Source organism: Puntigrus tetrazona, chromosome 20 (genome assembly GCF_018831695.1).
Source record: "Puntigrus tetrazona isolate hp1 chromosome 20, ASM1883169v1, whole genome shotgun sequence".
Classification (NCBI taxonomy): domain Eukaryota; kingdom Metazoa; phylum Chordata; class Actinopteri; order Cypriniformes; family Cyprinidae; genus Puntigrus; species Puntigrus tetrazona.
The window spans coordinates 6,115,298-6,259,476 of record NC_056718.1 but is presented as its reverse complement, the minus strand read 5'-3'; the positions used below and the strand labels follow the sequence as shown (position 1 = coordinate 6,259,476).

The 144,179-nt window shown below is 38.7% G+C and overlaps 10 protein-coding genes across 14 annotated transcripts in view; 5 read left to right on the top strand and 5 right to left on the bottom strand.

The window, feature by feature from the left end:
• The window catches only part of ddhd1b (DDHD domain containing 1b), a 14,070-nt gene extending 12,730 nt beyond the window's left edge, over positions 1-1,340 (bottom strand). Inside the window, exon 1 of the mRNA XM_043219269.1 lies at positions 274-1,340. Coding sequence (XP_043075204.1) covers positions 274-1,033 — 760 coding nt within the window. The 5' untranslated portion in view covers positions 1,034-1,340. The remainder of the gene's footprint in view (positions 1-273) is intronic.
• A 689-nt stretch (positions 1,341-2,029) lies between these two features.
• cgrrf1 (cell growth regulator with ring finger domain 1) lies at positions 2,030-4,762 on the top strand. Its single transcript, XM_043219272.1, has 6 exons — positions 2,030-2,273; positions 2,465-2,601; positions 2,679-2,856; positions 3,833-3,980; positions 4,057-4,164; positions 4,311-4,762. The coding sequence occupies exons 1-6, from the start codon at positions 2,170-2,172 to the stop codon at positions 4,650-4,652; spliced, it is 1,017 nt and encodes a 338-aa protein (XP_043075207.1). The 5' UTR covers positions 2,030-2,169; the 3' UTR covers positions 4,653-4,762.
• Positions 4,763-4,958: 196 nt separating this feature from the next.
• Positions 4,959-9,816, bottom strand: psmc6 (proteasome 26S subunit, ATPase 6). The gene is made up of 14 exons (XM_043219270.1): positions 9,661-9,816; positions 9,215-9,294; positions 9,094-9,133; positions 8,955-9,007; positions 8,807-8,874; positions 8,582-8,696; positions 7,673-7,760; positions 7,514-7,575; positions 7,297-7,420; positions 7,135-7,196; positions 6,223-6,343; positions 6,067-6,147; positions 5,913-5,984; positions 4,959-5,456 (listed from the first exon to the last, which is right to left on the bottom strand). The coding sequence occupies exons 1-14, from the start codon at positions 9,743-9,745 to the stop codon at positions 5,338-5,340; spliced, it is 1,170 nt and encodes a 389-aa protein (XP_043075205.1). The 5' UTR covers positions 9,746-9,816; the 3' UTR covers positions 4,959-5,337.
• Positions 9,817-20,220: 10,404 nt separating this feature from the next.
• ptger2b (prostaglandin E receptor 2b (subtype EP2)) lies at positions 20,221-23,427 on the bottom strand. The gene is made up of 2 exons (XM_043218595.1): positions 22,458-23,427; positions 20,221-21,722 (listed from the first exon to the last, which is right to left on the bottom strand). The coding sequence occupies exons 1-2, from the start codon at positions 23,250-23,252 to the stop codon at positions 21,429-21,431; spliced, it is 1,089 nt and encodes a 362-aa protein (XP_043074530.1). The 5' UTR covers positions 23,253-23,427; the 3' UTR covers positions 20,221-21,428.
• Positions 23,428-26,809: 3,382 nt separating this feature from the next.
• Positions 26,810-40,966, top strand: nid2b (nidogen 2b (osteonidogen)). 2 transcript variants are annotated; one of them, XM_043220009.1, is made up of 18 exons: positions 26,810-27,415; positions 27,623-27,922; positions 28,048-28,274; positions 28,772-29,157; positions 29,567-29,812; positions 29,904-30,104; positions 31,101-31,325; positions 31,428-31,574; positions 31,730-31,858; positions 35,207-35,329; positions 35,688-35,924; positions 36,861-37,085; positions 37,881-38,050; positions 38,136-38,265; positions 39,069-39,240; positions 40,085-40,242; positions 40,324-40,447; positions 40,522-40,966. In XM_043220009.1, exons 1-18 carry the CDS (start codon positions 27,221-27,223, stop codon positions 40,628-40,630), a joined length of 3,504 nt encoding a protein of 1,167 aa, XP_043075944.1. In that variant the 5' UTR covers positions 26,810-27,220; the 3' UTR covers positions 40,631-40,966. The 2 variants fall into 2 exon arrangements, with proteins under 2 accessions (XP_043075944.1, XP_043075943.1); XM_043220008.1 differs by having other exon boundaries at positions 40,085-40,447; positions 40,522-40,630; positions 40,727-40,966.
• A 20,355-nt stretch (positions 40,967-61,321) lies between these two features.
• zfp36l1b (zinc finger protein 36, C3H type-like 1b) lies at positions 61,322-66,043 on the top strand. The gene is made up of 2 exons (XM_043220012.1): positions 61,322-61,526; positions 63,197-66,043. Exons 1-2 carry the CDS (start codon positions 61,476-61,478, stop codon positions 64,199-64,201), a joined length of 1,056 nt encoding a protein of 351 aa, XP_043075947.1. The 5' UTR covers positions 61,322-61,475; the 3' UTR covers positions 64,202-66,043.
• A 2,387-nt stretch (positions 66,044-68,430) lies between these two features.
• On the bottom strand, positions 68,431-97,313 carry rad51b (RAD51 paralog B). Of its 2 annotated transcripts, none has more exons than XM_043220010.1 (10): positions 97,071-97,313; positions 96,868-96,987; positions 96,666-96,770; positions 95,637-95,773; positions 95,445-95,564; positions 94,393-94,576; positions 91,978-92,050; positions 85,978-86,087; positions 83,745-83,823; positions 68,431-69,265 (listed from the first exon to the last, which is right to left on the bottom strand). In XM_043220010.1, the coding sequence occupies exons 1-10, from the start codon at positions 97,152-97,154 to the stop codon at positions 69,150-69,152; spliced, it is 1,128 nt and encodes a 375-aa protein (XP_043075945.1). In that variant the 5' UTR covers positions 97,155-97,313; the 3' UTR covers positions 68,431-69,149. The 2 variants fall into 2 exon arrangements, with proteins under 2 accessions (XP_043075945.1, XP_043075946.1); XM_043220011.1 differs by having other exon boundaries at positions 96,868-96,981.
• A 3,554-nt stretch (positions 97,314-100,867) lies between these two features.
• On the top strand, positions 100,868-110,027 carry crip2l (cysteine-rich protein 2-like). Of its 2 annotated transcripts, XM_043219238.1 has the most exons (8): positions 100,868-101,050; positions 104,246-104,340; positions 106,328-106,385; positions 106,843-106,968; positions 107,609-107,677; positions 107,828-107,922; positions 108,291-108,348; positions 109,506-110,027. In XM_043219238.1, the coding sequence occupies exons 1-8, from the start codon at positions 101,008-101,010 to the stop codon at positions 109,568-109,570; spliced, it is 609 nt and encodes a 202-aa protein (XP_043075173.1). In that variant the 5' UTR covers positions 100,868-101,007; the 3' UTR covers positions 109,571-110,027. The 2 variants fall into 2 exon arrangements, with proteins under 2 accessions (XP_043075173.1, XP_043075174.1); XM_043219239.1 differs by lacking the exon at positions 106,328-106,385 and having other exon boundaries at positions 101,029-101,050.
• A 221-nt stretch (positions 110,028-110,248) lies between these two features.
• rdh14b (retinol dehydrogenase 14b) lies at positions 110,249-113,637 on the top strand. The gene is made up of 2 exons (XM_043219237.1): positions 110,249-110,819; positions 112,196-113,637. Exons 1-2 carry the CDS (start codon positions 110,466-110,468, stop codon positions 112,811-112,813), a joined length of 972 nt encoding a protein of 323 aa, XP_043075172.1. The 5' UTR covers positions 110,249-110,465; the 3' UTR covers positions 112,814-113,637.
• A 179-nt stretch (positions 113,638-113,816) lies between these two features.
• si:dkey-174m14.3 (uncharacterized protein LOC563117 homolog) lies at positions 113,817-134,133 on the bottom strand. 2 transcript variants are annotated; one of them, XM_043219235.1, is made up of 7 exons: positions 133,666-134,117; positions 125,837-126,043; positions 123,727-123,888; positions 119,571-119,637; positions 118,625-118,732; positions 118,426-118,506; positions 113,817-116,438 (listed from the first exon to the last, which is right to left on the bottom strand). In XM_043219235.1, the coding sequence occupies exons 2-7, from the start codon at positions 125,932-125,934 to the stop codon at positions 115,053-115,055; spliced, it is 1,902 nt and encodes a 633-aa protein (XP_043075170.1). In that variant the 5' UTR covers positions 125,935-126,043; positions 133,666-134,117; the 3' UTR covers positions 113,817-115,052. The 2 variants fall into 2 exon arrangements, with proteins under 2 accessions (XP_043075170.1, XP_043075171.1); XM_043219236.1 differs by lacking the exon at positions 125,837-126,043 and having other exon boundaries at positions 133,666-134,133.
• Between the last annotated feature and the right edge of the window lie 10,046 nt (positions 134,134-144,179).

Genomic DNA, 144,179 nt, shown 5'->3' with positions numbered 1-144,179 from the left:
AAATCTGCTCGGATTTGTCGTTTAGCGTATTCGAGCCTCAATGAGACGGCAACGATGACTTTCGTGGTCGAGTTTGAATACCGAGATTAATTAACGTACTTATCTCACGCGAGGTGATCTGAAATACGCACGGACTACTTTTAGGGCACTTTCACGGTGCAGCCTCCGTGAAATAGGCCCGTCGTCGCGCGCGGGCTGTAGGAGCAGCAGGAACATTCTGCGAAACATCTATTTTTCAGTTTTCAGAATAATTGTGGCGGTAAAAATACTCACGGTTCCAGTATACGGGATAACAGTCTTTCTTGTTGATGTCCACCTCGTAGAGTCCTCCGCGCACGCACACCGCGTCCACGTCGATGCTTTCCGAATCCAGCTCCGTCTCTTCCGCGGAGCACCCCGCCTCCGCGCTGTCGGTTACCGGTTGCGCCGCCAGCGCCGCCGACTGCCTCCGGACCTCCGGTGCCTCGCATCCCGACGGCGACTCGAACAAATCCTCCGCTTCTTCGGCCGCGTCCCTCCGCTTGACCTCGTTCGGATTAAGTTCGCAGTACTTGCGATAAGCCAACTCGATTTTCAGAGAATCGTGCCCGACGAACGGCTTCCAGGTCCGCTTGTCTTCTTTGTAGAACCAGCGCACCTCCTCGGGTCCGAGCTCCGTGACAACTTCCCCGCGGTGCCGCGAGCTGTTGGAGCGGTTGCGCTTTTTCGTGGCGACGTTCCCGTCACTTTCGCTGTAGTTGGGGTCTCCGGGGATGTCGAGATAGTCGGAGTCCGGGTCGGAACCGAGACGGCCATGATAGCCGGCGAACCCCTCTTCCACCAGGCCTAGCATCAGTTGGCGTTGGCCTCGGGGCAGCGGCAGATGTCCGTCTATGCCCGACTGCACCGCGTCCATCCCGGCGCGCATCGCGTCGCCCGTGGGCTCGTCAAAGCAGGACGCGCACGCTTCCTCCATCCTTCCCCATTCGCCGCCGTTGACATTTTCCCTGCTTTGCGAACAACTCAAAGACGTTTTGTCCTGACAAGCGCTCATCGCTGTCGCCGCTTTCTAGAAAACAGCAAACGGAGCGATTCCAGCACCGGTCAGCTGATTATAATAACAAATCTAGCGATGTCAAAACCTCTCCTTCCCCCGGCGCGACCGGAGCGGCCAGCATCTGTACGGATGCGTCAAACACACACGCTAGACTTGAAACTCCATTCAATGAAGGCGAATTGAGTCGCACGGTCCTCAACTTACAGGGCGGACACGCCAACCTGTTCACTTTCTATAAATATGCCGACTGTATTTCTCTCCGTAGAGCCCCTCTCGCTCTGTAGCGGCGTCCGTCCGACTCGTGAACGAATCTTTCTGCTGAGTCGGATCTTTTTGGTTCAACCGGTTCACAGAATCAGTCTGAACGAGTCGAGTCCTCGTTGAACTGGTCGAGTACAAAAGACGGTTGGCGAAAACCGTTGATGTTTTTGAAATATCGCGTATTATTTCTGCCGTGTAGCGCACTAGAATATACAATATAGGATATCTTTATATTAAATAATATGCGTGTTCTAAACAACGTTGTTTTTATGAGCTTGGTGAAATGCATTCTGTGAAAACTCAACTTTTTATTTTTGAGACATAAATAGATCGTTTTGTTTTCAGCGAAAATATTCAATGTTCACTTTTACATTTTGTCTACGCAGATGAAAAGTGTGACCCTAGATCACAAAACCGTTCACAGGTTGTACAAGCTTTCTTGTATAACGTTCGGTATTTGCGTTTAACACATAATGTAAAAAAAAGAAAAAGGTTTGAACGACGGCGCAATTTTACGTCAGAAAATGACGCTGCGTTACGTGGTGACGTGACCAAAACGGAATAATTTTCGAAACGGTTCATTGAAGTGATTTGTTCATAAGAGCCGATTCGCGGATTGAATCGGAATCCCTTCCACTATCTTGCCGTAACGCTCCTCCCTATGCGTGACGGTATTGGAGTCATGTGCGGATTTGGCCGCCCGGGCCGCCGTAGCGGCTATCGCAACCGGAAGTTTACGTTGGAGAGTCTTGCAGGGTGACAGCCCAACGCAAGGCTGCGCAGGATACGAGACCCCCGCGCGAATAAAAAGTGTTTATTATAATCAGACGTCCCGACATTAATGCGCATTGTATTAATGTAACGTTTTAATAATGGCCGCGGAGTTTTTAGTGATGTTGTATGAGTATTCTCCTCTCTTTTACATTACTGTCATATCAGTATGTTTCATTATCACCGTGGCTGTTGTGCTGGGCTGGTAAGTTCGTGTTTATCTGGATAAAACTGCGTTTTAATCCAGTGTTAGATGGTTTGGATTAAGTACGCACTTTAAGTTGATGTGTTTTGTGTTTAATATGGCATCACCAGTTGTCTAGTTCCCTCTTGAAAGCAGAAGCTGGTGGTTGTATCTTAATCTTTGTCTAACTAACTCTGGCCTCGTCTGTCAAGGTTTGGATTTGACGTCCCGGTCATTTTACGCAGCTCGGATGAGACTGAATCTCTAACACCCGTCCCTGAGAGGAAGATGGTACGGGTGACCAATCCCTTCGCTTTGGAGCTGGACTCTGCGGCTGCTACAGTATCTGGTGGGGAAACAGTAACGGTGTTGAAAGGAATACGGCAGGAGTAAAATGTGCTCAGTAAGTGTATGTGTTTTCTCCAGAGGGTGTGAGGTTACGGCCGTATTGTCTCGAAGACTGTGTCCTCAGCTGTTTCTGGGGCTGCGGGGTCCAGGCTCTTCAGGCGGCCCTTCAGAGTCACCAGCACGGGCTCCGGCTCCAGACTCCGGAGCTGTTTCAGGAGGCTCTGGAGCTAAGCTACCTCCACCACCACATCTTCAAGTATCCTTCTTCTATTTTCTTAGAAATAGCTCATTTCACATTTTCTGTGCAACAGAACACTGGAGGGAGACTCATTTCGACTGTCCTCGAGGTAAAGAAAATAGTAGTAAAGCTTACCTAAAAATAAAAATATGTCTAAATGTATTTGTAGAGTGCCATTAACTGAAATTAGAAAACTGACTCTAGAAAAGGAAAGTGATTCAGAGACAACTTGTACATAAAGTACATAATATGAGTAAAAAATAAACAACTGAATAAATTAACAATTCATCATTTCAGCATGAGTGCTTTTCAAATATTGTACATAAATGTATATGATATACTGTAACTATATATCTATATATACACAACTCATGCCATTATGATGATTTATCTTTAATAGAAAAATGTTCACTACCTTTCTGACTTTTGTGATCAGATAGCTTTTTTTAATGTCTCACCAAGGCTTTATGTATTTGATCCAAAATGCAGTAATACTGTGTATTATTAATATTACAAATAAAATATTTCTCTTTTAAAATGTCATTCATTCTTAGACAAAGACAAAACTAGATTGATGAATTGAATGTTCAGTTAGAAATCTAAATGTTTTGTGTTTATTAGAATGTAAGATTATACATTTCTCTCTCTCTCTCTCTATATATATATGTATATTAGTCATATATATATATAACAAATGTTAATTAGTGACAGCCCTTAAAAAATTTGATAGCCCTAAAAAAAAAAATTTGATATCATTTATTTATATATATATATATATATATATATATATATATATATATATATATATATATATATATATATATATATACTTGTTTATCATATATTAATAATATATTATAATTAATAATATTATAATAAATTATGTCTATATGACTACATAAATATACAGTGATAAAACACACTCACGTGACAAAAATTTTTTTTTTATTATGACGGAACACAATTTTATGCTTTATCCTTAACTCAGCATTAGTATACATAAAGAAGAAAAAGAAGAATACTTCACCCAGATGCCCAGAGATCTCGGGGTAGCAGATTTGGGCTTGCTCCCCCGGGATCGATACCCCTTGGTGGCTGTGCTCACGCTAGCCCATCCAGAAACCAGAGAAAGCTACAACATTGTAAGCAGCAGAGTCTTTTCTTCATCATTTGCTTAATCAGACGAAGATGAAATCCATTATTCTGTTGTCTTTCGAGGTGGCCAGCGTGACGGTCCTCCACGTTCCTGACGACAAATACAGACTCTCAGCGAGGATCCTGTTTCAGTATCTCCTCACGGCACAAGGGAATCTGTACGATCTGAAGGTATTTCTTTGGTGTTCTGGGATCAGTTTTCGCATGCTCGCTTTGATCACGCTTAACCTTCATCACCTAGCGTCCCTAAAGCAAAACGGGATGGTGGTTAATTATATAACGGTGATTTAAGTGCCTCGTCTGTTCTTTTTCCGCAGCCTCTCTTCATGTCAGCAGACAACAGCAACTTGTGTGGAACCGCAGAGCCTTCGACTAGCGCACAAGCGGCGGAGCCACAGCCGGAAAGGCCGGGCGAGAAGGGGGAGGAGTCTGATTCAGAAGGGGAGTGGCCGGATAGCCAAGGCAGGGACTGCGTGGTGTGTCAGAACGCACCGATCAACAGAGTGCTGCTGCCGTGCAGACACGCGTGTGTGTGCGACGGCTGCGTGTGCCACTTCCAGCACTGTCCCATCTGCCGGGCGTTCGTCTTCGAGTCTTTTGCTCTGGCTAACCAACCAGCTCGCGAGGAGGAGGAGGACGATTTATCTACAGAAGACTAAACCCGTGTAAACCTAGTATTAAAAGCAAGCCCTTGCTGGAAAGGCTAAACTCGGAAAGGATCGTAGCGTCCTCAAGGTAAGAAGATGCAGGCAGCTGACCTTTGACCCCGAAGTATGAACTCTTCCAGAATTCAGTCAGTTATTCAGTCAGTTTTAGGCTTTTGAAGTTGAATGTGCCCGTGAGATGTTTAATATAGAGTTTTTAAGTGGAATAGAATATTTATTTAAACTAACAAATACACATTTCAGAAGGAATCGTTGTGGAGTTTTTATTACCGCCGAAGGATTTCGAGAGATACAGCGAAGGGAGTTTATTTTATTTATTTTTTTTACTCATTGTCTTTTAATATGTGAAAAAGCAGGCCAGGCACACACAGTTTATATAACTGATCACACAGATTTCTATAGAGCTGTATCATCATACAAGTCTACACTTGGCCAACGGGTAAATATAACTTTTTTTTTTTTTTATCAAATTGGGGTAAACAATGCATAAACCGAACAGCTGAAGTCACTTGATGGTAACGATGGAAAGGGAACATCAGAATGCTTTCAAATGTTTACAAAAAAAACTATTGCAGTAACTAAAAAAAAAAAAAAAAGAAATGGAAAAGTGTTGTGTCCATGTACTGTTTACTGACCGACCCCTCACATTTATACTTTGCGCACAGAAAAAAAAAGGGTTTTATACAGGCTTGTAGTCCAGTTTGGACTCTAGCTTCTTAGAGTCTGCCACCTTCCTCACAGCTTTCATGAAGTCCTCCTGAGTCACATACTCGTGGTCGGCACGGATGGCAAACATACCTGTTGGACAAAAACGAGGAGAGGTCATACGGCGGGAATTCATGCTAAAAGTTGTAAATACTGACTAAATGCGTTTTCAAAATGTTTTATTGTATTTAGGGCTGCATCAACTAATCATCAGAGTAGATAAATCAATGAATTTGATGGATCACATACGTTTGTGAAAAATCATCTGACAGGCGACCTAGCTTGAAAACAGGCTTTACATTCAGTGCTCCAAACTGGCAGGGGCTATATCTAACATCGGAGTTAAAAAGACATTGTCAAAATAAATTACTGAATATAAATGTGGATTTTTATTTGATTAATCAAAAGGCAATCTACAGATTACTCGATTAGCAAAAGATGCAGCCCTAATTATATTAGCGATTTATAGTTTTAAGTCATGAACTATTCCTTCACTGCTTTTTTAGGACTCCTAGATTTGCACGTTGCGATGCATGAGACATTTCTTACCAGCTTCAGTGCACACGTTCCTCAAATCAGCTCCATTGAAACCATCTGAAAGCTTGACGATGGCTTCATAATCTGGAGATAAACGAAATGTGATGAGAAAGGAAAAGGAAGTAGCGGCAGCTGTAAAAACCGAACCAGACGATCAGAAGCGCACCTATGTCTCCGTGCTTGGTGATGGGTCCGGAGTGGATCTTCAGGATGTCAAGTCGAGCCTGTTCATTGGGCAACTCAATGTCTGTACGTGAGGACAAATCAAAATGAGTATGCTTTCTTACCAAAGTCACTGAATAATAGGGAAAGTCAAACTTACGGATCTTCCTGTCCAGTCGGCCCGGACGCAGCAGGGCGGGGTCTAAAGTGTCCGGCCGGTTAGTGGCCATGATCATCTTGACTCTGTGCAGAGTGTCAAATCCATCCATCTGATTCAACAGCTGACAGACAGAAGTATTTGCTCCAATTAGTGTTTTGTTCTTCGCTTGTACATTTGTACTTTTCTACGTCACGGAGTGGGTTTATTTTCATAACCCCGCCCAATTGTTTACCCACAGAAAGAAGGCGGAGCTATTATTCTCGCTGTAGTGTTGCTGATTCCTGAAACCTGCAGAGCAGCCTACACTGACAGTACATTGCAAGGAGAGTCTGGTGCTTCTGACTCACAAACTCTAAGTACCACTGACTACTTAACATGAGTTTTGAGCAGTGTGCTTGTTCGTCATTCCTCCGATCACAAATGGTGTTAGGTTTACAAGGCGTAATGCAACACATAAAAGGGCAGCATAAGTCATTATAATCCATAATTTTGTCCCCACTGGCTGCATCAAATACCTTGTTTATAAGGGGTATTAATAGTGTCACCAGGACACTGCCTCACATAAAGGGCCTGATATTCCTGTCACACACTTGTGGTATTGGCAATCGACCCGTTTCAAAAGGCAGATAAATAGTGGACCAACAATAAAGTACGGCAGGGATGAGCAACTTCAGTCCTGCAGAATTTAGCTCCAACCATAATCAAACACTACCTGTAGCCTTCTAGTGATCTTGAAGACCTTGATAAGATGGTTCAAGTGTGTCTGATTAGGGTTGGAGCTAAACTTTTTTTAAAACGTTAAACTCTATAAACACATTGCAGTACACCAAATGCACAAAATAATGTTTTTTTGGCAACCCCTTTAATTTAATAAGCTTCATTCAAAAACTAAGTTACAAAGCGCCTCCATACCTCCATCAGTGTCCTTTGGATCTCTCTATCTGCAGAGGTTCCTTCAGAAAACCGACGGCCACCTTCAAAAACACAAGCGCGCGTTCAATCAGTTAAGAAAAGCTGAATTTCCATTATGCGGTATAAGAACGGTTTGGGCTGCAGTGCGCCGAAGAGCATTACCAATAGCATCGATCTCATCCATGAAGATAATGCAGGGCTGATGGTCTCGGGCATAGTTGAACATCTCTCTGATGAGCCTGGCACTCTCACCAATGTACTTGTCAACAATGGAGCTGGACACCACCTGATAAACGACATGTGTTATACAACACTATGACCATACGGGTCAGTGCGACCCGAGCCGAACTGTTTGTTTATAGCACCCGAATCAGCATACCTTCAGGAAATTGCAGTCCAGCTGGCTGGCCACAGCTCTGGCAAGAAGAGTCTTTCCAGTGCCTTTAAAAAATTAAGCACTTTGTGGGAAAACGTACCATTTCACGTGCACATCGGTAATTCACTCAATTGCCCGAAGAAGCATAAAAGAGAGTCTGACCTGGCGGTCCGTACAGCAGGCAGCCCTTGGGAGGAATAATGCCCACCCTCTGGAACAGCTCAGGATTGGTCAGAGGCAGCTCAATTACCTACAAAAGACGATCATTTATTCATAATCAAGACATTTCAATGAGTTCAGTAAAGTTCAAGCTGTATTTACACTGCAAGGAGTGATGCACAGATCCAGTCTTTAAACACATACTCTGTCTGTTTACATTCAGGCATGCATGACCGTTTAAAATATTCACAATCTGCTCCGTCAAGCCCAGCGGAGTAGTCGTAATCTTCATGAATGCCATAAATCAGGATATTTTTGACATGCTTTACACTATTTACATGAACGGACATAAATGTGTAGTTAAAAATAATATCAAATGACATTAAATTGCAAAAAATAAAAACTTGGACATATCAGGTGACTAAGTATCGGAAATGTATCAGATTTCTAACCACCACAAAATAAAAACATGGCAAAGAAAAGTGATTTGCCATGTTCTTCCTACACATGATGAACATTTGCGCACAATATTTTTTTTTCAAAATACTCTAAATATCATGTATCACAATGCATTTAAAAACATCAGGCAGCACAGTTTCTTCAATGTTAATAATAAATGTTTAAGCACCAAATTATCACATAAAACGGTTTCTAAAGGATCATGTGAGACTGAACACTGGAGTAATGTTGCTTACAAATAAGCTCTGCGTCACATAAACGAATGACATTTAATACGATGCCAAATATACAGCAGCGATTTTAATTCAATAACAATATGACGCTTTTTGCTGTATTTTAGTCAAATAAATGAATCCTCGGAGAGCATGCGATTATTTTTCCTTCCAAAAATCCAAATCATTTCAAACTATAGTTCACCAGCTCATAATGATATTATATCAGTGTATATCGGACCTCTCTCAGCTCCCGGATCTGCTCAGACAAGCCCCCGATCTCCGAGTAAGAAACGCTGCCGGGATCTTCGTGAGACATGTTGTACACCAGAGGATCCACCTCGCGAGGCAAATACCTTCAAAGAAACAAAAATAGGCAGCGGTTCTTCTCAAAAGCATCTGAATAATGCAATTTCAGACACAAGCACTCCTGGCTTTTAGCTAAACGTGCTTGATGGCTCCTTACCTCATGATAGTGAGAGTCGTCATGTCCAGGGCCACTCTGGTGCCTGGTTTAAGCTTGGTTTTATCCAGCTGAAACAACAACAACAACTCCTGGTAAGACGAAGGACTTGGCGGTCACACGAAAATATTAATACTCAAATACCATTGACCTGTCTGCGACATCCAACCACATAACGAGGGCCGTTAGTTGCTTTGACGATAACTACAAAAGAAAAACTACTTTAGAAACAGAGCAGCGTTAGACCGGACTGGGCAAATACACCAGAAGAAACTTGATCCTTCACTTACATTTCTCCTCTGTCAGTTGTTTCAGTACCTCGCCGACAATCTAAAATACAAACGAAACGATTAGCCCATGAAAACACTGATGTCCAGCTAGTCAATAACGAAACCCCGAGGTATACTTTACCTGTCCCACACTCTGTAAAGCCTTCAGGTCGTTCTCGGACTTCTCATACTGTTTGGTGAGCTCCTTCAGCTGCTCTCTCACTGCAACAACATCAAGCGTTTCTTTTTATGCTGAAAGTTTCGTCTGCTTCATGTGTCAAGAGACGCTAAAGGCTCGTTGTGAGCGTCACCTCGTGGGGAATAACTAATAAACGGCTGCTTTTAATTACAGACTTTGTTAAATACAGCTAGAACTAGGAGAAAAGCACGCCGTGTACGTTTAGCTAGTGATTTAATAGGTGTCCGTCGTTAGTTTTCGCTGTTACCATTAGCGGCTAATTGATTTCAGCACTGCATGACAAAGCGACTTCCAGCACAGACAGCCGATGCAAAGCTAACAGAAGCAGGGAAAGCTGTCAAACTCAACAACAGCAGCCTCGCGGGCTTTAAAAAAATCACCACACTTACGCTCTTTGAGGCGTCCGTCAATCTCTTTATGCTCCAGTAATTTCTTTCTGTAATCTTGTAAACCCTTCTCTCTGTTATCCGCCATGTTCGCGACCGCTTCGCTCTCGCTTCTTCGTGCCGTTTAATGATAAAGGCTGGCAAAACCATCTGGCGGCGCACGACCGCCTCCTACCGGACGAGCGAGTACACGCGGGTGCTGGTCACGTGATTAGAATAGCCTCAAAAAGGGGATTTATTTCACTAATTCCGTTCAAAAAGTCACACTTGTGTATTGCGTTCATTCATTACACACGAACAAAAATAGATTTCTAATATTTATTTCATACATTGATTTTACTTTTAATTTTGACCGAACAAGTCGCTATCAGATTATTTATAATAATGTTAATTGTGTCATTTTTAAGTGATTGCATTTTAAACCAGCTTTATTTAATCACATCAAAAGATAAAATATTGATGAACGCCGGCAGGTGCTTTGATCGTTGAATAAGTCATTGCTTTCAGTTCTCTTGTTTGTCGCGCTGCTTTATTTTCTTTTGGAGGAACATTGTCATGAATTTTCTCATGAAAATTTACAGTAACACCAGACAAACCGGTTATGAAACGCATTTCCATAAATAGATTTTTTCCCCCCGTCGAAATTCTTGAAATAAAATATTAGTAAAAAAAATTGTATAGTTAAAAAATTTTAATTATTATTATTAAAAGAAAAAAAAATATATATATATATATATATATATATATATATATATATATATATATATATATATATAATACAAATGTATTCAAAATAAAAATTAAGCATATATATAAATAAAATAAATTATCTCTTTGTAAGTACAAATGAAGTAACTATTTGAGGATAGCATTTTGGAGTTATTAAATCAATTTTTGTGTTTTGTTTTTAAATCAACATCAAAATGTTACAAAATGTTACAAAGTGTGGTTCAGTAAAGCGAATGCATGGCGATGTATGTCATATTAAAGCCAAAATAGTTAAAGAGCCGGTTCCCTGTTTGCACAAAGGCCTTAGGTCATGCGTATTTAAACACGTCTCACAATAAAGCGTTGAGCCGAGGCAGCTCCACCACACAGCGGCGGTACAAGCACTCATTTCAGAAGAAACTACAGCTCGGTGTGCAAAAGTAATCAGTTCCCAAAACACTCCGCATTTATTAAAAACAGGGGTAAAGAGTGTAACTAACTACTAAAAGCTGATGTCAAAGACAAATGTTCACGATGTGGGCTTAAATCCCAGATTCGGTGAACGTTTGACCAGACGTCTTTCCCACAGAGGACGAACTGTTTACAGCAAGGTTCATCTTCATCTTACTTGATCATCCACTCGCTCCATACCAAACTTTATTATTTTCTATTAATAGCAGTATCTTGAAATCTTCGCCACAGTTCGCAGTCACCAAGGGGGCCGATCACAGAGATTATTTATTGTTGCAAAATTTTTATTGTTGCAAAACTACACCTCTTTAAAAGCGGCGCGCGCTTCAGCAAACAAACGGCACGAAAGCAAAGCGAGGCAAAGAACGAGAGAAGGAAAAGTAAAGCGCCACAGCCCCATCCGTGATCCCTCTCTGGTTTCAGAAAGCTTTAAAAGCGCATTCTGCGGATTTAGTGTCAATTCGGTGTACCGAAATAAATGAAAAACACAATTAAACGGGCATTACTTCATCTACGAGAGTCTGGCCCGTCTATCGTTTGATCCTCGGCCTGTTTGAAAGAACAATATCGGCAGATCTCACGTCTCTGCTCTCTCACGCTGCGTAATTTTATTTAGATCAGCAGTTTTTTTCTTTCTGGTCAGTTACAGGAAATAAAGACAAGTGGGGGGGGGGATTCGAATTCAGTCGCACTTCCTCTCAGCTTTCCGTACGTAGGCAGCGTGTGCACTTGATACTAGATGAGGACGCGTGACCTCGGTGTCTGCATGCGGAGGAGCCTGGGAAACATCACACGGCCGGAGAAGACGCGAGACATCTGGCCTGCTTAGAAACGGGTCTCTTAACTCGGTTTTACTCATCCGGATAACGTTATCAGATCTGAGGTCTCTTTGGGTTCGGGTCTGCTGAGAAAGCGAGGCCGTGTTTGTTGGTGTGACGCAGGCTGCAGAGATGGCTGCGCTGGGAATCCGTCTTTTAATATCTGTCACAGGTATTCAGATGTGTATAGATATGCTCTGTTTTAAACCGCAGACGGCCTTTTTGTTCGTTTCACGTGAAAATGTTCATCTGTTTTTGGCTCCATTTGACAACAAACTTAGCACAGTTGAAACAAGCCACAACAATGTATAATGAAAGCAAGCCGTGACAGGGTGAAATGAGTCCTATACATCGTGTTGTGAGTGTTTGATCAGTCCTGGGCCGCTTCGGCCTCAAACGGTCTCATTATCAGTGCAGCGCCATTTCATTTCCTTTGACAGGCATTCGTGCTGCTGCTCTTTTTTATCGTGAAAAGTGACACCTTGTGGCAAAACTGATTAGTGTAAAAAAAAATGTATGCATGTGTGCTACCTGAGACAAAGTACGAGGTACACGTTTACAAAAAAGAGCCAATTATAACATATAAACATGTCGAGGACATATTGGCTGTGTATTGTTTATGCCTAGAATATGCCCGTGTAGATTACGCGTCCATTTTCACACATAAACAACTCGACTTTTATCTTTTGCGGCTTTAAAAAAAGCGACTTTCTAAAGACAAAGTCAGAGGGGAGAAAAACAATCTGTGAACTGTCTGCCTAAAGCTCTGGATTAAAGGCGGGCTACAAAATAACGCTGTTTTAAAAATAATAATAATAATAATAATATTATTATTACTGTACATTCCCTCTTTATTTTAATGCTGAGAAACTAACAAACGTGGGGTTTATGAATGACTAAAAATCTAGTTTTTGGTTTCTGGCTGGCCCTAAAGTCAGTAAATGGACGGCTAATGATTTATTTAGACCGGAGCAGACAAACACGTCGCTCTCGACGGGACAAAGAACGCTTCAAATAAAACGACTGCGATGCCGTTCGGTTATAACGCCCTGCGGGTCCAGCGAGGGACGGCTAAAGGTTTTGTTTTGACAGTCTGCTGGTCCTGAGCTGGTCTCCACAAAGGAAAGTGCATCAGGCAGCATTCCGGCCACAGACCATGTCCATCGACGGCCCAGGCTTCACACTTCCGCTCCAGCGCATCACGTGACGCAGCACGCTCCGGTCGTTATTCGGGTTATCTTATCTCACCGCCGAGCGCTCGCGTTTTTCGGATCGTTAGCACTCATTTATATTAGTCTTAATCAGAGTTAAGGAGCGTGTTTACAGCGGCGAGCCAGCGAACACAAATCATAATTAGCGTCCTCTTCGAAAGAAGCTTTGGAGATTTGTTTCTCACTTTGCGATAAACACAGGCGTGCAGTTTCCCAGCGGTCAAATCATCCGTCTATATTTATCTCCTTCACAAAAAAATGGCGACATCTGTTTTAAAGAAAGAAGAAACGGAGAAGATATGTTTCAAATTAAATGTATGACCGCGTTGAGCATCCAGTAATACTGAGGTTGTTTTGAACATCAAAGCACTGAGCTCTGAGAAAACTAAATGTGTGATTATTTATTAACTACTTAATGGGAGAAGAGGACAGCAAGAGTGTTTTATGTAGTTTATTATGAAGTAATTGTTAAAAATAAAGCTTTTTTGTTTTTCAAACTATACCAATTCCTCAAAAAGTATCTTCATTTGTGTAGATTTTGCTTAGTTAGACAGTTGAACCTGGAGCAACATTTTAATCAAAAAATGCAGGGCCCTGTTTTGATGATATAAAGTCTAAAGCGCACGGCGCAGGTGCATTCAATCCACTTTTGCTATTTTAAGGACGGGAAAACGGTCCCCGGATAGGCGAAATGGGTTTGATGGCTGTTTTATGGGCGTAACGTGCAATAAACCAGTTAAAGTCTCATCTCTCATTCCCATCTCTCGTCCATGGGCACACAAACAAAGCATTTGCTAGTTAAAGGTGTTGTCCAAATGCAATATATTGGATACGTTTTTTTCACCCGGCCCCTCCTTGACGCACGCGCAGGTTGCCAGATTCCGGCTCACACCCCCTTTTATTTTCCAGTTTCCAACATTGAAATGAAACGCGCAGCGTTTTCCGCCAACTGGCAACCCGGCGTTCCGAAACGCGATTGGGTAAACTGGAAGTGGGCGGGTTTCACAAACAACACAGAGGCGGACGTTCATACCCCGAACGCACATTTTCAAAGAAAAATAATTAACTGCAGCATTGATTCTCAGATAAACAAGTATGTTAACTTAGCATGTTTCTGAAATGCCTGCAAACATATTATAGTATTGTTATGCTCTACTAGAGTCAAAATCCTATACAGCAAGCTAAACGCTGGACAGGAAATTGAGAAACTAAAACTAGCACCATACCTGACCATATGCCTACACCTAAACCTAACTTTATTTAAATGTAATGACAGATGAATGACAGGGCTGTACAAGCACCAAGCGCTGACTGTAAGGCACTGAATCTGATTGGTCGGTCGCAGTGTTGTCCTGCAAGGACAGACAGCCCTGTACACAATGGAGACTGTTGATGCTAAAGGCTCTTGAAGAGACAGCATGGTTCCAGAGTAAACACAGCTGCTTCGCTTAGACAAACCCTCGGTGTCTGTGGGAACCAAGACGTTTCGGTTTGGCCTTCTAGTAGCTGACCAAGTCATAATGAAGGATATAACAAGAATGAGTACAACTCTAGCCGGCCTAGATGGATTTTATTTTTTTATTTCGGTCTTCATATAAACAAAATTAAAGGAAGATTTTGTCTATGAGTAATGGTTGGAATAAAATAACAGATTACTGATTGGTTTAACTGGATTGCTATTTTTATCCCACATACTTCAGCCATTGAGACATAGACTACTGGTCAAAAGTTTGGGGAATATGCATGTATTTATTTAATATTTAATGTTGATGAAAGTCTCTTATGCTCACTAAGACTTCATTTATTCGATGAGTCCAAAATATCAACTTTGTATTTCAATATATTTCTGCGAATTTTCAGCATCATTACTTCAGTCTTCATTCTGATATGCTGATTTGCTCCACAAATGTTATTGTTTCTTTTTGTTATCAATGTTGATAAAATGTTGTTTAATATTGTTATACTTATACAGGATTCTAATAAAAGAGTGCATGCCTATTAACGGTCACGTATGTAGTTTTGACGCAAGGAGCACTCGAGAAGTAAAATAAACTTGAACAGGTTTGATCCTTTTAAACGGGCAAAATAAATATATACGGGCAGGCAGAACATAAACTACAAGTGTAGGTAACCTCGACGAGCGGACAAACATGAACTCAACACACACACAGGACTAAATACACAAGGAAATGGACCAAATTAACAGGGAGCAGGTGAAGACAATTACACAATTAACACGAAGGGAAGGTAGGGCACAGAGAGCACATGGCACGAGACAAAAACAATAACACAGTCCAGAGACGTGACAGTTAACATGCTGGCTTTTTAGTAGTGCTTATTAAGCACGTATTCTGCTAAACTTAAAAACTACCTCGATAAGTAGCAAATGAGCAGTTTACTGAGGCACAGGTCATAATGTTTTGTTAACAGTGAGCATTATATCTTCAGACAAGATATTGTCTGAACATTATATGTTCAGACAAGTCCTGGAATTTCATCAAACAAAACCCATCTCTGAGATTTCCTGCTTCCTTTCCGGGATTGTTTCATCACTTTTTCAGTTTACTTTAATGATGAAGTCATGTTTTAATGTTCCTCCTGATGTGTGTTTAAATCAGTTTATTGGTTTACTGATTGTCATCGTGTGTGTGTGAGTGTGTGTGTGTGTGTGTGTGTGTGTGTGTGTGTGTGTGTGTGTGTGTGTGTGTGTGTGTGTGAGTGTGTGTGTGTGTGTGTGTGTGTGTGTGTGTGTGTGTGTGTGTGTGTGTGTGTGTGTGTGTGTGTGTGTGTGTGTGTGTGTGTGTGTGTGTGTGTGTGTGTGTGTGTGTCTGTGTGTGTACACCGCTGTGTGTTTTAGCTCAGTTCACCCGCAGGTCTGGTTTTGTGATATGATCTGATTATTATGTGAGAAACAAGCAAGAACATGTTTGTCATTGCATACTACATATTACATGTAGCAAGTATTTATTTAACATATTCTAGCTCACTTATAATAATTTGACATGTCAGGGTTTAAATACTTAGCAGCTACAAAGGGATCAGTCGTCTATTAAGCGCACATAATTATGTTTTATTAATTTAATATTCAATGTTCAAACTTGTGTTAACTGCTTTTCTTACTAGTTAAACCACTAAAAATATTAAATTGTGGTGGACAATACATTTCATTAAATCATAAAAATAAAATAGACATGGATGGATGGATGGATGGATGGATAGACAGACCGATAGACAGACAGACAGACAGAGAGATAGATAGATAGATAGATAGATAGATAGATAGATAGATAGATAGATAGACAGAGAGATAGATAGATAGATAGATAGATAGACAATTATTAGATAGATAGACACAGATAGATAGATAGATAGTGTGACGAGTCGGCTGCCCCTCCCCTTTATTGTCATCATCACCCAGTCCTTTATTCGCCGCCCTTCACCAGTCTCCCGACGGGAGTGGGTGTGTTCGAGAGAAGGGGCGTGGTATTGGTCAGGTCTGGCGGCGTGTGGCGAGGCATACCTGAAGTGAATCGAGGCTCGTCACCGCCGCCGTTAAATACCGAGCGTGCCTCTCCTCGAGAGACCAGTCTCTTCCCCCGTGCATGCACGCTGGTGTCCTCGTGGGTCCAGGAAGGGTGTGTGAAGGGACTCGCCACACCGCCAGAGAAGCTTGCTGTCGGACACCGTAGTCCAGGCGATGACCGCACCCGGGTACGGCTGACGGGCCAGGATGCCGAGCTGTTTATCCCCTTCAAAACTGCCGACCGGAGGAAAGAAGTGACGGAGAAGCCGCGGGAAAAAGCCGCCGCCCCTCGCGCCCTGGACCAGAGAGGGGAGCGCGTGCGGCCGCCGGACTCCGCCCCTTACCTGGACCCTGCCCCCTGGAGCACTACCTGACCTGCACTCCCCCTGCAGCACGATGAGGACACCAGTTCCCCCGTTTATTTGGACACTTTTCCCCCTGGACACTTTTTGTATATATTTTGTTAATAAAAAGCCTCTCCGAGGCCTGACGCCACGCCCACTGTGTCTGTCGTTGGCTCCTCCCGCCACAATAGATAGACATGGATGGATATACAGACAGATAGATAGATAGATAGATAGATAGATAGATAGACATGGATGGATATGCAGACAAATAAACGGACAGACAGATAGATAGATATGGGATGCCAAAATAAACCAGTGGTCTTTTGGGACATCATTCATTATTTTGAGGTTTGGACTCTGCAGAAATTCCAACATGAACAAAAAAATTTCAGGATAATATCCAAGATACACATTTTCATAATCTTATGAACTTTCCCAGAAAACCGAGATGTACATTCATCTCAGTTTCTTTCTACTGGATGATTTATAATTACTGTGATGGATATACATTACTGAGAATATGATCAAGTAACTTACAGAACTTTTGGTAAAATGACCTTTTTAGGTACAGAACGCTGGTATGACTAGTCTTTTCAAAATCTGCACGAATGTTGTGTAATGCTTTAATATTTCTACCTGTAACAACGTTGTCATTACTGGTATTAAGGGATATTAAATTCATTATTTTTACACAACTAAAGCTCATCCACGATTTGATTTATGACAGTGATATTTAAATGCAAGCATTCTTTTAAATGTGTTTAGAATTTAATTACAAAACTAATCAATTACTTTGACTTTTATAATGCAGGCAGAAAATCTGAGATGGAAAAAAACAAAAACAACAAAACTAGAGAGACTTTAGAGAGATTAAGCTAGAAAATGCAATAAAAGTGAAAATATTTCTGAAGCTTTAGATGACGCATGTTTGAATTCAGCAGAACACTTCAAAGCTTTCTGTGGAATTCTGGGAGCACTCTTAATTCTTGACTATTTCCTAAATAAAGTGACTAAATGGTTTCTGAGTCCTGGTGTAATAAAGCTCCTGTGTGTGTGTGTGTGTGTGTGTGTGTGTGTAAGTGTGAGAACAGCTTTAGTGAGGTTTGTCTGTTTACTCCGTAAATAAACTGCGCAACTTCTTCTAAATGTTTCTCAAGGAGAAACTCCTGCTATTGTTGAGTCATTTCAGGATAGTCATCAAAATGACTGCCGTTACGCAATCTGTCATCAGTGTTGAGTTTGAGGTGTCGAGGCGGTCCGGGCCGTATTTCCTGAGCACATGTGAATGAGTCTTATGTCAACACGCGCGCACATGCTCTTCAGACGTTAGCCCTGTCTCTGGAGGAGGTTAATGGCTTTCGGAGCCAGAGAGAAAGACCGGGTCAAAAAGAATAAAGAATACAGACACTGTTGTTATTAATAGAAAAATATTCATTATTTATTGTGTTGGGGTTCTACAAACCTGGGCCAATTATACCATTTATGTTTTACAAAAGAACTGTTATTGAATTATTTTTTTCCTGGTCAAGTCATTTGGTGCATTAGTCTTTTTTGCTATTAAGTGCTGTTATGGAAGTGTCATTCTATTATACGTTACTTTTACAATACGGTTGTATTTTGTACACGCAACGTAGTTTTATTATGAAAAATAATATATGGATTTTATTAAATGCATTATGAATGCAGACGCTGACACGTTTTCTCGTCGATACACCCTTGGGAACTTCAGAGGTGCTTCACAAAATTTGATAAAGTTTTTAAAGACTGTTACATCCGTCTTTGCTAATTAAATAAAAATAAAAATTGAAATTTCTGTCATCATTTAAAAGTCCTAGAGTAGTTCCAAACCTGCTCAAATGTCTTTGTTCCGCTGAATAAAAGTAAGATAGTAAGCAAAGTTTGTAACCAGGCTGTTTTGGTCACCATTGACTTCCATAGTAAGAAAAAACACCTACTATGGAAGTCAATGGTGACCCAAAACAGCCTGGTTACAAAGGTTTGGAACCACTTGACTAAATTTAAAATTCGTTTACCAGTATAAAAATGTTTTGCCTAAATAGTTTTACCACAAATAAGTATACAAATCCTTACTCTTTTTTTTTCCTTCTCTATAGCAGTGTGGGAATACTTCGCGACTATGTAAATATTTGAATATTTCACCAAAGTGCGAAGCGACTTGAAAAGACGATTTGCACCAGGCTCAGTCGGGGCCGGTTCTCCTCTGGCGTCTGAAAAAAGATCCAGTACCGATCTCGGGTTCAAAGAGGGTCCTTTACCCTGCAGGGAAATAGGTATAAACACAGCCGTAACCGGCACTAATTTAACAAAAGAAAATACACACAACAGATAGTCCCTTCAGATCAGGTGCCCGTGACAAATTGTGGCAAACGTTAAAATAAGCAAACGCTGGTTCCTGGAATACTTTATCAAAAAAATAACAGGTTTGGAGCCTGCGCAGGGTATACGCAATGAACTGGTCGGATGGCCGGACTGACAGATAAACGTTTGCCGGCGGTCTTTCCTTATAAGGACCCCTCTCTTCCCTTCTGAAAACGTCTAATTAAAGAAACACAATAAAAGCACACATGGACCCCGTCAGAGTATAGGCCTGTAAAGGTGAACAACGGGACACCGATTACTTTTTCATTAGTCTGCGAGCCCGCAGTTAAAAATGAAACAAAAAACAACACGCAGGTCGTAAAAAGAAAAGATTACATGCAGATCAGGAAATTACCTTGAACTAAAAACCGATGTGTATTGTGGGAAACAACACAACCACTTAAGCAACCTCTGCTTTTCCCAGGTCTTTATTCAATTTGCAACGCATAACAGCGGCTGTAAAATTTCAGATTTGCAACTTTGATTCCGTCACTGCGATTGAATTCATTCTCGTAAACCCGTCTGGTGTGTCCGCCTTAGATTTTGAGCTGAATACCAAGTTGTGCATGCGAAGCAACAACAAAAACCACTAGAGGAAGTCAACCGATGGAAAGAATCAATCACATCCTTTAGTTACGCGTAAAAAACCTAAAACACAAACTGTGCCAGATTCGATTATGAGTCAGAGCTGGTTTGAGGTCATAAAGAATGTAAAGTGTTGCTTTATTGTCCAGAGATATCTATGAAGACATCCACTCTTAAATATAAAGGTCATTTATTGGCATTGATGGTTTCATGAAGAACTCTTAACATTCGTGGAATCATCTTTGTTGTGGGAAAATGTTCTTGAGATTATTAAAAGAAAGTAATGGTTATTCTAAAGAGTGTTCATTGAAAAATGTTCATCGTCTTTTATTGCAGACCCCCTTTTAGAACCTTTGTATCAAGAGTGCGGGACCAAATAAGTCCAGAACTTCAATGGTTGCAAACATCTGCACTTGAGGAATCCAAAACGACTGCTAAAATGCTTTTAAAGGAATAGTCCGTTTAAAAATCTGTCATCAACCCGTCTTTCTACGGCGGAGCACAAAAGAAGACATTTGAAGTACGTCGAGGAACCACACAACATTGGAGCCAATTTATTTATTTTTCCATTTGTGACCCTTGACCACAAAACCAGTCAGAAGTAGGTATACTTAAGGGTATGTTTGTAGCAATATCCAAAAATACATTGTATGGGTCAAAATTATTAAAAAAATAAAAGTAATCACGTTCCATGAAGGTGTTTTTTAATTTTCCTACCGTGAATACATCTAAACTTAAGAATGCGAATATCCGTGGATTGTATCTAGAGGTTAATGTTGTAAATGTGCCCTACACCAAATCCACCCCTAAACAGCACAACAGTGTTATCAAATGCAAAACTGATATAAAAACACATTTTTCGATGCCGCCGTGTCGTTTCAACTTCCTTTTACGCAGAACTGAACCGTGCTCTGTGAGCTGCAGAACAAACCGGTTCAAAAGCATCGGTTTTCAAACAACCCAGCATATTAATATCGCTTTGAAGTCATAACATGATATTCTTCAGGGAATTGTGTGAAACGACGCTTTTATCAAAACTGTACATTTTTGTTTTTACTGCCATTTCTTTTGGAAACCGCAGAGACATGTACTTGTCGGTTGTGTTTCGCTTGATGGTAATTTTATCAATACTTCAAGATCGTTTTAAAACCATCTTGCAACCGCAATATCAGGAGACTGATCCAAAGCAGTTCCTTCAAGGAAAAACCTTTATTTCCTCAGTTTAGCCCGCTTAACCTTCCCTCCAAACGACTGTCTTCCGTCAAGCTGTTCAGCTCTTTCACAATGAAACCGACTTGCTAGGACACGATTCAGTCCTGCATACATTTGCAACGGAACGTAGAAAAAAAAAAAACGATGAAGCATGAAGTCACACAAGAACCGCATTCCCCACGCAGTTGAAACAGGAAGCACAGCTCTTCATTTCGGCCTGTAAATGTTTATTTATATTTACCATTAGATTTCCTCCTGATAAATAAACACTTGTTTTCCTTCCGGCGTACAAAAATGTTCTACTCTCCATAAATAAAGGCAATAAATAAGTTTAAGTGTACTCTTTTTATATTCTCCATTATATTATAGACGCTTCATCCTCAGGTCCTACATCCATCTGCTCGGTTATCCATCGACGTGGATCTTCATCCTCTGCTATTTTCATTATGCGAGTGAGCGATCACTCCACAATCTTTCCCACAAGCAAAAAAAGAGTTTTTTTTTTGAGTTTTAGAGATCAGGAGCCAGCAGTTCCAGGAACTCCGGTGTAGACTTTCATCACACTGCTTCCCTCTGGATCTTCGGGTGGCTTTGACTGATACAGGACTGGATGGATGCTGTGGACCTTCTCCTGCGTGGGTTTGAACTTTGCGGTCTTGCACATCTTGTCCCAGAGCAGACGAGGTACTGGGGGGCTGAGGATGATGAAGACCAAGGGGTCTATGATGGGGTTGGCCGACACTAAAAGGAGGATTATGCGATCGCTTTTGTGATGAGGTTGGTTGCAACAAGTGTTGATGTACACTTGAATCTGTGGAGACAAGAGCACAGTGTGAACTGTATGTTGTGCGTAAACAGTGAATCAAAATATATATAAGTATAAATATAAAAACATGCTCCCACTTTTCATTTTGAACAGCGTTTCTAATAATAAATACAAACCCAACCTGACATGTTTGTCCTGATAATAAAAGCAACTTGGTTCAATATTTAGTCTAACGCAATGACATTTTTACATTTAAAAAATATTAAATATGAACTAGTAGGCTATCAATTTGATTAGTACCTACTTTTATATTACTACCACACAGTAACAAATGTGTATTTTTTCTATTCATTAGGTATTGTTTCAATGAAAGTGACTAATATGTATTAAATTATTTATTGTTTATTTATTTCCTACTACTAATTTATTAACTTCGCAGTGTGACAAGCAGCTATGTTTGGAACAGGCTTATTTACTTTGTTTGTGACTAGTAATTACTATTATTAATGGCTGATTTGAAGTGTTAAAAATTAAAAATTACTACTCAGTTATATGAATTATATGAACACCAATACCTAGATTTACAACTAATAAATATAAATATATATATATATATATATATATATATATATATATATATATATATATATATATATATATATATATATATATATATATAGGTAAATAAAATAAAACCCTTTTACTTTTTGGTATGTTTTTTTTTTTAGTCCACTTTGGACATTCTACTAACAGTAAGCTTAATTAGCTGACAAGGCTTACCACAAGAGGAAGAAAGCAGATGACGAACGTTATTGTCATGAACCCGAGCAGCACAAGATGTTCAACCTCCTTCGCGATGGACCGGTGTCTCCTGTGTCCCCGCTGCCGACGGACCGAGCTCCGCCGCGCCTTGCTTCTTCGGTACATGAGCAAAAGGTGATAGATCACGGAGACGTTGCACAGAACCGTACACACTATCATGACGAGCAAACATGACGCGTAGATGATATTGAACACCACGTGCCTGTTCGCAGACGGGTGCATGTCGATAAAGCACCAGGTCCCGGGACAGTGCTGAATAAACTCCCCAAAACCGAGGAAAGGTGTGGCGCTGAAAAGAGCGCCCAGCAGGTATATGAGCGCGACGGCGATGTACCCGCATCGTTTACTCAAGCGCTTCTCGTAAAAGTAAGGGTGTCCGATGGAGAGCCAGCGCTCCACCGCCATGGAGAGAAGAATGGCGAGAGTGACCAGGCTGAAAAAAGTCATCGCGTACCCAAAGTGTACGCAAACCAATCGGTTCTCACTCATCCCGACCAAAGATTCGTTCCTCAGGTACGCGGTTAAAACCAGAGGGCTGACCGAGAAGGTTCCCAGCAAATCCGTGAAGACCAAAGACGTGACTAGGACTTGGAACAAAGATGCGGGCTGCTTCCTCCGCCGCATCTCCAAGAGAATTAGGGCGACCACGTTCCCGAGGACGCCGGCGGAAAACATGAGCGCGGATATTGTGGGAGATCCATGGGAGACAGTGGGCTGCTCGTTGCATCTGTCGTTATTCAAGCTTGGCGCCATAAAAAAAAATACTATCCGGTAGCTGTCCCGTTTGGGGTGAGTTTGAGCTTAAAGAAAAATAGTGAATGGTAGTAGCCGTAGTGAAACCGAAGTTTTAGTGGAGACGAAGTTTTATGCACAGCCCATGGACTTCCAGACGACCGTAAGCGAAAGTGAGGTGGGGTTTCAGTAGAGCATGCTCTGATGTCAACAGCTAATGAGTCACCACGTCTAAGTGTCCTAGACGTAAAACGTAATTTACGCAATTTGGATCTGTTTATTAAGCTTTCATGCTACTTAAATAAATCGATAAATGATGTATTACTAAAATTTTCATATACATCTATCACAGTGGTTCTCAGCCCTCGTCCTGAAGGGCCACTGACCTGCAGAGGTGTGCTCCGAACTTGATTAAACTCACCTGCCTGTAAAACTCACCACTAGTAGTCCTAAACAGCTTAATTAGCTGGTTTAGGTGTGTTTGATTAAAGTTGGAGCTAAAATTTGCAAGACAGTGGCCCTCGAGGGCCAGGGCTGAGAAAGCCTGATCTATTACAAATAATGCATTATGCTATATACTGATAAATAACACTAAATATAATGAAATTACATGCTATGAATTAGCAAATTGCATGCCGTTTTTAGATTTAGTTTAGATAATGGGTATAAAATATCGGTTCATCGCCTGCATGGCATCATGATGCCTCCTTGTGGAGAATATTGAAGACAGACAAGTTTTAGGAAAGAGGTTGTTGATATAGTGATTTGTCTGACCAGGCATAATTTCAATTCACAAAACATTAAATGGTCGAAACCAGTGAGTAAATTTTGCAGTTTATATTTCAAAATAAATGTTAGCTGAAAGGGTTCATCTGCTAAAAATGTTGTGAACAGCTTTAAAATACACGATTGTAAAATAAAAGAGTGTGCTCATGTCCGTGTGTTCATTTAGAAAGCAGTGATCATTTATCAATCATGGAAATGATCCACTTTATCTTCACTTCACCTGGAGTTCCACAGGGATCAGTATTGGGGACATTTTTCTTTACCTCCAAATCACAAGTGAAGTAATCAAATCTAATCTAAGCTTTCTAAATATATCTGATATTGACCTTTGGCAAACATTTCTGTCTTTTTAATTTATTGAAAACAGTGAAGATTTTCATCCAAGCCAGGACCTTGTCGTGTAAATAGACAAACTCAACCATCTCACCCAGACAGCCAAGAGCCCTAACAGCAACCTGTTGTTTGCACCTTACATACCACAGGAAAGACATGCAGATTCCTGCAGAGAATCCAGAACATTGGTAGAAACTCAATAGAACTGATGCCAGTGATGAACATGTACGGACAGTTCATGAGCAGTAATACACCTACAGAAAAGATTTTGAGTGTTTTTCAGTGACTGTATCATTTATATTATTCATTTATGTTTTAGAAATAAAGGACATTTCACAAGTTCGCGCTTACATATAATTCAACTGAATAAAAGAAAGTGTATTTAGTGTGCTTTCCGGGGAGAGGGCTCAGAGCTCGGTGGGACTCCCAAGCTCGGAGTTCCCCCTTCCTGTCCAGGGCAAGGGGTCCAAGCTCAGCGTCCGGCCTGATTTCGAAGGGATATCTGGGCGTTAGAAATTTAAGGTGAGTCAGTACCTTAGCTAAGCTTATAGAAAAATTGGATACCGGTTAGATAGGTTTTCATGGTGCCGGCTTACAGGGTTTTTTATATTAAGATAAAAGGTAAATGAAGATATAGAGAGCAGTCACAAGTCTGGAAATGGCAAATTATATGCAGTGTGAAATGATTTAAAACTTCTCCATGCGGTCTGGTAAGACTTTAAGATTCTGGGAGGGGAGGATTTTCTGCAAGGATTTGGGCTCAGATGTTATTGGAGATAGAAGGAGGATCCAGTGCGAGGGCATTTGGTGGCATGGGGAGAGGTTTGGCTGTGGAAAGGGTAAAGGGCGGACCGGCATGGGAAGTGTTGAGGGGAAAGAAGGGCTCGCACTTAGTACGACTCCAAGAGCGTGATCGAGAGGATAAGAAGAAAGAATAGCAGCTGGAAAAGATTGAGCCGTCAGCAGGAGTGGCCCAGCAATTTGATCGGCTCCAGGGTTAGACGGGGGGTTAGAGAAAAAGGGGGTGGGGGGCGCTAGAGCCTGGGTGGTCTTGTGCTCGGGTTGCCATGCTAGGCACAGGGGCTGATGTGGAGGGCTGAGGCTAACTTAGAATGGATATTGGGGCTGGGGGCCATGGGGATTTTGGGTAGGGTAGATTCAGGGTTGGAGATTGCGCTACGCTTGTGGCTGTGGTATGTCCTGGCCATGCTAGTAGCTTGAGGACATGTGCGGAATCGGCTGAAAGATTGGTCTGAAGATCGTGAGCTGCTTGTTGCTGGATCCGGGGTCTAGCCTAGACTGGGTGAAGGCCTTTTACTTGGTATGAAGGAAGATGCTGGGGAGTTTCCTCGGGAGTTGGTTGGTTTGAGGATGTCTGGACTGAGGAGTGGTGATTGGAGAAACCATTCCTGCTTGGAGGTAGGCGTGGTCTTCGCGATATCCGCGTTAACAATAGTCTGAACTGGAATGGTTCACTTTTCGCAGCAGAGGATAAGGCAGAGGTGGAAGATGCTGGGGAGGTTTGAGGATGTCTGGAATGCACATCTAGTGAATGTCTGGGAGATGGCGCAGCAATGGTGCTCATCTAATGCACCATCACATCTAGTGAATGTGATTTCTTTACAGGTCAAGAAGTGTCACAACAGCAGAAGTCAGAGGTCAAGGAAGTCAAGCTTGTATTCCTTGTAAGTAAAGAAAATATGGTTGTTAATCCTAAATACATGACTGATAACCTTATTCTGGTGCTGATTGAATGTGGCCTAATTTGCTGCTTAGTAATAAGGAGGGTAGGCATGGTGTTTAAAGGGCTCTAAAACATGGTCATGCAGAACAAGGGGTTAATATGTCCTTTACTAATAAACAGTCAATATGGTAATATACATGCTAAAAAGAAACTAGTTCATAATAAAAAGTGTTACCAATGTTGCTAGCCAAAACAGATGAGTTTGTTTCTTCATCAAAACGTGGATCCTCTGCAGTGAATGCGTGCCATCAGAATGAGAGTGCAAATCACAATAAAGTAATCTACACCATTTGAGTGCATTAGTTGACGTATTGTGAAGTGAAAAGCTGCTTGTTTGTAAGAAACAAACTGATCATTGTGTCCTATACGAGGCCAGAAATGAGCCCCTGTGAAACTCTGGTCTTCTATGCACTCCATGTTTGCAAAGCAGTACAAATTATAAAAAAAAATGTATTAAATTATAAATATATTTCTGCAGCCCAGAGACATTTAGTCATCAAAAAATCCAAAAATATGACAAAACTTCACGTTCAGGAAAATGCTATGAATTGAATAGAATTTTTTTTTACCAGCAACATAAATGTATGTAGGTCACAGCAGGATGATGTGAAGTTCAAAACACATAAAAAATACTTATGCTCATTATTTAGGCTTTCTCTGTGATGTCTAAAATTACATATTTAAAAGGAAATTCCAAGGATTCCAAGAATCCACACTCCTTGAAATGAAAGTACTTTAAGGAGTTCACCCCAAAATGAGAATTCTGTCAGAAGAAAGAAATTCATAAATTTTTTTCTTACGGTAACACTTTATTTTGATATTATATAGATAATCTATTAACTATAAGTAGTTTTAAAACTTCATGTCAACTAGCAGTCATTAGAGTATAGGAGATTGTTAACTTATTATTTGCTAACTCTTTATTTTGATGGTCCACCACCAGAACATTTGTGCATTTGAATGCTTTGCACTCGCCTCCCAAAACCCTCCCACAGACGTTTTGGTAGCTTTGTGGATTGTGGTTTAGGCATCCTTTCATTTGAAGCGTCCGCATCGTCACATCTCACGAACTTCTGCAGGGACAATTATATTTAAGCGCTCCAGATCGAAGCTGCTCCCTCTCGAAATGAAGAACTGCTGGGTACTTGCTTTGCTTTTTACAAATGTTTGTTTAATGAATGCAATTCAGAAGGACACGTTTTTCCCTTATGGATTATCTGAAGGAGATTCGGTTCTTCAGGATGGTGATGATGAAGTCTCTCAAGCCCTCAAGACAAAAAAGCCATTACAGTTCTACGACGTCCAGTTCAACATTCTTTATGTAAGCCACTGGTTTCGTTGCATTTAAATTGTATTTTATTAAACATTTCTTCATTATTGCTATGATGCATCATGCAAAATGCGTTTTCTTTTAGTTTTGTACTGGTTTTCGTACTGTATCCATACAAATAAATGACTAAAATAAATTGAGTAAAATCATGCATGTAACCCAAATGCAGCATCTGAAGCTTAAAATGTGATTCCTCAGGTTTCCACAAATGGGTTCTTGTCCCTTCAGCCTCCACCCGAAGAGATTCAGTATTTAAGAAACATGTTTCCTCTCAGCTTCTCTGCCATCGTACCTTTCCTGACAGACATCAGTTCAGGACCGGGGAAAGGATCTGTGTTTTACCGTGCAGAGGAATCATCAGATGTATTAAACCGAGCTTCTGAAATGGTGCAGCAAGGTTTTGCTGGTTCTGCATTTAAGTCCAGCCACACAGTCATCGCCACATGGGACAATGTTGTCTGTGAAGAGGAAGGGCTCCAGCTCCCATTTACATACTGTGTAACTTTTTTTCATCATTCCTTCATCCTTCATTTTATCCACAGCGTAAATGTTTCAAATGTAGTAATAGTTTGATTGATAAAGTTATTATTATGAATATTAGCTTTGCTGTTTTTACCATTCAGGTAACCAGTTTCCAGGTCGTGCTGGCCTGCAATAAATCAGATACATATGCCTTGTTCCTGTACCCAGAGGATGAGCAGAAGTTGTCAAATATCAGTTACAATCATACAAACATGTCAAAAAGACAAGCTAAACCTCAGGCTGGCTTTAATAGAGGTGATACATCTTCCACAGAAGAGCTCTTCTACAGTTTGTTTGGCTCTAATGAGACCAGCGAGAACCTCTATAAGTAAGTGCATTCAACTTTTTTTTATTATTATTTCTGTTGTCTTTCTGTGTATTGAAATCACGCAGCATGTCGATAAAACTTTCAGTTTGTTAACATTTCTTATTAAATGCAGTATTAGCTCTATTATTTATGTTAAGTTATTGATCTCACTTTATATTAGGTGGCTTTAACTACTACGCAAGTACTTATTGTGTTCACGCTGTATTGCAAAACACTTCTCCTGCCAGTGAGGTGGGATTTGGGTAAGGTTGGGGACGTAAAGGATGGGTCAACAATGTAATTATAAATGTAATTAATTACAGATGCAATTACATATAGGTATTATTAAGTACAATGCAAAAACATGTATGTACACAATAAGTGCGTTGTACCAAATGGATCATTTAAATGTGAGTACAAAGAAGTTAAGGCCACCTAATATAAAGTTATTTATGTAAAATTGTATATAATAATGTATATATAGCACAACATAATTGTGTTACTTGCACAACCCTCAGGGCAGGGAACACGGGGGTAAATGGACTGTGGATTTTCCACATCGGATCCAGCAGGCTGCCATTCCGGAAGGTAGTTCCTGCTTCCGTTCCCAAGTCTGATTCAGTAGGTTTTGGTAGCTTGCACAGCAACACGGATGAAGATTTCTACATTTCAGTAGAAAAAAACATGCCTGCAGATAAGCCTACTTTTAAGGACCAAATGGACATCCCAGCTTCACTTGCTCAAAAGTCGCTAAAGGAAGCTACTTCAAATAATGTGACCAAAATGTGTGGCCTGCACCTGAAATTCTGTTCTTATGATGGTTACTGCACAGATTATCCAACTGGTCCTTGCTGTCATTGCCGTTCTGGTTACTATGGCAATGGCAGACAATGTTTACCTATGGGTGAGTTTTCTTGTTGTGTCATTTATTATGACTATGATACCTAGGGATAGTTCAATCATTAGTCAATAATTAGGCCCTATTCATGTAATTTCATTGTTCATTGACATTTGTTCATCTTCATAACACAAATTAAGATAGTTTTGATAATCTGGGGGCCTTATGGTCATAGAAATGACCATAAACTATAGAATACCCAAGAGTAGTCACTCCTATAGTTTTGAATGGGAAAAAAGCAATACTGAATATGGCGACTAAATCGCAGGAACCCCTGCCTTCTTTAATGAAAGACCCATTAGAAGTGTCCCGGTTGCTATAGAAACAGTCAGTATTCTGACTGGCCGTCGGGTGACATGACTTGCCTTAAAGGGACTTTACTTTAGCATTATTTTCTAATAAATCTGATTTGCAGGCATTTCTCAGCCTTTAAGTGGAAAACTGAGTGGCCTTGTTTCGGCTGGAGACACCAAAGTTCAGCTAAACAATGTGGACATCCATGGCTTTGCTGTGGTGGGAGAAGGTCGCGTATACATCTCCGTAAGTCCTGTCCCATCTCAGGCAGGCTGGGCTCTGATGGCTGTGAGCCCGCTGGTCTCCACATTTGGCTGGCTGTTGGCTCTTGAGCTCCAGAACCATCTGAATGGCTACAGCATAACCGGTGCGACTGTTTTTCCTTATATGAAGCTTCATTACTTTATGTCACACAGATCATTAAAAAAATGTAAAGAAGGAAAACAAATTTTCTTCAGGTGCGGAGTTTTCTCATCAGGCAGAGCTGGTCTTCAGCCCACAAGGTCAGCGCGTTACGATTATTCAAGAGGCTGAAGGACTGGATTCATTCAACCACTTGAATTTTGATATTAGAATCAATGGAGATTTACCAAGCATTCCCGATGGTGCTAAAGTACATATTCTGCCATTTGAAGAGACCTACCAATACAACCAATCAGGTAATTCTTGTAAACAATACTAGAGGGTATTGACTAGGGTTCGTTTTAAATCAATTCCATGTTATTTCACATTGATTGTTACCGAGTAACTTCAGATTTAGACAATTTCTTTCTCTATATATTCTCCACCAATGAGAATAGCTCCAAAGCAAGTTCAACTAAAACTCAAGAAATCTTCACCTCAGACATTCTGTATAGAACGTGACAACACAGAGAAAAGGGGTAAAAATCATACATAAATAAATAAAAACTGATAAAATGATGAGAGTATGTCACAGGATGCAATTCCAAATTATGCCTTAAAAAATGCTGAAATTACAAGATACTTATACTCTAAATATCTTATGAGACAAAGTCACATTATGAGATGCTCATTCATGAGATAAAGCTGAAATTGTGACATACTAAATCTTGAGACTGTCAAAAACAATGAGATCCTAAGTTATGACAAAATTCAAACTATGATATGATAAATCAAAATTGAGATTAAACCAAAATTATGAGATACTAAGTCATAAGACGAAGTTAAAATTGAGTTACTAAGCTATGAGATAAAACTAAAATGATTTATAAAATAAATCATGAGATTCTGAGATACTAAGATTGAGATTATTCTGAGACTGTCACAACGTAAAATACTACTACATTTACAGATACTACATTTTAAGTAAAATTTTTAAGTCAAAATGATGAGATAAACAGTAAACATGATAAGTATTTTCTTCTTATATGCTGGAAATGGACTTCCATAAACGGAATGATTCCAGTGGATATCAACACCCCTCAGCCAATCAAATTTCCAAAGCTATGTCGCATATTGAATAAATATTAATTCCAATAATATATAATAAAAAACCTAACTCTTTATTGAACATTAATGTCTATTATTGATGTCTATTGTTTATTTAAAATGCAAAAGCCCATTCGAGTCCAAGGCTAATGCTTTAGTTTGTGTTCTTTGGGTATCATCGGTAATCTAATTTGTGTCTGGCTCAGTTGTGACGTCATCTTCACTGCGAGAGTACACGGTGGTGTCCGAAAATGGTGGATCCGAGACGTTCTCCTACATGCTGCAGCAGAACACGAGTTTCCGTAGCTGTGAGCACAGTCCATGGACTGTACCGGACTTTCAGCAGCTGAACGTGGAGCATCTGATGGTCACGTTCACAGAAGGAACCACCCTTAGATATGCCATAACCAACAAAGTGGGACCTGTAGGAGGTAAGAACACACCGGTAACCGAAACATTGTACAATGTGGGTCATTATTAGTTCTGTTTCAGAACATTGTGGACCTCGTTGAGGATATTCTTCATGTTATCAGGGGAGCTGCCTGCGCTTTTTGAAGTGAACCCCTGTACAACAGGGAAGCACAGCTGTGACCCCATGGCTCTCTGCCTGCCAGGAGACGGCACTCATTACCATTGTCAGTGTGCCATGGGCTTCCTGGGGGATGGACGCAACTGCTATGGTATTTCAGTGGTCCTCAATGTCATATTTTGACATCAAGGCGCTTGCTATGACTGCTCTTTTAGAGAACGTGCGTCATAATCTCACGCTTTTATTGAATTACTGCCTTAGTTAAAGTTCTGAATGGCTCTCTTGGGTTTTGAATCACTGGTCCAGATGTAGACGAGTGCGCCGAGGGGCTCAGTTCCTGCGGTCCTCACTCCCAGTGTGTGAACATGCCGGGTGGCCATCACTGCAACTGTCACTCCGGCTATGAGTTTGATGCGGATTTGCACGTGTGTGTGGGTAAGTGTTCAGTATATTGTAATACGAGTACGAGAATTTGGTTGCTGTGAGTAGATGATTCCTAATACATAGTAAACATTTTTAGGCCTTGGAAGCAGTTAATCATAGTCGTAATCAGACCACCAGTGCTTGTGAGGTCCTGATAGTAATTCAAGTGAAATGAAAGAATAAACTTGACATTATTTCAAACAAAAAGAAGTCTGTTTAGAGTTTGTTTTAATTTGCTTTTGTAATTTTTTTCAGCTTTGTTTACAACTACTTTTATTTTCAAAGACATTTAGTATTCCGTCTAAGACATTTTTAATATGCATAAAAGCAATAGTAATGAAAAACAGAATATGTTCCTGCTTCATTCAGCTTTGAAACCCTTTTGAATCTTTTATCGTTAATCAGTGATCTTGAGTGTGTTTCAAACTGGCAAAGCCTAAAAGTTTCTAAATTCATTTGTTCATTTCATGAACCCATGTCAGATGGTTCATTATGGTTTTCAATTATCTTGAGTGAGTTTATGACATAGACTATGTTTTAATGACAAATACACAAATACAATAAAATCTACTTTGGATAATAGTCTCTGACTGGCCTGATTAGCCAAGCTATCTCTAAAAATACAAAATAAGCACTACAGATTATACAGACACTTCATAGGAAGATCACATTGCACAGCTTATGCTTTCATGAAAACATTTACAGTTTGCATTCTAGAAAGTTTAAACATTTATGCTTCTGTTATAAATTACACCACAGTGCTCCGAAACTATAATAATTTCGCAAAGCAAAACAGCTCAGTTAAATCAGAGTTTTGAAAATCTCCCATAACTACTGCTTATACAGAATATCTCAATAAACGGCCGTCTCCAAGCAAAACAGCATTTATGAATGAATCTTTGTTTTTGAACAAATCAAGTAAATGACGTTTGTACGATTTGTACAAAGCTCATCATTTTAAAAAAGCGAGGTATGCTCTGATTGGCCAGCTATCCAGTGCATTGTGATTGGCCGAATACAGCAAGCAAATGTTAACATAATGTGATGCCGTGTCCCGGCACTATTAGTTAGACTTCGAGTTAGAACTGCTCCATTTTATAGTGATCCACACTCTTGATATTTGGGTTGATTTGTTCTGGAACAGTGACGTAAATACAACTTAAGCACCGATTTCTAGTTGTGTCCTCTTTTAGTAAGTAATTTCACAGTGAAAACACAGCGTCTCCAGAACATGGCGCCTGCAGCAACACTACAGCGAGAATAATAGCTCCGCCTTCTTTCTTTGCATAAACATTTGGACAGTGTTTGAAAATAATCCCACTCTGTGACGTAGAAAAGTAGGAGCATGTTTAAATGAGCCATCTTAGGGGGGTGTGGACAAGTCATAACTTTTATGAAGAATATATATACAGACGTGGACAAAATTGTTGGTACCCTTTGGTCAATGAAAGAAAAAGTCACAATGTTCACAGAAATAACTGTTATCTGACAAAAGTAATAATAAATAAAAATTCTATAAATGTTAACCAATGAAAGTCAGACATTGTTTTTCAACCATGCTTCAACAGAATTATTTAAAAAAATAAACTCACGAAACAGGCATGGACAAAAATGATGGTACCCCTAGAAAACACTGAAAATAATGTGACCAAAGGGACATGTTAATTCAAGGTGTGTCCACTAATTAGCATCACAGGTGTCTACAACCTTGTAATCAGCCATTGGGCCTATATATATGGCTCCAGGTAATCACTGTGTTGTTTGGTGATATATGTGTACCTCACTCGACATGGACCAAGGAAGCAAAGGACGGGCCTTGTTTGGTGATATGGTGTACCTCAAGAGGATCAGGAAAGAGTTGTCTCAAGATCAGAAAGAAAATTATAGACAAGCATGTTAAAGGTAAAGGCTATAAGACCATCTCCAAGCAACTAGATGTTCCTGTGACTACAGTTGCACATATTATTCAGAAGTTTAAGATCCATGGGACTGTAGCCAACCTCCTGGACGTGGCACAGGAGGAAAATTGATGACAAATCTAAGAGACGGATAATCCAATGGTAACAAAGAGCCTAGAAAGACTTCTAAAGAGATTCAAGGTGAACTTCATGCTCAAGGAACATCAGTGTCAGATCGCACCATCCGTCGTTGTTTGAGCCAAAGTGGACTACATGGGAGACGACCAAGGAGGACACCATTGTTGAAAACTCATAAAAAAGCAAGACTGGAATATGCCAAACTACATGTTGACAAGCCACAAAGCTTCTGGGAGAATGTCCTGTGGACAGATGAGACAAAAATCGAAGTTTTTGCCAAGGCACATCAGCTGTATGTTCACAGACGAAAAAATGAAGCATATCAAGAAAAGAACACTGTCCCTACTGTGAAACATGGAGGAGGCTTTGTTATGTTCTGGGGCTGCTTTGCTGCGTCTGGCACAGGTGTCTTGAATCTGTGCAGGGTACAATGAAATCTCAAGACTATCAAGGAATTCTAGAGAGAAATGTACTAGCCAGTGTCAGAAAGCTTGGTCTCAGTCGCAGGTCATGGGTCTTGCAACAGGACAATGACCCAAAACACACCGCTAAAAACACCCAAGAATGGCTAAGAGGAAAAAAATTGGACTATTGTAAAGTGGCCTTCTATGAGCCCTGACCTCAATCCTATTGAGCATCTTTGGAAGGAGCTGAAACATGCAGTCTGGAAAAGGCACCCTTCAAACCGGACACAACTGGAGCAGTTTGCTCATGAGGAGTGGGCCAAAATACCTGCTGAGAGGTGCAGAAGTCTCATTGACAGTTACAGGAAGCGTTTGATTGCAGTGATTGCCTCAAAAGGTTGCGCAACAAAATATTAAGTTAGGGGTACCATCATTTTTGTCCAGGTCTGTTTCATGAGTTTATTTTTTTAATAATTCTGTTGAAGCATGGTTGAAAAACAATGTCTGACTTTCATTGGTTAACATTTATAGAATTTTATTTATTATTACTTTTGTCAGATTAAAGTTATTTCTGTGACCATTGTGAGTTTTTCTTTCATTGACCAAAGGGTACCAACAATTTTGTCCACGTCTGTATATATATATAAAATGTGGTTATTTTGTTACTAACAAAGAAGCGCTGGATGGACAATTAAATATTTGGCTAACAATGTCTGTGTAGATCGTTTGTAAAAAGACGCAAATTAATAAGAATTATTTTATGCACAATTTACGGTCATTCATGTATCACGTTCATTCAACGCAGACATTTATTAAACACTTTCACACACGAGGACACGAGTGTAATTTATGTAACCACACATATGGCGCGCGTTCGAGAGCTTCATTTCACAGGAGGCCCATCATTCTTTTTTTCACAGATATCGATGAATGTTTTCTTCAGCCCTGTCATGCGTTTGCTTCCTGCTTCAACACCCGGGGCTCCTTCCACTGCCAGTGCTGGCCCGAATACGAGGGCGACGGCTTCCTCTGCCAACCACCACGTAAACCACAGCATTAATCAAGCCACACGCAATGCTCGTCAGCTCAGTAAAAGACTGTTCTCTTTGCTTGTAACACAAGTCCGACGATCAAGTCAAATATTATGTTCAGCTGCGTATCATTAATCAATCAACGCGTACGAGTTGTTTAATCATTCAAATTGCACTTGAAACAAGTAGAACGTGTTCCTGGAACTACGTTTTTTTGTTCCAGGACTTGGTTTAAAGAAAGTATTCTCATAGTATACTGATGTATTTGCTACATTTATGGAGTTTGATCATCTCAGTTGGATTGCTGTCACGCCATATAACGTATTTAAATGTTCACAGTTCTCAGTTTAGTTTTTGTTTTCTCCACTAGAGAAGGCCAGGCCTCCCTTAACTGTGTGTCAGCAGCACAGAGAAAGTCTGCAGGAGAGTCTAAGCATCTACCCCAGCCTGGAGGCCTTCATTCCTCAGTGTGATGAGAAAGGGCAGTACAAGCCCCTGCAGTGCCTGGGAAGCACTGGACACTGCTGGTGTGTGGACGGTAGAGGGCAGGAGCGAGTGGGCACCAGGACCATGCCTGGCACAGCGCATGCCAACTGTGATCAACCAGGTATGGATTCGTGGCCTCACATTCTGCAGCTATTGCTTGCTAACTTTTGATTCGGTCAGATATACGCTTCTTTTTTTAAAGCAGTCTCTTATGCATTTATTTAACCAAAAATACAGTGAAAGCAGTAATTTGGGCAAATGTTATTTTGTTATTGTTATTATCGAAGCTTCCTGTGGTATTTACCAGGGTTATTAAAGCTAACTTAAAAAAGAATAAGTAATCCGTTACTTAAATAAATAAATAAATAAATCATAATCAAAATCTAGACAAATCGCATTCAAAATGTTTTTGTTTACGTAAATATATGCGTGTATGGTGTACATTTATTATGTATATATAAACACACACACATGTATATTTAAGAGAAAAAAATTTCTATATAATATAAATTCTACAAATATAAAAATATACGTCACTACATATGTAATATATATCGCATGTGTGTGTATTTATATATACACAATAAATATACATATAACACACACATATTGCATAAAAACATTTAGATGCGATTGTGTTTTTACGATTATATATAGTGTAATATATGATATTTTCTTCTTATTATTATTAAACTCTAAAAAGAACATCTATATACCGTTTTTTTTTAAGTATCTTGTTCCAATGGCATTTAAGTTGTTGAAAATTCAAAGGATCAGAAACATATAGCAAAATCTGAGACATTTAAAAGACAGACACACACATCCTGTTCATGCCGTTACACTCTGTGTGTGTGTTGTAGGAGCGGTATTCATTTCCAGCTATATATGACATAATTATCCCTCATGAGACGGCCTAACTGTAATTAACGCTCACACAGTCATTCATTGAGGCATGATATATGCATGCGGTCAGTGGTCAGAGGAAAAAAAAAAAAGTGAAATGAAAAATGTTTTTTCAGTAGAAACATGGTGACAGTGCGCTGTGTGTCTTACCCAGCGGCCCTGCTTCCCCGTGCCGAGACTGTGTGTGAGCGCTGGAGGCTTTCACTCCTGACTCATTATAACGGTCAGCCGTCCCCTCGGGACTACATGCCCCTGTGTGACGCTCACGGGAACTTCCTGCCTGTGCAGTGTTACGGTAACAGCACTTTCTGCTGGTGTGTGGACCTCCAAGGCATCGAAATCGTCGGGACGCGGTCTTACCACGATGTAAAGCCCCCCTGTGAGTAACAAAGTTATTTTGGATGCGCATTTTACACGGATGAGAGCAAAAAGAAACATTTCAGCGAATATTTTGCTGAATCGTAGAGTTAAAGCATTAAACTAAGCTGTGTACACAAAGGGTTTTTTTGGTTTATGTTTCACAGCTTGATACAAACATTTTTTTTTTACTTTACACTGACATCTAGTGGTGTGGATGCAGTATGACATTAAAGCTAACATACAACTATACTATTTGCAAGAATATTCGTCATCTGTAACTTTAAAAAAAGTCTAATTTTATAATCAATAGTACTTCAATAATACATTATTGGCTGAAAGAATAATGAGACAAACTGAACAGTATTATTGATTTCAAAATGGCGGCGTCTGAGAAGGTTTAACCTGGGCTATCTAAAATAAAACAGCTTTTCAATTTCAATCATGTTGGAAATAAGCTCTACACCAAATCCAAACCTAAACCTGAACCTGATAGTGTTAACAAATGCAAAACTGATATAAAAACACATTTGCTGATGTAACTGAGCCATTTCAACGTACTTTTACACAGATTTGAATTAGTTTTACTGAGTTTTACTGCCATCTCTTTTGGAAAGTGCAGTGATATGTACTTGTTGGTACGTATTTTGTGTCTCGCTAAAAAGTGCGCCAAGGTATCCATAAATATTGTTACAGCTGTCATACACAAGTTCACCAGAGAGTAGACGACGTAGGATTTAGATGATATGCCGGTCTCACGAGAAGTTCTGTTGACCGGAGCCGCTCTCTCGTGACGTCTGCTCTTTTTCCCCGTCAGGTATCTCAGGTGACCCAGCCCCGCTACACAATGCACTGATGTATCCAGTCATAAGCTCCTCCCCTTCAGGGCCTGCTATCGTTTACACACAAGCCTCGCAGATTGGAGTCATTCCTCTTGATGAAACAGAGCCAGTTCAAGAGAAGTCCACTGTTTTACTAGCCCTGAAGGTAGACACTCATAACTCAGATCGAATGAAATCCAAATCCTGTTGTCTGATTGAGCGGAGATAATAATGTGTGATCATCATCGCAGGACTCCATTGTGCTTGGAATAGACTACGACTGTCAGGAGAACATGCTGTACTGGACAGATTTTGGACGACATAACATTAACAGAGCACTTTTAGAATTTGGGTCTGAGCCAGAGGCTGTTATCAGCCAAGGTGATCTGTCTATCTGTCTGTCTATCTGTCTGTCTATCTATCTATCTATCTATCTCTCTATCTATCTATCTCTCTCTCTAACTGTCTATCTATATATCTGTCTGTCTGTCTATCTATCTATCTCTCTGTCTGTCTATCTATCTATCTATCTATCTATCTATCTATCTATCTATCTATCTATCTCTCTCTCTCTAACTGTCTATCTATATATCTGTCTGTCTGTCTGTCTATCTATCTATCTATCTATCTATCTATCTATCTATCTATCTATCTATCTATCTATCTATCTATCTATCTATCTATCTATCTATCTCTCTGTCTGTCTATCTATCTATCTATCTATCTATCTATCTGTCTGTCTGTCTATCTATCTATCTATCTATCTATCTATCTATCTATCTATCTATCTATCTATCTCTCTGTCTGTCTATCTATCTATCTATCTATCTGTCTATCTATCTATCTGTCTGTCTGTCTATCTATCTATCTATCTATCTATCTATCTATCTATCTATCTATCTATCTATCTATCTATCTATCTATCTCTCTGTCTGTCTATCTATCTATCTATCTATCTGTCTATCTATCTATCTATCTGTCTGTCTGTCTATCTATCTATCTATCTATCTATCTATCTATCTATCTATCTATCTATCTATCTATCTATCTATCTCTCTCTCTGTCTGTCTGTCTGTCTGTCTATCTGTCTGTCATATGTGGCAATTTAATTATGGGGAATTATGATGGTTGTATCAGCAACATATTCTTTCATTATTTCCTAATTCTGCAATGTGAAATTCCAGGGTTGGTTCAGCCAGAGGGACTTGCGGTAGACGCTGTGCACAGGAAGTTGTTCTGGGTGGACAGTGGGAAAGACAGGATCGAGACATCCGATCTAGACGGCAGGAACAGAACAGTGCTGATTGATTCAGATTTGGTGAATCCCAGAGCAATCGTAGTGGACTCTAAGAGTGGGTCAGTCAGATATGATCTAAATTCTTTATTTTTATATTTACCATTATGCATACATGAATTCTTTCAAGGCTTCATCAAACAAATACATATAGGTTGGAAGCAGAAGTTTTGTTTTATAAAAAATATAATGTTTATAGTGTATATATATTATAATGAATACTTTTTATACATTTCAGTACATCAATGCATTTAGGGTTAGTACATTTGTGTCTGGAAGAAGGCTCTTATTCTCCAAAAATAAAAATAAAACAGGAAAATTACCATTATTGTGATTTTGATAATTTTTATTATTATAAAAACCAATAACAATAATAATTAATAAAATACATAATGTTATTCAATTATATATTAATATTATATATTTAAAAAAATATTTCTGTGATGCAATTTATATATATATATATACAACTATATACACACATATGTTTTTGTTTATTTTTCTAATTATATATATATATATATATATATATATATATATATATATATATATATATATATATATATACACATATACATGTGTATATATTTCAGAAAAAATATGTTTATATATTAAATATATTTATTTAGAATACAAATTACATGAATATAAATGTGAATATTTTCAAAATATATATTGTACATTTGTGTATTTCTATAAACATAATAAATATAAAAACGCGTATATTATGCAAACAAACACTTTTATTTTGGATGGGATTAATCACGATTAATTGTTTGACAGGACCATCATCTCACATATCACATCGTATACACTGACGGCTTTATTACGTGTTCCTGCATTAAACAGCGCAGTTGTTTTCTGTCAAGCGTTCTGAAATGTTTATCTGCTGCACACGCCACTCAGAACTTTATACTGGACCGACTGGAACCGTGACGCTCCCAAAATAGAGAGCTCATCGGTGGAGGGACATAAGAGGAAAGTACTGGTGCAAGAGGGGCTCGTGCTACCCAATGCCTTGACGCTGGACTTCGACACAGATCACCTGTGCTGGGCAGATGCAGGTAAGAGTTTACACAAAAAACTATATAGCATCTGGCATATCTGTAGTGCAAATTTAAGACAAACGTCTACTAAATCACTAGGAACGAAGAAACTGGAGTGCATATCTCCTGATGGGACTGAGAGACGTGTGTTTAAGGACGCTCTGAATTATCCGTTCAGTCTGGCCGTCTATGACAGACACTTTTACTACACCGACTGGGAGAGGTGAGTCTCTGATGACTTAACGTGATCCGGCCGCTCTCGGTGTTTCCATATTTACGATGGGAATGTCCTTACAGAGACGGGATAATGGTGATAGATCAAAGCACTGGAGAAAACACCGCGTATCTCCCTATTCAGCAGTCACACTTATACGGGATTACAGTTATTCCGTCACGATGTCTATAGGTAAGCAGACATTTTTATTTCTATTTTTGACTAGTTTTGAAAGCAGTAAAGAATTCCTGATTGTTTCTTTTCCTGTCTATGTATGTTCACTTCTAGAGACCTGTGGACTCTGCACTTATGTAGACTATATGGATTTTTGGTACTGTAACAGAAAGTAAATAAATGAAAATAAACCAAACCAAAACTGAGGAAGATTTATTTGCCGAATTATTTGCTAATGAAATCCAACCCAGTGTTTCTAAATATATATATATATAGTTTTAGTATTTTTTAAATAAGATTTTAATTATATTTTCATTTCTAGTGTATTATATATATAATTTATATGTGTGTGTGTGTGTGTTTAAAAAAATCTTATTTAAAATATTTTAAATATAAGATAAAACATTTATTTAAAAAGATCACGTTATTTTTATTTTACACTTTAATTTCAGTGATTTCAGTGAATTTTAAATAATTGCCCATGTATGTGATATTTAAACTTACAAAACGTCTTAATAGTTTTTTTTTTTTAAATATGTAATTGTTTTTGTTAACAGTAATAACACTAATGCCATCCAAAACATCCCAAAATATATTAAGATCAGTATTTTTACCAATAGATGGCGCCACTAACTACGTTTTGGAGTTTATCACAAAAGAGTGAATGGCCCTGAGTGTGTAAATTAAAAACACTTCAGATAGAAAGTTTGGCTTTTCTTTATAAGACGTCTTTTTCTATTTAAAAATGTGTTTCGCGCATTCAATAAAGTTGTACAACACACAAATAAGTATTTGTATTTGCACTGCTTTCATATTATGCCTGTCAGTCTCCCTGCACAGGATGAGAGCAATTTGGCCCTCAACCGCAATGGAAAATTCCCACTGTCTAAAATAATGTTGACACATAATGGTTAATTTAGTCTGACCCTCAGTACAGGGCCAAAAACACAAGGGTTTAAGAGCAGAGAGAACCTCTTCCGCAACATCGCTCCCACAGCTCCTCGGCCTTGTTTGAACAGAGCCTAGCTTCGCTGGGTTCTCTCGTCCACGGGGAAGGTGTGGAATAATATTTGAGCATTGCCATGGGGTTTCTGTAAACCCTCGGTTTGATATTGCTAAACAAACAGGATGGGTTACCCGCAAGGCACGAGAACCGCCAACAGACGGCAAGACTTCACCGCTGCGGAGGCCAGACCTCCCAGCCTGTGGAGGGCAGCCAGCACTGGCTTCTCTGCTCCAGCCTCAGACCCCAGCAGGTCAGAGAGTTCAACGGAGCGGCCGTATACCCAGAGGTGGGCTGCCAACTTTGGCCCGGTCATAGAAGCCATCGGGCACCCGGGGGAGCTGTTTGAGCCCATTGGGTGCAGTTAGTGCATATTTCTCTGATCCGACACGTATCCTCTTAACTCCTTCTGGATTAAATGTTTATTGTACGGGGAACTAGCTGGCTTTTTAGCAATGTGCATTATGGGATTTCATTTGGACGTGTAACAGTCGAAGAGGTTCAAGAAACATCAGCTTGTTGTTGTGTATATATGATTTTTTATATATATATAATTAAAACTTCTTGGTGCATGCATTATTGATGATTAAAGTGAGAAATTGTGTCATCGATTCTGTGCCAACCCCCGCAGGACAACCCTTCGCTAAGAGATTGATTGACAGGCGAACTGACCAATCAAAATGCTGAATTTGCCAATTTTGAACAAAACAGAAAGTAGAGTAGATTAACTTCGGTGGATTTAAACTTGAAAAGTGGTTTGTATCGATGTCTTTTAAGCGGTTGGAATGCATTTATGGAATGCATAGTTTTTGCTTTAGTGAAATAAATATGAAACAATTAACGCTTTTACCCGAGAAAACACAGCAAAGATCCACAAAAGGTTTTTATTGATTTAATTTCCTAAAAAAGACCAAATTTGTTTGTTTGTCAGACAAAATTGTAAAACTTGTAAAAAAGTCACGGGTATTGTGAAGAGATATGATTGCTTTATATGACAACAAATTAGGCTTTTAATGACATCTTTTAATGGTTTTAGAACGACATGAGGGTGAGTAACTTTAGACAGAATTGTCATTTTTGGATGAATTATCTCTTTCTGTGAAAAATAAAGGAAATTAAACATAACAAGTTCTAAGAATAAAAACATTATATATATATATATATATATATATATATATATATATATTATTTTTATATATATATTTTTTTTTTTTTTCAGTAATTTACATTGAAGATTTGCTCACTTGCGTCGCTGCTTGTGTAGTTATCAGTTTACAAAATCATCTGTTTTTGGTTAGCCTGAAAAGTTCTCTTTATGTAAATATGAATAAATAAATAAATAAATAAATAAATATATATATATATATATATATATATATATATATATATATTAGGAAAAAATACAAACACACACATACGCCCTTCCTATTTTCTGGAACCTAAAAATAACCATTACAGAACATTTTATATATATACACATAAAAATAGTGCTAATAAAACGATAAACTTTCCGCTCAAAAAACACATCTATACCCCAAGGCCCGTTTCCATGGCATCAAAGCCAGGTGAAGCGTCCAGATGCTTGTTGGTTAAACATATAGTGAATCTGATACCGAGCAACAGCAGTGCGAATGCTAAACAGCCCTCTTCCCATGCAAAGCACCATAAGAAAATACTCAGATTCATGAAAGTCGAACGTTGTCTGAAAGTAGACTATGCATAAAAACGCCAGCGAAGATTTAAGATGGGGAAACTAGGCATGATTATAGACATGACTGTGGAGTCCAATTAGACTTGTGCAGGTAGATAGCGTGCGACGAACAGTTTTTGCTGTAGTCTTGTTTTTCTTTCATTTAATTATTTAGGCCTCTCAACTCGCTTTTTCAATTACGGTCCTCTACCATGTACTATTTTAAGTCCTAGACTCATTATAAACATCCCAAAACATTTGCACAGGCCGAGCATCCGGTGACGCAAAACGGAGACAATATAATTCCTTAAGGTCTTTGAAAATCATGCCAACTTTGTCCAAACGGTACGCTTTATACCAAGTAATAAGCAATAACAACATACCTAGTCTTTTTCATTTCAAATTCACGTGCGAGAAAAAGAAAGAAAGAATGGAGACAGGAAATTGAATGACATCTTGACGTGCACCCGGGGATTTGTGTGCAAAGCGCTCCTATGGATGTTGTTATATAACAGTCAGTATTGTTCTAAGGCCCTGTCTGAGGCCCATTTGAGACTAATGTATAACCTCCAGGAGTTTCCACACATGGACGATCACGTACGCACACCTCTCGCAGTTCATCTCCTCTATACAAACACAAACCCTCCTCCTTTCTCATTACACACACACACACACACACACAGAAATAGGTGGGGTCACTTCTGCGGTTAAGGTTGTGTGTTACATCAAAGAGCTTCTGATTATGAGTCGGCGCGAGCATTTGAAAGATAGAGTCAGTTTAACTGCGGCAGCATGAATAGGGTACAAATTGGTGTCCCATTGCTTTCACAGATCTCATTGTTTAAGTTTTAAATATGTTATATATACTACTATCAATATAGCATTAAACAAGCGTGAAAAGTAGGGAGTTAAAACACATCCAATAAATGGCGATTGATGATTTTACATTTATCTTAGTCATTATGGCTTGTCCCTCTTCTGTGTACACAATCATTAACAAAATCACAACCATACGCAGTTCACTGTGGTATTATAAAGATATATGAATTTGAACTTTAATGACATGCTGTTTAGATGTGCTAAATGTCTCTATATTGTGTGCAACCCTGTTACCTCCAAAAAAAGTAAATACATTTATAAAAAGTTGGTAAAAAAAGGTACCATCATTGGAGTCCTTTCTTAAGCAAGGCAAATAAGTTATGATTTAATTTTCTAAATTGTACACATATTGTAGTACTGGGACCATTTAACACTGTTATCCATTGAGATACATATATATATGTGTGTGTGTGTAGATATATAGATAGAATGATTATATATAACTAAACTCTATTTGAACTTTATTCATTGTTAGAAGCCATCAAATAAACACTGAATTAATTAATGTGTGGCCACACCCTCTACCAGGAAAACGTATTTGTTCATCCTTTGTCCTGCTGAACCCTGCGCATGAAGTGAGTTACATAAACCCTCTCTGCTATAAAACACAATATTACAGTAAAGTAGAGCACTGAGATCATATACAATGTGTTAGAGAAAGATATAAGATGTGTGTATAAGTTTGTTTGCGCACATGTTCAATTTATTAATAATTTATAAGCTTGCAGCTGACTGGACAGTGATTGGAGTATTGTGGGAATCTTCCTTAAGTTACTGAATTGAGGCCCAAAAAAAATGTTTACAAGAGACAAATGACTTAAAGAATTTATAGGTACGTATATATAGGTACGTATGTTTGTGTATAAGCGTAAGTACTAAGTAATGTTGAATGAGGTTGCAGATGCAACCCATGAAAGGGTCCTTTGCTCGCTGGGCAGGGTACAAAGAGCATTGTGGGATTTTTTTTCGCATGTTATTGAAGGTTACTGAAAACAGGTTGTGTTTAAACTTCCTTTAAAAACTCCCTATTCTATTCACATCTATTCAAAGCAGCATTGGCTCAGCCAATGTTGTGCATTTGGGGAAGGAATAACTGTTCACCCAACCACTGGCGGGGCCACAGCAACATTCACAGCAAGGTCTCTCCAGTTCAAGTCCCGATGTTGGCTTGGATTTTCACTCAGGGCTGTGCATGGGGAGTTGCCTGGTGACAAAATCACTAAACGAAATTTCAGCAGAGCGATATCTGTCCAGCGCGTAGTGAGTTTCTGGCCGCTGCCTCTTGAAATGTGTCTCTGGGTGTTCTGGCTCCAGACATGCATCATAGGTAAACTGGAATGTTTTTCTGCTTATGGCTTGGGATGCTAGGACAGGCTCCAGCATCCTTTTGACCCAACAGAGTGGGAAATGCACAAAGATAAAGAAAAAATATGTGGCCGATGTGGAGTATAAGGGGCTTTCCCTGCCATTAAAGGAATAGTTCACCTAAAAATTAAAATTAGCCCATAAATGACTCAATCCCAAGCCATCCTAGGTATATATGACTTTCTTCATTCAGACAAGTTTTTTAAAAGTTATCCTGGCTCTTCCAAGATTGGTAATGCTCTTTTGATAGCAGCCATTATTTTGAATCTCTGTAAATCGGATATATATTCATTGTAAAACTAACCTATACGTCTATGCATATAGGTTAGTTTCACAATGGATATATCTGATTTACAGCTCTTGAAAATAACGGCCGCAATCCACAAGCATTACCAAGCTTGGAAGAGCCAATAACTCTGACTGTGCTCCTCTGAAAGAAGAAAGTCATAGACACCTAGGATGGCTTGGGGGTGAGTAAAATATGCAGTAATTTTAATTATTGGATGGACTATCCTTATAATGCTTAGGCATTTTACACTGTACACATATGCTGCCTTTGTAAAGATGCACACATACACCTCCTTTGAATAAATGTATTCAAAATCTGTAAAATTTTGCCAAAATCGGACTTATCGGGAGAGGCAAAAGGTTACATTTTAGTCACATAACATTGATTATGCAATACTTTTTTTATCAACATTTATAATATATAGCCAAAGTTTTGTGCAAATCTGTAATGGAAACGTGGCTACTGATTTCCACATGATTCTCCCAACCAGAAAAAAGTTAAAAACTCCGTTGAGAACTTGCATGACAGGCTAAAATCATCCACCCTAAGTTGTAATATGGGAAAAGAATGTTTGGGTCGCATACAAGAACCTTAAGTCCATAGATCTTTTGTCATCGAGTTGAAATGATAAACAGTCTTCAAGAGCTTATTGGTGAAGGGAAATGAGGCAGGGAAGAAAACTGTAGCTTGGTGTCTGGGAGAACAAAGATCAATTCCCACTTGTTAACTGTCACCCCTGGCACATAATATTCCTCTCTGATGAGTCCCTGGATGGAGGCGAATCACTCAGCCATGTCTCCTCTCGACATGTGGAAGCCATCAGAAAACACAACTCCCCTCTCCTATGTGGGGGTGGGAATACAGCATCTGGAGTGAAGCAGGGTCGAGCCAGGGAGAACAGTTGCATTTGGAGATTGCATGTTTGTCTGCTAGCCTTGGTTTTCGAGTGTTCGTAAGATTACGGGAAACTTCCTCCTGTCAACGGCTGGTGGATTCATACTCAGACTTGATTATCGGAAATGACAAATCCTGATGAATGTTTGTAACTGTTAAATGACTACCTACTTACACGCCGGATCTCATCTCTCTCTAAATACTTTGTTTACCCGTGTTGATTGTTGCTGATTTTTGTTTCAACTTGGAAAATTTGAACGCGGCTTTCCCTCTGCCATTTCACCTTGTAACAAAGTTCGTTGGAGTTCTAGTTGATCTCTACTCAACTGCTGGTACTTGTCCAAAAGTCTTAAAGAAACTTCCAAAGTCATGCTGCTTTTGTAATCCGTCACGGTGCTAATGTCTGTGATTTCATTATAATTTCTGGGGTGATTCTATGCGGTGGGTTCAACAACAATTTCAGAGAGAGCACTTGGCAATAAATCCTTATCCTGCGGTTTGCGGACAGGCAGAATGCTGTAACATGCTCAAAGCAAGCATTCCTGCTCCACTAAGCTTGATTTTCGAAGACATTTCTCATTGCCACTGCCAAGAAGCCAATCCCATGTCTACATTAAAGTGGATGTTTTTGGCAGATGCTGTCTTATCAAACCTACAAGAGAGTGCATGTTTTTGACAATTCAGCAGGCAGCTAAAAAACGCGAATCAATTACTAAGACAAACCCTCAAAGTGACAATACTGCTGTGTTGAGGGTTACTGGGCAAAAATAAAAGTTCAGTTCGTATTTGACAGCTCCATTTTATGAATCTAGGCCCAGTCATTCCAGCATATTTTTTTTTCCTTCCAGTAACCCTATTGATGCTAATGTTTTCCTTAAGGCCTGCATGGTTGTTTAGGGCTCCAAACAAGCGACGATAATCAAAAAAAATTTTTTTAAACCACTGTGACATTTACCATCTTTGCCTAGTAAACATCTATGTAAAAGAACTATTGTCTGATTTGACGTCAGCGTCAAGACGCAAGCATGCATGTAAACAACACATAGCATACATAATGTTTTAATGTAAACATGCATGCATTCTTCTGTCTGGGTTAGCCTGCATAACAGCTATTTTTACCAGCGGAAGCCACAAGGTACAAATAAAGGGGATCTTGTTCCGGGTCAAATTTGATCCCACCCACAATGCATTGCAAAATCTATGAAAATCCATCTATGTTAATCCAAAAACAGTCGATACAGTACATTCCATTCAATACTAGAAAACAATCCTAGATCATATCGACATTATCTTAGCAACATACTATCACTGAACTCTATCAAGTCTCCTAAATTAGGAGGTTTCAAATTACGTTAGCGAACAATAGCTTTTAAATTAGCTATTGGTAACGCAGTCATGAGGCCTCGAGATTCAAACAAAAGGGATCATGACTAATCTCTTTTAAGGGTGTGTGTTTGCACTATATAATTCTTTGCAGGTCTTTTCTAGGTCAAACTCTGAAGAGAGGTCAGTACATAGGTCAGGTCAGAAGTGTTACTCATTAACACTGGCGAGCATTCACAGACGGCAAGCTACTGAAGGTCAGAAACGCATCCTGTGCACGTACGCAAACTCAGACCTAATTGTCTGGGAAAGGCATTGCAATTGCACACATTGTACACATGTACTATATACTATACTACTTTTTTTTTGCCTTGAGGTAGAAACCGAGGGGGGTGATAGGGTTATCTTTAAATGTCTGCCATTGAAACAGATGTGTTAATTCTCAGTTAGCTTGCTGCGGACGTGCTAACATACACAACATACATTAGCAAGCGTCTACGAAAACTTACCACAGAACACAGTCCATGCTAATTACTGTGATAGCAACTCTTGTTGCAATCCTAAAAAATACAACACACACTGATGTCAGTAAGTAATTTAAGCGTCATCACTTTTCAAAATATAGCAATTCATAAAAATTAGATTTGGTAGCTTGATTTTTCACACTGCACCTAACCTCACTTTTAACCTTGCGTAATGCTACGTATCAAACCTGCAGTTTAGAAGCGGGTTTAGCTCTGGATTTTCTTGTAAAGTATGAGCGGTGTGAAATGTGAAGACAGAAAGCCCAGGAGTTTAGAATGACCCAGGGTTAAAGGTCAAAAATTCTCAAAAGTTAACATTCTGTCATTAATAGTACAGGTTGTTTCAAACCTGTAAGACCTTCGTTAATCTTTGAAATACAAATTTAGATATTTTGGATTAAATCCAAAAGCTTTTTGACCTTCCATAGACAACTAACTAATGTTCAAGGCCGGAATGGTATTAAGTACATTGCACATCGAAGACAATACATGGAAGACAAGAATCGTTAAATAAAGTTATTAAATATGTTTTCTTTGCACATATGACGCATTTTTGTAGTTTCATTACAGTTGAACCTGCCAATGTCACGCAGACTATTTTAACAATGTCCTTATTTCCCTTCCGATCCTTAAACGTGTATTTTCTGTTGCTGTCTCTCCGGGATCAGAAAACTAAGATATCACAAAAAATAATAATATTAATTTCTGTTTTGAAAATGAAAGGTCTTACAGGTTTGGAACGACACAAGAGTAAATAATTAGTTATAGAATTAAAATTTTTTAGTCAGCTAGGTGTTCGACAACTCAGTGCTCAGTGAAGTGGTACAGTATCATTTTCCCCCTATTGCCAAATGTCAATAATAATAGATATTTATAAGTAATTTTTATCTGACTCTTTGCCCTCTACATTCCCTAGTATGGTCGTGTTTCTGAGTAGTACTGATAAACGTTAAAGAGTTGGCAAACGGCATGGCAGACATTGCTGTTTGTCCTGCTTTTCTTCTTCCCTTGTGAACCCTGGTCTACTTAACATGTGTTTGCTCTGTGGACTCTCTGGGCAGTGACTGTCTTTGCCCTCACCTGTGGCTCGCATTGGCCAGCGCTTCCCCTCCTCTATTTGGATAGATCGATTAGTTTGTTCTTATCTCAAACATGACAGAACCCAATCACAAATTCCCCCGAGATACAGGGAATTCTGTTATCCAATTTCAGCTACGCAAACTGGAGGGAAATAAGACGTACTGAAGCAACAGAAGACACACGGCTTGTGGGTAAATAGAGTGCGTATGTGCTCACGGAGGGAACGTTTCCTCCAGTTCTGAGAAATTCAGGCGGGAAAACCAGGTGAATCTGACACCAGCCCGGCAGGTAAGACAGGTGCTCCGTGTATCGGAGAAACAACAAAGTCCCAAATATATACTGACCCAGTTCTCTCGCGACTGTCCCACACCCTCCGGCTTCACACAGCAACCACGTGCAGCTCTTTGTGTGTACGAGCGATCCAATTCCTCAGCCGCTGTCTGACTTGCTCAAAGCTCAGTGTGCGTTTTATCTTGAATAGATGTAATAACCGTAAAGCCTTGATTGCTTTAGAGCTCTTATCAGCTCGTGAACGCGTCTGGCGATGTGTCATGTGTCTCTCTGCGAGAACAGAGAAGCAGACAACAAGCACGGAACCTGTCCAGGAATGAGAAAAGTCAACCGGCTTGAAGACACGAGCAGCTCTACCGCTTCCCAGGAGACTTTGACTTGTGTCATCCCTAAGAAGCTTCAAATAGATCGAGATGACATCATCTTGTCTCAGGTTAACCGGAGGAAGGCTGAGCTTAAGTCATAGACATCAATGACCTTGCGCCAGCAAAGGCTTTTTGGAAACAGGCCAGAAAGATAAGCAGCTTCTTTTGTTATTTGCATCAGACAGTACAGTACAGTGCTGTTAAAGTAAACTGTACCTAGTTAAGCAGTGCTGAGGTTCTTCATAGCTGATATACGGTAGTAAACAAATAACTTTAGGCGTAAATGTAGATGTTAAGTTAAGTGCGGTTTATCAGGGTGACGGAGGCGTTGCAAAAGCGCACACTGTTGAATTTGGCAGCCATTCAACGGTGCAAGGTTCACCATCTCACTCTGGAGCGGTGTGGTAGCAGGGACATAGGCTGCCAAAAAGTAAGACGGAGCATGCTGGGAAATTCCCTCATGATCCCCTGGGGACTAAGGTTTCTTTGTCAAAACAATCAGTGATAATTCATTCGTTTTACACATTTGCTCCGTCCAAAAAACAGATTGCTCCTTACCTAGAAAGAATTTGAAGGAATATTCCGGGCTCAGTACAAGTAAAAACAAAAAAGATCACCCAAAAATTTTAATTCTGTCCTCGTTTACTTACCTTACGAACATTTTTCAAAATATCTTCTATTCAACAGAGGAAAGAACAAGCAGGTTCTTATGCAGGTCTGGAACAAATTGGAGGTGAGTAAATGATGACAAAATGTTTTTGAGTAAAGTATCCCATTATACTCAATCAACAGCATTTGTTTTGTAGAATAATATTTATTACCATAAAGGAAATCACTTACACTAATGCAGATGTCTAGGTATTACAGTAAAGTACTTACAATGGAAGTGAATGGAGCCAATTCATGATCGCTGACATCCTAATTTAAATAAATTAATTTAAAATTTTTCAATTGCGTACAGTTGTACAATGCAATTGCATAAACCCTGAAATAATGGCAAAACATTAATTAAAGCTCAAATAAAACACATTTTAACAGTAGAATTGGTGTTTTATTAAACCAAGCTTTATATTTCAGCTTTTAAATCCTCTAAAACATAATTTTCCCTGTTCACTTCTGTTACGCATGCCTCCCTGTAATCTTTTTTTGTTTGAAAAAATCGTATCAACATTTCGCCACGAATACTGTTGATTAAGATTAACTGAACGCAGAATATTTCTTTAGACAGACCATAGGTTCAGTCTTTGGAGCCAGACTAGGCAAATGCCTTGGTGCATTGCTGGGAGCCTCTCACAGGCATCCAGATTATTACTTTTTGACCATGATAGGATGCATTAATAATGAATGAATGGCTGCCCATATACAGCAGGACACATGACCAGGCCATTACTTTTGGAGCGGACATAACTAATATTATGTACTGCCCAAGGCTACAGTGGTAAATGATGTAAATATTATTGAGTTTTCACTGAACAAAAACATGCTTTCAGTACAAGTACATTATTTGAGTTTCAATGGCAGAATGAAGTTTTTGTTGAGAACTAAATGTACCCTTTAATGAACAAACAGACGATTCTATATTAAAATACTAAATTAAAGTTGAAGCATGTTTGTTTTAATATCTAATTTACATACAAAATTATCTTTTAAATCTTTTTCTAGTGTAAATTCAAATATTCCCCATAGTCAAGTGTTCCAAAAGCACGGTTCTATTGTTGTCAACAGAACTTATTAAAAATTCAAACTAATTAAAAGGAAATATCTCGCTATTAGCTTAGCAAAACACTAATACAAACCCTAAGGCGGACACCATATTGAATTGTGCGCGAGGAAGACAATCCTTTATGATGACAAGCACTGCATAAAGCTCATAGATCACATTTCATGTTCAAAAATAACTTTCAAAACTGTTTTACGGAGTTAGTTTTTTACCGAATGTGAAGTCAAGTCATTTGTGAGCTGAATAACTGACGCAGTTACTGTCTATGTAGTTCGTTCAAGTTCAGTAAGAATCAAAAACGTACACGTCACTAAGTTACACAAGCCACTGTAAAACAACAGATCAAGTCTAGCAAATGAAACATCCTAAAAAGAGTCGAACGGGGACAGATCAAGACCAAGGGAAAGGACAAATCTGCGTCATTCATTGTCTAGCTTTATCTCGCTGCTCTTGTCCTGTAAGGGTTGGATTTCAGGAATGGGAATAAATAGGGATAATATCCCAGCCACAAAGAGAGGCTTCTCTTTCATGTGCGGTGAAATACTAGATCTCGTGGAGTCCGGCTGCAGCCCGGGGCACAGCGTATCCCCACCTTTTCCTACTACAGAAGAGTACCGTAGACGATCCGCCACCTCACGTGTGGATTTCACCTCTTGTTTCACCCTCTGGACAGAGACGGGAGCTGCAGCTAAACAATGGTGATTGTTATATCACAAACGCACATACCACAAAACCATCCCATGGAAAGAGCCGGTGACCTAAATGCATAGGTACTGTCAGCTGATACTGCAATGGGAAAGGCCCTGAGGATACGACGAAATATAACTTTGCAAATCATGATGACGGAGTGCTGGATGCATTTAACCTGCATCAGAGTTACATGCTAATTTAAGTTTCTTGGTGTTATTGGTATTCTTGTAGCTTCATAATATTGCGGTTGAATCAATGATGGCGGATGGAGTATTCTGACGGTCTCTTTTATACTTTTATGGGCCTTGACAGTGATTATTACTTGGCAGTCAATTGGAGAGTCACAAGCCTCCCCATATTATCCAAAAAATCTTAAATTGTGTTACGAAGATAAACAAAGCTTTTAAGGGTTTGGGACAACATGGGTAAGTGATTAATGGCATTTTCCTTTTTGGGGTGGAGTAAACTTTTAATATCAATAGAGTGCAAGTCTTAAAGGAAGTAAAGAAAAGAAAACGACTAGAAGACATATACTTATAGTACAGTATGGTAATATCACCTTCCAAACAATGTAATTTTCATATAAACTCATAAACAAGTTAACAAGCACAAGGTATTTAACGGATTCCTATCTGTTTATATATAGGGTTATTTCAGACAAAAATAAAAAAATATGCCATGTTGTTGTGAAGCAATGCCTACAAATAAAGCTCATGAGCTTTTGTTTGACGTGCAAAAACCAATGAGGTCAAGTTGCTTCCATTTACTATATTTGACATTCAATATGTGTCTTGATCCATGTTTACATGTGAGTTAAGATCAAAAAAATTTATGACACAAAGCAATCTTGTTTTTGATTAAATTTTGAGGTTTTGATTAAATCTCTCAGTTCACATGAATTTTAAAATGACATTATGAAATTTATGAAGCATCAAGGTTTTAGTAGAATGGACTTTCAATTGAGGGACAAAAATATCTTTAATTGAAGATATCTTCAGTCTTATGGTTTTGGAACCAAATGATAGTGAATAATTGATGACCATTTTCATTTTTGGGTGAACTAACCCTCTAACTTTTATGTTATTATCCATGGTGGAAAATAACCCAGAATGCTCAATTTTACCACAAAGTCTTCAAATGGAGCCACAAAATACAGTTAGCTGGGTATAAAAATGCAGTGGACATTCTGTGGTCACTGGCTTTGTTGGTTTGACCTTTATTGTGCATAATTCTTTCCTTAAATTTGTAGCGTTCAGAGCATGAAAGTATGTTTTCAGCTCATTGTATTCTGATAACTTCCTAATCTAAAGATAACAAATTGCACTGCTTGCTTGCCGCTGTATGTCATTGTTTATCAACCAGAACATACTGTAGTGTTCAGACAAAAAATATGTTCACCTGTAAAATATTTTCTTTCACTAAAACACTTAATAACTAAACGCAAAGCAGGTTTCAAAAACAAAATGGATCTTAAATGTAATACATTTTTAATGATCCTGTGGTTTTGCCTGGATGTCTGCAGATTTTATGATTCTGTTCACGCAATGCTTTAGACACAACACGGCCCCTTTTGGCAGAGTTAGAGGGCTTTCATTTGCACATGACTACCCTTCATTAAACAGAACAACATGGTATGTTACATTAGATTCAGGATCAGTCCTCCAGTAGGATTACAGTAATGGTGTTAGTTCATCCAAAAATAAAGAGTCATCTTTCCAAAATGGCATGAGAGTTCACTATAGAACACACTATAATTCAAATTTGAATTTGAAGTAAATAACTCCCTGTAGCATAGATAAATCACCTCATTGCTGATCTATACAGGTGAAGCTGGGAAAGGTGGAGGTTGCTGAAGCAAGCTGCAAATGCTACAGCAAGCATTAGTTATATATTTGAATGTTGAGCAGCGAGCTCATTGGCTACCGATCCAGGAGAGAGCCAATAAGCTGTGCCATGTGATGATGTCATTAGCTCAGATTGAGTTAGACTTAGACTGCGCCATCTACAATTTCATGGCAGAACTCTGTGTATGGATATATACAGTGCCTTGCGAAAGTATTCATACCCCTTCATTTTTTTCCCCCACATTTTCGTATGTTAAACTGCTTTAAATGACTTTTTTTCCACATTAATTCACACTCCATACACCATAACTGTACAGAAAAAAACTGTTTTTTGACAGCTTTGTAAATGTATTAAAAATAAAATAAGTACATTGCATAAGTAATTCATTAACCTCAAATTTGAGATGCTTAGGAGTACCTGCAGAGTACCATCCCAAAAGTAAAGTGTGCTGGAGTCAGCCTCATGCTACGGGGCTGTTTTTCAGAGGCAGGGATCAAGGGAGGAGGAGAAGGAGAAGGAGAAGGAGAAGGAGAAGGAAAAGGAGAAGGAGAAGGAGAAGAAGAAGAAGAAGAAGAAACGCTCAGTGCAGAGATAGCTTTAATGGAAACTTTAAAGGATATTTCCGCTAAATATTAGTTGAAGTATCTTTACAGTCTCAAGTCTTTTTTGTTTGATGCGACAAGCTTTGCTCATCAGCAATTTGTCAATTATCAGCCACTCTTCTCCTCTCCTCTCCTCACCTTTCAAACTCTGTCAGGTTGGATGGGGGCAGATGCACATGTTCCATCCTAAAAGTATGGACATATGAAAGAGACTGAAATACGGGTTTGGAGCAACATGAGGGTGTAGTGAATATACCAGCATGTTTTATATGGAGTGAGGTGTTCTACTGACAATCAAACATGATGTTAAAAATATCAGTTCATGTCTTTAGTTGATTCATGGATTGAGAGAAGGAAAACTCTGTCAAGCTTTACAGAATGGACAGGGTAATTTCATTTCATCACCCACAAACGTTTTAGTTGCATAGTACTACTTTGTTTACTGTACCTTCTGAAAAAAAAAAATGTAGCTAGAGTATCAAACCAAAACGCCCACATCCTGGATCTCCATCAGCAAGTTAACACTGAAGTCGGCCTTTTCAGATTACATCTATGAGAAATGGTTTAGTCACACCGTCAAGTGCCCCCACTACATTCCAGCGCCTTGACAATGCACACTCCACTCTTACTTTCTTTCCTTACGAATTAACTTGTCCTTTCCTTCCTTCCGTCTCTAAATAAGCTCCTCTAAATAACTTCCAGCTACATCGTGGGCTGTCTGTGATTCTTCCCTTGTGCTTCATACTTAAGACATAATCTAACACAGATAAACAGCGTCGCAGAGAAACAACCTTCGGCTTCGGCCTGGGTGTCAGTGAGTTCGTCTGAGACGCGAAAACACTCTCATTTAGTGATTTAAAACATCTTGGAATGTTTAATGAAGATTCAAGTTGTATTCCAAGACCAAACAGAGGTTCAGAGATGGTGCGTTTTAGATCTATTGTTTCACTAAAATACTGGATTTGCTTAAGAACTAAGTTATTTTGAGTGACGTGACTCTGAAGAATTGTCACAAAAGTCAATGGGAACTAAACAAGGTCTTGGACAGAAACATATTCTTTTTTGGTGATGCGTGGAAGAAATAAGGTCATGCAGGAAATATACAAGGGTGAGTAAATGAGCACGTAATTTTCATCCCTGGCTTTTGATTTTTGGCAAAAACTTGCGAAATTTGTTGTTGACCTAACTTTGCGCAGTGCAGGGTCTATGTTTATCACACATGCCTGATTTCTTCTAGCTTTAACAAACGTTTCTGGCCTATACAAATCACACCAGATGCGTCTGTGTATCTGTTCCAGTTCCTTAAACCTCCCAGATGTTTTGGGGTCTCTAGACACAACAGTTTTGGCACCGTGATGCACACAAGAATGCTGTGTACGACAACGAGCAGGATTTTCTTGTGAAATTGTGTCTTTTATCTCCTTGCTGTGTTACATAAAATGAAGGCGGAGAAAATATATGAGCGTAACAGTCGTAAGCTCTGCATTAGAATCAGCAGAATTCCACGATCAATCATATTTTAAAACACAAAGCCCTTATCTAGCCAAGGGCCTCTTGCGAAATAACATACCGCAGTGTGTGAACCAAAATAAATCACAGCACTCCCTTTTTCCCTTGATTTTTTCACTTTCGCTGTCTCTCTCGTTCCCCCTTTATCATACATGGGAATGTCTACAATAACATAACGGCAATGAGAGGCAACATGTTGCAACATTCTGGCAGAAAAAAACACTGCTGAGAATTAAACCAACTCGCTTTCAATAACAAAACACATCATCAGTCTGGGGCAAACCTGCCAAGGTCTCTGGGCTCTCATGCAGGGTACAACGAGGCCAAAAGTCCCCCTTAAATTACAGCTTTTTAGTCAATACTGAATGTTTGCAAAAGAAAGGGTAACATAGGTTTTGATTGAAATTATGTTCATTTATGTGAAAGTATTTAAAAGTATTTGTAAAAACATAGTAGTCCACAAAGCCAAACTAGGACAAATTATAAACAAACATGATTAAGGCCATGGGTTTGATTCTAAGGAACCCTTTGAATCTGTGCAAAAAAACTAAATAAAACAAAAATCAATACAAAAATAAAACAAAAATCATTATAAACATATTTGTACTGTCCTAAGTAACCTGTCCACAAAGATGATGATTTTTGCTTGGTTCTTAATACTGTGTTCTTAACCTGTGATTTTTGCTTTCTTAAAGTCTGAGCGCTATTAAACTGAGCACTATTCTTCAGAAAAATCCTCCACGTCTTGCAGATTCTTCACTTTTCCAGCATCTTTTGCATATTTGAACCCTTTCCAACAGTGACTGTATGATTTTTGAGATTCATGTTTTTTGTACACTGAGGACAGTTTAGAAACTCAATCACAACTACTAAAAAACAGGTTCAAACATTCACTGTTGCTCCAGAAAGAAACAGGATGCATTAAGAGCCGAGGGGTTAAAACTTTTTAAATTTGAAGATGAAGCTAAATTCCAAAGGGCAGTACTATATGAAAAAAAAAAATCAATTTTAACAAAATAAGACAGACTTTAAACATATTCATCCTGTTCAAAAGTTTTCACTCCCCAGCTCTTAATGCCAGGGGTGCCCAAACTTTTGCATGCTACTCTAGATGGCGCTGAGCGTTATGCTGTAACTCAGTCTGATATAATCACATTATTAATCACATGGCCCAGCTGATTGGTTTCTTTTCACATCAGCAGCCAACAATCTGCTGCTCAACATTCAATTACTTGGCTAGCGCTTGCTGCAGCGTGCTTCAGAAACCTGTACAGATCTGCTACACGTACGCTATATATGGTGGTTATTTGATATATTTTTATCACCAACAGCAGTGTATCCAACATGTAGATTTCAACAGAGCTTCCTCTACAACGTACGCACTCTTCGACGGCAACAGCATTTTCAGATCTACAAAATTAAAAAAAAGACAAACTGCAAATTACACGAATCCGTCTGAACCAAATACGCAGTTGAATCAAAAGGCTTTCAGAATTACCAATAATAAATCCACATGAACTCAGTGGCCCCCGGGATTTGAGCAGAGAAATCTGTTAAGAATAAGCATCAAATGATAAATTCCTGGTATAACGGTTCAAGCAAAGAATACAACATTTGCATCATCCGGACGGAGCTGCTATGAGGTGACGATGAACTCATTGTACTTCCTTCATTAAAATCCGAAGGCAATGGTTCTGATTATTTTGGATTTAAAAACATATATATATATCAAGTGGGTTTTGGAGTGACTCACTATGACTAAAGACAGGCATGGCTTTGGTTCTTCTACACAGGCGTGAGTCACGTGTGAATGGGACCTGCTGGGATCTATCCGAGGATGCAGGGAATCGGTATCGTGTTAGTGTGATTTCAGGCCATCTCCAAGGCCGTGGCCCCAGATGCTCCCTAAATAAGGACACGGCAGATCATAACAAGCGTAGGCTATAAGCGACGGTCGCCTGGGGACGAGTTCTCCTGTTTCATATCGATGCATAAACATAAGCGAACGTCCTTTCTCGTGGAGTTTGAATATAAAAGCTGTTTCGCATTAGCACGCGGCTCTGAAACAGGGCCCTAACCTGAAACAGGCATTTTCACGTCAGAATGCATCGCGGAGTTACACAGCTAAACCGCAACGTCTCTAAACGACATTCAGGCGCCACAAACCTAGCTGTTGTTCTGTCCTGTTCCTTTCCATTTCCTCGGACACCTTTTACACTTAGGAGACAGGAGAGATGGAAACGCGCGGATCTTTACATTAGGGAACGTCTACGCGAAGGATCCATCCATCTCTTTTTCGTCTCGATCCCATATGTTGCGCATTACGGGCTAATCACATCCAGACACGGGAGCCAGGGAATGTCACCACCTTGCTTTTGGTTTTATTTTCCATTGCAAGTTCTGCTCTCACAGGAACAGTCGTATCTGACTCGCATTCCGCTGACTTCACTGAATAATTTCAGCAATTAATCCCGGAGTCAATGTCATAAACGGAATAGGAAGCAAAACATGACCTATGGTCACGAGCGGGGCTATAACAGGACTAGTCCCTGCGGTCACCCACCCAAAAGACAAACACAAATTAATTTGACTTGGCCGTTCGTGACGGTTCAGGTCTGAGTTTGTTGGCAGTTTGGCTGAAGAACGACCTTTTGTTCTGTAAATTTAGTCACATCCAGAACACATAATTTTATTGACGTGAAAATGCATCAAAAACAACATGTGGGATATTGGGTAATTGGAAAGGAGTCAATCGAGCAAAGATTATGGTTTTCAAGGCCTTCACCCGAGGGATTTTAGTTATGTTTTTCAGGGAATAAACCTTTCAGAAGTCCAAAATAAACCCATCGCTCTTGAATCTCTTGAAATGAGAATACTTTAATTGCGCTTTGGCACCCTTTGGGTCGACGACCCAAATTAAATAGAAATCTTGAGTGATTTAAAGAATTGAAACAATTACACAAACGCGTGATTTAAAAAAAAATACACCATTTAAATTTTGAGGTCAATTATTCAATTTGTTCTAAAGAAATATGCTCATGTGAAAAAATACATGATTTCTTTCTTCTGGGGAACACAAATATACTTTAAAACTGCCATCCAAACAACTTAACTATTAAACGTACTATTATTACTAATATTTGTATAAAATATGGAGGCATTTACTCTTATTTGTGAAGTAAAACGGCAATTTTTCTTTTCAAGTAGGGTTAAATGATTTAGGTTATATTTTTAATTCCAAAAAAGCAACAATTTTCTATTAAAAGAAGTTTGTGTCACTGGATATTACTGTTAGTCATCTAAAAGAGCTGTTAAATATTAACTACCTACATCTTATCTCACACTCTTTCAACATTAAAACCTATATAAATAATAGTACATCTTATTTGATTTGATTAGTCCTAAGTGCTGTTAGGCTGGTGAGACTTAGCATTCCTGAACCTTTTGTCATCCAAACAAAAAACAGAGCAATATCAAGAAAATCAAATATTAGGGACCTTTTTTTTTATTATTGGGGGAACTCGTCGCTCTTTTCTTTGGTGGTTACAGGCCCGTGACACACAAACCAAGCTGAAGCATACTTTGAAAAGCACTTCTGTGATTACTTTGGAGCTAAAACTTTAGATAAAAAAAAAAAACGAAACTGAAGGTCAGGGTCTTTGGCAAGGGATGTTACAGCTGACAAAGCGTCCAGGACAGGAGGTTTTTACACAGTCCACGGGTCAGCTGAATCTGCAGAAACTATTTATGGGTAATGTTTGGAGAAAACAGCACAAAGGAAACCAGAAACTGGCACAGAAAAATATGCCAGTGCCCGGCTTTATAGGATCAAGACCCTGGAAACGCTGAAGGAGAATGTGCTGGCAGCATGTACAGAGCAGTCATTTACAGTTTATTCTTAACTTTCTTTTACAAACTGTACGTCATTTTTACCTAGTAATGTCTTCAAGTTTGGTGGTCTTATTGAAATAAAAAATAAAAAATAAAATAAATGAGATTACATAGAAAGCCAATGCAGTCCCCTCTAATTCTTAAACAGAAAAAAATATTACTTTATTATAATTATCATAAAATTATTTCAAAAAACTAAATTATGGTAATAAATGTATGGCTAATTCTAAAAAAAATATTTTGCTTTATTATTTTATGATCTTTCTTCAAAATAACGTTTCTATTTTGTGCCTTTAAATAAACTATATGCAAACTGATCGATTATCTACAAAAATATATACACATGAAATACCTTTTTAAAGACTATTACAGATGTATTGGATTTGTTTATTAATAATGTGCGCAATAGTATGTGCTTGTAATAAAGAGTACAGCTCTTTTGATTACACTGAGACCCACTGTGCATTATAATAGTCAACTAATTTATAAATAATCTTCCATATAATACCTCGCGCTTCACTTTAAAATAGTTAAATTATATATACAGCTAGAAACGCACTGAATTGGTTAATTGAAATGCTCAGGAGACACTCCAGGCAGTAAAAATTAAACTCACGATAAGGAGAAATGAAATTTCGTAATCAAGAGTTAAAGTATGCCACTCATCACGTCAGAGACGCGCGGAGGGGGCGTGGTCAGGAACGTTAACCCCGCCCACTCTGTCAGGAAGACTGCGCGAGTTTTTATAAAGGATATGCGCGCAAGTTTTGGCAGGACAGAGGGGGCTCTCTGCGGGGCAGAACTATATCAAAGACCCTTCAAACACAGGAATACTCCCACCGTGCCTTAACAAACCATCTGTTTGTCAACTTTGAAGTATTTTCAACAACCCCCGATTCGACAATGACCGCGACTGTTGTGTCCTCCTTCTTCGACTACGAAGTGACGAATAAGGTAATTTATATTTTTGGCAAGCCGATTTAAGCGCCTCGGCAGTTTAAATAAGCGAGTAACAGATCGATATCTCATAATCGTCATGCACAAAATGCAGAACCGTCTGAGATGCTGCTTTCTACACCGATGTCAAACTTTTCTGGCTTATGCGCGCGCGCGCGCGTGCGTCAAGAGCAGGACGAGAATCTTAGCTTGTGCGCTTTTATCAAGTCCTGCGCTTCACGCGAAACGCAATTATCGATCGCTAATCGATTAGGAAGGAATGGGGAAAGCGAATAGATTAGAACGGTTCAGCGTATCCGCGTTTTATTCGTCGCCGGGAATCGCCTGCGTCACGTAAAGTTGTGCGTTATTTACCACGGCTTCGCTTGAAACAACGCGGAGGAAGGCCACGAGTCTGGGTTTCATCCCAATCAAACCAGCGAGTTGGCCGTCGTGCGCGACACTTCAGCTTTTAAAAATTAACCTCTCCTTTTCCGCGGTAGGATTTCACCAGCAACTTTGCTCGATATGCATCTATTAAAGTGCACCCGTTGGTCAGCCGCGAGCGTATTAAAGGTGTCCGTAAGCGATGCGAGGTTGCACCGCGTGAACATGCAGCTGTTTTGAACGCGAAAACTCGTCCTGCGCGTGACGTAGAAGTAGTGTACGCTGGTTTGAAGCAGGACGCGTCGAGGGGCGTTGACGCAGGACGCGTACTTGCTTTCAAAACAGCTGGACCGAATGAAACTCGACACAGGTCGCAAAACGCGCTTTTAAAATCATTTTTTGGCCGCTAACTCAAGAACAGTTTACTCACCAGTGCTATTCACTGTGGCGTTGTGTTCCTTACTTCAAGAAAACAAAAAAAGAATGGTAACGGATGGCAAAATGTCACAGAAGTGGTTTATTTGACCGCCGAGCGATATTTTGAGTCTTATGATAGCTTTGTGTGAGGAAGGGGCTAAACCTGGAGCCGCTGCCATCAATCTTACCTTCTGCTGTTGCTTGTAAAGGTCATTCATTTCAAACATCGCGCTATCACGTGATAGGCCCTAGCATTTCAACCCATGTATTACTGATGGCAATATTATCAGTCAATAACGACTTTAACGCTGTCATTTGACCTAAATACAAATGGAATGTTGCTCGCCATTCAATTTTAAATGACAAAAATAACAATTGTTTTGGCATAAATCTTCAGGAGCTGCCTGACCCTCATTAAACAAGATAAAGCAAAAAAGTATAATACAACACAGTGGCCAGAGCTGTCCAACAGACAGACACATGTTGTTTATCATAAAACATGGTGTTCTTATCGCTATGCATATATTTAAATGTAGACGTGTGAGGTTTTGTAACTTTATTACTGTAGAAAAACACTTTCATAGTTATTGGTTGTGCAATAAATTATCGTAGTACTGAGCACAATTTGTGCAGTTCCTGGAGATGATACAAGAGTTTTCATCTTTTACCTTTCACTTTTTAAGAGATTGCCGGGTAGGTTAAAAGTTCAAGGTCAAGCTCTGTTCAAAAAATAGCTAAGCCTTAAAATAGAATTAAATCCGGGGCATAGACAGAAAATACCATCAACATATAACAAGCTCCCACTGGTGGTATTTGGAGCAACGGGAGTCATAATCATGCTGCATTTTTTGAGACATTGTTTCTTTTTTCCCCTTCACTTACAGAACAATAAAGTGATGAGCTACAACAGTCCCCTCTCCAGCCCCCATTTACAGTCTGTCCCCACCACCGGTGCCAATACCCCCTTTACCCCCACCGGGTCCCTGCTGGACAGGAAGGTGGTGGGTACCCCTTCAGTGGGACTCTACCAGCGCCGCCACTCTGTGTCCGTTACCAGTTCCAAATCAACACAGAACCAATTCATCAACAGCCTCAAGATGGACAGCTCGGCCTCCATGAATGGGAGCAGCAACAACAAGGAGAACCGCTTCCGCGACCGGTCCTACTCTGAGAACGGGGAGCGTCTAAGGCCCAGCAACCTCACGTGCATTAGTGCCAACGGAAACAGCCAGGTCAACTCAAGCCGCTATAAGACCGAACTCTGCAGACCCTTCGAGGAGAACGGCATTTGCAAGTACGGTGACAAGTGTCAGTTTGCCCATGGGATGCACGAGCTTCGTAGCCTAAACCGCCACCCCAAGTACAAGACCGAGCTCTGTCGCACCTTCCACAGCATCGGTTACTGCCCATACGGCCCGCGCTGCCACTTCATCCACAACGCAGAGGAGCGCCGCGGACCGCCTCCTCTCTCCGTCTTCAACAAGATGGAGCGCCCTCGCCTTCATCACAGCTACAGCTTTGCCGGTTTCCCAAGCTCAGGTGGCTCCCAGGACAGCCCGACCTCTGTCACGCCTCCGCCCATATTTTCCAACGAAGACGGCAACGAGTGGCCCAGCAACCCCTTCACTTACTCCAGCCAAGAGCTTGCCAACTTGTTTGCGCCTAGTTTATGTGGCACCACTGTTCCCGATCTGCCCGGTCCCCATTCTCCCACCGCACCCTCCTTCTTCAGGCCGATGTCCGAGTCGCCCCCAAGCCCTCCGGATTCTCTCTCCGACCAGGAGGGTTACCAGAGCAGCCTGGGCAGCCAGAGCGGATCCGAGTCACCAGTGCTGGACGCAACCCGTCGCCTCCCCATCTTCAGCAGACTCTCCATCTCTGACGATTAAAACCTGTCCTCAGGGGTTTCAGGCGTGAGAGAGAAAGCACAGAGAGAGCTGGTGAGAAAGAGAGTAATTTTCCTCCTAGCAATCCCCTTCCTGTCCTTGCTTTGTTTACAGCAGAGAAGTGGACTAAAGTACAGTGTTCTCGTAGCCACTGAGTCAAAAGCGTACAACCCTGTAGCGTCAACCTTCAAGTGCGTTCCCAAGCCTCCCTAGACGTCTTTAACACGCCTGACGTAAAAGCAAAAACAAGAAAACTGTTCCCCTCAAGGCCCACTTAAACGCTGAGGTCTCGAAATCCTCACTGGAACATGTTAAAACAAATCCATATTTAGTTCCTAGTGTTCAAACTAAAAAGCAAGCTTTTCAAACTTGTTCAAGGACCTTGTTGTTCGAAGAATCTACTGAATATTATAGCAACAACGTGCTTTACAGACCTGGAAGTGCCACTTTTCTTGCGGAAGACCTTCGTCGGTAGATCCTCGGGACTTTAAGTGCCTATCAAACGATTTGTTTCCTACTTGTTCGATCAGATTGATTTTCGGAGATCTGGGGGAGAAATGGTTTTAAGAAAAAGAATCGAACCCATCTTAGATTTGTATGAATCATTCTGAAAGATATTTGTACGTCTAGTGGTGCTAAACGTGCTGTCAGCGTGGTAATTGTCCCTAGAACATGTGATCCCTTGTGCTAAAATAGTGTGTTCTGGTTCCTTAGTGGTGTCCTTGTTCATGTTACCACTAAAGATGCGACTTCAGTGGCCACTAATTGTTTCGTTGCAAACAGATTGTTGAAATGTTCTATCATTAATTCAACGTTGTATTTCCCCTATTATTGTTATAATATAGTTATTATTGCATCATTACAATTATTGTTGGTATTTTCTGTTTGGAAACGAGAACTTTCAAACCGAAAGTTTTGCTTGTCAGTGCTTATTTAACTTATCAAAATGTATTTATTGCTGATTGTAAGCATTTTTTTATTTTGTTTGTATTTATCTGGATAATGAAACAATAGAATATATTTTCCTTTATGTTAAATTATGATCTTCCGTATTAATCGTAAGATTGTGAAGACCTTTTTTTCGTTAAGTTTCAACAGTTAATATATTATACTGCAATGACATTTTGTAACTACATTTTGATTTATTTTTAAAGTGAAACTTAATTTAAAATGAGAATGCAAAGAGGATTGTTTTGCATTTTATTTATTATTTTTCTCCCTAATGTTGGACTGCAGTTTCAGGATGTTTATGCCTCAGTAATCCTTTATTATTTGGCTCCGACCGTCTAGAATGTAAACCGAGTTGTCTTGACAATAACAGTCCTGTGCCTGTGATTTTAGAAATCTGATGTTTAGACTGGGATCCTCACATTAAGACTCCTTTTGGTATGAACAAATCGTAGACAATAAATGCATTATAGTACAAATCTCATGACCCTTGCAGTGGTCCGAACCTCTGATCGCAGCAGCATTTTGATCTAAATGGACGGTTAATAAGGGAATTGTTAAATATGCATTTGTGTATTTATTTTGCCCATTTTGAAACCAGCAATTGTGTTGTTTTGATTTGTTATGACTCAAAATTCTTATTTATTTACAGATTTTGGACCACTTCTACTTGCTAAGTGCCTAACAGTACATTCCAAGAGTCTTGAACCTTTTTAGGATTGTAATCCAGAGTCGTTATATAGATTTTAGTTGAAATTGGAGGTTAACAGGATTGACATCGAGAGAGCTACAGTTGAATGTGTCCTATGTTAGCAGCTACCGCTGTTCGCATCAATATGTTTCTTTTGTAACGACAGATTGCAGTTTAAATCAATAAAATACCTATTTATAAGCAAACTGACCTTGTCTTTTTTTTTTTTTTTTTTGTTTGGCTCAAAAAGATTTCAAAAAGTTGCTTTTTGTAAGTTCAGCGTAGCGAGGCCACTGGCTCTGATACTCAGCTCTAATGCAAACAGCTGTGCTTATTATTTCTTGCCATATTTTGACATTCTCCGCGGATAAATTCTTATTCCTCCACAAACGTGCATTCCACACTGATCCCAATACAGCTGAATGCTATGAGACGGGGGGCTGTTAATGAACCGGCTAAAAAGCTCAAACTGTTTTCCTGGAAAAGTGCTCAAACACAGGAAATCAAACTTCTGTCCCGGCCCAATAGTAAGGATGTGAAAAGCCCCTGAACTATGTCTTTTCCTGGCACGGATGTGTATGGCTTTTTGAATCTCATTCAAAGGTTCTGGCAATGACGGGACTACTAGATAGAAAGCACAGGCCCCTTGAGATCAGACAGTTTGTTACTGTAGTAACAGAAGGGGTCTTGTCCTAGGACTAGCAGTCTACAGTACATGTTTGCTCCCTACGTCACCGAACAAGCATCTGTACTTTGCGAGCACTGTCACTCTTTGCTTGGTTTTAGTTTAATTTCCCTTGCAGAGAGAATTCCTGAGGAAAGCTGTGATCATGAATACAATCATAGCAGATAGGAGCCAGATGGCCATCTGAGTAGTACAAAGTTCAGCAGTTTCACTGCTTTAGCCTTTGGTCTTTAAAGTAATAGTTCACCCTAAATAGAAAATCCCGTTGTCATTTACTAACCAAACTTTAATCTTGTGTTGATAAACATTACATTTTTAAAAAGAAATTATTACGATTAAATGGATGTAACAGGAACGACTTGGATACAAAGACTCGTATCTAAGTTTTAACATACAACTAAAAAGCATCTGTTTTCAACATTGATCATATGATCATGTTTTATGTACAGTAAATCCGCAGATTGCAGTGATTTATGAAGTATGACACTGAAGATTAAAGTAATGATGCTTCGCATCACAGGAATAAATTACATTTTAAAATATATATTAAAATAAAGTGGTACTTAAAATGACAGATTTTACAAAGTAAATGAATAAATAAAAATAATATACATTTATATACATATACATTTATTTTTATTAGTGCTGTCACGATTAAATGCACAAAAAAATTGTTTACATAATGTGTGTGAACTGTCTATATTGTGGATATTTAATATATGTATGTATACATTTAAGAAATAAAATATATATACACATACACACACACACACATATATATATAAACTGTATAAATATAAATATATAATGCACTAAGAGAGCACTCATTTTTATATAATTGTGGTTCTTTTTTTCATGAGGAAGTTAACAATGACATAATATATATATTTTTTTAATTTTAAAGGCAACCCTTTAAAACATTATATAGCAAAGCATAACCGCAGTCCAGTACTTGTGTTTGTCATTTTTGGGAAAAAAGTGCTGTAATTGTTAGTTATTCTGTCAAGAACACACACTTGACAGTTCGTGTCTATTCGCACGAGGGCTGTGGGTCACTGGGCCTTTAAGAACAGACATGAGGAATAAGGCCAAAGTCGCAGTTGAGCAACACTCGCATAGACTTTGTAATTCCTCTATCAGCTCTTTTTGTTCCTCTTGAGTGTTTCAGAGGGCAATGAATAAACAAAAAAGAGCTCTGCTCTCGAGTTCACAGTATCAGGAGATTGAAACGATTCGCACTAAAAGGGGCATTTGGGGGATTTTCAAGTTTAGGGAACGTGCAGTTGTTGGTTTAACCTCAAATAAGCCTCAGAAATCAGAACAAAACTAAAAAGTCACAGGCATCCAATTTGATCAATTAAAAAGCAAACATTGCTAAAATAAAATAAAAATAAAATAAAGGTTAATTTAAAAAAAAAAAAAATGATATTCAAATTTCAAATTCAGATTTTTTTGTGCGGCTGGTTTGTATTGTGACAAAGCCTGACGTGATGGATGAGCGCAGATCACTGTGGACTTTGCGCCCAGGATCTCATGACTCTCTGCTCTGATTTTTACACAAACTTTCATTTTTTTTCCCCCTCCAGAGCCTTCTGTTTTGCAGGGGAGGAAAGAGAGTTTTCCTCCCTTCGGTACAGGCACAGGCAGCGATATCGCCACAGGTCGACCATTAAAAGATCTGTCAAAGCATGTCAACTCTCAGCCTATCAGTCCGCTTATGGGGGGAAGGGAGGAGAGGTATACAGAAAGTGGATGAAAGAGAAACATAGACAGAAAGAACACCTACTCAGCATTGCGTGTTTGGCTGTCACAACTGACTTTATCTGCTGGCCGAGAGCTAAAGATGTCACCCTCGTCCGCGCTGTCAGCAGAATCTGCTGATGAAATCGAAATAATTAGAGTCCGTAAGACCTTGAGTTTGCATTTATTAATAATAGATCTCTGTAAAAGCTGTGCAAGGAAGGAACAGGTCGTAAAAAATAAATACAAAGAACGTGTAAATGCGTATCTCTGCACATATACAAGCAAAAGCAAAACATGGCAAAAAAAGAGGAACCACCCAAAATAACACCATTGTTCATCTAATCAGACAAACTTCCCTCTAAGGCAGAGGAACCATGGGAACAGGAGTCATGGGAATAGAAGCCATGGCAACGGCTAGTCAGGGTCAAGAAGCGTTTGTCCAAGACTGCTGTCTTATCACACGACCAGCGAGAGAAAAAAAATACGTCTGTCAATCAATAGCTGACTGATGTCGCAGTTTTCTAACTGGATGAAAAGCGAGGTAATGTTCTACGAAGTCCAATCCGTCTGCTTTGTGTCTGTCCACCACATGTTCCTGCAATGTTTAACCACGGCTTGTACCTGACAGAAATTTCAGAGCAGCCGTGGGGTCAGGGATAGCTACGGTGGATGATAAATATTAAATTCTGTGTAATTCATTAGTCATCGAATGACCGTCGAAATAACCTTGATGTTCAAATGCATCATCGCATGTCGTTATCTTCAGATAATGGACGGCATTGAGAGTTTAACTGACATAGAAAACATCAGTCACTTCACATTTGTTTACCGGGCCTTTAAATAGGGCAATAACAGTCACTGAGTTCTGCGGCCAAAGGAACTTCTTAACAAGTAGAAGGCGTGGCCTGGGAAGGGTTGTAGATGAAGCCCGTCCTCACTCTGATTGGCTGAAGCCCTGGATCTGTTCCTTGATTAAAAAAACTTTCTGGGTTTTCATTCCCTGGAAAACATAAAAGCATAAAAATACTTTTTGATATTTTTAGTGAGGTTTAAACCATCGAAGCTAACATCTATGAGTCTATGACTGTAAAGAGACTTTTTTAGAGAATTATTATTCCTTGTTGGTAATCTTCTTAAGAAAGAACTGCAAAAGAAACAAATATATACGATAAAAAACAACAAAACTTGTTAGTTAAATAAAAGCCAATGTGACGCAACTAACATGCACCAACCTATATTGAATGAATAAATAAATGAATAAAATTATAACAAAACAAGATATCATTATTCGCACATGGGCCTTGATCAGTGACAGTAAGTAACTTATTATTTTAAGTATTTAATATTCTTTAAACTATAAAAAGAACAGATTTAGCATCTGCAAGATTTCTCTTCATCCCTTTATTTGACCTATGAGCAATCCTTCAGTGTTGACCAGTGTCTCCCTAGTTTACCTTATTAGAGTTAAGTGGCTCATGTTTCTGGTAAACGCTTCAAAAAAGACTTCAAAACAGATGTGACAAGAAAAATAGGGGTTGGTTTTACTTTGGCGCATCACTTCATGATGGTACTATATTCATATATACAGTATACACACAGACATCAATTTGAGTGAAAGTTTGCGGGAGGAAATAAGGCCTCCAGAGCCGTTAGGTTGGTCCCCCGTTGTAATCTATGGTGCTTTGAGTCTTAGTAAGGGCCCGAAGCGGTTAAACGTCCAATGTGAATTCCCATAAAACCCAAGCAAACATACTTCTACTGAGCAGCTGAGGGAAACGAGTGCCAAATTTAATGTGGCCAGGTTTGTGGGGGACGACAATGTAGAACATGGCTAAGTACACATCCAGCTATGTTTTGCTACTGTCATTCCTGTGGCCGTGATGCTCATTATGAAACCTCTCGATGCCCAAGCTCTGGTTTTTCATGAGAAAAACGTCTCCCATGAGGCTGGGTGCTAGTCTTGTTTCATTTTCAGTCCAAACCTCATGATGGGGCCCTAGAATAGAAGGCAAATACATGAACTGCACACTTCCAGTGAAGCCCAATTCCTACAGGCAGCTCAAAAAAATCTGTCTGTGACGGTAGATCACTATAGGTATCTGCTATCTCCGCACTGCTTATTTGTATAAAGCTGGTGCATCAACAATAATCTTCATTATTTGGGCTGAAATGGAATGATATCAGCCACTTTGACATCTTACATTGCTATCAGTGTGAACAACTTTAAAGGGTTACTTGATTAAATTTGTGATTAAATTTAGTAATTTAATCACTTACCCCCAATCCGTCCCAAACCCATAAAATCGTCTTCAGAGCACAGGTTAAGATATTCTGGATAAAAACTGAGGGCTTGTCACTGTCCCATTGATTGCCAAGTAAATTACACTAAGGCTCAAGACAAGTATGAAAAACATCAGAATACTCCATCTGCCATCAGTGGTCCAATCCGAACTTTACGAAGTGACGAGAATACTTTTTGTACATATAAATATTGTAAATATATTTTTTTTAATTCTCTGCATTACTGAGTTTTTTGAAAATATGCTCTAAATGCAAATACCATATACTGTTCTTTGTCAGCCGCGACACACAGATATGCTGTTTTCACTCGAATCAAAGAATAAATAAAAACATGAAAACATATCCTTCTGGTGCAGTTAACACAGAAAAGTGTACACTATTTTTGCGTCCAACTGATATTCTCTAAATGGCGCTACAATGACGGAGATGAGACAAAATGTTTAAAAATGATTATAGCCATTATTTTTATTTTATCTGCATACAAAAAGCATTCTTATAGCTTCACAAAGTTCAGATTGAACCACAGATGGAAGATGGTTCATTCTGACAAGGCGTTTCATACTTTTCTGGTTCTCAAGTGGTATTTACTTGGCAGTAAATGGGACAGTCACAAGCCTCATGGTTTTCATCTAAAATATCTTAAATTGTCTTCTGAAGGTGAACAAAGCTTTTATGGGTTTGGAATGACATGGGGGTAAGTGACTGATAACAAATTTTTCATTTTGGGGTGAACTAACCCTTTGTACACCCCATGTACAACCTTTGAGTGATATTAGCATCCCACACACTGGCAGCTTCCATGCTTGGAGTAATAACAGGCATGACTGATTTCTCCAGTTTCCCGTAACAAAAACAACCAGTAAAGACACATGACACATCATAAGAGGGTTTGCATTGGATGAATCCTTCAGAACCGACTGCTCATTTGACATGGCTGGTATTCCAGTGTAAGCATGTCGCTTACAAACATAATTATTTACTTCATCTGGTTGCGTTTCCATTGCGTCACTCTACGCCGCCGAGTCTGATCCCCTCCCTGTACTACGGCATCTATTCAGTCTGGAGATAAGCAAACCCATAAACATACTTGAACAGAGTGTAGACGGATGTTGACTAAATCTCCTAACAAGCATCTATATCAGACGCAACGCATTAGTTTCGAGAGGCAGCGCCCTGCTAATACCATGAAGCAGAGTGGTCGGGCAAGTAGGCCACTCATACTCATGTGCTCTGCATTTTCCATTTGACTGCCTCTGTACAGTACGGCCTCTGTAATCACACCAGCAGCTTGAGACAAACCGTAAATGTTTACATATGCCTTCAAGGGGGCCGCTCCAAATTTGCTTCATATCCAGTCTTTCTCTCACCCTTTGTCACACTCAGACAAACGCACACTGTGCTGTTAACAAGAATAGATGAGAGCTATTACGCTTTTTTATTACTCCATAAAGCAGAACACATGGGGCAAGTCCTTGCAAGAGTGGCGAGACAGGAAATAGCGAATGGAAACCTGTAGCTCAGGAGGGGTGTACATGGCCTTACGCTCACCGTTCTTCATGCTGCCCTTTTGGAAATGGCATATAAGTGCTTTGAGAAGTAGCAGTATGAAGTAGTACAGATGTAAAATAAGCGTTCCGGTTCGCGAGGCCCAAATCGTTGAACCAGGACAAGCAGCGAGCGAACAAGAGACGACTCCTCTCGAGGGCTTTCGCGTCGACCCCTGCAACTCTGCCTCTTTGATTTATGAAGCTCAGATGGAGTCTGGAGGGCTGGGAGTCGGAGATAAAAGGTTTCTTGAAATGAACACCTCAGAGAAACCTGCTGCTATAAGGTAACACAGAAAGGGCCCCTTCACCTGGAGAACCGCAGTCCAGAAAACTTCTCTGAGAAACCAGAGCTGCGGAGAACCTGTCAGCCCCATCAAAATCTGTTTTTGCACTTGAGCAGCATGTCTTAGGAAACAGAAATGATTAGTAAACCCCCGAGCTATTCTGGGTTCAGTCGAAACAAATCCCCCACAATAATCAAACCGAATTGCTAAATTACAGAGATGAGCAGCTCGAAAAACGTCTCACAATCATGGGAGCCTTTACCCCGTAGAACCACAGCAGCTAAAGGCATCCAGATCCAACACTGATTGCTAATAATGAGTCAGTGCGGTACTGGCCAAGACACATGGTACAGCTCTGTAAAATCCCTCTACTCCTCACTCTGCTGGAAACATTGACTCAGCCAAGGCCTTTTGTTTCAAGTTTATCTGTGTGAAAATAATGTGAGGCTTTAGCTTAGACACGCTGGGTAAAAAAAATGGTACTTTCATGTTGCCCAGGCTTCAAATAAGTCGAAAACAGGCCGTAGGTCCAGGATCCTCTGCCATGCTTTCCTGACAGGATGAAGAGTTTCGTTGTTCCCTTGTTGTTCCTGCAGATCCCATTGAACTCGCAAATCCTCCATGTGGCCTGGCAAAGGGGCAGCTTAATAAGGGCCTCGTTTTGTCCTTTGTGAGCCAAGGCTGGGGACATCAGCAAAAAAAAAAAATGTTCTGATTCAGAAATGCTCCATTTCCTCTGTGGAGCTTTGAGGACACTGTGGCTTTTCAACAGAGCCAAAATATGAAGAACAGAAAAGGGGGACTGCAGTTGTGTAACTGCCCTTACATAATCTCGATATAAATTTAATGAATTGGACGATAACCACCATTGACAGTAAACACCATTGTTTGCAGGCTTGTTTTTTTATTGGAGGTAGGGTCAGGATAGTTCATGTAGCTCAACTTAACCTCATTCTTTATAGGCTAGGCCTCGGGGATCAGGAAGACGAATCCAACCGACAGGGATCTGTCTGGGTTTCATTGAAAGTTACTGCACAGCCAGGAGTATTGGTACCCATGTATGCAATGCCCTCTGCTGAAAGAGGAACACTGAGTCCTGGGAGTATAGACATTTGCAGCTGTGACAGGGTGAGTCATTCTGTTGAGCACTTAAATAGAAGGGGGTTTCTGTTCAACAATGACACTGACACATAAGCACGGACAGAAATCTGCACATGTGCTTGTGTGCACACACATACACTCAGTGAGCTCTGGTAAAGCACCAGCACCTGTGAAACAAATGAATCTTAAGGGAAACATGGCTTATGCAGAGGCTTTCGTTTGGTACTTCCATATTCACATGGATGCACGTGTGGCTGGAATACAGAGCAGCAGCTGCACTCTGAGATGCGAGCAGATGACGGTTCCTAGAAGAAAACCCGCCAGTTCTTGCACGTCGTTTCACCAATTGATCGAGCAAGAAGGAACACATTTCCAGAAATTACCCAACACCTGGGTAAATCAGTAACTGAAAATGAACAGCCTTTCAGCAGGACAATTCTTTCGATGATTCTCTAATTTGAGTCTGAGGAAGTGGCTCACAACAAAACTAAAGTGTCAAGTTCAAAGTTGTTTTGGTGACAATATGGTCACTTTCTAGCTTCTTGAGCTTTTGTAAACAGGTAGGTTTCTAATATGGTCATCAGTGACAATGCAAAGCACAATTCTGCATTAATGTATATCTGATAATCTAGCCATTGAAAGCATATTGTATATACAAGCCTCAGCATGATGTGGGGCTGCATGAGGTTTTGGTTGGTGCGATGTTAAAAAAAAGGTGATTTCTTGTGCTGCTGCTTTCAGCAACTTATTTTCTTTATAAATCATAAAGATTTTCTTCTAGAGAAAACAAGCAATAACACAACATGAACAAAATGAAACATGGCAGTCCAGAAATATGATCTTCCAAACAAAATAAAAGCAGGGGAAGGTATGGGGAAAACCCAGAATCCATGAAAAAGAGAGAAAGTAAAAGTGGAAAAGGAAAACGCTAACTGACTGAGAGGGAAAGTAAAACTGGGATAGAGGAGAGCAAATGGGAGTTAGGAGGAGGCAAAGAAATGAAAAGTCGAGAAAGAGAAAGAGAAAAGGGAGAGGGGGAGAGAACAAAGCCATCTTTGTGTGAGGCGCTGAGAGAGTGGAGCCGAGCCAGGGCTTAGGGGGTGTTTCACAAGAGTACACTGACTGCATTCCTGCAATGTGATTATGGCCACATTTAATTTATTCTCCTGCAGGAAACACACTTAACCCTTCACTGTCCATCGGCTCGCATCAACTGGTCTTGAACCGAAAATCTTTTCCTTTATAATTAAGTAAGTGAATATTATGCAAGTAAAAAAGTCTAGTTATGACCTTGCCAAAAGAACCAAATACAGACTCTGTAGTTCCTGGCGATTGCTTTACAGTCATTCATTGACTTTGCTTTGTATTTTGCGGCGTCAGACGGCTCTAAATCCGGGCTAATTCAGCCTGAAGCAATTACGCTGGGGATTCCCAGCACTGGATATTCTTTAATACACAAAGACATATCTGAAGTGAAACTTCACGCATATTATCTGAAACTAGAAGCATTTAATGTGGAAATTTATTGGAACAACTTAAAACATGCCAAAGCATGTTTAGGGAAGAACTTGATTAAATTTACCTGGAGGACCCCATTTTTTTTAAAAAAAGAAGATTTTTGAGAATGTGGTAAAAATTTTGGAAGATTTTTTGATAAAAAATGAAAATATAGCTAATATACTTGTATTTGTATTAACTTTGTATTTTTTAACCAACAATTAAATCTAAACCAGAAACCTTTTTTTTTTTTTTTTTTTTTTTTACCATCAGGCCAAACCATTTTGAGCTTGTTGAATAACAGTACCAATTTTATTAGAACACCATTCAGTACAGTGCAAATTCAAACCATTTCATGCTCAGATTTTTCGGCAGCATTAGCCAACTATAATCTGTACTGAAAAGCATTTGGTAAGTGTTTGGTCAAATGGGTTAGTGATGTGGTGACTCACAATTGGTCAAATACATTTTAATGTTACCAGAATCATTAAAATAATTTAGATATTTTACAACATAGATAATTCCACATTAAGCGATTTCAGAAGATCTTCATAAAAAGCATAAGTAATTTCTGCAGACAGTCTTGTAGAGTGTTTTGGGTAAAGCTTGGCTTGTTGAGCCAAGCTTGATGGTTATGGCTGCTGACCTCTTTGGTTAGGTCTATTTCCCAAATCCTGGAAGACCACACACAGATCTGTCAGCTAGAGAAGACAACCCTTATTTTGACGGGCCCACCCTAGCTCCCTCTATGATTCTGTGTGTTTATACCTAACACAAAGAGAGGGAAAATGAGATAATGAGGAGAACGCAACACATCATTGGGGTTGACCACTCCCCGAGGCCACAAATATAGTATCCTCATCATTCTCAAGCCACCTATTTGCATATTCTTACGATACACTCCTCTCTTCAACAACTGTACCACTCTCTACCCAGTTGCTGGTAATGAAAAACGCGAGCAGTTGAGAGAGAGGGGGTAGGTGGGGGGTAAAACCAATGCTGGACTAAATAAAATCTCCTCTCCAAAGGATCAAAGCTGAACCTGGCAATTTAATTCCAAGAGGATATTGCTGTTCCCAAAGGCTTCCCTTTGCCTCCAACCATCTAGTCCTGTTACCACTCTCATTAAAGGCACAGTCTTAAGCTGTAGTATAGCAACCGAAGCAGCATTATCCCAGACCTGCTTTTCCCTGCCCTTTACGGAAAGAAAGCTACCACAATCCAATGAGGTTGGACCAACACTACTGTTATTAGATGTATTACATAACAGTTTTCCAACAGAACCTAATAGAGCATAGGCAGGGCTAAGGACAATTATAACGTTCCATTGTTTTAGCTCTGCCAGTACAACTAAGTTTAACTTCTTAGGAAACAACTTTTTTCAGTGAGAACAAATCTTAGAATAGCTGGACAAGTGCTGAAAAAAGTTTTGCTTTGCCATAAGAATAAACTACACTACACGATTTTGAGAATTTTAAATAATTAAATTCAGTGCTGTAATGGTGTGTTCGCACACCAAAAGCGAGCATTCATAATTTATCTCAATTGTGTCTTCCACACAAGCTGAAAAATGTACACGTGTCTTTGAGTAGGCCAATCAGCAAAAGGCTTATTGACACATCCGGTTGCATCAGCAAATGGAAAACAGCATAACTGCAGCAATCTAGGCCCCCAGAAATTTATGAAGTGGGTATCTGGAACATAGGTGTCTATCAACAAAAATAATTATGTCAGTGTATACACAGTATTCTCATCCACCTCTGGATGGTACTGTGAACTTTCCCACGTATTTCGGACTTTCACTACAGGTACAAAGCATTGATCATAGTTATCTCTACCATGGTTGATCGCACAAGGTTTTTATGTACACTAATCATACGAAAAACATCCTGCGATGTGCATAAGTGCACATCACAAAAGCGCTTAGTTCCTGCTGAACAAAGCTTAAAAATACAATCTTTGCTCTGAGCAACAGGTCAAGAGAAACAATTATACAATGACGAGCACTGTATAGATGTTTCAAATCAGCTATTTGCTTCAGAGTTCAGCTAGAGTGCAATATTCAAATGTAACATCATACCAAGAGCAAAGGGCTGTGAATCTGGTCCAGAGAAGGTGTAATTCGTATTTGTAGAATGAGGGCTGAGAGGTGCATGTGAAATTTTAAGCAAAATTGTATATTAGGAGGCAGTCTGAAATTAAATATGTGTTGAGATAGTGAGAAACAGAATGAGAGAGAGATCTAAAAGGGAGAAATAGACAGTTAATCCCTTCAAGCAGCTGTTGTGTTCTGACCGACACCAGAAGCTGCCGTCTGTGACCTCACTAACACTGGTGTAAAGGTTAATCATTAAAGTGCATGTACGCCAACACTCATCTCTTAGGTACAGAGATGTGTATGACTAACCCCATGACAACCCCAGTTTATCGCAAGCTCAGACTGCAAACCTACCTTAAATCACCCTGTGAGCATAAGTAGCTTCATTTTCTGCATAGAATTCAGGTACTACTTCAAATAATAGACTCAAGATATTTACTTATTTTTTTAATCAGGGTAGTTTGAAAGAAGGCTTGACTTATTATTAAAACCCGTGCAAAGCATTGCTGAGGTAGGTGAGGACTTCCAGCCTCTGATGCCCCATTCGGGTTAAGTCCACAATATAGGCACACAGGGTTCATGAAGCAAATTTTGTCACTAGAATAGTACATTTTGTTCTGTACATGCACCATCTGATTCTTGTAAGTACATCCATACTTTATATGTGCAGGTCACATGTGCGCATTGAATTTGTCTTGCAGTTATCAGCTGTTGCATAAGCGCTTATGTGAGGGGGTATAACTACGACTGTAGTTTATAGAGTTCAAAACATTTTATTGGAAACAACTTCTGGAGACAATAGCGCAGATATTAGACAAAGTTGAAAGTTGTTACTCGACCACCTGCTATCAAATATAGTATACTTCGAGATCTTGTCATGGACAAATCTTTAGCTCGGCACGGTTCAGTACAGCACAGCTCGGTTCAGTTTGAATTTCTACTGCAGTTTAGTACCGCTTTAGAGTGGGCGGGATTATCCACATTGTTATAGTTGCAACGCCTCTACTGCTGAGACTCCTGGAAAACGCTTTCATTCCGTGTCGCACCATCAAACTCTTGCTTGATCTGCTGCTCAGCTATCAATGAGAGGAATGTCCGTACAGACCACAAAACTTTGGTTGGTTGTTAAAAGAAGGTGAGCTCGTTCAAAAAACGTTGCGTTTGTTCCTTCGCTGGCTGTGCTGATTTTAACTAGTGGGTCTGTGTGTGTCTTGCGTATTTTCAATGGAGCATACAGTTGCGGTTCTCTTCAGTCAATCAATGTTTAGCAGAGTGTACAAATTTGGGGCATCTCAATTCAGATTCCCCAGCTACACTACAAACCAAAAAACACTCGAACTACCTACCCCAGTGCACTTCACTGCTTCCTATGCTTTACGTCACCGTGACCATTTCCACAAGATAAAGACTCTCCAGGGCACTTGAATGCTTTGTCAACTACAGTAGGGGAAAATGTGAGGATTCTGAATAGGAGTAGGTGATTCATTACCTAGTAAAGTTCTCAGCTGCTAGAGCAAATCAATAATTGTCACAACAGGTGACTAATGGCAGGAATCAGTGTGTTTGATGTGCTTAATCTTGTCTTACCAGAATAACATCAATGTATATCTATACACCACAATTCAATTTGCACTAACACATGAGTTTCTTCCAAATAGGCTACAGAAAGTTTGTCCATGCAACTTCCTTTGTAGCCTATATCTGTTTTAAACATTCAGTCTTTAGCAAATTTACCTTTGCCAAGAATTCAGGTGTGACAAGTTCAATCATTTCATTTCGAGAAAAATGAGACCAAGCTGGATGTAACCAAGTTTGCGCAACATTAATCACCATGTTGTACAGAATGTTGTACTCAAATATTCAAATGACAAGAAATACATTTTTTCAAGTTTCCCAGAAAGACATAAGTAGATCTATGTTCTTTTTTCCAAATGGCGATTCTACCAGAGAACCATTACATTACTAAACCAATACTCAAGTCATTCTCTAATGACTTGACCCTGGGCCTTATCTGGAAGCTTTTGATTCAAGTATGTCGGATTCCTTTGTAGAATTCTTCTTATACGCATGCTTAGTTCTTGCTTTGAAAACATTAATAAAAAGCAAACTATGATAAACCGCAAGTAACAAATGAGGAAGTGAAAGGCATTAAAATCAAGAAGTCTCATTACAGAAATATGTTTTACAATCCCTCAGACGGGATAACAATTCAGAAATTCATACGGTGGAAATGGCAATAAAATACCTCGCCTCATTTTGTTTGAGTAATGACTCAGATCACAGGAATCTAACTTGACACTGTAGTAACTGATCCAACACTGCAGATAAAGGCATTTTCCTAATAAAAACAAATGAGCTTTAAAGCAAAACACACTATACATATACATCCATATAAAAGTTTCTATATGCATTAGACTTAAGAGTAGACTCTGGACTAGGTAGCCTTTGTTAGATAAATAAAGCTCAAGAGTTTTGCTCTCAAAGTGGAAATTGGCAAATCTGATTAGTGATTAGAAGCTAATCTCTTATTATGAAAAGGCCTGTTTGTGATAAGTTGATAAGACATATGATGCAAGTTTGTTCTTACCTTGTTATTTTAAGAATATGATGTGTACAGTACCATACGCTGTATTACTGTCAGCATTATGACCAACATTATTCATTTGCACACAACTTTACAGAGAATTATTAAATGAATGCTCCTGATATTTATTTAGGCATGAAGCTCTAAGCTCAGTTAAATGAATCAGCGTGTGCTGAATAAGACTGAGAGACATATTCATGATTAATGTCAGCATGCTCCTATCATCTGGCGCTACGGCGTTTACTGTAACGTACGAAAGCAGGTTTGAGTCACTTCTCGCTCATGGTGAGATGAAAAGGCGACCATATGGAGACAGACAGACAGATAGACAGGCAGACACAAACACACACAGTGGCGTCCAGCTCTTCTATTCTGCAGTGACAGCATGTTCCATATGTGCTCCATGGTGAGTCCCAGCAGGCTGTTAAACAATCCTGCATCCAGAAGTGAAATCCCAGACATTTGAGATCTAGGGTAATATCTCTTTTGTTCCTTTCTCTCCTCTCTAGTCTGCCTCGTATTAGGACTGCATGATTATGGCAACAATTATCGATTATTTAACCAAATATTACTCTAAAAATGTTTTCATTAATATTATAAAATTAATTATTAAATAAAATTATATATAATTATATATATATATATATATATTTGTACTGCACAAAACATCTTATGACTTATTTATACACATTATTTGCTTATTTATACACAGTCTGCACCTTGCAATGAACGGTTTGAGGTCAGAAATATTTTTAATATTTTTAATTGTATAAAAACAGAAGCTTGCTAAAACCATATTTATTTGAATAGCAATACCTACAGTATAATAATTACTACACAAACAACAGTAATATTGTAGAACATTATTCCAAATTTAAAATAACTGCTTTTTATCTTAATATATTTTACAATGTAATTTTTCCTAAATCTGAAATTTTTGCATTATTTATACAGTCTTCAGTGTCCTTTAGAAATCATTATGATATGCGGGAATAAATGCAGAAATAAATATCAGAATTATTTCTGAAAATATTTCAACACTATGTGAAATGATGGTGAAAATAGTTTGATGCAAGTCTGATGTAAAAAGGCCAATGGTGTTGTTTCTTGCCAGGAACTTTAAATTTAGGCTTCCTGGAAAGTTAAATTGCTGAGATTAACTAACAAACTTCAAAAAAAATCACATCAAAATGTGTCATTAAACTTATGGAAAAGGAAGTTATGCAACATGAAGGGGTGACATCAGTATCGAATGAGTTATAAGTGAAGACATCATTTATCGAGATGAGACATCATTGACATGTACAGTATGTCATAGTAAACATTCAAAAGGTTAAGGGTCAAAATATGTTTTCCAAGTGTGTGTTTTTCCATCGTTTCTAAATGAGAGGCATCTTGTGTTTTTAAGCGGTTGTTCATGTTCATGAAAAAAGCAAAAATCAGTTCCACTCCGTCCAGCTGTTTTCAGACTCACGTAATTAAGAAAAAGTTGCAATAAAAGCAAGAGTAAACCGATCAAGACACGATTTTAACATAGTTACAAAACTGTTCCATTTTAAGTATATGTTGTTGTTGAACTCTATAAATACACACCATTTTCATTTAGAATAGTAAGAAATGTTACTTGAGGACCCCCCAAAAAAAGTATAATTATTTGTGAATGCTCATGTGACGCTAAAGGCTAGACTGCATTGGACTAGTCTGAAAATGTAACAAAATAAAAAAGGAAAAACAAAAGTTACAGAGAGCAAAATACCTAAATTTTAAATTACAAAAACATTTAAAAAATACTGCATTTGTATTATATTTTTTGACAACATAAACGCATTCCTTGGTGAGAACGAGAGACTGTATACCATCGTATATCTGGGAGAAAAGGCGTTTGTTTCAGATACATGACAGGAAGTGGTGGTCTCTGTATTGGTTATTTGCATCGGCATTTTTGGCATCACCCATACAACCAGCAACCGACCATAATTATTTCTGGATTATAGTGAAGCAAAGAGAGGTGTTGGGATCAGATATTGGCAGGAAGCATTAGCGTATGCGTGTGCCATTGACTTGAGGACATTGTGTAAAGAGCTCAGAGAGAAGTGTGTGAACAGTGTTTCAAAGGCCTTTCTCATACAGGGGCTTTATTTGAAGCTGGCAGGCCTTGCGCGCCACACATCAAAGATGCACTTGTTGAGAGAGAGAGAAAGACTGATTAACACAACTGATGCAGAGAGCCAGACCACAGCAAAACTATTGAATAGCTGGATTGAACTGGACACACATAAGACTCTCTCGCTCTCTGACACACAAACACTTCACAGAGAAGCTCTGTCAGCAAAATACAGAAATAGAGAATTGCTTAGACGTAGCGACGCATCAAAGTCAAAATTCTTGGCCGAAACTGAAAAAATAAATTTGTTTGGAATCATTCTAAATAATATCATATATATCATATAAAGTAATTACAGTTCTTACCTTTAGGGAAAGGAAGAATTACTACCATAATTTCTAAAATTCAAGATTAGATAATATTTAATTGCAAAATGCTAAACTATATGTTATATGCACTATATACTATAATTATTTATTATAAATTAATGTAATGTAATTATGTAATTATTGTAGTATGTAGTTATTGATGCTGGGCTAATATTTGTACCTATAAAGTGCATAACAAAGAATGCTTCATTTAGTTATATTTAAGTTTAATTTAATGAAATAATATAGTATATATTTTTTGTGTGTGTGTGTATATATATATATATATATATATATATATATATATATATATATATATATATATATATATATATATATATATATATATTTGTTTTTTTTTTTTTTTTTTTTTTTTTTTTTTTATTTTTTTAAGAATGTTAAACAAAAATTCTATATCAAATTTTCTGTAAAATTATGTATTATGTTAAAATTATAAAATTATGTAATGCGACACTGAAAAAAAGTTTGCCATCACAGAAATTCCATTTTAAAGTATATCAAGATAAAAACAAACTAAATTTTAATTCGTAATAATATTTCACAATTCTGTTGGTCTTACTGTATTTTTGTTTAAATAAATGCAGCTTTGTTGAGCACAAGAGATGTCTTTGAAAATATTTCCCTAATATTTATCCACTGAATATAGCCATTCAACACTAAATAATAATTGAGAGCTATAAATTTGACCAACTTAACAATAATTACAATAATTATAATAAATGTCATATTTAGCTACCCGAAATCTTCAACATCTCTCTAAACAAAAGCACCGAATTTGGAAATTTAGTACTTGCTTCCTCTAATAAAACCTAACAAAAACAAGAACAAGCTGCTGAATTTGGGCACAGACGTTAACAGGAAGTGTGAGCTGATACCACTGATATCAATCGTAGCTTTCTGTCAAAACGCATAAGCGAACGGCTTCACTTCCAAATCCCAAAACGACCTCGGCTACATCAAGGTGAATTACTTCTGAATCCTCTTCCAAGCGCCGTTAAAAATCCACCACACGTACACCTCCATAAACCTCCGCTGAAGAGCCAAAACATTCCCACTGTGTTTTTCCTCTGATATCCCGTTTCCCATTAAAGTTTTGTGGTGTTGGGAATCCACACAAACCGCCGCGAGGTAAGCTGTGAAGCCCACGGATGAATTCAAACGGCCCCGACAGGACAGCCAGAGGTCCTGGACGTTAAAATGTTCTGGCCCAGAAGGTTTCACAACACAAATGAGTAGCCTCTTTCACACTAACCATATATTTTTATGATTCAGATTACTAAAAAGCTTTATATTGAGTTGAGTTGTGACTTTCAGTTGCTAAAGTGTAGATTAGTCTGAGACAACTGAAATCTGACACGACCAAAAACTCCCTTCAATAAGCCGAATTAATGTCGCCTATACGGTTTCTGTGTTATATCACGATTGCTTCTTAACAATCCTTTTCATTTCAGCTGGTACTTAGACGTGTACTTGCCTGCCTTGCATCTTTGTCGTGTTTTTGCACGACCATACTGTGATATTTCAGAAGATTACATGGGCATGAGTTCAGTATGCTGTCTTCGTAGCACACTCACCCTCAAGACGGATGCCTTCCTTCTGAACGGTGTAGCTCAGCACGGCAAAAGGGGCCGTGGGTGACTTGGCTATGACGATCTAAAACAAGAAACAAGAGATTCAGAATGAGTAAGGGAAGAGCTCAGCGTCACTTCAAGGTCAGGCTATCAATACAAGGTTAAAAACTAATAATTAAGATGCATAATATACTCAGCATAATAATATATTAACATGATAATAGTAGTAGAAACTATTATTTAAAATGGGCTGCTGTGAAATATTATTACAATGAAAAAAAATAAAATAAAAATGAATAAATAGATAATAATAAAATAAATAAATAAATAAATATTATATACACACACACACACACACACATATATATATATATATATATATATATATATATATATATTTTGTATATTATATAAATATATATATATATATATAGCCTTTAGGTACAAACACATTCCTTTTGAAAAAGTATCACCCCAGTGACAGCTTTTGTACCTTAATTTCTTAGAGTGCAGGATGCATTTATGATATCAAAAATACTGAAAATATAGTAATATTGTAAAATATAGTTGAACCACAAAACAAAATGGAATTGATCAATTTAATGTCACACTTGAAAACTATTTGTTAATTACAATACCTAAAAATAATCAATAGCGCACGCATAAAGAGCCCAAATGAAGATATTTTAAAGAACCACAAAACATATGCAATATACCGCTTTGTAATAATATATCTTATAATACAATAAAATTATAATAATACCGAAATATCTTATAATACAATAATATAGAATATTAATAATCAAACATAGATATATATACACAAGTATTATTTAGTAGACTAAATTAACAACCCTAATAATAGCACTTGGATTTGGGTTTTTCACATGACTGAACTCTTTCCCCCAGGCAACAAAATAAAGGCATTTATGAGGCTGCTACGTCAATGCGCATAAAAGCAATCAAAGGATCCTGGAAAACAGCCTTTAGGAAAGCAGCAGCATTGAGTTACCAGACTCGGCAGAGCCGGGCGGAAACCTGCGTCACCGCTTGCTAGAGATTCTTGAGAATCAACAGAACTCTTTTTCGCCATTGGCCTGTAATACTGAAACCCTGGGCTGGGGTGTGGCACGTTCAAAATGAGACACCTCAAGTAAAAAACTTACTCATCAAACTCAAAAGAGGAAACGGGAGCGAGATGAAGGACGCAACTGTCTGCCAACTGTTGCATAAACGCGCGTCGGAAATGATTCAGACTCGCAAACGCAACCAAACAAGCGAAGCTTTTGTGACTTCTGCTTAACATGACTGCGGTATTCCTTGGGACTTAATGAAACGCTGTTCTGTCTCGAGCGAACCGTCCGCAGACGGCAAGCTTGGCTCTAGGCTTCTTTGTATAACAATAAACCGCCGCGTTTGCGGGGATATCCGGTTACCCGTGGTTGAGAACGAGTTCGTTTTTTACGATCCTCCTGCCAGTTGCTTTGGGTGAACGCGGTTCCTCACCGATGCGCCGTGACACACAAACACAAAGCTTTCTGGTCACCCAAAGCAACCCACTTCTCTTTACTTTAACCCGAACGCAATCTTTCACGTAAGGAGGTCGCATGACTTTACCCCTAATGGATAAATTCCTCAGTAAACGGCTAAAAAGCAGGGAGTTTCTGAGTTTTTTTTTTAACTAAAGTGGCCTTGCCAGAGCTACCGAAGCGCACAAAAGAGCCAGGCACCATCGCCTTCCTAGTGTACCAGCAGTTTTGGACCACTGCCTCTCTATCAGTGCGCTTTTCTTTAAATGGGAGCTCAATCGGAAAAGAGAGAAACTAAGTCCTCCGGGCTCCGAGGCTGCAGGGGCAATGAGGTATGCCATGGTTTGACAGGATGAAAACAAGCAGGGCAGGCCTAAACAAAGAGAGGGCAGCTTTCTTTCTTTTTAAGCTTGTCTTAAAGATGAAATCGCTGGATAAGAGCAATTTTATTTCACTGTACCGACGAATTCCCTGGAAGCCGGAGGTTTGGGTGGGATAACATTGAAGGTATCGAAAGTGATGCGGCGTAAGTTGACGTCACCTGATCCTTCCCCCCCCCAAGGAAAACCTTTTCCCCCAAAAACCAAACATTTTTATTGCGTCTACTAGGTGTTTTTCGGTTGCTTTTGCGTTTATTTGTTTGTTCGGTCACATCAAGTCTGCTTTTTGGGATATTTAAGGAAAGTAAGGAGCAGGAAAGTGTTTACCTGTCTCTGATTGGCGTCCTTGTACTGGACGATGAGGCGTGTGTTTACACTGTGGCTCCATGTGTTTCCCAGCGCTGCGGTCACAAAACCGGAGTCCTCCTCCATAGATGCTGAAAGACAAAACAAACAAACTCAAGGGACACAATTATGGACAAACTATTTCATTTTGCTCATCGTATATATGTTTTGGTAACATATTTTATGTTTGATGGTCGGGAATAAAAATGTTGCGACCCTGGACCACAAGAAGTTCTAAGACACACACACACACACACACACACACACACACACATATATATATGAGGGTGCAATAAACAAACAATATTATAAACAATATTATAAACAATATTGATATATTTATCTTCATGGAGATTGATCTTTTCTTAATATCCCAATTAATTTTGGCATAAAAGCATAAAAACGTATCATTTTGACCCATTGTTTGCTATCGCTACAAATATACCCATGCGACTTGTGAGTGGTTTTGTGATCCAGGATCACATATTACTATAAAAATATCCACATGTACCGTAATAATATATTGCGTATGAATGTTTCATTTATTTAGATAAATGATTATTATTAACATTTCTTAATTTGAATTCCTAATACTCTCCAGTCCGACATTTATTAAATTAAATCATAAAATCTGCAAGTGTTTTAAAAAGTAATTCTACATTTTCCACATCACCACGTTACACGTCCTTCAGAAATCGTTCTGATATGCTGATCCGCCGCTCAAGAAACAGTTATCATTTTAATAAATGCTGTAAACAGTTGTGCTAAGTAATATTTTTTGATTCAATATTTTTTTTTTTTATATAGTTTCACCCGCCGCTGGGAGGTTAACTGTGGACTCAGCATATTGCTCCATTTCTCAATTGCCATAACTCACTCATCCACTGTGAAAACTTGGAGCCGTTGAGTCATCGTTGTGGTTTAAGGACTGACTGCAGAGCACACGATAAGCCCCAGAAACAATGGAAACGCTTTTTTAGGTCAGACACCTGAGGAAGTTACCAATGTTACTACAGACAACGCTCATCCGGGTCTTCTTCGAAATGCTTTGTAAACACACCTGTGTGCTTTTGTTCGCCTGCCGTGCCAAAACCAGAAACAGCCGGGGCCTCTGAGGTCACGGTCTGAGAGTCTTTCTCATGATTCTTTGTTGTGCAACATTTAAGCACCATGCCGTAATCTGACAATACCATTCACAACTGTCACATCAGCAACTCTCACTTCCTCAAAACATTTCCTGTGGAAAGTCGAGTGCGGGAGAAACCTGAAAAGGCTGGCACGGCATGTCAGTTGAACTGGATGCCTGGAAGGCCCCTCCTCAGAAAAAACAACATCCTCAAAAACCTACAAAATCTGGAAACAATAGGCAGCCACTTTACGGCTCCAGGTCGGGTTGAGCTCTGTTTCACATCAACAGATAAAAAAAGGGCTACTTTACTAAACAGTGCCACTTTTCACACTGAATTTCACCACAAAAATCACGCTTTATTTACTAAACACACGCAAACCTGCTTAACCGGCCGCTAACTAGACTAAAGTAACACTGCGCTGAGAGTATTTCAATAAAAACCGAATGACTTTACAATTTTGGTAAAACATTTTACAAGCCAAGCAATCAGAGAAAAAAAAAAAACATTTGCTTCTAGATCTTACAAAAAATATGAGATCAAAATTGGCCTACAGGTATCAGAGAGTTTAAGATGGAGATTAAAACGTTTCTAGGGTTAATACTGAGACTGTCCTCTATCTGTGTGCCAAAATAAATGACTCTCCTTCAAAACGTGAATACCAGATCAGAGGAATTAGAGGAAGAAGATAACTAACACCTTTGGTGCTTGACCCCAATTGACCTATCGGTAAGCTCCGCCCCCCTCAGTTGCTCACTGTTTTACTATGAGAGCTGCTGTGTGAAAACCTTGTCCCGCGATGTTTGACCACTTTTGGACACAGAAGGCCACCAAATGTGAATTAAATATTTCATGGAGTTTCTAAATAGATTTAAAATTAAATATGATGGATAATTTGAGGGTTTCGGATCACCATGCAGGCGGAAAAGTCTCATATTACGGTCCGTCATCACGATTGCGGATGACAACATCCCAGATGAACAGTGTTCACGTATCGCGGGGTACTATTAAATTACTGTAACATTACAAGTTTAAAAGAGAATTGCGAGAATAATAGTTTTGCTTTCTTTTTGCATTAACATTTGGACGGTGTTATGCAAGTCTTCCCACACAGTGATGTAGAGAAGTGGGGGGCGTGTTTAAACGAGCAGCTTGTAACACTCCAAAGTCAAAGGCAAACTTAAAATCGCGTAATATGATCCTTTTAAAGAAACAAGTGCAAGAAAAATCCACCAGATAGCGGTAATGTGCTGTATACTCCACCCGCAAGATGGGGAACGGCACCGAGTGAATTGCATTTAACAGATTTTGTGGGCACATCTGTGCTGTTACCTTATTTGCATAATTACTATATAGCGACTCAGGCCTTAAAACCGTGTGCAAATAAACAACACTATCAACTCATTCTGATGTCTGAAAGAAGCGCAGGCTAATGAGCACGCGTTTTAATATGAGTTCATGGTAATAAGGTTGGAGAGGGCCAGACTAAACAAATGCGACGCCCTGTTAAGACCCAGCTTCTTAAATCAATGCTCTGGGTTCCAGAACAATCCGCCTACACTCTCCGATCCCAACAGAAGCGACGGGTGCTTTCCCACACTGCGTGACAGCAGGGCTATTCACAGACTTCAATCAGCTGTCTTAATAACCCACGAATCAGTTATTATAGGATCCGATTCTTGTTTGCACCAAATTCAGCATGTCCAAATATTTGTATTGATGGATTGTCAAACAGGGGAATGGGAAAGTTGTCGACTCGGACGGGATTTAGACAAGGGAGTGGCTCTCATGCGGCGATGCAGATTCAAAGATAATGCGGTTACAAAATTTGGAGAGATTTTTTCGTCCTCTGGGTTGATTTGGATCGAAAGCCTGTAGCGTTTGGCAAACGAATCATGCAGACTCGCAGTTTTTCCAACAATCTTCTCTCGAGTAACTCTCCATCTTCTGGGAAAATATTTGTGAATGTCTCATTGATGTTGCTCACTTGCTGATTTGTTTTGCTCATAGTCTTTTCGGTCACAAGTAGAACGCGCAAGACTATATGCTTTCATCAGTGGATTGTCTGAATGACTGGTAGGGTTTAAGGAGGCCTATGTAATTACAATGATTTAAGGTCGGATCCAGCACACATTGATCGGATGTGTTTTTCAGGGAGGCGATCGGAGAGGATTCCTTTTTTGTTTTAAACTTTGCACAATTTGGCAAAAAAAGTCTTATACATTGCTTCAGGGTCAGTAAAATATGGGGTAAATTTCATTTTTGGATGAACTTTTATTCCTTTTTAGAATAGTATTACCAAAATATTTTGGTAATACTATTCTAAAGTATTACCAAAATATTTAGTACAGAAATGTTTAAAACCAAATAAATTCTCCAGAAATTAATGACAATAACCAAAGCGAAAACAAAGCCTTGCTTTCTTTTCGTAGTAAACTACACAAAATCTTATCAATGTTTAGAGGAGCTCAGAATCACTGTGGCCTCTTTCATACAGACACTGAGGAAGCTGTCTGCCAGTAGCTGATGTCTAATGGGGACAAAATGGTATTAGAGTAAATCTGTTGATCGCTTATGATTTATGTATATTGGCCTCATAGCAACTACTATACTATTCAGACTAGATCTAACCCATCTAACTTGAATCTAACCCATCTTAGGTTCAAGTAAGCAAGCAGATACGAACTTGCCAAGGTGTGGCCTCTTGTCTACAACTGCAACAAAAGACCTCAAAGGGAGTTTCCATTCCCAAGGCCAAAGAAAAACACATTTTCTTAATAACTGGCTGTCTGAGAACCAATAAAACCCCGTCTTAATCGGTTCCTCTTAGCTACAAAGCACAACAAAAACTTGAAAAGCATACGTTAGAGGTGCTTAAAGACATCCAAGTTGAAATCAGTATTTCTAATTTTACAATAATATGCTATATAAAGGTGTTAACTCAAAAATACTTTTCTATCATCGTTTATTCACCCTCATGTAGCTACAAAAGAAAATATGGTTTCCTTTGTGAAACATAAAAAGACTGTTGCAGAACAGAGACAACTGTGGTATTTCTCATTGCGATACTGCTGTTGACATGACATCATTGGATTTTGTTATCAAACACATAAAGTGCAGCATAATTTGAAATCACAAGTTTAATGTTTTTTTTGATCGCGTGTCTCCAGTGAAGCTGAATACTTTTGATGGCAAACTAGATTTGACTAAGTTTGCAAGTTTTGTGAATTTAAATGTTCATTCGTCATTTGTTTAAATTACATAAATCCATTTTTGCTAAATGTTAACAACAAACGAGAGAATTATAATGTTTGCTTTTTATTACTAATAATATGAAAGCAATCATTATAATTCCTGATTATTAGATATACTATCCGTATTAGACAGAACGTAATGGCGGCGGCAAACAAGAGGCAGAATGTAAGCGCTGTGTGCTCAGGTGCTTTCTTTCTCAGCACCGCCAAAATAAAAGTCCAGCCAATGCCGATATTTGAAAAATGCCAAATATCGGCCGATATATTAGCCTTGTGAAATATCGTTTGATTGGCAGTTGTTAAGATGAATTAACATGACTTTGACTGTTATGTGATTGTCATGGCATTTTTGTTTTAAAAATTTCTATAAATAATATTGAGAGTAAAGCTCCAGCAATGCTTAAAGAGCATTGTGAATGTATTACATATTGACTTTTTAATCCGTGATATCTTTGTGAGATATCACAATAACAGACACAAAATTTTAGCAGCTATGTGTGGAAAAAAAACTTAAAATGCATTCGTTTGATTTCATAATTCACTTCACATATGGCATCTCAAAGATATACAAATATTGGTTCTCTAGTGTTTTGCAACAAATCAAAATGGCAATAAATTATTCATACTATTATCTGTTATTTACAAAACGTGACACCATCCAGAGTTACTGTATAGAAAAGGGCAGCATGAACATTCTAACAAACATCTGACTCCGTGTTCATACTAAAAAAAAAAAAAAAAAGAGTCTTATTAATTTCAAACAACATAAAGGGTGAATAAAGGAGGACACTGCGTTCATTTCTGGGTGAACCATCACACTTCGAGCATCAGATAAGACCAACGATGGAGAGAGAAAGGCAGAAAGAAGAGATAAACAGGGTGAGGCTGTATAAGGGCCATTCTTTCGCCACATAATCCCAAGAGATAGAAAAACAGAGGTTGTGTGCATGCGTGAGACAAAGATACATAGAGCGAGCGAGCGGGAGAAAGAGTTAACAGTAACCCCACCTTGGCGAGCGGAACAGTGGGATGTAAAGAAAGAGGTGTCTGGGGGTAAAGTTACAGGCCACAAACATGTGCCTGTTAGATAACACGAGATCCGTGCCTGTATCTCTTTCCTCAAAGCTCTGCCCCAAAACAAGACCCTTTCCCACTGTACACCTGGACGTGGGCCAGAGGAAATGTGCTCAAGTCCACATATACAGTGACAGGAGACGCGGGTCACTGCACGGCCATGGAATCAGAGATGCTGTTGGATTCGAGGAAGGCCCGGACAGGTTTGTAGAGCAGGAGGATTGCGGTTTCAGCCCCCTGGTTAGAGTAATACCATCTTCTCCAAGGCCAATGATGCAGTTCCAGAGAACCTACAGCAGCTGCCTGCGTGGAAGGTCATAACCGATGCTCATTTGTCCCGCATACCGTCCTCAGAAAGGCTCGGGACGATGGCTTTCATTAGCGAGATCAGAGAACGGCTCGTCAGGGAGGGGTGAAACAGAAGAGCCTCTTGACGGGAATATCTGGTCTAAATTTCCACCGTCGAATCCCTTTTACACAAAAAAATATATAAAAAATCAGAGTAGACGATGGAAAGCCGTTCTTACCATCTGCCTGATTCCGCTGAGGACAGTGAACCTTCTCGCCCACATGTGTGGTGATCTGGTTAGTTAAAACCACCTGAGGGAGACAGAAAGGGAAACATCTGCGCAAGAGTTCAGTCCGGTTTGAAGAACAAACAGCGTGCCGTCGCTGTGGAAGTCAAGCGGGTGCTGAATTCATCGTCGCGAGATTTTTATAAAAATCCATAATATGACCGTTTAAAAAAAACCTTTTAATCTGATTAATCCCATTCTCAGTAGTTCTTTCCCTCACTAAAGCTGTTACTATAACATTAAAACATATGCACGCACAGTAAAGTATCTCCTCGTGCGATAACATTGTAATTAATATAATTTATTAATCGCTTTTCTGACAGGGCTGTTCCAGAAATATGCACAAGGGCCAGGTACTGTTGCTTACAGCACGATCTATTTCAACCATATTAATTATGGAGTTCATTAAAACACAGCAGTATGTCATTCACCGTACTTATTAAGCTTGCACTGAAAAAGACGAGCGAATACTAGCGTAACCAGGTCGATGTTCTGATCTGGTTATCTTACAACCAGCCAAAGCCTAAAAGAGTTCAACATTCTTCTATACGCATAAAGCTTGGGAGAACAAACTTAATAACCTCATTACGGTTTTGGCTCTAGGTGCCGAAGTGTAAGGTTTTATTTTGGAAAGGTAATGGGTTGACCTATTTTACGGTTATGAGCTTTTATGTGTGCGAGGGGGGCTGTAACATAGTTACCTACCTCGAGGAGTTATCTAGCGTGTGGTTTCACGTCGGGGCCCATTTCTACTGCCGTGGAAAGCCGTATTAAAGCTCACTTGCGGCCGCTGGCAGCGTCGAGCGGACATTTATTGCACTGATTTAAAACACAAAAGCTATCTTTAAAACGAGCGTGGCTGGAGGGGGACCACAGGCAAACTGCTCATCAGATGAGTTTGGGGTTACAGCCTGGGATGTCCTCGGAGAGCAGTCGAGGAGTTATTTTGAAATAAAGGAATGCCCTGTATTTTATGTAGCGTACTATTTAAACTTGATCTAAGTGTCAACAAAGTCAATAAAATGATGAATTCATTTTAGTTTGCCTTGAGTAACTTGACCTGTGGCCGCATCTGTGATGCGACGTGTATTAAATTATCGTTTGTTAGTCCAAACAATGTCTGAAAATCAGGAATTTAAAATAAAATTGAACTGTAAAATATCATATATTCAACACTTATTAATTATTTAATCAAACTATGATGAATATGTATTATTAAGAATAATAATAAAAAAGCAAAATATAAGCAATGAATAAATTGACATGGACTCTATAGTGCTGTCAGATGATTATCGCATACAAAATATTATTTAATTTACATAACATGTCTGTGTGTGTACAAATTCTGTGTATATTTATTATTATTATTATTATTATATATTTATTATGTATATACAAATGCATATTACAGATAAATGCTGTTTGTATATTAAATCTGTTTATTTATCGTATAAATTATACGAATATAAACTCATTATTAGACAATATATGATTAAATATCAAACATTTATTGAATACAAACACAATTAGAATCAATTAACAATCATGAAATTAATAATATAATAAGATAATCAAATTAATAGGATAATAATAATAATACTAATACCTTCAAATTATAATTTTCCAAAAATATTTGTAAATAAACGCAAATATAAACTGAAATATAAAAGCGATTAACAATTTAACATTCATTTATTTTCATTTTATGTTTCTCTCTAACAACAACAGCAGTAGTGGTAATAATAACAATAATAATAATAATAATAGTATTAACTTAAATGTTTCATTATTTGCTGGGAAAAAAATGAACAGAAGCAAAAAATAAATACAAATATAAAAGCAATTAACACGACTTTGTGTTGTATGTTTCTCTATATAGCAATAATGAAATTTAAAATGATTAAAATGATTAATACAATTTGCTCAAAGTGCGGATTAAATTCGAAAAATAATATTTAAATTTGGACCCCACTGTATGCATTCATTTGTACTAGTGGATGAGAGGAGTAGACCCAGGATCAGCCCCCCAGCTGTTACGCTTTTTATAAGCAGAAAGCGGAAAACCATATTCGGCCGCAATCCTACCTTTCCTTTTCGAGATAAAAGCGCTTGTGATGCAGGAGCCGAGTAAAGGCATATAACCTACGTATCTTTGGAGATCTTAGACTAATGCGGAAATTCCCAAGATCAGATAACAGGGAAAAGGAGCGGGTTTTGTATGAATGGGCCTACATGCCCTCTGGTGTTTCAAATACAGAGGTGACCTAAAACGCAGCACTGAAACTCGTAAACTTAATGTGTAGCTACGCCTGGTGGTTCACCGCGTGTACTGCAAGTGTAAAATTTCAGTCAGATGCACAGACTCACCGGGATGCAGAACGCCTGTGAGAGGTACTTCAGTACGCCGGCTTCCTGGCCCAGTAGGTTACTCCTGAATGTTAGATTTCCCGGCAGCGACGTGTCGAACTCCTTCCTCACGACGGAGGCCACAGAGTCCAAAATAAGAAGCCCCGCTCGACACGCAATTATGTCTTCCTCCAGACGCTCCAGCCTGTGCGACATCAATAAAACGCCCCGCTAATGTGTGTTCACGAGCTTAAACACAGCCTCGCACACAAGAGGGACTGTCATGACGTTCATTCGTGCAATAACCTTAGAGTCGGTTCGTTTCAATTCAGCATTTGTATTAATTGCATTTTCATTGTATGTTTACATTTACGTAAAGTTAAATGAAGTAAAATATTTCAAATATGCATGTTTAGCAGATTTTTTGGTTGTTTTTTATTGTATTTGAAATACACTACCAGTGGCATATTCGGAATAATTAAGGTAAAAAATTATTTTAAAATAACTTTATTCATAGTATCACATAATACAGTAAAAACAGTAATACTGTATAATATTATTGCCATTTAAAACAGTTCTGTATTTTTGCTTTGGCACCTTAAGATGTACATAAAAAATAATAATAATAAAAGTATATATATATATATATATATATATATATATATATATATATATATATATATATATATTTATAGTATATATATATATATATATATATATATACTATATATATAGTATATATATATATAGTTTGTGTTAAATAAGGTGCATGTACTGTGTATATTTATTATGTATATATAAATTCATGCTTGTATATATAATAAAAATATGTATAATAATATATATATATATAAATTATATGATTATGATATTTATATATTTATACACACAAAACATTTGTGTAAATGTCATAATTTCATAATTATGATATATTAAATTAGAAGGTAAAAAGAATTGAGCCTGAGTGAATCAACTGTGAAAATGACAAATAAGAGTTTTGAATTAGTTTGAAAGTACAGTAAGATTAATGAAATATAATTAAATATGTATAAGTGTTCAGGAAGTGTTCCAACCTATTCAGGACGTCCTGACAGGTCAGTTCCCTAAAGACACGAACACGAGACGCCATCTCCAGCAGACGCTCCTTCACCGAGAAGAACTCAGGGAATCTGGCCTGTGCCATTTCTACCAGTCTTAGAGAGGCAGACTGTTAATTTGAGATTTAACACAAAGAGTTCACACGAGAGAGCAAACGTTTTGAACACCTTTCAGCAGAGAACGCCGACTCTGTGTCGATGTAGATGACCCCACTGTCCAGACCTCCCATACTCCTCGGCAATGTGCCCAAAACACTGAGCATTATACACAACTGAGTCTTTCCACAGCCTGACGGGCCAGTCACCTGGAAAACAACACAGGTGCCTCATGATAGCTCACGCAGAAATGATCACTGCCGTAATTCATGCTCCGTCATTCCAAACCTATGTAAGGTTATGCTGATATAGCATTTATTTTTTAAATACATAAAGATCATAAAAGGACAAAAACGGATAAAAGTGCCATTTCTAAACCTGGAAAAGTCATAGAAGCTATTAAAAGTCATAGTCGGTTCTATAAAACATTCTAATTTGCATGAATTTTAATAATTCTGTCAAGCTCTAAAATATTTGCAAAAAGTATGTTTCTAAGAAAATATTATAGTAAACATTTAGAAATTATATAAATTGAATATTGTTAAAATATTTTATAAAAAAAATAAAAATAAATAATAATAATAATAATAATAATAATATATATATATATATATATATATATATATATATATATATATATATATATATATATAGTTCTATTTTATAAAATATTTTTAGATATCTTCCCTCCTAGTTTTTCACTTTATTTCTGTCAGAATGATTCTGTCAGAAAAAGATTTGTTTTTAAAATACATGTGGTTGTTGTTCCCAAAACTTGCATATGGCCATACACAAATAAATATATATATATATATATATATATATATATATATATATATATATATATATGTGTGTGTGTGTGTGTGTGTGTGTGTGTGTGTGTGTGTGTGTGTGTGTGTGTGTGTGTGTGTGTGTGTAAAAACTCAAGGGAGAAAATACGATTCAAAAAATATTCATACAGAACAAAGTTATGCTATTTTACAATTTTACATAAATCTTAATTATTTATAATAATAATAAAAACTCAATTATTCACATGTTCGACTGGTATTGGGTAAATACTGAGAAATGTTCTTCAAATCGGACGCGACAGTAGACTACCTCAGTGAGAGCACCCCGCGGTAGTCCTCCGCGCAGGAGTCTGTCCAGGGCAGGAAGCGATGTGGAGAAACACAGCTCTCCCTTCTTCCTCCACAGATCCCATGCCTGTCACCGTCAAGAAAACACCAACTCAACACGACTAACTCGAGACTCGTGTGAAATCATCGGGGTCTGCTGATGGAGTCGGGTCGGAGTGACTCACGGTGTTCACGGCCGGTGCGCAGTCTTTACTGAGCCGCCGCAGGAGATCCAGAGCCGCGGGGTAGCTGAGTCCAGCCAGCCGCATGAGCTCCGCGGGTGAGACGGACAGGACGTCCTGCGGCTCACAAAAAGCCTCCTTTATTAATATATTAACAGCAGTAATCCGTTAGTAACGGAGCAGGGGCTTGAGTGGGGGTCTCTCACCTGGCAGGTCTCCAGTTGATGGCGCTTGAGTCGCTCGCAGAGATCAGCGGAGACTCCCGTCCTCCGTAACTTCTTGCTTGCCATCGACACCAAAATAACCGTTAGAAGAGTTATGCGACCGTTATATAACTATAATAAATGACACCCTTCCTTAAAGGTCGCACGCATGATACAGAGAACTTCAGGATTAAACTTTTCCATGGGGGGGAAAAAAACGTTAGGAGTTTTGAATTCGCCAATCGCGCCCGGAAGCTAACGAAAAAATGTAGTTCACGTGAATTGTGGGTAACGTAGTTTTTGATGCAAATAATGATGCGTTTGTTTTATTTCTATGTTTCTGTTTATATTTTGTAGTTATATTATAATTACTATTACTATTACTTTTTACAGTGCAAGGCAATAAACATATCAAAACTATACCAGTTAACAAATGCTATATATATATATATATATATATATATGTATATATATATATATATATATATATATATATATATATATATATATATATATATATATATATATATATATATATATATATATATATATATATATATATATATATATATATATATATATATATATATATATATATATATATATATATATATATATATATATATATATATATATATATATATATATATATATATATAAATAAAAGTAAATGGAATATATGCATGAACAAAATGTATAAAGTAAAATGGACAGCCTTAGAATAGCATTAATATTATTAATAATATTCTGATCATTGAGGAGTTTTTTTTTGTTTTTGTTTTGTGTTTTAAAAAAAAAAATAGGAGGGAGGCTACCGAGTAAATTAAAACTAAACAAAACAAATGTACTAGATCTTATACCAAAATGATTATAAATACAAAAAAAGAACAATATATAAATAACAAAATATTACAAAAAGCTACTATATTAAAAAAGTGTTGATGATGACAATTTATTTATTAATTTATTATTAAATACATTTTATATATTATTTATTTATATTGCATTTGAAACTTCACTAAAAATTTACAAAATATTAAAGAAATAAAGTACAGCTGGGGTCAGGGGGTATGTGATAAAAAGCATATTTTTCTTGACTCCTCTTAAAAAAAAAAAGTAAAAAATCCTGATTTGATCATTGATATTAATTATCAATAAATTGATTGATTGCCATGAAAAGTAAACGATGACTGCGTTAGTTGCTTTTAAGGGAGGCTGTGGTTATTCCTAGTAAGTTTTGATAACCTTTGTGATCCTCCCAAGTTATTTTGTCATGCCCCACGTTAGGAGTCTTTTCATAATTTATAAATTCGAATAATCCAATTAATCTCTGGAATTTCCCTAAAAGACTTATTGTTCACCTGCGTGGAAGAGAAGGAAGGTGGTGGGAATCAAAAGTTCAAACGTTCATGTTTTCGCTAAAAAAGATGCGAGGCGATAAACACGACGAATGTAAATAAAAAAAACATTTCTCACAGTGTTCTAGCATGACAAATGTGCGGGGGCCAAAGTCCCCGTCCTCAGAAATAGTTTATGGCTTTTGCAAATAAATACTTTTTTTTTTAGAGGTTCGTAATGGGGAGTCTCTGAGGGAGTCTCTGAGATGAAAACCAGCGCCGGAAACATCTGGAATGAAACGGAGCGGCCTCGGGTGGGCTCTCGAAGCGGAAAGACGTGCTGTTTCTACGGCGTGAAGAAGTATTCGGCCCCGTTTCGATGGCATCCGACGGAGACACGGGGAGGCCCATGTATGGAGAAAGCACCAGGCCTGTCTTTCGCTATCTCTCTACCTGATAGAGACACTTGGCCAGGGTCTGGTTAAAATAGACCGCGAGGAATGGCCTGCAGATAAAACCAGCCGATGCAGAAATGCGTTATCGATATTAGATATATATTATATGCACAGAATAATGACGTCGGTTGTCTTTTTTTAGATGTCGAAACTAGTGTTTTCATCAAAATGGCCCTTGTTGTTCGTTATAAGCGGATCCTTCGACTGTTGGTGTACTTTATTTGTTCGCTTGTTATTCTGCTTCTGTAAACACTGTAATGGCGTACAAGGGTCGACGGGGTTAAATGCGAACAGTTCGAAAAGCATCGGCGGCTTTCTGTCCATTTGTTTCTCGCACACACGGCCGTCCTCTTATCCTCTCTCTCGCTTTGTCTTTTATAAGAGGGTCGACAAACGACACGTGTGTGTGTGTCTGAGCGATTTATTCGGTCTTGTTTGCGTGCGTCCTGATGTAGCCGGAGAATATGCTTGTAGTCTTGATGTGTGAACAATGTGAAAATGAAAAAAAATAAATAAATAAATTTAGGACTGTAAAATGATTCATCATGATTTATTGCATTTAAAATAATGTTATGTTTACATGTGATGTGTATATATATGAAGGGATTTATATACAAAAAAAAATATAAAATATAAAAATATAAAAATAAAATATATATAAATATATATATATTATTAATGATAAATAAACTATAGATAGGACATGCAATTTTTTCCTGATGATGGAAATGGTAATTTTCACTGCTCTAGCAATTTTCTAAAAGCCACTTCGCTAATTTGTGAAGCTCAATTATCTTTTGCTGCACATGAGAAATATAATCTTTCTTTTTTTCTCATCGTGATGGATGATTAAGGGAATCTGGGCTTTGTTTCCCTACTATTTAATATGGATGGGAATATACTTCAGAGAAATTTTAATCATAAAAACTTCTAGGGGTGCCGATAATTGTGGCCAACAGGTCCAGTACCTTTATTGGTAAAAAACATTAAAAAACATTTATTTCATCATAAGATTTTCAGATTTCTGCTGATTTATTTTCCCAGCCACCTTGCTCAGATTCACCAAGGGCGCTGTATATACAAATATTTTGAAAATATGTACACGCGCGTGTGCATTTATATTAATGCCGACAAATTCTTAATGGATTAATCATATCGAAAATAAAAGTTTTTGTTTACATAATATATTGTGTATATTTATTATGTATATGTTTATACATACAAATAGGCCTACTATATTGTATTTGTATTTACATGCATATATATATATATATATATATATATATATATATATATATATATATATATATATATATATATATATATATAACATAACACATTTTTCCTCAATATATATATTGTGTTTGTATTCATGCATAATAAATATACACTAAATAAATCCCTAAATAAAATAAAAATAATTTATCAAAAACATTGAAGTTGAATTAATGCTATTAAAGTAAACACAATTAGCCTAAATACAGAAATCTAAATTAAAATATTGATTTATGACAAAGAAACAAGGCAAAAATGCATATATATATATATATATATATATATATATATATATATATATATATATATATATATATATATATATATATATATATAATTATTTGACAAAACTAAAATAATGCATTTAAATAATGTAGTAGGTCTAAGTCTCGGATAATATTTGCATGAAATCTGAATTTCATGATTGTATGCATCCTTATCCTTAAAATCAGACCAGACAGTCTGCATCTAAGTGCACTGCACTTCTTATCGTAACTAATTCCTTTATTTCCTGTAATAAATAGGCTATTCGTATGAAGTCGTATTGCACGATTTTCATACACAGGCTACATTAGGGGGTTTCATATAGATAGGAGTTCTGTCGCTGAGGAACAGACTCCGGGTTCAGTCGTGGGTGAACGAGGTCTGTGAACGCCGCGCGCGCTGACATCGACGTTCAACGAAATGAAGGGCGAGCGCGTTCCCTCGCCCGCTGACGTCATGGAGGGCGTGTCCTCGCCGGCGCTCCTGAAAGGGAGGATGCGCTCGCGCTCCGAGCATCTCCACAGAACGAGCGAGTCGCGTGCACCCCGGTCTGAATAAAAGACTTAATCAGCGCTTAAATCGGCGGAAACCGCAGCCCCCGCGCGGAACATGGCATCAAAATGTCCCAAATGTGACAAAACAGTTTATTTTGGTAAGTCGTCCATTTATTTTCCCCTTCCGTTCGTTTCGCGACGCCACGATTAAAACGACGCAGACGCGATCAAAACGCCCGCCTGCGCCGTAAATGACTCGACTTTCATTCTCTCGCGCGCTGCGAAAAACGCGTCCGCCGCGGCGTGGGCTCGACGGCAGTTACCGGGCTAATCACCCCACGCGCGATATCCTTAATAAATGAATCAGGTTTTATGATTAAGCTCCACCTGATTGCTGCATTCAGTCGCCGAAGCCGATCGAACTATTTTATTATATTTTACTATATCTTATTTTATTGAGCGTGTGAAATAAACTCGATGCAAGTCAGCACTGTGCAGATAAAGAGAGAGTTTTCCGATGGATGGCGCGTGAAATGCAGGATAAGGATGAATGAAATATACTGCACGGTACTATTAAAGCCCACAATCCCATTGCACTACAACAGCTATGCTCTTTGATTAAAACTGGTGAGTGTAAAACATGCAAGAATAATAATTAGGCGTCCAATAGGCTACCAGACTTTTTTATTTTTTTATGTGAACAGTCCAGTATTCAATTAGCATAAACCAATAAAACCAGCACTAATTGAAACAGCCACTAACCAGATTGAATAGCAGCAGTTAGTTTGATTTGACCCATTTTGTTGCTCATCCGGTCTTATTTATTCCAGTCTTTCCCTTCATTATTGATGTTAATCGGATGTGTTTTGCATCTTACGGTTGACCGTAGCCGTGCCCGAATTATTTTCGACCTCGGTAGTCCCCACGGTGAAATTAGCCATTGCATTCATTTATTATTTATCATTAACAGCAGTCGATTACACTCGTTCGTACGTTCGTTCACTCGGTCGTTTTGTTCTTTCGAGGCATAAAATCAACATACGCGATTAAACATTAAAAATCTGTCTGTGCTAATATCACATGCTGAGCTGACTCCCTCCCACTGAGCGCTATAATAATTAAAATGTGAGATCCACTTTGCCTCTGTCCGCTCCTCGCTCTCTCTCTCGAGACTTCAGCAGCTGTGACCTGAGAAAGCGTTCCTGTTCATCGAATGCCTCAAACAACCTTTATGCGTGCCGGCTGGCACACGGCTGCTTTTAAATGGCCTTTTGCCCACATGATTGTGTAGTTATGACATAACAGCGGTTTGCGTAGGCCTTTCTCTCGCAGCCTGCGTTTATCGTGAATAGTTTGCCCCAAAAACGAACATTTACTCAGCCTCAGAGCGCCCGAGAATTCCCTTCTTCACTTTAATAGGAATTTAGCATAGCATCGCTCGCAGTGAATGGGTGCCGTCAGAATGAGAATCCAAACAGCTGGTAAAAACATCACACCCCAGTCCGTCAGGTAACTTCACGCGAAGCAGAAAGCTTTGAGACAAACGCATCATTATGAGGGTTTTTTTCAGTCTGAATTAGGAGAGGAATACGCACAGGTCAAGCACCGTTTTAAAGCAAAAAAACAACCACGTTCAACGAATTGTAATTTTTGAAAATGCTTTCTAAAACCTTTTTCTTATTTGTTTCGGCCCCTGTAACTTCCTGTCGGGCCGCAGTTTTCCAGGCGTGCCCTCGCTGTGGAAACGGCTGGCTTGATGCTCAGGTTAAAGGGGCGTCGTGAAAGCATTAGGCAGACCTGAGACGAGGACTAACTGTTGCCTGTTCGGCTGCCGCACAAAAAAAACGTTCAGTTTTTAATCTTGTTAATGTCCTGCTGGGAGCGGAAAGATGGATAGGAAAATAGACAAAAAAGTAATGTTGCATGCGCTTAGCATAAAATATACATCACAAAAGCAAAATAAAAAAAACAAAAATATTTAAATATATATATATATATATATATATATATATATATATATATATATATATATATATATATATATATATATATATATATATAATTCAGTTTAGCTAGTTGCCTGGAAACAAAACTACATAGCAACGGAATGTAGTCAAACTGCTATATGAAGGAAACTATAACTGGCTCAGGTTACATTTCAGTTTCTTTTTGATATATAAGACTGGATAATACTGAGTATTATTATCCCTTACGCTCACTCAAGGCTATTTATTTGATCCGAAATATAACCCTGGAGCACAAAATCTAACTAGCACAGGTATATATGTAGCAATACTCAAACATACATTGTGGGTCAAAACGACTCATTTTTATTTTAATGCCAAAAAACAAAAATCATTATATTAAGTAAAGATCATGTTCCATACATTTTTTTTTATAAATCTCCTATATTATTACTTCATTTTTTGGTTAATAATATGCTTTGGTAAAAACATATTTGGCCATTTTTCCCTTGATTCTTTGATTTAATAAAAAATTCAAAAGAGTAGCGCTTATTTGAAATTTAAATCTTTTATAACTCTTTTATACCATAAAAACTGACACTTGAGTGCCCATGTGATATAGATAGATAGATAGATAGATAGATAGATAGATAGATAGATAGATAGATAGATAGATAGATAGATAGAGAAAGAACAATTTTTAACATAGTCGCTAGACTGTAATAAAAGTAACCCTTTTTATTGGTTTATTCCAAGTCATCTCTTCTTTATTAGCCGGTTTATTGCTTTATATGCATCATGTGCTTTCAAAACGAAGAAAATGGGTTTGTTACCCCGAGGCAAAATCCTGCAATAGAACACACGGAAATAAACACACTTCCCTAAACATCCCTGAATGGATTTCACAAAGTTTGACCTGAAACGTTCCAGTGCAGTCCTTGGGCCTCGACTGTGTGGAGATCGCCTCACGAGGGGGTTCAGTGCTCTCCGAGGCACGCGCCTGGAATATTTTGGCCTCGATACGACACGGTCAGATTTGATAAGAGCCTTTCACTCTGTAATAGTGTTTCTCAGTCACCCGCATCTCTGTGAGACAGTAAACAGACAGACATTAGGCTTCACATTATCTCTCAGTGGACGCATTAAGACACGCACCGACTGAAGACTAAACGGATAAACACGTTTCGATGGCCCGGGATAGACGAGACGAGATTCGAACCGCCATTTCATAAAAGCTCTGACGGTCGCCAGGCACCATTACAGTAAAAGAGTTATACATCGCTTGTTATAATGAAGATAGTGGCTTCAGAGAGGAGTTTTGACACTTGTATGCAAAGCGTCGTCTTGATGCGCGTCTTCAGATGAATGAAATGTCTTTGTGTCTTGTAGCGGAAAAAGTAACATCCCTGGGAAAAGACTGGCACAAATTCTGCCTGAAGTGTGAACGCTGTAACAAGACCCTGAATCCAGGAGGACACGCAGAGGTGAGAGGGAGACTGCCGAAAAACACAGACAAAGAAAGTGCTGAAGATAAAGATCCCACGAAATGCGCTTTTCCTTCGTGTATATTTTCTACCGATCCGGAAGTCTCTGCATGACATTTACATGCAATATTACAAATAATACATTTGCAAATTAACATTTTTACTGTTATTTAGTGTTATCTATATATCTATATATTATATAGTTATATCTATTTTTGAACCTAAAATGAAAATATATAAAGAAAGCAAAAAGTCCATTTGTGATCACGAATGAATCATGAATCGGAGGAATATGCACAGGTCAAGCACCGTTTTAAAGCAAAAACAACCATGTTCAACTAATTGTAATTTTTCAAAATGATTTCTAAAAATTCGTATCTGTAAGTAAATCACCACAGTTAATTTGTGATCATGAATGAATCAGTGTTTTTGAACAAAACGGTTTAGTGTAAGATTCAACGACTCACTAAGACGGTTTCCGGCTGAGGTTTGAATAGCATGCTAATGTGCTATTTAACATGCTATAGCTAAACAGAAATACAGCGCTTACCCTGTTTAGGGTCACAATCCTGAATGAATCAGCTAATGAGACTGAATTGGCCGAAGGAATGGGTGAATCGTTCAACGTATAAAAGCAACAGTTGTCCCGGCATATTAATATTGTTTGGAAGTCATAACATGATATTCATCAAGTAATTGTGCCAAAATTACTCTTTATTAATCGAAACAATCTACATTTGTGCGAAAAGGGGGAAAGAGTGCCAGCGTTTTACTGCCTCTAGTGTTCATTTCTTTTGGAAACTGTAGTGATATGTCCTTATTGGTACGTATTTCGTCCAAAAGTGCACCAGGTACGTTTATGTCACCAAACCAGGTAGCTCACTGTGTATGTGACTGGTTAAAAATTTGCAGCCTAAATTTTCCTTAAACGTGATATATTTTAAGTATGCATATCTTATTAAAACAAATAACAAAAAAAGCAGTAAAAAGTCACTTTTAAGCTGTTGTTCTTAGATGATAACAGATTCCAACAAACTGTTATCTGCAGGGCAAAGTGGCTTTTTAATGCATCCCAAACATCATATGAATTATACTGAATGCGCACTTGTGTACTTTCAGTGCCCTTTGAGTGTACTTCAAACATTAAAAGTACATTTAAAAAAAATACTTGCAGATAACAGAAATGAAAAAGGCCACTTAAAGAAAGTACACTTTTATGACCGCTTCTTTTGAAAAGCGCACTTTGTAAAATGTCAGATTAGTTTTGCTTTAAAACACATTTAAATGTAGTCTTTTGTTTTAAAGACGTGCACCGGTTCAATTGTGTCGACTAACAAAGCACGTGTATTTATTTTAAAGGTTCTAAGTTGCAACTTCACCATTACGAATGTGTAAATAAAAATATATTTCAATTCATGATTTTAATTGCATTAAGATATTTTTTTTAGTTTGTCTTAAAGGCTTGTGACTTCATTTGGCAGTATTTGGCAACCTTATTTCAAAGACAATAGATATATATTACACATAAAGACTTATCCTATATGTCCAACTAGTTGCATTTAGTAAAAATGATAAAAAAACATATTATATATATATATATATATATATATATATATATATATATATATATATATATATATATATATATATATATATATACATATATATACACATATACATATATATATATATATATATATATATAATATACACACATATATACACACACACACATATATATATATATATATATATATATATATATATATATATATATATATTTATTTATTTATTTTATTTTTTTTAAGTAGCCTATTTCGTTTCTTTACAAGGGCCAGTACAGTTGTTTGCTCTTTAGATGCTGATAATATTTCATGCTTTAATCTTTGGACAGCATGAGTGTTAATTTTTGATGGCAACAGACAAGGATGACAGGAACTGGATGCCTAATTAATCTCAGTGATGTGCTTTATTCCACTGTTAACAGCATGATGGGAAGCCATACTGCCACAAGCCATGCTATGCTGCCCTCTATGGACCAAAAGGTGCAGTGCATTTAATTAGTGCTTCAAACGCGTCTACTCATAATTTGTGGGGTTTACAGCAAGTAGGACACTTGTTCCTTTGATGCTTCAGAGCCTTAATGAGACAGACAGCCTGCACAAGAGCAGCTTCAATTTCCGATCTTCAGATATGGATTAAAGTGCACCCAAAAATGTCAATGTTGTCGCCATTTACTCAGACTCATTTTTGGGGGGGGTCCTATATAATGTTGGTTACTGTTGTTCTTTAAAATATCTTCTTTGGTGTTCTACAGAATAAAGAAACTCATACAGCTTTGGTACAACGTGAGGATGAGTGAATAATGACAGAATTTTTATTTCTGGGTGCCATATCCCTTTAATGTTACGCGAACGTAAAGCCCATGATAAATTCTTATGCACCGTGATGTTGAATGAAATGAGAAACGAAGCAATTGTGCGGTCTGCCGTATTCCTGTAGGTGTGAATATCGGCGGGGCCGGGTCGTACGTCTATGACACACCTGTCAACGACGACGCTGCCCCTGTTGCTATGGAAACCAAGCCCAAGGCTGAAGAGAAAAAGACTACCAGGGGCCCAGTGAAGGGTGAGTTGTTTGAAGAGGGACTAAGACTACCATATCAGCTTTGACAAGCCTCCTAAAAATGGGAAATCTTTAAAGATTTTTATCAAATCAGTAAATGTAAGAATAGAAGTTGTACAGTACTTTTTCAAGTTGTCTTAGAAAACCATGTTAAAATTGATCAAATGTGTATTTCTTGTGTATTGAATTATGTATATTTATTGTTTTATGTGTGTAAAAATATAAATACACCTGCATGTATATATTTAAGAAAAATATGTATGTGTATATCAATATATATATATATATATATATATATATATATATATATATATATATATATATATATATATATATATATATATATATATATATATATATATATATATATATATATATATAAATACATAATAATAATATATATATATATATATATATATATATATATGTTTATAACTATCCTTTATATGTCGGCTTTACTACACCTTACTAAGTATAAGCAATGCATTTGCGACATTTGCACGAGCAATTTATTCTGTGCTTTCTAGAGCAAAGTGGGTGGTGATAACGAATGCTGCATTATATTTTTACGATTATTGCATTTATGATAACAAAACGTCAATGATATTTTTTAAGAACAACTCTTTCCCCCGATTTTCTCCAGCCGCAAGCTTCAGTTCGTTTTCCGGTCAGCCGAACATCTGCCCAAGGTGCAACAAAACAGTGTACTTCGGTGAGCGCTGACATTCAGACTACAAAGTTCACCAGATACGGACTTGTGCCGGAGCTTGTGTGCTCAGCAGCGCCGGGACACACATTAGCATTTCCCGAGGTTGCCTGACGCTCACAGAAGGGCCTGTGTGTCTCCTCCTTTGTGTTTCAGCTGAAAAGGTCAGTTCCCTGGGTAAAGACTGGCACAGACCCTGCCTGCGCTGTGAGAGGTGCAGCAAGACTCTGGCTCCGGGCAGCCACGCAGAGGTGAGGGGCGGCTTCAAACACACAAATAGCTAATTCTGCTGTATTTTGCGACGTTTTCATATATTTTCGTCTCGTTCATTTATATGGCGCGAATTATAAAAATACATTTTGACATCTCCCTGCCCCTTAAAGTACATTTTGTGATTTAAATGTTTCATTTTTCAGTCTGAAAATATACATATCGTGACGTTTACTACATATAGGTACATGTACTCGAAATGTGATTTTTGATGGGAAATTGATTTAATAGATATGTGTTTATCCTCTGATATCATAAAGGTGCAGCTCAAAAATATGTATACTTAACTGTTGTGAAATGCATCCAAATTTGATGAAATACTGTACATGGGTTGTGTTTTAATCTACAGCACGACGGTCAGCCTTACTGCCATAAACCCTGTTACGCCGTTCTCTTTGGGCCGAAAGGTACATTTCCCATTGTCCGTTTGTCAATTTCACTGTCTTACATATATTAAAGGGGTCATGTGATGTGATTTCCAGTTTATTTGAGTTTACTGTAAAAGAGGAGTAACAGTAATGTTCGGTATTTGGAAAGCACAGTTTTTTTGAACATTCAGTCTGTGTAAATATAGCATTGCACCAAATACACCTACTTTAATACTATAATACTTTTCAATTACTTTTCAACTCTATATTTTCCAACCATGAGTAATGTTCTATTGTCATTCAGCGTAACGGATGTATTTATGTAGTAATGAAACAATATGCCATCTCTGATCTGTATGCACAAATATCCATTAAATAATGCACAGATAGCCATTATTAATGATTAACGAACGTTCTGTATAATTCATAGATTGAGTGATACATAAATCGTTATTAGTTAACTGTGTCATGTATTAATTCCCTAGTGGCATATTATATTAACTAATGAAGAAAATTCATATTTTAATTAAGATATTGGGTCGAAGCCATGCCTTTTAACTTTCAGTTGTCTGCTTTGATTAATCATTAGCCAATAATTTACAAAGGTCCCGTTATGTTACTACTTTAACTGTTGAAGCACAGAACTAAGTAACTGTTAAATATGTAATTGTGATTATGGATTTTGTATTAGTTAGTCAAGTAAAGCAAAAACGTAAAAATAACTTTGCAAGTCATCACCTAATGATTAATTAATGCAGATAGCTGGAAGTCAAAAACACAAATTGTGGTAATTAACTTATGAGTTTGCACTATTAGTTAAAATAATAGGTTATTGGGGAATTAATACTTTATTACACATTTAACTAATAGCAATCTATTGATTACTTAGTGTTTGAACCATATAGAATGTATGCAGTATTAATATTAATAGCTAATGGTTAAGTCCTTCATACATTATACATTAACTAATGATTATCTGTGAATCAAATAAGCATGGATTAATGCACATTAGTGCCAACATTTTGTTACACTGAATGACATTTGTTGTGTAAATCACATTCTCTAAAAAATGCTGAAAAAATTAACTTTGGGTTGAAACGCTCCAGCATTTTTTAAAGTGTAGTAAATCGATTTGATGCTTGAAACCCTATTCATCTTTGACCCGTGATGCTAATAACTTCGCCGTTTTTGTTCAGGAGTGAACACTGGAGGTGTTGGCAGTTACATTTACGAGGACCCAAACAATGAGGGCCAGTCCTAAGAAAAACAGCCACACCAGCAGTATTGTTAGCAACCTTAGATTCAAGCCTCTTGTCTGCTTCCTTTAACTCCACTTCCTCTCTTTCTCGAGTCTGCACTGATCTTGTTCATCTACAGAGTGCCATACATACTAATTGTACTAAAACGAGCTAGTATTACTACTTACTAACGGGGATATGTGTTTAGACTTTTTGCTGTATTTATATATGGTTTATATATTTTTAAGGACGTGGTTAGGGTATTGAGTTTTTTTGACTGTGACATTGAATTTAACACAACAAAATTCTGTTCAGAATAAAATGTTTTTGCCATTAGTTCTAACATGTTTAGTTGTGTAGCACTTTAGCACTCTTATTTATTAAAGGCTGGTTTACTGACACCATGTTTTCTGAACTTTGCACTGAAGGTCTGTTTGTGTATTTAAAAACTTTGTATTTGAAATAAAAAAATAAAAATGGTGAGTGTATTAAGTTTTATTTCGTTTCACTTTTGGGATGGCTATAAGAAGGATTTAATGCCAATGCATTCAACAACAACAACAACAAAAATACTCAATAAATAAATCAATATAAATAAATCTATATACCAACAAGGATCTGTCACAGCTCATGATGATAGCAATGAACGAATGCATGAATGTTGTTCGTTATCCAATTAGTTAATAAATTAAGATAACACCGCACTAAAAGCCAAATATGCTTCGTTACATAATATAGTGATGCTGATAATAACGATTAAGCTCTAAGGTATACCGTGTAATCAACTAGTAGGCTGGAATAGTCGACCTCAAAAATAGGAAATGCATTTTAAACCATAACAAAGCAGTGCATTCTGGGTAATGTGGTCCGCCGTGCTCACGCGCACGCTGTCATTCCACACTCCGCATTCCTGCACCGATGTCTGCTGCGGTAATTTTAGCCGCTGTCCTCGGCGGCGGGGTTCTCTTCATCGCCCGGAGAATATTCTTCAGGCGGAAGGCGCTGAAACTGCTGAGCTACCCAGCGGGTCTGATGCGCGGAAAGACCGTGATAGTGACCGGGGCGAACAGCGGCATCGGGCGGGCGACGGCCGCGGAGCTGCTGAAGCTGCAGGCCCGTGTGATCATGGCCTGTCGGGACGGGCAGAGGGCCGAGGAGGCGGCCCAGGACATGAGGAATCAAGCCGGTCCGAATCAGGGAGAGCTCGTGATCAAACACTTGGACCTCGCGTCGCTCCGGTCTGTGCGCAGCTTCTGCGAGGAAGTTATCAGGGTTTGTTTACAACTCTTTCTCTGTCAGTCATTGAAAATAGGTTGCATGTTGTTAAATATAGGCTACAGCACCACAGAGTACGAATCAGTAAACGTATGGCTCAGGCTCAGGTAATGGCTCAGGCAAAAGTCATTGAGAACAGGATCAAAATAGTTCACTTGAACCTTAAATAGTGATTCGACTTTGTGTAGCATAACTGAGGCCAAGCAAGTGAGCATGCAAGTGTTCCTCGATGAAATGAGCTATCCATTGTCCTGAATATGATATGAAAAGTGATATATTTTGTATCACTTTGATTATATTGTCAAAAAACAATTGGCAACTAGCCACCAGTCAAGAAAAATATTAATGGATTGCATTTTATCATCTCTTATTATTATGGTAATTAAACCATAACAACATTGTATTAACTGTGGGTATTTTGGAGTTGAGTTATTTTTAAAATTATATTTTTTTGTAGGGACACATGGTATTGTATTAACAACAGTGGGAACCAAATAGCCATTTAATACATTTTCATTCATTTGCTTAACATAAAAACAGCAAAGACGAAAAAATAATGCGAGATGAATTGTTGAACTATTACTTTGGCCAGAATAAATTTAATTAATGAATTATATGAAATTGTAACAAATTATAACTTTGGTCGAGACTTGATTTTGAAGGGCTGACCCCATTCACACCAAGCGCAATAACTATAAATATAACAAAATAGATGTAGTTCTAAAAATCAGTGTTAAAGAATAGGAGAGTCCTAACGCAAAGAGAAACATTATCGTTGGGATCACCAAACAGAATCCATCCTGCTGTAAGGAGTTCAAGAATTTAAAGCGACAGATGTGCACGCACTTAGAATAAATAGATGATATAGTTCATTGGTGTGGACGCTAATATCATTATCTTTATAGTTAACGTCTTTGGTGTGAATAGGCCTTTATTCTCAAAACATATTGTCACAAGGTAAGATCCACCAATGGGTCGCAGTGAAATCTGAAATTGTTATCATGACTTAACTCATATGAGACATTCTTAATCCTTTATTAAACAGTTATTGGTATAGAATATTTAACAGTAAATGCGTATTTGATAAATTACATTTTTGACAACGCACACCAACAGGACCAGCTGATATGTCAGAGAGTCAATATCTAGCTACCTAAAATTCAGTTGGATAGAATAGCATTTTAGATATACCTCAGCCTCTTCAGACAGGTTTTCAGCATCCACAGTTTTTGCCTCTGAAATCAATCTTAACCAAGCTAAACGACTATACCACATAATTGCGTCTAAAGTTTTTGCTTTCTTTATTGCATTAATAGACCAAGCGTGATTAGATTACAAAGCATTTCTAAACTCCTAATTCTGTTACAAATTAGGAGGAGCCGAGGATTGATGTTCTTATCAACAATGCTGGTCTCTACCAGTGTCCCTACAGTAGGACAGAAGAGGGCTATGAAATGCAGTTGGGAGTGAACCACCTGGGTCACTTCCTTCTGACAAATCTTCTGCTGGACCCTCTAAAGCAGTCGTCTCCCAGCCGTATCGTCGTGGTCTCCTCCAAACTCTACAAGTATGGCAGCATCAACTTCGAGGACTTGAACAGCGAACAGAATTACAACAAGGCTTTTTGCTACAGCCAGAGCAAGCTTGCCAACCTACTGTTTACTCGCGAGCTGGCCCGTAGGCTGAACGGTACCGGGGTAACCGTAAATGCTCTCACTCCGGGTATCGTAAGGACCAGATTGGGCCGGCACGTCAACATCCCCCTGCTGATCAAGCCTCTTTTCTTGCTGGTCTCTTGGTTGTTCTTCAAAAGCCCACTGGAGGGTGCTCAGACCCCACTGTACCTGGCATGCTCGTCTGAAGTTGAGGGTGTGTCTGGAAAATGCTTTGCTAATTGCGAAGAAGAACAATTGCTGTCTAAAGCCACCGATGACCATACTGCTAAACGGCTCTGGGACCTGAGTGAAAGCATGGTGGGGCTTAGGAGGTGAAGGGAAGAAGCAGAGCCACTCTTCACAAATTTGGCGATTGCAAACCTCGAACCTCAGTGGATTGGATTTTCGGGGAGTGCTTTTGGCCAAGTACCTGAGGGACTTACTGGATAAGGGAGAGGAAATTAAAATGTCCATCTGTTCCCTGTATCTTTGCTGCAGTGTTTTCAGAGATGGCCTCAGGCTTGTGACTCACTCTTCTCTGTGAATGAGAGCCTGAAAGTATAGAGTCCGACATATCCCTTGAATACAAATGACAGAAGCAACGTGCCCAAGAAACATATGGCTCAGAGCTAACATGAATATAGAATAAGACGTACACCACTGTATATTTCTCGATGTACATTAACTGGTGATTTGTGACCAAGTTATTACAATACGTCAAATGTTGTTCAGCATAATTTGACAGACTTATTCTTCTATGAAGTGAACTAGTCATACTTTAGCCTCCCAGAATATCATCTTCTCATAACCTGGCAACTCCCACCCTGTGACTCATTTCGAGATGTATTTGCAAATGTTCAAATGACATCCCAGTGTCCAAATCAAATCACTAAATCAAAAAGGGAACACGTAGGTTGTGGCTCTGCAGATAGTGTGGTGTCACTACTCAAACAAAAAAGTGAATCAGAGTAAAATTCCATTACATCATCTATATACCTCTGCGCATTAGCTATTGTAAGAAAATTTCATTCGCGGCGGAGCTGTAGGGATTTTACTGGCTACTGTCCTTAATCACACGCACAAACATGAAATGTTCTGAGTGTAAATGCTGCGCTTCTGTTATTCTGTAAAGACTGAATAAAGTGAATGCTGGAAAGAAACTCTGTCACTTGTGGAGGAGGACCAAGGTCCTTCCTTTGTATGCTGCCATTCACATACAGCAAGGAAACATTTCATACAGGAAACAGAAGTCCAGATTATAAATTCTTCCCATTACACCTCAGCAGCAAGTTTTGCTCTCCAACAGTGAGGGAAACAAAGGGAGTTAAAGAGACAGGCATGGTGCAACTATTGTGCTTTATTAGATATAGAAAGCAAAACAGAAGAAACAGAGTCATGCATCATTGTGTCAACTGACACAGGATCCCAGCTGATTAAGAAAGAAGAGAGGGATTGAATCGTGAGGTAGAGAGGGCCTGAGGGAGGGGCTTACAGCACTGAGGAACAAAAGAGAGAAAACATCGAAAAGAACAATCACCTCAGAAATTCCATCGCCCAACAAAACACATCAGGAGTTTAAAAAAATGCCCAGTGCTTTCAATATATACTTGTTTGATGGTGTAATAGATTTAAGTAGTATCAAATCTATTTGAAATAGAAATAGATTAGAAGTATCGCTTTGGTTGAGACTTGATCTTCAAGGGCTGAATTAGGGTAATATGAATCCATGCAGAGTTTATTCTCAAAAATATCTTCACAAGGTCTCGTCCCACAAGCCTGTGGAACGATCTGTCAGTGGGTCGTTGTGAAATCTCAAATTGTCATCATGACTTAACTTCATTTGAGGCATGTGTAATTGTTTGCGGTGTGTATAATTGTGCTGATTGCCTTATTTATAGCAATATAAATAATTTACAATTATATAGATTTTAGAATCTGTCCATAGTGTTACATTTATTAAACAATTATAGATATAGCATACTTAACAATAAATACAGCTATTCATAAATTATATAATAAAAGATCAAATTTCTTGTCAAAATTAGCATTTTTTTACATAGCATGTGCTGCCCATTCACAAAACCTTTATGAGCCCAGAAGGCTTTTGGTAAAACAAAGTAAATCTCTCTCTCTCTCTCCAGACAAGTTTCAAAAAATTCATAATGCACCTAATGCACTTAAAATACTTTCTCACAAACCACACAGAACCATTAATAAACTTTCAAAATAGGCTATACAAATAGTGCTGAATGTTAGAGCTTCATATTAACTGTAGAAACATGAGCAATTCATGTTAGATGTTTAGAAAACACTGTAACAGATACAGAATTAGAGAGAAAAAAATGATAACAGAGCTGATGGACTAAAAATATTCAACAGAAAATCCCATCATGTGTTTGGCTCAAACTGTAGCTTAACATTCAAAACCTACTGACAAAAGAGAGTAAACCGGAAACCCTGCTCTTAGTTTAGTAAAGTACCATAGAGCTGTAAAAGAGAGTAACCCAGAAACCCTGCTCTTAGTTTAGTAGAGTACCACAGAGCTGTAAAAGAGAGTAACCGGGAAACTCTGCTCTTAGTTTAGTAGAGTACCATAGAGCTGTGCCTTGGTGAGACTGTCCTTACGTGACAGCCCTAGTGTGCCAAATTTTTGGTACGGTTGTTGTGGAGGAGGTGGTGGGGTTGTTCCCTGAGGGGACACGCTGTGCCTCTCGGGTTGGTAATGCTGCAGCTCGGCAGCCATCTCCAGAGATCCATGGTCCAGTGACTCATTTGAACTGTTGGGACTTACGTCAACGTACTCCGTTGCCTGGCCCCCGGCTGCCACCCCACCATCCTTGGGGCTGTAGAGGCTGTGCTCGGACTCTTGGCTATCCTCCTTGGAGCGGTACAGGTGAGGTTGGCTTTGTTGCTGCCGTAGGCCTGGGCTGCAATCAGGGCTGGGGCTAGAGAACGGATCTAGTACCCCAGCATGATGGTGATATACATCAGTACCCTCCTGGAAGCTACTGTAGAGAGGACCAAGGCGAATCTTTGCAGGCCGGACAGAGAAGTGCTGTTCAGAGAAGCTGTAGGGTGAGGCCCGTCCAGGACTGCGGTATGAGTGGGCACTCAGATCTTCTACACTCAGTTGCCGCCACCGACCAATCAGCTCTTCTTCCTCAGGAGCAAAAGCACTTCCACGCCGACTGTCACCATAGGTGATGCTGGGTGAGGTGGAAGGTGGCAGGGGCTCGTAAGGTTCACTATAACAAGAGGACATTGTTCTGCTGTAGATGGGTGAGCTACCATTCTGATGGTGGCTGGACTCAGGCGGTTGAAAAGTGTGACCCTTGGAAAAGGCGCTTGGACTCTCCCTCTCCCAGGAAGAGTCGCTCTTGTGCTCGTATTCGCCACCATCTCTCCAGTCCATGTAAAGGCCGTGGTGGCGTGGAGAAGATGCAGCACTGCTCGGAGGATCCTGACCCTTGTCCTCTGACCCTCCTCCACTAAAGCTGGAGTAAGAGCTAGAGCCTCCTCCCAGAGAGGTTGTAAACTTTCGGAAGTGGTCCTGCGAGAAGCCGGGCTGCAGAGACATAGATCCCTCTTCTGGGTTGCTATCAGTGGAGTTCTGGGGTTCATACACTGTCCGCTGTCCATGGACGTCCATGCTGGGTCTGCGCTCTCGTCTCCGTTCGTCAGGGCAATAAAGTGCTGTGTCACTGCTGTACAGGTCTGATTTGTAAGTTGCTCGGAGGCCAAGGCGCTCAGTGCTACCCACAAGGCTTGTGCCCACAAGGAAGCCCTGGCGTTCCTGGGGTTGTGGGCTGGGTGAGCGAGAGGCTTGACTGCTGCAGACCTCATCCGGTTTCTCTAGGACCTTAGCAATGACAGAGGCAGGCACTGTGTCGGCATATGGGGAGTGGCAGAGGGAAGAACCCTCCATGTGCAAGCTTACACGCTCCTGAAAGTCTGCAGGCAACTGAGAGAGAGTAAAGCATAGATTTCCATTAGATGGACCCACTGAACAATACGAGTTTAGATGACATACACACAGCGAGAAAAAGGTAGGCTCTAATGGAATCCTATCTGGGAGGGATAAGAGGGAATATCAGCTTGGGTGAGGCCAATATCTTTAAGAGGCAGTAAGAAACATACAAGAAACCGATGAATGGAATCGGAGTAGCCAGTAAACACAGAAGTACATTTGCAAAGAAGACAGCCATAGATATTGTTAAAGGCCGGTATAACATCTTCAGACAAGACTGTACTATGTAAGTACATGGTTTTTAGTATTTCATTTAGCAAAAATTGGCCAGAGGGAAGAACCACAGATTTCATTGCCACTGACACTACACACAGAGTACTAGGCATCAATCCAATATCACAACTCTTTTTACCTCCCAGTTCTTTCACCATAGCAACAAGAAGAAAGTAAATTGCAGCTAATTAGCTAACAGAACATGGCTAATTATAGAAGCATAAAAAGACGAGGCAAGACAAAGCAAAAATTTAGTTCTTATCAAAATCAGTAGGGTTGATCTCGGTTCAACAAATCCAATTTAATATCTAATTCATTCAACATCTGTTGACCTTGTAAGTGTTGTCGGTTATGAGATTTTTTTGGGCTGCTTTTAAAAAAAAAAATTCTGTGGCTATTCAGAAACGTAATTTTTCCTCATAACCACACGAGACACCTTGTCCAGCTATTTCCAGCTATTTTAATGAATGCTTAGTGCCAAATCTTTGGCTTTTTCATATAAAACAATATGCAAGGCTGAATTCCCTGAACACATTGTGTAACAGACACATTGATGTTTCTATTCAAATATATCTGCCAAATGTGAACAGGTTTTTACAGAAGGCAGAATTCCAATACAAGTCTCTGCTCCAGACATCATGGGACTGGCATAAGGCTTAGAGCAGATTTGCAGAATAAACTGCCAGGTTTATTGGCACACATTATCACTACTTAAACATCCTCCCACTTTCACCTTGCCAGAAAAGTCACCCATTCTTAATTGGGACAGAACCTCAATATTTATTTAAACAAGAACTTACTATGGCTGACCTAAATAAATTCTGTTTATGATTTTCTACATTAATATTAGTCTTTCAAAGAGGTTTACTGTTTAATTGATATTGCCCTAAAGGGCATAGTTGGGTTTATTTAGATAGAGAATAGATATTGTGTGGATGACATCCAAAAAGGCTATATAAAGACCTTGAAACAGAAGTCCTATAAATAACTATTATCCAAGACATTGACAGACGACGCTGTAAATATTCTGGTATGCTCTTTTTTTATTCATTGTTGTTAAATATAAATATGCAATTACACTTCAGACTGTTTATTTAATTTTTATATATTAGCATTTCCCCAAATGTAACAGTTAGGAAAATGCGTGGCTTGTTGACTAAACCATTTTACCTGTCGCAAAGTAAACTCAGCTCATATTTTGTACATTACCATAGAAGCAATATTGTGTTAAATTATTTCATATCATTTTATTTAATACTTAGATTTTTTGCCTATTAGCATCCATTGTTATGGGACTGTTTCTAAAATAACAAGACATTTCTTTTTATCTGTTATAATGAAACTTTTACTGATTACTGATTTTGTTGTAAATTAAAGAAGTACTTCTACTATATATACTGTATTATATAGGCATGAAATTATTTACAATCATTCAATTGTAAATACATTTATTCATTGTAGTGAATGTACACAAAGGCAAGAAAATTAGAACCCAACAGGATGGAAAGGTTTTAAAATGGCTACCAGTTAACAAGAAAGAAACATTCTTATAAAACACAGTTAATAAAAAAAATTGGCCTAGAGAAAAGAAAATATATATACGAGATAATACGAATGAATAACATTTTTTTAGGTCACAAATTACTGCATACTCTTAGCACCCATAACCAAAACAATAATGGCAACAACATCTACTACAACAACTTACCTCAGATAACTGGGCTCTGTAATGTGACTTATTACACTGCAAGAGCTGTGCAGCCAGGTTACAGTCCTTTCTGTACAAGTCCTATTGAGAGTGGTAGAAAAGGAACATTAGGTAACGAAAAGCAAATACACCGTCCTACAAAAGACCTCCATTAAGCCTCAGTGTGTAAAAGAAATCACATTGTCATTATTTCTCTTACATTGTCCTCTCTCAGTTTCTCAATGGTCATCTTAGCTTCCATTAGATGATTGTTAAGGACGATGATTTCTCTGCTAAGAGCCCGTTTCTCATCATCGTGGTGCTGTGACTGGATAAAAAGAAGCACGTTTTCAAAAAAACCCAACGATGTGATATGCATTCGCAATGATACAGGCCCTAATGGACCACCAGTAGGAATACAGAAAATTTCACACAGGGAGAAGTCAGTGCACGTGTTAAGTCATACTAGGATACTCCTGCAGCAGATGGGAATTAATTGGCTTACTGAAAGGAACATCAATAGAAGACTGATATCAGATGATTTTCTTTTCATACCTGAACCCATAACCTTCAGAGTCATCACTGACGTCTGTAAGGGCGCAATCTGTTGCTAAAAAACCGTGTTTACTATAACAAACTCAGAGTAAACCCTGAGGGGTGGGTTCTAATACAGACATGTAACGGTCATGCAATGTACCGCAGCAGGCAGGCTAATTATAATTTAATTGTTTCGAACTTCAAATTAACAAACAGGCTGTGATGCAGATTTTGCGAGTATAATAGACTCACTATCACACTGTCATGTGAAGGCGGACAGGCTGTTGTAATGGACTATAATTAACGTCAGGCGCACCAGTGGAAGTGTATTGATATTCAAATAGACTCTTAGTGCATCCAGGGCTATTGCGCGTTTAACACATTCCCTAATCTGCCACGCCAGAAAACACGTACACTCGCGGACAGAAGTGTGGACAGCGATGTAAACACTTTCACTCGAAAAACCATTTATACAGGAAAACACTTTAAAGAGGGAGATGAGCACTCGTAAACACGCATGCGAACAGAAACATTCGCACATTAAAACAAAAAGCAGTGCGTGCGCATTCACCCAAACACCTCTTGTATAATTTGTGCTTTTTTAGTGTGTGGCCGATGCGTGCACTCACATTTCGGTGGATTTTATCCTCTAAGTCCTGGTTGATCCTCTGCAGTGCTGAGTAACTGCTCTGTATTCTGTGAGAAACACATGAACAAAACGCCTTTTGTCAAATCCAGCACAACACTTGAAGGTCTTAAACGCCTTCCTTATTTCCTTATACACATCTGTTAGGCAATCACAAGTCGTTTGCCAAAACTCCCGCCACCTGTTCATCTTCCACATTACATTATGGTATCTGTTGCGGCATCAATTCATAACATGTATTTTACAATGGACCGATGAGCCCAACACATGGCCAAGCTATAACTGTATAACTGACTCCTACTCAGTTGGCATTGGCCAAGGGAAGTGAAACAATCTCTGTGTCCCAATTCGCTTACTATGCATCCATAATAGTAGGCAAGGTAAAAAAAAAAAAAGTGCATCACAACTTGTAGTATGTTTAATTATTAGGGGAAATTCTGGGAAATTCAACATCGCTAGTATTAATCGCTAAATGGTTGCTAAATGGTAACAAATTCCTGCAGACTTAAGTTCTAACCTTGCTTCACCACACCTGTCTGTAATTATCAAGTAGCCCTGAACACGCTGATTAGCTGGTTCCAGTGTTGAAGTGGAGCTGAAGTTAAAATCTTTAGGGCTGTAGCTCACCAGAAGCATGGTTGGAGACCCCTGTCTTAAGCCAAGAACACGATGCACGATTTTAGGAATCCTATAAGATCACTGAATGTCAGATTACTGTGTGACATGGATATAATAAACTTGGTTACGATATGTGTAGACTGTACGATGACGACACGTATCTACTCCTATGCTATGGCGTACATTTCTGTAAAAAATCCAAATGTCATCAGCAAGTGCAAGTGTTACATTGCTCTTGAGCCAGTCTGACTTTTATCATCCTAAAGTCCTGTGTCGTACAGTGAGAGAGAATCTTGTGGCCAAAGGTAGCCTATGATACAGCATGATCATCACACAGCGTGTTTGCTTCTACGATCAACATGTACTTACCAACCAATAAAAATGCGACATGAAATCAATGCGACATGGCGCTAAAACATAAAACTCCTTGCCTCAAGCTCTCATGCCTTCCTCTTTCACTGCTTACCGTTTTTTTTTATCACACATAAAATAGTGCTAAAGCGTGATTTATCGTTCTCTTTTTGTTTAGCACCCACTTCATTGTATTTAAACAGTATATGTCCATGGTTGAACTTCATTCTTTAACAGATGATGGTGCTGCGTTAAGTTTTTGAAATGTCTGTGTATTTGACAGTATTTCATTTTACTCGTGCCATCTGAGAGGCAATTGAAAGTGTCCGACTTGACGTTTCCACTTTCAGTTCTAGTGTGCTGACGGGGCTTACTGAGCATGCCCACATCCTTTTTCTCATGCTGAACAACAATATTTAATGCATTTGCATTACTGTAAGAGATAAGTTTAGGGTTGGGGTAGGTGTAGACGTTAATAAAACACTATTCAGTAAACTGTATTTATCGTCGGTTTTAAAGAGAGGTAGCAAAATCTGACAGGGTAGCTTACTCTGACTGCAAGCAGCAATTCTCACCAATCGGTCTGTGCAGAGCCGCATGAAGTCGAACACGTCTATTCTCACTCCCAACTCATCAAATATTGACGCTTGGTCAGGTCCCTTTGGCATCATTTTTTGACGCACTTGGTTTTTCGACGTCATTTTTCGACATGCTGGGTCCTTCATCTTTGCCGTCAATATAAAGGAGTGAAAGGTACTGGAAATGTTTTTGTAATGATTAAATATATAATATGTTGGTTAATAGTGTTGCCATTATTGCATATATGTTGTAATGTAACCCAACCCTTGTCCTTAAACTTGCCGTGTCAGTAAAAGAAATCAGAATATAACAGGCGGATACAACTATTTAAAAAAATATTAATATTTCAAACATGGATCGTGTAAGCGGGGCCACTTCGTCTTCACTTGGGTGAGTTACTTTTGTGGTCTGGTACAAAAAATAGGTTACAGACTGTTGTGTATGCAAGATTAAACATTAAAAGAGTGAGATCTCGATTCAAATACACAATTTTATTCCTAAATGATGATGATTCCACTATGTCACAATCACATCGGAATACTTAAACCTGTTTTCATCATGTAAGCTTTATGTTTGAAAAGGCTTCACACCGACTGAATATTGCACAAATTAAAACCCAAAGTACTGGGATAAAAAAGTTTATATTGCAGATATAGACTAATGTTGGGTAACTGATCTTTTGATGTTACATTTCAAATAAAGATTCTACATGTTATGTCGTGCCAGTAGGAGGTGACCAGTGACATTTTAAATGTATTTAATGTCTATATTATTCATTCAAATCATACTTTCATGGACTTTGACAGTGGACCAAACTTCATTCATTGGCAGTCAATGGGACCGTCACAAGCCTCCCGGTTTAAATCCAAAATATCTTAAATTGTGCTTCGAGGATGATTGAAGCTTTGATTGGTTTGGAAAGGCATGGGGGTAAGTCAATGATGACAAAATTTTTAATTTGGGGTAGAGCAACCCTAAGGCGAACAACTGAAATCAATCGAGTAAACTCATCAAAAAGTGATGCTAAAGGCTCAAAGCTCGACACCAAGGGGTCCTGATCAAGCGTCAATATGTGACGAATTTGAAGTGAGAACATGTTGGATCTCAACATGGCAACCCCCAAGAGTTGACTAAGTCTGTCATTTTAAATGTAAAATTAAAGTCTTTATCAGACTGCTGATATGATATTTGTCAAAAGAACTATTTATTTATTTAATAGTAAAACATTTTTAATAAAGAAAAAAATAGTAAGTGCAACTTTAATACGATCAAAACAGCACTGTGAAAAATAGCTTCAGTGGTTTAAAGTCAGGGATTTGACTAGGGCAGTACATAACCTTAATTTTGTTTGTTTTTAGCAATTTAGATATGGACCTGATTATGCGTTGGTGTTGGATTCTGTGTGAATCATTCCCTGCTGCATCACCCAATTATGCTTTATATTCAGCTCACATGTAGACGGTCTGACATTTTCTTTCGAAATTGTCTAATATATAGCAGAAATTTTATTTCAGTGGTGTGTTTCCTGAACAACGATGTAATTCTCTTAATCGCTGTAGTACGATTCATTGTTGCAGAGACAAGCGTGTGACTAGCTAGCTTCCTGAAAACACGAATTTTGTCACGCATACGGCATTTGAACCACATTAGTTAGAACCGTCAATAATGATCTAGGGATATGAGAACCGCTTCACTGTTTTTGTTCTCTGTTGCTTTAACTGTGTTTTACGGCTTTCCTTAAAGCACCCCAGGTACCTCTGTAGTACCAAATGCATATGCGTAGTTCATAAATTGCGTTTTAATATTGTTAACAAAGGAGAAGTTTAAATTTAGTAAATGTATGGGATGAAGTAACCGGGGTTATGTCTTCTGTCATGTTAGAGGGTATCACAACGCATATATACACCTTCCTGTGCGATTACGCAGGTAATGTTCATGCCGGACATAAACATGGCTGATTTCGTCAAATAGGTTAAAGCGTGCATGTGCGTTGTATTTGAATAGATGTAAGCTAAGGATGCGTGATCGTAACTATAACAGAATCAGGTTTAAAATTTAAATATCGGCATGGGACTGGAACGGAAAATTATGCCGATATTCCTCGCCGATAAGACCGATAACTTGCATGTCGTTGTGGTCATTATTGAAGCAAACTTGATTGAATGGTGATTAGGTTCGCTGTTTTGGATTAACGTGCAACATGTGTTTTTTGTTTTGTTTATTTTTTTCTGAAACAAATCACGACACAAGGAGATTTTGAGAACTTTAAGACCATCTACACTGTTCCGATAAAATCTCTCAATAAAATGTCAAGGTTACCGCTGAATTTGTCTAAAAAAAAAGGTTTAAAACAAAAGAGAATTATTGGTAAAGGCATTGGCTTTGGGCTAGAATTATTTGAAAAATATCAGCAAAAATCTAATATCGTGCTTCCCTAATGTAAACAGCAGGTTCATGCATAAAGAGCGTAAGTAGGCAAATTGAGAGCAAAGTTGATTGTCCTCTCTGATAAATTGTCCAGTTAGTTACCATCTGTGAATAGAAAGCCCCACTATATTAAGGCCAGATGCTGTTGTGTACGCTCTTCTTACCGGCGTAATTTGTCGGTGAACTTGTCAAGCTCCTCCTGGGCTCGGCGCAGCTCAGTCTCCAGGTACTGCCTGGTGGAGTCAAACTCACGCTCTAAAAGCTCCAGCTTATGAGTGGTGTAGGAGAGACGTTTGCGCAGGTCTTCCTTCTGTTCCTGCAGAGAGCTGCATACAGATGCGCGCGGCATTACATTTGCTCCGTGTTACGAAAACTGACAAAACAGTCCCAGAATCCGTTCTGCATGGATCGGGCAAGACGTTCAGGATCAATGTAGGCAATGCAAAATCGAAACAGTTTATTTTGTATGAATGTTTGTACCTCAGTTTGGGCCGGGTTTACGAATGTATTTTTGTGCTTCGTTGTTGCTGACGTGATCGATAACTGTCAGAGAACCCACTGATCACGTTTACTGCAACCCAAACACGCTCACATCAAGAGTGCCTTGGTAAATCAGGTTTACTGACCTTTTTAATGCCCATTTCCCACATTGATCCTTAGTCACATGACCAGTGCCATGTACAGACGGTCTATTTATAGATCAGACACACAAGCGGGGTTGGGGCGGGCGAGATGGATGGAACCGAACACAGCTTTTTACGATACGTAAGAGCACCACTGAAGGTACTAATGGTTTAGTATTGATGGACAGATGTTTGGTGAACGGTAATGACTTTCTAGCCGTTGAGAGAGCCGATGGCTTTCAGCATGCCACAGACCTCGCTTGGCGGCCAGACAACACGTGTCTAAAGCAGTGAGGATGTAACACGTCTGAGCGATGAATGTACTGGCAATCGATACACACGTGTATGTGAAAGTGAGCGCACACACATATTCTCGGCAGGATACAGCACAACACGCAATCACGCGCTGCTATCACTGCTGATGCCTCAGTACAGACAGGCATTAAGCCTGACTAAAAATGAAAGCTGGATTCCCCTAACAAAATACAGTAGGGGGACACCGCAGTGCATACTACAAATTCAAATATCATTGTATTCAGGGTACTTCATCACATGTCAGTGAACACCATTGTAACACTGTACAGTATGTTCCAAAATAAGATGGGTATATATATATATATATATATATATATATATATATATATATATATATATATATATATATATATATATACAGGGTTTTTTTCTAAATATATGCTGTATGTGTGTATTTACCTAAATAATACATTTACACACACATATATTATGTAAACAAAACATTAATTTTGGATGCGATTAATCGCAATTAATCGTTTGACAAGACTCATATATTTGTAGCACACTGTATATAAGTCTGATCACTGAAAATAATTTGCTGCACATGAACTAGCGATTTAAAAAAAATAAAGATAATATAAACATGAATATGAAATGGTAAAAACTATAGGGCTGTCAAAAGATTCATTGCACAGATTTCTGTAAATAATTGCGAATATCTGCACGTGTTAGTTGGCAAGTGAACTAGTGAATTAAAATTACAGAAATTGAAATCGTAAAAATTGCACGGACGTATGGCAAAAATAAATGAACAATTGCTCATAACATTAAAGTCTTAAATCCTAAATATTAATGCATTTTGTACAGTATTGTAAGACTGATTTCTACATTTCTTTTCATTATTATTTTTACAAGAACACAGTTCAACCTTCATTATAGAATTTATATCGCTTCTTTTATTCTTTTTTGAAAATGTCCTATGTGTACCATTAATTCAAAACTCGACAATCACTGAGAAATATGTGACAATTACCCTTCTCTCTCTTCTGCGCGAGAATTTTGCCACGTGAAGGAGAGTCGATGGTCATACGCTGGTCATAGTCTGTATGCACATGACGCTGCGTGATTTGTTTCAAATGTTGGTTTGTGTATCGCTTTAGTAATTTCTTCAAACAGCCGTATTTAACAAAACAGTACTACATCCATGGTCACAAGTGGATTGAAGAGCAGGTGATTATGGTCCTGTCCGTGTGTACAGTAGTGCATTCATTGGTCAACACTTGTAGCAACAGCACTCACGATGGTCAATCTGTCACAGTTCAGCACTCGACGGGGATGCACATGGTTGATGGGATGACTGTGGTGGGCGGACGACAGGTTTGAGAGAGCATCTTACCTCTTTTTCTGATGTTTACAACCATTTCGAGAGGTTTTAAGGGCTGTTTTCCCAATATATATCTTTTTCATGGTTTTTCGCAGTAGGCCACCTCTCATGAAGGTCTGTGTATAAATTCTCCGCCCCCCTAACAGAGATTCCACTTATTCCTGCTCGAGTCTGAGGTTACGTTTCCCGTGCAGCAGCCCTGACAGACCGCTGGAGATCCTGCCAACAGAGCAAAAAGAGCGGCCGGCGGCGCTCGCAATCATATTACAAAATAATACCGACAGCAATTAAGAAAGTGTCATCAAACTTGCGATTCTCCTCGGAGCTTCGTGCACGAAACTGTCACGGCAAGAACGGGCGCGCGGCGACAGGCGTAATTAACCTCTTTGGGCTGATGTTTGGGTTTGACTGGAGGTCTCTCGTACAGGTGCGAGCGTGAGCGGCGAGATGAATTAAGGTAGGAACACGATGAGACAGCTTGCGACTTCATCAAAAACGCTCACATGCAGAACCTCACGTCGGCGTAGATCTATAGAGTGCTGCGGTTTATACCGCGCGTTTACGCCAACTTTTCCGCTAATAGGCTTCGAAAACGAGGCCCAAAACTTCGAAAGGAGGCGATTCCGTTTTCGAAAAAGATACGTTTTATACTAGCCACTACTATAAATTTAGCAATATGTTGTTTTCTTGAAGGAAGTCTCTTATGCCGAGCACGGATATATTTTTTTATTTGAAACTACAGCAACTCTTTCAGTGTTACGTGATTGCTCAGAAATCAAGCTGATTTGGCGCTCGACTTTTTTTTTATTCTCTTGAAAAGCTTGAATGTCGAAAACACTGAGCGCATTATGTCTGTGTCACAGTGGAGACTGGAGCACTGATGCTGAAAATTCTATTTTGCATCAAAGGGATAAATTACCTTTAATATATATTAAAATATAAAACTAATTTTAAACGGTAATGATATCGCCCAATTTTACTGTATTATACCGTATTTCAAAGATGAGCACATTGAATGAGATAGTTGACTTGTGAATGCATTGTTGTATCATTTTGTGGATTATTTTAATCATTTTCATTTTAAAGCTGCAGTCTATACGTTTTGCCTCGTTGTCGCCATCTATATTTGAAAACGTGGTGTTCCAGTTCCTTGGGGAATCATATCCAATGCGCCGGTCGTGCTCCTGAAAATCCTCTACTTAGTAATTACAGATTCTGAACTACATCTTGGACCCAATTAAGAGTTTTCACCAAATATTGTCATCTGAACAAGTAATAGGTCTTCCACACTTTGATCTGACCAACTGAGGGAAAAAGCACTACAATAAATTGCGCCACCAATGGTGATTAAATCGAACGATCAATTAGCTCATATCACATCAAACCCTGCAAATTATTATTCTCAAATGATTCATGTTAACATCAGTATTGCGTGACTATTAGTGTGTAGATTTAAATTTCTGTACAGTCCAATTTCTAACTGTCTAACTGTCAAATTTCATATTACAAAATTCTTTTAACTCAAAAAACTATGAAAACTATGAAAACACTTTACAACAAGGATACAGCACACATGAACATGCATTACATTCAAAATTAGGTATCATTAATTATTTAGGCATATTAGGTAATTATAGTCTTTTTCACCTATTTGATTCATCTTGATTAACATTCCTTTTTAAATATACATGAATGTCGTGTATTGTGCAACAAGATGAAATCAGAAATTTGCTGCCATTTAAAGTGTTTTAACACATACAGAATGTACCGTTATTTTAATGTCATACTGAAGTTTCATTTTTAGTTATTAGTACTTTAATTTGAAAACCGAATAAATTGCATTGACGGCTAGTCGAACTAAAGTTTATAATCTTCATTTAAAGGACGAGGATTTCAGATATTGTCATCTTTGTTGTTCCCAAAATGTAGGATTTACCAGGACACAAATTTTTTTTGCATCCAAAAAGGTTGCTTTAAAAACTGTATAAAAATAGCATTAATTAAACCCTATTGAAAATAAAGTGCATTGTGGATTTTTTTACATGTCTGTTTTTATTTTTGCACTGAATGACATCTTTTTCCCTGTCTTTTTGTCGCCTGTTTCCATCCGGTCCATCAGATGAGAAAGGAGAGATTTTTGTGACAATTGATTATGCATTTCTCTTTGGTTTCCCCCACCTCTGACTCATCGCTCACTCTTTTCTCTCTCTCTCTCTCTCTCTCTCGTCTGAATCACCGCAGGTTGTCAATATAATACATCTCCCTAAATCCTCACCCACGAACATATACCACATCACGAGGGGCAAGTGCACTCCCACGGCGGGCCACAGAAGTCAATGCGTCTCGTATCACGGGGGGCTGCAGCCGCTGCATTGCCTGCATTTGATCTTTTGGAAAGAGCAGCTGACATTTTAGAGGCGCGAGGGAGGGAATGAAAGACAAGTGGAGCTGGAAGATTAGAGGGGCAGGAGTGAGACGGAAGAAAGGAATGAGCGACAGAAAACGAGAGGTGTGAAACTGCCTCTCATCTCACCTCCGCTTTGTATTCTGCGCCTCTCAACGCGGAGAGATTATCTCCCAGAAAACCCCCTCATTGTATGAGCACACGTACCTGCACTGACACGCATCCCATGATGCACCACACGTTCACTCGCGGGCCGACGTACACCTCGCGAAAGCCTGCGGATCAACTAAACAACATGGAATCAAACAGGACGAGGGTTGCCAGGTCTGCGTAACAAATCCAATCCGGCTGTTTAAAAACATATATACCTCAATCGCATTTCGGGTCAACATCCAGTCAGAAGGGAGACAGGGGATCGTATAGACCTCCGGACTAAAAGAACAACAAGAGGAAACAGTATAAAAGTCGCCCAAATACGGCGGATCTGGCAACACTTCGATGAAGCAAACTTATATTTGGAACCAATATCATTCGTTTCTTTAAAACCAATAATAACCAATAATATTTAACTACAATGATTAATTGGTTACAATAACAACTATGATGTAAGACTTACTGGCCATATAGTAATTAATATTACTCAGTAATTGTATGTATAATTACACTGTAACAAGGACACCTTAAAATAACGTGAGCATATAAAGTATATTTATTTGATCAAAATAGCGTAAAAGAGTGTAAAATCAGTAATATTGTTATTATTATTACAATTATCATTACCAGTGTTGAAAACAGCTGCTTTCTTTCTTTCAGGATTCTCTGGTAAATAAAGTTTAGAAGATCAGCGTTTATTTAAAACTGAAATCTTTTGAACATCATAAACGTCACTTTTGATCAGTTTAATGCGTTCTTATTGAATAAAAGTATTCATTCATTTGAAACTAATTTTACTGAAAATTGGTAGTGTTCAGTTCCTACTTCGCTTCGAATTTAAAATCAAGGCTAATAGTTTACTTACCGACAGAATTGAATTCAAACCTCAGATTTTTTTTTCACTGATTCATTAAACAGAACCGGTTTGTTCAAGAATCAGCCTTTGCCTATTTATAGTTCACTTAAGATTTTTGAGACGAAAGCTAGTTGAGCCCCATAAAGTATAACCAAAATCTCTCAACAGGAAAGTTTTCCATAATTGTAAAACTCTGAAGCGTGTTTATTTTTTTTAAACTAAACATTGTATGTCTTTATAAGAACGTTTGGTGCTTGAGCGTGCGCAGTTAGCGTCGAACAAAACCTCTGAGTTATGTTTACCACAGACCTTAATTGAAAAGCCCGCTATAAATCCCAAAAATCTCCAGGGAGTGCTTGGCAAGTATCCTTGGTTTTAACGTCACGACTGCAGCACAGTTTTAACGTCAACCAACGGGCAGCTGGAGCAAGGTAAACAGCTATTTCCGCATTACCTCGGGATACCGTTAAAGCCAAATACAACCCAGACCTTCATTCTCCACGTTCCTGGCCAAAAAGCCTCCTCAGAAGTCAAGTCGGAAGCACTCCTCCACAATCACTCGCAAACTCGCATTCAGGTCTGGCATGAACCGCCCACTTTTTACAATGCGCTCAATTCCCAGTGGACACAATCAAGTCCTGCCCTACTTTTTTTTTCCTCATTGACTATTTCGTTGTAAGCTAAACACACGATTTCAGAATGCCGTTTCGTTCAGACGAAGCCGCGAAATTCGCACGCGACACGATGGAACGATCCAGTCGTTTATCTGCACTGACTTGATTTGTTGTTACTCTCTCTGTCTCTTTCGCCCTCTATCTCTCACTCTCACTTTCAATCTCACATCATCCCTCCTTCCACCAGCCACCCACTTGCAAACAGCGGGGAATAATTATGGCTTAAGTGGATTATGCGGCCTGCAGATGGCAGATAAACGAAGAGGAGAAGAATCAGGACAGTCTATCCGGGCAGAATTGTGGATGAGTAACAGAAATCTGATGGGTGCGATGGGATTCCAGGAAGCAGCAGCAACACGTCGCGCCGAGGGCCATGATAAAATGTGTCATGGTTGCCCGGCAAATCAACTGGGAGTCATTTTTGCTCTGGGATTGAGATTCATTTTTGTGGAAAATTGCTTGAAAACTAGGATAGGAAACTTTGGCGGGACGACATCTCGCCATCAGAATGAGACGAATTCTGGTCGAGTTAAGGTTTTCGTCAGTGCCTATCACCTACTTTTTGCAACTTTCGAAACCAATAATGGCTGATAAGCCATACTATTTTACTTTTAAATAAAGGAAATAATATATAAGTGAGCTGAATTTATATTTAGTACATATTAGTGCAGTCAAACGATTAATTGCTATTAATAGCAACCGAAATAAAACGTTTTGTTTGCATAATGTATGTGTGTTTATTGTTTGTATTTACTATGTATATATACATACGTGCACGTACAGCATATATTTTTTTGAAAATAATCATACGTTAATATAATTCACACGGCGGTCGAGATAGATCAGTGCGCTGCAAATAGGGAAAAACAACGAATGCATGAATAAAACGACTTTAATTCGACAACACAAGCGCTGCAAACGCTCGCGACGCAGACAAATAAAGAAACGAACTGCAGATGGAAAAAAGCATGTGCAAATTAAGATAAAGACTTCATTGATTTGACAACACGGGCGCTGCAAATACTCACAACACAAAGAAACATGCATATATGTGTGTATGTATACACACACACACACACACACACACATATATATATATATATATATATATATATATATATATATATATGTGTGTAAAATAAAAATACACAGTGGGTACATATATATTGAGTTAACAAAAACATAGTAATGCAAAAAGAGAAAAATATATAATCATATAATATATATATATATATATATATATATCAAATCTTTTTCAGCAAAATTTATCCAAAATATGTTTTCAATTATTATTAACAATTAACAAATGAAGTAAAACCGAGAGAGAGAGAGAGAGAGAGAGAGAGAGAGAGAATACTCTTGGGATGCAGGGATCTGCTAGTATATAAAATATTAAACCTGCAAGCCTGAATGTTGGCAGGCTGAGTGGTACGTAAAAATGTCTGAACACGCGGGGATATATACACATACAACAGCAAGCGGACGAGCTCGCAAGCGTTAAAAATAGCAACGCCGATTGATTAAAAACATGTTTTAATAAACAATTCTTCCGAACAGACTGAGAACATCGGAGCCCAAGGCTGCAAAACATGGATGCAGACGTCGTCCAACAAAGCAACATACACCGAAAGCAACAGAATGATCATATGCAACAGTTTTCTAGACTAACTGTGCTGCTGTATGATCAAAAGTCACATTTTAGTGTTACATTAATCGCATTCGGTAGCGTAGCAACAAAGATTCTGGCAAATAATCATTACTTTTCAAAGATCCTCATTGTAATGTGTTTACACAAACACAATTTCACAAACATTGGAGCAAATTTATGTTACTCTAATGATCTAATATTACATATGTATGTATTTTTAAATATATATTGCATACTGTACTACAAAACTGCAATATTACCATGTTTTGAAACTGACCGTACATGTATCCTTTTTTTTCCACATATGTCAACGCAATATGTCTGAATCATATTTTACTCTTAAATAAATCATGCATGTTTTGTGCATACTAAATAAAGATTTTTTTACATGAAGATTAGTTTTTAATGCAGTAAGCCTATTACCTCGTTAATATAACATGGCATATTTAAAAGACAAATGGTTTATATATTATGTTGGTTTTTCTTGTACTTTCTTTTTAGCCTAGGCTCGTTTTTAATATAGAAAGACTTTGTCCAGACAGGATGAACTTCATTGTTGTGTAACGAGTAGTAATGAGAAACTAATGAAAATCATCAGTACAATAATGAGAATTACAAAATAAGCAAACTAATCATTTGCTGAGCTTAATTGTCAGTAATAAAAATAAATAATATAAATATTATTACACTATAATATTAAATAATTATTATACTATATATATATATATATATATATATATATATATATATATATATATATATATATATATATATATATATATATATATATATCCATTTTATGTGCTTTTTTTATTTTGGGGGCTCTGCGAGTTTCACTCAGGTATATGCAAAAAGATCATATCGTAACTTGTAGAAATGTTACTTCCCACCATTCGAAATATAATACCTGAATTAAATGCGAACGGATTTCAGGGTTTTTTTTACTGTGTGGAAAAAGAAAAAAGTACTAAGGAGGAGCGATTTCAGCGTGTTACATCAGATTTGCTGCACCGAGGGGTCAAGGCCATGCTGGATATTTGCAAAAAAATTGGGACGATAATTGGTGTTTCACCTTATGTTTGCATATTCTGTCCATCACGTACCACCTTTGCAGAATCAACGCTGACATGATTCAGACCTTGGCGCTCTTTGTATGCGCTTATTCCACACAATGCAGCAGCATCACCTATGGAGCGATTATAACAGAAGTGAACCAACAAACACTTCCTAACTACTCAATTAAAACGACTTGTTAATTGCTTGATCTAGTACTGAGGATATTAATAGTTTAAACCATGTCCCACATTAAGAACTGCATCCCCGATATGATTACACATAGATGACTGGGTCTGCTTTTTCGATATTCGCGTGCATCTTAATGTATCCATTGCGATTATTCTAATCGGTTCAGATGTGCGGGCAGGAAATGTTTTAAGAAATGAATTCTGCGAACTGACACCTCAATCGTGGCAACCCACGAGGCTTCAATCACGAACACATTTACTTTGCGCTTTTTTCATCCCTCTTAGCAACGCGAAGCTGAAATCCATCAGCGTGACTTTTCAGCATTTCTCTTTCGCCCTGTAATCTATTAATAATTCATGCGAAGGAGGGGGAACCCCCAATAAATCCGTCAAGCCTCCCCCACTGAGCTTGAGTCATACCTTTTCCCCCCACATGACTTCTATACTATAATATACAGCGGCGGCAGTCAACACTTAGCACGCTCATAAACAATATCCCCAGCCCCGTTTCCGACGTCGCCTTAGGGAACTGCGATCCGATGAGAGCACATGCATGGCTTGAATCGTCTCCAGGCCAATGGTAAGGGGCCGTTCGCTTTTGGGAATAGCCATTATGTGGCTTTCTACATCTCTACAGGTCTCCTCTGATGAATCTGCTCGTCGTGAAATGCAAACGCAAACTCGGATGTGATCCGCGACCGAAACAACTAAGCTCCCAGAAGCTTTCGAAGCATCCGTTTTTTTGGTGGAGAATGCGGGCACAGTTACGAGGGTGAATTCCTTGCTGCAGTCCAGGCATCGTGGGATGGGAGAAAGACAGGGGTAGAGGAACAGAAAATGACAGAAAGGTGAAGCCACTTACCTTATGGTCTGCATCTCCTCGTCTGAAGCCTGGAAGAAGGAAGAAGAGGCGATTAGTGAAAGCAACGTGCCCCTGGTTCCCGAAGCATCACTGCGCAGTCTGGCTCTCTCGCTCTCTCTCTCTCTCTCTTTCTCTCTCCCGTCTCTCCCTTTTCTCTTGCTCTCTCTCTACCCAACGGTGCCAGTATACTTCTGCACCGATCTCATGTGCGAGGAGGGGAGAAATCTTGACAGATTAAGTGCGAATGGAAAGCACAGTCGCAGCCAGAATGCAGATACACAACATCATACACGCCGCCCCCTCTCCTTCCTCCTCCCCGAGAGAAACTCGCTCATCGGCTTCGTGAAGATCCACAGGATGTGAGGACAGACAGCAGACCAGAGAGAGAGAGAGGGAGCGGGTGAGAAAAAGAGTGTGAGAGCGAGAGAGAGAGAGAGAGAGAGAGGGGGAAACAGGTGGGCTCATCTGTTGATGAAAGAATCGGAGGGAGGGATGGATGGGGAGGCACTCCGGTTCTCACATCCACTGCGTGCTACAGCTTTCTCTCTTTCTCTCTCTCTCTCTCTTTCTCGCTTGCTCGATCTGTCTCTCTGCCGCCCCATGAATAATGCAAAAGTGAGATTATGTCAGAGGAATTCACATTCTCATTCAGATTTAGTGTGCAGCAGTGACCAAGGGCCGTTCCAGCAGTCCTATTAATTCAACACCAGGCAGGCAGGCAGGCAGTACGTGATCCAATGTGGTATAACACATCCAAGATAGTTTAGCAGTTCACGGGCCAATCTAAATAAACGATGACGATGATACGCCATACTCATATTTGATATTTTAAAATTTGCTATATTTTTATGTCGCATACGCAGTCTGTGTATCACTTTATGCCGTTCAAAAATCTGAGATGTCTAACCACTGCTGTTGTATTTGTGCACAATAGTATGTTTTAATTTTTTATTCTGTCCGTGGTATTCTTAAATTTGTCCTCTAAATATTTAAATGTTAGGTATTCTCTTAAGACTTGATTCATCTCAGTGGCAGCGGATTGGCTGGTGCAGACGGCTCTGAAATAATGAGAACTGGATGCTGCCATCTTTGCTGCTTGAAGACTCAGAAGTCAAAAAATTCTTCTGGGGAAAAAAGTGCTTTAAAATAACATTTAGGGTTTTTTTTTTGCAGTGTATGTATTTCTTGCAAAGACAGAGAAGAAGATGAAGATGAAGAAGAAGAAGAAGAAGAAGAAGAAGAAGAAGAAGAAGAAGTTAATAAAGAAGATTGCATTTTTGGCCATGTGAATTTAAAAATGTAATACATTGACAGTTTTCATGTATTTACTCACTTATCTTACTTTTGGAATTTTTGAAGTCATGAACTTTTTCACCACATCATACATGATATATTGTGTTTGATAACGTGTGACCGAAATTACAACGAATAAGAAAATAAAGCTGAAAGCGCACTGCGTTATTGTTTCTCAAAAAAGTCGTCTCATTTGGGTTTGGAAAAATGGAGATGTTGAACAAATTACTTAAAAAATAAATGCATATTTACAGGGTTTTGACCTTGCATTCATGTCAACCTGTTGTTTGGGTTTCCCAAACAAAATAAAAAACTTTCACAATCCGTAATAGGGGCACTTTAGCATCCATGAAACCTTTCCATTGAACAAAATCTATTGTGGAAAAACGTTCTTGAAATTTTTTTCCCGCTGTAAAAAAGAGCTCTTCACTAAAAGGTTCCTTGGGGATCCCAAAAATGGTTCTTTTTACGGCATCACTGCAAAACCCTCTTTCTAGAATCTTGATTCTCAAAGATTAAAAAATGGTGTTTGAGGTAGAAATGACACCACAACTGTACGTTATTCGCTATACAGTCGACTTTGTTTTTTACGCAAAAAATATGGTTTATTACTCTCTGATCATCTGACTCGGCTTAGATCATCACATCAATGTGCAGTTTACTAAACTACGTGTAATAAAAATCAACCAGGGACATAAAAATACCAGCGTTACAGCAAATAGTCAAACAAATAGTCCTGTCCCCAACCACTGCTGCCAGCGTTGCCATGTTGGACCGCTAAAACAAACAGCAATGTTTAGACAGCGTCGCAGAGCACTCTTCATGAAATACTATTTTTAAAAAAGTGACAGGGAAAACACACACCATTACCAAGTTGCTTATTAGCATGAATGCTACTGGTATATTGGCTGTTAATTAGCAATTATGAAGCACGTGTTAATTCTAGAGCCCTTAAAAATGGCGTAAACATAACTACTATCAATAAGCAAATAATGATTTAGCTAACTCCTAGCGAATAAGTGCTCGCTAACGTAAAGTGTAACATATCAAGCTGCGTATATTTAGCTTTTTGTAGCGTTGAGGAAGCATACATTTACATATAAACGTGGCACTACTGTAGCTGATGACGCTAAGGTTCGTTTATTATCCGCAGTGTCCATTAAAGCAGGAAATCGACTCAATCTTCTAATATAAAGATCAACCTCCTCTTTCAAATGAAGGTTGTTTCTGGCAACGACTGGAAATCTCACTTTCCGACAAATGGCAAGGGAGCTCTGCAAGTTTCATTTGACAGGCACACACACACACACACACACACTCTCTCTCTCTTCTCAGGCACACACAGACTCGTCTCTCTGCCCCCTCACCGCCCACCTTTTTTCAAGCAGTTGCTAAGGTGACGGCAAAGACTGCATTTTAATCAGATAATAAATTAAGGCAACGATTTTTGCGCGCTCGTGTGTGTTCTACAAATGAACGCTGCGTGCATTTAACAGGTAAACATGTTTAAAACACTTAAAAGTTAACAGGTTCAGCCAGCGCATCTGGAACTGCGAAGCCCATCGAATGATACCTGCGTGTTTTGCGCTTGAAAAGTGCACCGATTCGACGCGGCGTGATGTAAACGCACACATGTTTATCTACTCTACAGTTATGTAAAAACCGCATCGATCCAATTAGTTGGCGGATACAGTATGTGATCCATACAGACTAATGAGGAGCCCGCCTCCCTCAGCGCCGGATTAGTTATTGATCTGATTATCCTTCACACATACGGTTTCTTCCGCTGAAAACACACAAGAACAGAACGGGACAAAGCCTGCATCTCGTTTACACTTTAATATACTCCTATAGACTATTAAGTCACACGCGGGGAGAGCACAGGAGAGGATGTCGAGCTTCTGAAACATTCGAAATATAGCACACGCTACGACATGCGGCTGCGTTTCGGCGTGATATGGATAGTGAAGCGCCATGGCTCAATTTTGGAAGCTTTATCCTTTCAGAGCTCAGCTTGACTAAAAGCTCGATTCAATAGCAATGCCTTCTGATATATTTATGAGTCAGGGACAGACTGCATTGTTTACTACTGCTGCGGTCTGTATGATAACGCATCCTACACGGCCAGGCCTTTATATCAGAAAAATGTCTGCTGAGATAGTTGTTAAAGAGATTTTTTTTTTTTTTGCTTCTTTTTTGGATGGTAGCAGTACCTAAAGGAAAAAAAAAAATCATTGCTCGGATTGCTTCTTTCAAAGCTCAGGGGAATTTAAGGACTTAATTGTTTTAGTTGTAACTCGGCTCAGATATTTTCACTTAAACTCTGCAGGAGAAATTAAATCTGGAAACTTTTTAGGTCATTTTTTTTGCCGTATGATAAGAGGCGTTAAATGAATTGCGAAAGCCCAGAAAACTTGTAGAGTGAGACAAGGATCGTTTTGAAAAGTTGGAAACTAAAATGTGAAAAATACAAATAAAATCAAACAAATTATTTCACTCTCACAATAGTCTTTAATAAAAAAGGTTTTGAAATCTATTATATATAACAAGCAGATTGCTGTTATTACTGCAGTATAAGCCAATGAAATCTAAAAGGCTGAGAAAATCTGACTGGTTTGGTCTTGTTGCAATGTATTTGCTTAAAAACAAGAAAAAAAGGAAAAAAATTCTTCTTATAAAATAAACCACCAAAATATGGTCAAAGCCAGCGACTGGGTTGTTTTGACCCAGCCAACTGCCCAGAGCTGGGTTTGATATTAACACCGCATTTTTTAGAGTGCATGCACAAAATACATATATATGTAAATGATAAAAGAATTGTATTAAAATTTGACCGGAATGACTTACTATATTGATGTCCCTGGGAAGGGAAACGGATCGGTAGGGGTATCTAGAGAGGCTTTCCTCTCTATAGAGCAGCGGACTCAAAGGTCTGATTCTCTGGATGGGGTTTGGACGACTTTCCGAAGGACCCTTAACTTTTTGTCTCTCATTGCTCTCAAACGTGATGGCCGTCTCTTTCTTGATCTTAACTTCCTTTATCTCATCCTCTCTTCGCACGCAGTCGATGTCGGTCTCCAAGTAGGCTTTCCCTACAGTCTCTGGTGCACCTTGTTCCTCCTGCATCCCATCCACGGATCGGACGCTCCGCTGGGAGAAATCCACGTCCCCTGGCTGCTGCTGGGCGTCTGGGATCCTGGTCTTGCCGTTACCGTGACTGGAGATGGAAGAGTCAGACCTGGAGGACTCGCTCTGCCTGGACGACACGAACAAGTTGGTGGGCCGAAGGACACGGCTGCTCACTTCATCCAGGAACTGCGAGAACTTCAGTTTGGCTTCGATTTTGAGTTTCAGCTGATGCTGTAACCCAGCCAAATGCGACACGGCCTGTCCAGAGGTCACTTTACTGGAACTCCTCCCTTCCTCCCCACCGGTCAATACTGCCCCCTGCTGGCAACTCCCAGTTTCTCTAAGCGGTCTGCGCTCTTTTTGTTGGTCACAAGGTTGCTCCACTTCGTGGCCTCTGCTGGTGTTGAGCTTTAGGCAGGTGGTTGCTTCTGAGCTCATGCTATCCCAGCTAGAGGCCCGTGGACTGCTGCTGTTGCTGGTGCTCCTTCCGCTGGGACTGGAGGTCAGGCTGCGCGACTTCCAGCGTGCTTGTCCGGCCGCAAGACACCAACCCACACGTCCTTGAGAAGAGTAAAACATCTGAAGGGAGGTGGACGAGTTGGAGGAGGTCGTGGAGCTGCACGATCTTCTCCTTAACTGGAGCTGGTGGTACATGCTGCAAGCGGGATCCATCGCCACCATCAAACTCTGAGCCGAAGATAGGAAACGTCCAGAGGATTTGGTGCCTAGACAATGAATGAGCACGAAACCCAGATTTTAAAGCATTTAGCCCTAATCACTGCCCACCATCTGCATTAGCGGCTGGGAAAAACTCAATATTTAGGCCAGGGAATCATTCGGTCCCCTGGCTGCAATGTATACGGAAGAGCAAGTTTATCACCCAGATTAGAATCCGCTTCTGTTTATCCAACAAAGAATGGAGCGTTGAAAACCGAGCGTTGAAATGTTCTCTTCGACTTAATTACTTTTGAATTGAGCTACTTTTATATTTTATTTCAGAGGTTTAAATTGACGTCAAATACTTCATTGCGATTAATCGCATGCAAGAGAACTCATATACGCGTGTGTACTGTGTATATTTATTATTTATATATAAATGCACACACACACACACCTGTATATATTTCAGAAAAATGTTATGTTTGTATATTGAATGTATTTAAATAAAATATATCAGCACAAATATATATTGAAATATTTAAAAATATCGTACTGCATAAATGCATGCTCATTTATATATACACAATATATATTAAATTATATATATGTATATATATATATATATATATATATATATATATATATTTTTTTTTTTTTTTTTTATTATAGATGAAAATGTGCAATATACACATACATATACTCAGTTCACACAGTGTACTATCAGACATATACACAGTATGTACACGTTCTCCCTTATGTACATATATATACACACAAAAGCAAAACCTATTAACATATCATGTAAACAAAAACTTTTATTTTGGAAGTGAATAATCATGATCAATCATTCGACAGCACTAAAAATAACGTTTCCCTTACAGCCTTTCCTGTCAAAAAAAGCAACAATAACTATTTCCTTAACAATATACAATAATAAGGATTGTATATTGAGGTTTAATATAATTTTTCGATTTGATTCCATTTTTCTCTTTTTGTGCGTGTGCATTCACTTGGTGGACAAACGTTTTTCCAAAATGTACAAAAAAAACCCTGCATATTTGAGGAAGGCAGATTTTTATTTATTCGTGATTATTATTTATTTTTTACTCCGTTATAAACTTTTCATCGCGGTAACATTTCTGACTTAATAATAACATGATTGCTTCCATCGTGCTCATTTGTGAGTCGCTTTGGATAAGTGGTAATGGAAATGCATTTTTAAATCATAAATGAAAAACGCGCCCCCGTCGTATGCAAACAAGGCCGCGCTTTGCTCTAAAAAAGCGAAGAGAAGTCTGTATTCAACAAAAATGTCAAAGCTCGTCAAGCGCGCTCAGATCGAATGAGTAGGATTGATGAAGTGACGTGTTTGTCAGGTCATGAGAGAAATTACTTTAGAAGTTTGCCCTTAATTAGGACATCTATTGATAGCTCAACAGCCTTTTTTTTTTCTTTTTCGAACTTCTTTCTTCCAGGTCAGTGCTTTCTACTGAACATTGATCGCAGATAACCAGATAACCTCTCACCCGCTCGTTTTTACGGCTCAGAGTTGAACGTTTTCACTAAATATAAAGGAACCCGTCGCGCAAGCATTAGCTGCGTGATGAAAATGGATTATTTTCTGGTAATATCACCGTTACGCATTATCGAGCGCTCCTCCCTCCTGTGTTTGAGAGTGAAGCCATGAGTCACCGGTGACTAGTTTCAATTAGGCTGTTTGTGTAGCTAATAAGTGTGGCAAAAGTTCAACGCAATGAAAGATGGCCTTCTGTGATGTTACATCTGTGGAGTTTGTCGTGCAAAAACACCCCGGATGCAGTCTGAACAAATCTTCGCCTCTGTGGTGCCTCGCTCGTCTTTGGGACTTTTTTTTGGTTGATGTTTTTCTAAATCGTCCATGCCGCGTGAGAGTTAATAGTGAGCTGAGTGTGCATCAACGAGGAAATGCGTCCTAATAAGAGGGACTGGAGGAGGTTTAGAAGAGAGAAGGGAGGGAGGGAAATAATGGCACTAAACCAGCTAAATGATTACGGGAGGCCTGTTCATGAGTAATTTTAATTTTATTGAGCAGAAATATTACAGAAGAACGTGCTGTTGATCGTGATGACTCTTTATACAACCTGCATCATTATTATGTGTTATAATATTACCAAAGCTATCAATATCACATTAAAGCCTATACAGTGTTGAGTAGATTATGCTATATATATATATATATATATATATATATATATATATATATATATATATATATATATATATATATATATATGTTTTAAAAGCAGAGAGAGAGAGAAAGTGTTTCAACATTTATCAACATCATAAAATGCATTAAAACCACACTGAAAAAATGGAGTAGGATTTCATTGAAAAAAGCTTGAAAACAATCCTCACTCAGAACATTTTTGGTAAATTTCCAAAACAATGTATGTATCATTAATACTGTCACCACATTTAAGCTAAAGTGCTGGATGTGAACTAAAACTCCAACAATATTTTAAATATTGTCCAAATCTGATTTTTTTTAACTGTGTATTTGGCTACAAAACGTTACAAAACATCAAACATACAATTTGAAAAACGAGCTTTAGCTACGCTTCAGGAAAAGTACAGATATATACACAATTGGAAATGTAGCTTGCCGCGCTGAAGCTACTTCATAGTTTTTATGATATATACTAATTGTTTGAGAGCGATTCAAAAGAGTCAAGTACGTCGAACATTTCTCGAAAGAGTCGACAGAGAACGGCGCAAACAAATGTCTTCACTTTTTATTCATTGCTTAATACTGTCACGAATAATTTAACGTTGTAGCAGTTCGGTCCGTTAATGAAATAGCCTTACATAATTTAAAAATAAATCGGACAAAAGGGAAATAAATGGCCAAGATTCAATCCTAGGGGGACCTAGTTATAAATACCTCCAGAGTAGTCAGCACTTGTTAGCTAAAGCATGTTCTGCGTCCGATGTGCTGCAAATAGAAACATACAGAGCACCTTTGGGAGGTGGGAATAGAGACGGGGGGAGGTATCTGCAGAAATATTACCTTGCAATGTGCTTACGCTCAAAATACAGACCAAATTTATGCTATACGCGAAGGTTTTTTTTTTAAATACGTGTTTGATGTTGCTGACTTTACATTCGGATAACGTAAGCACATTACGTAAGAACTTTTTTAAAGTTCCCCTAAGAAACTTTAAAAAAGTGTTTTTATCAAAAAAGCATTGGGAAAAGTTACATTTAAAAAAAATGCATTAAGATAACACGTTACTTCATAAAAAGTAACTGCATTACGATTTGCCGCCTGTTATTTTTAATAACAATATGTACACCAAAAAATATATTTTCGCACCAAAAGTAAATCAGTAAGCCTCAAGCTGAAGGAAGTGCCTCTGCACCTCACGCTTTCTCTCAATTAATGGGAAAACAAAGTAACTTGCGCGACTAAATGTAAAAAGTAAAACCGATATTTTCTTGTACATTTTAATTAAAGCAATGCCTTAATAATCTGATGACTGGTGTGGCTTGTAACGCATTACCCGAACACTCCTCAAATCCTCAAGATACCTCCCTTGGTTACCCAGAAAACGAACTCAAGTCCGTGGTTCTACTTACTGCCGTGGATGCTGCTAAATATAGCCCTGGCTTGAGGGCATTTTCACGAGTTCCCCCTGGTGCTGTGCTACAAGCCCAGCCTTCTGCACACGTTCAGGCAAACAACTCCTTCTGGGCTGCTTCTCGCTGCCAAATGTGGGAAGAGCCCAAGCGGAAGGGGTCCTTCATCCCACAAGGACTGCGCGGATCTCTATTATATGAACTGTACTTCATAATAAGTGGACAGTTTTAGATGCTCCTATGACGAATGTCTTTAATAATCTCTCTGTTTTCCAATGGCGCCAGAGGCAGATTTAGCCCCACACCTTCTGACAGGAAGACGATGAGGTGATGGGGCCCTTGAGAGCCCCGAGCTCTGAAATTGATTCCTGTTACATCAGCACAAGCAGGAGATAATTGGTGATGGCTCGGCAAAAAACATGCTCTCTGTTTTCTCCAATAGACAGTCCAATCGTTCACCATCAGGATTCCCCGGTAGTCTGTAGAAGACGCGTTGAGACAGGCAGGTGTGGGATTTAGTTCTCGGCCAGAATAAACTTGCTCTCTGTGGCGCGCTGCAGTGACCATAAGAACTCACCTTTATTTACTCAAAGCTAAGCGTTGACGGTCTGCACATTTTCCGCAGCTGACAATCGGTTCTACCCTTGGATTTTTACCTTTAGTCTTGAGGGATCTTGTCTTTCTGGGACCCTACAAATTCCAACTGTCCTACACATGCAGAAGACATCACAGGACACTTGGGGGATTTGGGTATGGCAGTAGCTAAAGTCGTCATTTAAATTGTTACGGAAACCTAATGACATGGAAAGAGGAACAGTTCTTAATTGTGATTTTTATTTTATATATATATATATATATATATATATATATATATATATATATATATATATATATATATATATATATATACACACACACATCTTAACATTCAGATAAATCATTAAAGTTGTTAAATATTTCCAAACTGAGACTTTTCAGGCATGTGTATTTTTTTAATAAATAAAAATTGTTGATCGTTATATATGTAGAAATTGTTACAAATCAATGTTTTAAACACAATCATGAATGTTGTTTTAAAACATTAATACAATGAAAGAATATATCATTGTTAATACAATAATAATAATAGTAATGATGATAGTTTGGATTTTTAACTGATTTATTGCTGTTGTTGTTGTTGTTATTATTGCCATATTATTAAAAATCATGGGCTGGGGAAAAAAATGGAATTTGACATTTACGTGCAGAAAAACACTGATGAAATTCTCGGCAAACAAATTCTACTTTTAAAGAAGGACTTTAAGAACATTTGCTTTAATTAATAAAAAATAAAGTGCTGATTGTTCAGAGAAAAACATATTTCATAATCTTGCATGAGGACAAAAAAATACATTTTTTTTCTGAATCCCAGAAGATTATTTTGCTAACACATTGCTTATCTCTCCTCACATTGTGTGATCTTGCTTATATGTTCAGTGCTCCCTTTAATCCTTGCTTTATCATCCAAAGGCACGATCTTAAGATGGCTGCATTTGAAAACCCAGGCAGGTTGATTTATTACAGGTAATGTTGTGGGAATTAAAACAGTAAATCATTACCCCCTGCAGGAGCCCTACACCTTTCGGCTTTGCCTTTACCTAGAAATGTCTTACACAAGCAAATTTAATAGAAAACATGGGAAAATGACAGACAGAAGACAAGCTTTCCCAGATAGGCCGAGGATCATAGGGGAGCAGTGGCCTTATTGGACCAGGCGTGATGTTTTGTAGATGCCAAGAAGCAGCACAGTCAATGTGTTTCGCACCGGGACGGATTGA

Coding starts and splice junctions, on each gene's coding strand:
- cgrrf1 (XM_043219272.1), top strand. CDS start 2,170: ATGGCCGCGGAGTTTTTAGTGATGTTGTATGAGTATTCTCCTCTCTTT. Junction 2,274..2,464: donor GTGGCTGTTGTGCTGGGCTG/GTAAGTTCGTGT, acceptor TCGTCTGTCAAG/GTTTGGATTTGACGTCCCGG. Junction 2,857..3,832: donor CTCCACCACCACATCTTCAA/GTATCCTTCTTC, acceptor ACTCAGCATTAG/TATACATAAAGAAGAAAAAG.
- psmc6 (XM_043219270.1), bottom strand. CDS start 9,745: ATGGCGGATAACAGAGAGAAGGGTTTACAAGATTACAGAAAGAAATTA. Junction 7,761..8,581: donor AGATCCGGGAGCTGAGAGAG/GTCCGATATACA, acceptor CGTCTTTTGTAG/GTAATTGAGCTGCCTCTGAC. Junction 7,576..7,672: donor CCTGCTGTACGGACCGCCAG/GTCAGACTCTCT, acceptor AATTTTTTAAAG/GCACTGGAAAGACTCTTCTT.
- ptger2b (XM_043218595.1), bottom strand. CDS start 23,252: ATGGCGCCAAGCTTGAATAACGACAGATGCAACGAGCAGCCCACTGTC. Junction 21,723..22,457: donor TCTGCTTTCTTCCTCTTGTG/GTAAGCCTTGTC, acceptor TTGTCTCCACAG/ATTCAAGTGTACATCAACAC.
- nid2b (XM_043220008.1), top strand. CDS start 27,221: ATGAAGAACTGCTGGGTACTTGCTTTGCTTTTTACAAATGTTTGTTTA. Junction 27,416..27,622: donor TCCAGTTCAACATTCTTTAT/GTAAGCCACTGG, acceptor GTGATTCCTCAG/GTTTCCACAAATGGGTTCTT. Junction 29,158..29,566: donor CAGACAATGTTTACCTATGG/GTGAGTTTTCTT, acceptor TCTGATTTGCAG/GCATTTCTCAGCCTTTAAGT.
- zfp36l1b (XM_043220012.1), top strand. CDS start 61,476: ATGACCGCGACTGTTGTGTCCTCCTTCTTCGACTACGAAGTGACGAAT. Junction 61,527..63,196: donor ACTACGAAGTGACGAATAAG/GTAATTTATATT, acceptor CTTCACTTACAG/AACAATAAAGTGATGAGCTA.
- rad51b (XM_043220010.1), bottom strand. CDS start 97,154: ATGGCAAGCAAGAAGTTACGGAGGACGGGAGTCTCCGCTGATCTCTGC. Junction 92,051..94,392: donor CACAGGCGTTCTGCATCCCG/GTGAGTCTGTGC, acceptor TGTCTCCCTCAG/GTGGTTTTAACTAACCAGAT. Junction 69,266..83,744: donor GGAAGGCATCCGTCTTGAGG/GTGAGTGTGCTA, acceptor TATGTTTTCCAG/GGAATGAAAACCCAGAAAGT.
- crip2l (XM_043219238.1), top strand. CDS start 101,008: ATGGCATCAAAATGTCCCAAATGTGACAAAACAGTTTATTTTG. Junction 106,969..107,608: donor TACCAGGGGCCCAGTGAAGG/GTGAGTTGTTTG, acceptor GATTTTCTCCAG/CCGCAAGCTTCAGTTCGTTT. Junction 107,923..108,290: donor CTCCGGGCAGCCACGCAGAG/GTGAGGGGCGGC, acceptor TTTAATCTACAG/CACGACGGTCAGCCTTACTG.
- rdh14b (XM_043219237.1), top strand. CDS start 110,466: ATGTCTGCTGCGGTAATTTTAGCCGCTGTCCTCGGCGGCGGGGTTCTC. Junction 110,820..112,195: donor TCTGCGAGGAAGTTATCAGG/GTTTGTTTACAA, acceptor GTTACAAATTAG/GAGGAGCCGAGGATTGATGT.
- si:dkey-174m14.3 (XM_043219235.1), bottom strand. CDS start 125,934: ATGAGAGGTGGCCTACTGCGAAAAACCATGAAAAAGATATATATTGGG. Junction 119,638..123,726: donor TTCACCGACAAATTACGCCG/GTAAGAAGAGCG, acceptor TGTTTCTCACAG/AATACAGAGCAGTTACTCAG. Junction 116,439..118,425: donor ACAGAGCCCAGTTATCTGAG/GTAAGTTGTTGT, acceptor ACTCTCTCTCAG/TTGCCTGCAGACTTTCAGGA.